Genomic DNA, 144,179 nt, shown 5'->3' with positions numbered 1-144,179 from the left:
GAAAAGTAGTACAATAGAGAGCCAAAAATCATGATATCCCTTTAACAAGTAGTAAATACGACTTTTTGCATTGAATAGGTGGAAAATCGGATATGAAATTGGAACACAAAGTAGATGAAAAACTATAAAGTAGAAGAGTTTAAATGAACAATAACGACACCTAAGATAGGTTTTAGCATGAAATCAGAAATTTTGAAAAGAGATGGAAAAGAGATGAGGGAATAATTTACCAACCTAGTTGAGTAAATGAATCGAACTTACAGAAATCCTTAAAAATAATGTTGTTAAATAGGAGCAAAATAGATGAAAGTGAATGGGAGCAAAGGATGAAACTGACCGGGAAAAAAGAGAAAGTGACGGAAAATTCTAGGATGTTAGGGAGCTTTGTATGGATGCAAGGAAATGAAAGTGACAGTTCTAGAATAGTGTAGATATGTATATATAAAATAATAATAAAATGAAATGACATGTATATGTACAACTCAGCCGGTCGTTTTGAGTATTATAGCCTCGTTCCCCCATTTACTATTCAATTTATGTTTTACAATTGTTATGTGACTTGCCAGAGATATTGGTTCGGGTCCGGTGAGGTTTTGAAATGAATTGAGATACTTAGTCTCAAAGATGAAAACTTAAGTTGAAAAGGTTGACTGGATGTTGACTTATGTGTAGACGGCCCCGGAATAGAGTTTTGATGATTTCAATAGCTCCGTATGGTAATTTTGGACTTAGGAAAGTGTCCGGAAAATTATTTGGAAGTCTATAATTAAATTAGGCTTGAATTGGGGTATGATTTATGCTTCTAGCGTTGTTTGATGTGATATGAGGTTTTGATTAAGTTCGTATGACGTTTTAGGACTTGTTGGTGTATTTGGTTGAGGTCCCGAGGCCTCGGGTGAGTTTTGGAGGGTTAACGGATCAATTCTTGGACTTGAAATTTTACTGAGATTTTCTGATGTATTTACCTGGTTTCCTTATACGCGATTGCATGAACTTGTCCGCGATCGCATATGCTTAGCTGGGCAGTGGATAAATTATTCTTCATGATCGCGTGAAAAGGGATGCGATCGCGTAACTCTGGGATTTTGTGATTCGCGAACGCGTGGCTAAGGTCGCGTTCGCGTAGAGGAAATGGAGCAGAAGTGGAGGTCACGCGTTTGTTCCATGCGATCGCGTAGGTCTGTGGAGTTGAGCTTCGCGATTGCATGGACAAGTCCCCAATCGCGTAAGGTTAAAATTGGTCGGGGGGAAAATGTGCTTTGCGATCGCATGAGACTGTCCGCGATCGCGTAGAGCAAATGACTGGGCAGAGAGTTTAAGTTCTAAAAATGGGACGAATTCCATTTTTAACGACTTGGAGCTCGGGGAGAGGTAATTTTCGGGAGATTTTCAAGGAAAGCAATAGGGTAAGTGTTCTTAACTCAATTTTGGTCAAATTACCCGAATCTATGGTTGTTTTCAACATTTAATTGGCGATTTAAGTTGGAACGTTTTGAAAACCCTCTTGGATTAATTTAAGGATATGAGGGCCGAATTATTATCAGAATTTAGTAATTTTTATATGGTTGGACTCGTGGACGAATGGGCGTTCATATTTTGTAACTTTTGTCGGGTTCCGAGACATGGGTCCCATAGGCGATTTTTAAGTGTAATTTCGGAGTTTGTTAGAAAAAATTATATTTTAATATGGAATTAATTCCTATAATTTATATTGACTGAATCGAATTAATTGTGACTAGAATCGAGGCGTTTGGAGACCGATTCGTGAGGCAAAGGCATAAGAGAATAAAGAATCACCCGGTTTGAGGTAAGTAACAGTTCTAAATTTGGTTTTGAGGGTATGAAACCCCAAATTATGTGTTATGTGACTGGTTTTGAGGTGACGCGCATGCTACGTGATGGGAGTGTGCGTGTGCACCATAGGAATTGTGACTAGGTCCATTCCATGGATCTGTGTAGTTGAATAATTTATTGTTATCCGTACATCTTTCCACTTATTAGAGAAATCGAACTATAAATCATGTTTAAATCATGTGTTGACACTGTAGGGACCCACAGAGGTCGTGTACATACTAAATTGTTGTTTTGTACTTAGTCACAGTTTTACTTGTATATTACATCCAGTCTCTATTGTTCATTATTGATGCATTATATTATTTCTATTGGGGCTGAGTTTCATGATTTCTGAGAGCCCGAGAGCCTGAAGAGATTTATGACTGAGTGAGGCCGAGAGCATGATTGTGAGATATTAATACTATAGCACGTGATTTGTCCATGCAACACGTGAGTTGTTCGTTCATCTCGTGAGTTGTCCATACGGATCCAGATATTATACTAGCACGTGAGTTATTCGTGCGGACCCAGATATTATACTAGCACGTGAGTGTGCATGCGGATCCAGATATTATACTAGCACGTGAGTGTCCATGCAGATCCAGATATTATACTAGCACGTGAGTTATCCGTGCGGATCCAGATATTATACTAGCACGTGAGTTGTCCGTGTGGTATAGCGCTTGGGCTGAAGGAGCCCCTCCGGAGCCTGTACACACCCCCAGTGAGCGCAGGTACCTACTGAGTGCGAGAGACGAGTGCTGAGCGAATGGGAGGACTGAGTGACTGTTGCTCTGAGAGGATGCATTGATTTCATTATTGTTGTGCTTCAGTTGTCATATATCATTGTTTTGAAAATTTCTGAGAGATATTATCTTCTGTTTTAGTTGAACTTGACAAGAAATTACTGTTTGGGCCTTAATTGTTGAACTTGAAAGCATGTCTACTTTCTTATGTTGGAAATTACTGTAATTGGGCTTAGATGAGAAGCTCATCACTACTTTCAGTTCTTTATTTAGTATTGTTACTTACTGAGTTGGTTGTACTCATACTACACCCTGCATTTCGTGTGCAGATTCAGGTGTTTCCGGACATGGAGGGTGTTTATTTCATTGCACAGTTGATCTTTTGGGAGATTTTAAGGTAGTTGCCCAGCGTTTCGCAGACCTTGTCTCTCCTTCTCTATCTTTCTGTTTGTTGTATTTTGTTCCAGACTACCATAGACAGTATTTTCTAGACTTATGATGTATAGAAGCTCATGCACTCTGTGACACCCCGATAGTTGGGAACTTCCGCGTTATGTTCTAGGTTTTATCCCTGTTTATTAAAAAATTTGTTATTTTAACTACTTTAATTCATTTTCTGTCAAAAGAGTTGGGATTATTCTATAATGTCGACTTGCCTAGTACCATGATAGGCTTCATCACGACAGATTAGGATTTTGGGTCGTGACAGTATACCCTTGGTCGACCAACTTCTCATTTCTATATAATAGAAGTTGAGCAATATTAAGTTATCAATGCAATTTAACAAGTTAATAAGACTAATAAAATTTGATAACTTTGTGATAAACATTTGGAGGTCATGCTTTCTACAACAATGGAGGCTTATTGGACTTATGAAGGTGCCAATGGATTTGGAAAATTGGGCCACGAATTTAAAATGCTTACACTAATTAGCCTTAGTCCAATTGAAGCCCAACAATTTCAAGAAACTGAAGAAGTCCAAAAATCCATTCAACGTTAGGATTTCTTTTCCTTAAAGATTGGGATTTCTTATTTCTTGTTTCGTAGTAATTTAATTTTTGTTTTAGTAGGATTATATTTGTAGTTCTAGTCAAACTAGGATTGTTAGTTAGTATCTCATTCCTACTAGAACTAGAATTCTTTTTCCTATTTTAGTTAGGATAGGTATTCTTAGCCTTATTTTTATTCTAGTTTAATTAGAATTAGTTTTCCTTAACCTTACCAATTTTACTCATTGTAAGGCCTATCTTAAAGGGATTAATATGCTGAAAATAAACATTGGTGATTAGTTTTTCTAAGCTTTTACTTCAAAAACGTGATTGATCTTTTATTCCATTCTTTTTCCTTTATTCAATGCTTCTTGCAATATTGCGGGATTGAGGAATGTGTGGGTGAGGTTTCTTCGTTTCTTTCCATCTTATATTCTTCTAACGTGGTTTTGAAGAACACTTTCGCTAGTTTTGTGAAAAACGTTAGCGTGGTGCTTTTATTTCACTCTCTTCTTTGTACTTGAGAGGTGCAAAACCTTGAAAGTAAATCCATTTGGTATTAGAGCATAGGTTCCAGATTCGAATTCTTGAATTGTTATCTTGTTCATCATGTCGCCAGACAAGAAAATTGAAAGTTCAGGATCCTCTTCAATTGATGAACAAATTCGATTAAGAACTGCAGCCCTTGAACGAGACAACAAAGAAATTAAAGTACAACTAGATGACTTAAGGAAATCAATGATGAATCTGACTGGATTGGTTGAAGGTTTGGAGATTCAAAATCAGCCACCAAATCTGCCACAATGCCTACAACCTCCACCGCCACCAAGACACAACATACCAGTGCTACCACGACATACTTCGAGATCCACTAATTCAACTACGGAGAGCAGGACATATTGAGCAAGCGGAAGAAGTTATAGCAGATCAAGGGATGAGAATACCGAGGCGCCATGCTCACAATGATAAAAACTCATATTCGGAATATTTTGATAATCAAGGTAGTGAAGAGTATAACTCTGATGATGTTTAGTATCAACATGATAGAATGAGATTTCAGAGAAGGCCACACAACAAAAATCAAGAGAGGTATCAACGTGATGATATTAAGCATGAAATTCCGGAGTATGATGGCAAATCTCAAGGTGATGAATTCATTGATTGGCTTATAACTATTGAGCGTGTTTTTGATTATAAAGAATATTCTGATGAGAAGAATGTCAAGCTTGTTGCTATAAATCTCAGAGGTTATGCATCGCTATGGTGGGAAAATCTCAAAAGAGAGCAAGAGTTTGAAGGAAAAACACGAATTCGCACTTGGGAGAGAATGAAATGAGAATTGTGCAAACAGTTCTTGCATGAGACATGTGAAGAAAATTCTTACTTGAAGTTTCATTCTTTTAGACAAGGAACTTTATCCGCGGATGAGTACACAAGAGAATTTGAATATCTTAGGCTCAAGAGTGACATAAAGAAAATACAGTCCGCCTAATTGCTCGATATTTGGTTTGATTAAATAAGCCTATTGCGAATGTGGTACGATTACAGCTCCATTGCACCTTTGGAGATGTTGTCAAACTAGCCAAGATCGTAGAGACATAACAGAAGGAAGCCAAATCCACATTTTCATCAACTACCATCAAAAAGTCGAACACTTTCTACCATGGGAGTGCTAGTTTGAGCTCCACAAAGCCACAATCATCTACAACAAAACCAATTATCCAGAAAGTTAAAGGGAAGCCATGACTTCAGAAGCTATTTTTAAAAAAGAGATGCCATAAATGTGGAGGACTTAGGCATATACAAGCTAATTGTCCTAACAAAAAGGCATTCACCACCCTTGAAGGAGCAATTGATGAAGAAGATTATCATGAAGAGCAACATGATGACAACTTAGAAGAAGTAGTTGAACATGGAGATTATGGAAAATACCTTATGATCCAACGAGTTCTTCATTCAGATTCTAGCAAGGAAGAACCATGGTTGCGACACAATATTTCCCATACATGTTGTACATCTAAGGGAAAGGTGTGTACACTCATTATTGATCTGGGAAGTTGTACCAATGTAGTTTGTGAAGAAATGGTTATCAAATTGGGGTTTGAGACAGATCAATTTCAGAAGCCATACCGCATGAGGTGGCTGGATGAAGGAAGGAATGTACAAGTTAATAAACGATGCCTCATTCCTTTCTCTATTGGCAAGATGTATCAAGATAAGGTCTAGTGTAATGTAATGCTTATGGATATTTTCCACTTATTGCTTGGGAGACCATGGGAATATGACAGAAGGGCAATTCATGATGGCTTCAAGAACACTTACTCTTTCATCAAGGATGGAAAGAAGATCAAATTGTTCCCAATGAACCCTGAAGATTTAAAGAAGCCAAATCCTAAAATGAAGGAGACATTCATTACAAGAGCTAAGGTAGAAGAACACTCGAAGGAAGGAGAGGAAGTGCTTGTTGTAGTACCCAAGGAAGTGGAATCTATCACCAAGAAAGAGTCATTAGAAGTCATTTACCCACGACTTCAAGCAATATTGGATGAGTTTCATGATGCTGATTTTGATACTACACCTTCTTATTTACCACCAATAAAGTCAATTCAACATCAAATTGATTTAATTCCAGGCGCACCACTTCCTAATAAAGCAGCATATCGAATGAATCCAACACAGCAAGAGGAACTTCAACGACAAGTCGAGGAGCTACTAGATCGTGGACTAATAAGGGAAAGTTTAAGTCCTTGTGTTGTACCTGCCTTGCTCGTTCCTAAGAAGGATTGATCTTGGTGCATGTGTGTTGATAGTCGTGCTATTAACAAGATCACCATCAAGTATAGATTTCTCATTCCTAGGCTTGATGATCTTTTTGACCAAATACATGGGCTAAAATTGATTTGAAGAGTGGCTATCACCAAATTCGAATGAAGGAGGGTGATGAATGGAAGACTGCATTCAAGACATGCAAGGGATTGTACGAATGGCTCGTTATGCCATTTGGGCTATCTAACGCTCCTAGCACATTTATGAGACTCATGACCCAAATTTTTCAGCCATACATGGGAAAATTTGTTGGTGTTTATTTTAATAATCTACTTATTTATAGCAAGGATGATCGACAGCATTTGAAGCACTTGAGGAATATTTTTGAAGTTTTAAGAGAGCAAACACTTTATGCCAACTTGAAGAAATGCATGTTCTTTTCTAAACAAGTCTCTTTTCTCGGTTATATTGTCTCCAGTGAAGGAATTCATGCCGACTCGGGAAAGATTGAAGCTATTGCTAGCTGGCCTATTCCAAAAATCTTAACAGAGATACAATAGTTTCTTTTTATCGGCGTTTTATAAAGAATTTTACCTCTTGTTGCTCCTATTACCGAGTGATTGAAGGAAAACTCGTTTAAATAGACGGATGCTGCCCAAAAGAGTTTTGAATTGATTAAGACAAAGATGACTCAAGCACCTATGCTTGCTTTGCCCAACTTTGATGTAATCTTTGAAGTTGAATGTTATGCTTCCGGAGTTGGGATTGGAGTTGTTCTTGGTCAAGAAAATAGACCTATTGCTTATTTTAGTGAAAAGTTTAATGATGCCAAGGAGTTCTACGCCATCGTCAGAGCTCTTTCTCATTGGAGTCACTATCTTTTACCTCGAGAATTTGTGCTTTATTCTGATCATGAGGCCTTGAAGTATGTGAATAGCCAACAGAAAGGACAAATATATAGACAACCCATTAAACTTGGCCCAATTTTTCATTTTGGCACTCTAGCTCAATTTTGTTCTATTTTGGCCCTCCAACCCTATTTCTTATGTTTTACTTTAACACAAAAGCTGACTAGATTCGGAGTGTGAGTTGCCTCACCCTGTAGGCACGTAAGGGAGATTTTCTGGGGAAAATTTCCTTCTCCAACGGTAATAACATAAAGGCCAAATACATATACAGCCCAATGAACTTGGCTCTATTTTTTATTTTGGCACTCTATCTCAGCCATGTTCCATTTTGGCCCTCCAACTCTATTTTTTATGTTTCATTTTAACACGAAAGATGACTAGTCACATAGTGTGAATTGGCTCACATGGTAGGCGCGTGAGGCAGATTGTTTATGAAAAAATTCCTTCTCCAACAGTAATAAAATAATTGCTGGCCCTATTTTTAATCCCCCAATTTCCTTCCCCCATATTTCATCTTTATTATTTCCTTCCCCATTTACTGTTTATATGAAACCGACCAATTTCAGTCGGTTTCTTAAAAAATAAATTTTGCGGGACACCAAAAGAGTTTCCTGTATTTTTGCGCCAAAAAAAAAAATGACCGAAGTTGGTCGGTTTCGTAAAAAAAATAAAAAAATAAAATATTTTGAAATAAATTTTATATTTTGTGAAACGTGTGTGCATGCATATCCTGAAATATCCACAAATTTTATAAACTTCCGAACCGCTAAACTTTCGAACCCGTAATGGAACAAGGTTGAGATAGAGTGCCAAAATAAAACATAAGAAATAGAGTTGGAGGGCCAAAATGGAACAAGGTTGAGATAGAGTGCCAAAATAAAAAAATAGAGCCAAGTTCAATGGGTTGTCTATGTATTTGGCCAAGCAAGTATGTATACACGCTGCATTTTTACGTCGGATAAAAGTTTTTGTATTAAAATGAAACATAAAAAATAGAGTTGCAGGGCCAAAATGGAACAAGGTTGAGACAGAGTGCCAAAATGAAAAATGAAGCCAAATTCAATGGGTTGTCTATGTATTTGGCCCAACAGAAACTTAACATTAGGCATGCCAAGTAAGAAGTTTTGCAAGCCTTTTACTTTGTTATTAAACACGAGGTTGGGAAGGTCAATCAAGTAGCTGATGCATTAAGTCGCAAGCCTTATTTTTTTCTTCCATGCAAAACACTATTGCGGATTTTGAACCCATAAAGAAATTATATGCAACATATCCGGACTTTGGAGCTATTTGGGGTCAATGCTGGGACGGTCCTTAGCATATGTTTGTGCTTAGGGATGACTATCTTTATCATGGTAAGCAGCTTTATATTCCATAAGAAAGTTTGCGTGAATTTATAATACGTGAGTCCCATGAGGGAAACTATTGTGCTTGTTGTTGTTGAGTCCCATGATGGAGGGTTAGCTGGCCACTTTGGGCAAACAAAGACTCTACGCCTAGTTCAAGAAAGCTTCTATTGGCCTAAGATGGTTCACGATGTCAATAAGCTGGTTGCAAGATGTGAAACTTGTATAAAGGCAAAAATGCACAAAACCAATTCGGGTCTTTACACTCCTCTGTCAATTCCTACTCAACCTTGGGAATACATTAGCATGGACTTTGTGTTGGGCCTTCCAAGGACTCAAAGAGGTAAGGATTCCATCTTCGTGGTTGTCGATCGATTTTCGAAGATGGCTCACTTTATTCATTGCGATAAGACTTTGGATGCAACAAATATTGTTGATCTCTTCTTTGATCATATTGTGAAATTGTATGGAATTCCCAGAACTATTGTTTCAGATAGGGATTCAAGGTTTCTAGGCCATTTTTGGAGGACTTTATGAGCTAAACTTGGTACTAAGCTAACACCTAGCACTTCTCATCATCCCCAAACTGATGGGCAAACCGAAGTTGTCAATCGAAGTTTAAGTGCTTTGCTTTGTGGGTTAATAAAGAAGAATCTCAAAGAGTAGGAATCGTTACTTCCTACTGCTGAGTTTGCCTTCAACAAGTCAACCAACCGCACTACGGATGGAGTCCATTCGAAGTTGTTTAGGGTAAGAATCCTCTTGGACTGCTTGGTCTTTCCCCTCTTCTAGTTACTCATTCTTTTAGTGGAGATGTTGTTGATCGAGTGAAGCAACTCAAGAAACTACATGAGAAAGTCCGGGAACATATCGAGAAGCAAAATACTAAATATAAAGAAAAGGATGATACACGTAGGAAACATGTGGTGTTCAAGGAAGGCGATCTGGTTTGGGTTCATTTGAGCAAGGAGAGATTTCTCAACCGTAAGTTTTTGAAATTTCAGAAGCGAGCTGATGGACCTTTTAAGGTACTGCAAAAGATTGGTGATATGCTTATTGCTTGTAGCTTCCCAATGACTTTGAAATGTCACCTATCTTCAATGTAGCAAATCTTGCTCCCTACTATTTCGATGACTCGAGGGCGAGTCCTTTTCAACCAGGGGAGAATGCTGAACATATGGAGGCCATGTTTTCTATAACAATGGAGGCTTATTGGGCTCATGAAAGTGCCAATAGATTTGGAGAATTGGGCCACGAATTTAAAATGCTTACACTAATTAGCCTTAGTCCAATTGAGGCACAAGAATTTCAAGAAATTGAAGAAGTCAAGAATCCATTCAAGATTAGGATTTCTTTTCCTTAAAGATTGGGATTTCTTATTTCTTGTTTCCTAGTAATTTAATTTTTATTTTAGTAGGATTATATTTGTAGTTCTAGTCAAACTAGGATTGTTAGTTGGTATCCCATTCTTCTTTTTCCTATTTTAGTTAGGATAGGTTTTCTTAGCCTTATTCTTATTCTAGTTTAATTAGGATTAGTTTTCCTTAACCTTACCAATTTTACTCCTTATAAGGCCTATTTAAAGGGCTTAATATGCTGAAAATAAACATTGGTGATTAGTTTTTCCAAGCTTTTGCTTCAAAAACATGATTGATCTTTTATTTCATTCTTCCTTTATTCAACGCTTCTTGCAATCTTGCGGGATAGAGGAACGTGTGGGTGAGGTTTTTTTCCATCTTACATTCTTCTAACATGAGTTTGAAGAATGCTTTCGCTAGTTTTGTGAAAAACTTTAGCGGGGTGCTTTTGTTTTTCTCTCTTCTTTGTACTTGACAGGTGCAAAACCTTGAAAGTACATCACTTTGGCTGAACTAGCTGGTGCAAGAGGGGAAAAGAGCTAAATGGTGCAATAATAGGACTGATCATAAGAATTATTCTTACTAGTTTCATACTTGGCATGTAGTTCTATTATTCTGGAAGAGAGAGGCAGGTGAAGTCGGGGAGGATTATCTCGACCACGTGCCAGGAATGCCACTTATATTTACATATGATGATCTAATAGTTGCAACAAATAACTTCAGAAAGAAGCTTGGTAAAGAAGAATTTGGATCAGTTTTTCAAAGGTCCTAGAAAGATTGCACAAAGGTGGCACTGAAATGCCTTGATGGATTAGGCCAAGCCAAAAAATCACTCCTAACTGAGGTTGAGAGAATTGACATCCTGTCAAGTTGGTACAGTTAATTGGATGGATTCTATGCTGAGAAATCTCAGTGTCTTCTAGTATATGAACTCATGAGCAACGTATCATTAGATAAAAGAATCTACCATAGTAGTAAAGAGCTCACTAGCCCACTGCACGCAAAGAATTCTAAAAGTGAAGACCGGTGCACTAAGCTCCCGCTATGCGCAGGGTCCGGGAAAAGGTCGGACCACAAGGGTCTATTGTACGCAACCTTACCCAGCATTTCTACAAAAGGATGTTTGTTCTGGTCACATGGCAGCAACTTTACAGGTTACACCAAGACTCCCCTTCACGCAAAGAATTCTGTGTTTGGATTTTGAGCCCCAAATATTCTCCTAGATGAGGATACAATGTTAACCCTCATACAGACATTGAGAAGAATCTAAATTATAGCATTATTAACCCACAAATAGAAAATGAAACATTAATCAATTCAGCAAATTCGGCTTCATTGGTTCCTGCTATCCTGTCAGGCCCAAGGTGAGCAGAAAGCGATTGGAAAACGTTCTAGTTCCCAGTTGCTATGAATTGCGGCTTTCTTTCTACTTGTAGTTTTCTTTCCATTGTCAACATAGTTAAAGCCTTTCAATTGCATTATTATAGCATAAATTACTTAATATATGTGGTGTTATCAGGAGGGTAGAAGGAAAGAAATGAATTTGTACTGCACAATTCTGGGCTCAAATTAATTATTGCAATCTATAACCAAATCACCAACTTTTCTCTCTCTTCTTCTCTCAAAGGGGTGGGAAAGAAAAGGAAGGGCTGATGTAAACTTCTCTCTTGTATACTGCTATTTATTCGTTGTTTCATTCTTTCCCTTTCCTTTCCAACTAAGTGACTCTTAATTTCAAAATCCACAGGCACTCTCATTTTGTAGAAGGGTACAGAATACTTCAAATAGGAAATAGTAGAGATAGACTAACTTACGTGAATCTTAGTGAAATTCGTGCAAACAAAACCCAATACGATTCATCACATTATCAATAAATGTCTTTAAACACTCCCATGCCCAAAAAAAGGGTCTAAGCAAATTGTTTATTCATCTCCAGCAAGACATTCATATATCTCTCAATTTACCAGACTGCACCTCAAACTATTGGGGCATGTAGCAACTAATTCTCAAGTTATATTAATTAACTAAAGGTTCAAAATTTTAGGCAAAAAAACTGATTTTATATATTAACCATAGGCAATATCCTAAAGTATTCAAATAGCAGGTTGTACATTAGCTAAAAAATAGTTATTAACTAGAAGCAAATCCTATGTGTCAAATAATAGACAAGTTATTTCTAGATACTTCAAATCCTATTAAATCGATGCAGATAAAACATGTAAAGCAGGTAATCTAGATAAACAGTTTAGAAAATCTAAATCTAAAGAACTGCAACAATAGAATCTTATATACTCCAGGGAAAATAAGAAAATTGGAAAAATGTAGCAAACCCAAGTAATAGCAACATAACTAGCACTGACCAGGAAAATACATTTTTTTAGATGTCTTGTCTTCTCTCTCCTCTCTCCTCTTTCTCTCTCTCTCTTCTAAAACAATAACAGCAACAACAATAACCCAGTAAAATTTCACTAATGGGGTCTAGAGAGGGTAGTGTGTACGCAGACCTTACCCCTACCCCGAAGGAGTAGAGAGGTTGTTTCCGAAAGACCCTTGGCTCAAGAAAACAAAAAGACAAAAGGACAAAACACTACAAGAAAAGTACTAATTACATGAGAATTTTATTCGCAGATAATACCTACGGATTTTCATGAGAAACATTAAAAATCCTAAATTTAAAATATTTGACTTGCGAAAAATATTTTCCTAGGCAAATCCGTAGGTAACTTTGGCGCCATTATGCGCCAAAATATTACCTAGTAAATTATCTGGGGAAACGAATTGACAAATACATATCCGTAAGAAAATTCGCAGGTAAACCAATAAAGAAAACGAAAAAAATTCCTATGTTAATCCGAAGGATAATCCCTAGGTAACGCAACATGCGAATTTAGTTGGGGATATTGTTTTGGGGATTTACCTGGGGATTTGCTTATTTGAGAAATTACTTGGGGATATTGTTGTTGCGGATTTAGCCGGGAATTATTTCTTGGGAACTTACTTGGGAATTCTCTTAGCTGGGGAATTACCTAGGGATGTTATTGCTGCGGATTTAGTTAGGGATATTTGCTTGGGATTTACCTGGGAATATTCTTACCTTGGGGAATTACCTCGAGATTTTGTCAAAGTGACTTTAGTTAGAATATTTTTCTTGGGAATTTACTTATTTGGGGAATTACATAGAGATTTTATTATTGTAATTTTGCTAGAAATTTATTCTTGGTGATATAGTTTGGGAGTTACCTAGAAATGTTATTACGTAAGAAATTAACTAGAGATTATTTGTGTGGATTTAGGCAAAAATTATTGTTTGATAATTTACTTGAGTACTTCATGATACAATTTTGATTGGGGATTTGTTGTTAGGATTTAGATAGAAATTTTATTGTTATTGTTTTAATTCGATATATGATGCTTGAAAATTTACCTGATGATTTTATAACTAGATATTTAAGTTTGAAATTTTTTGAAAACTTTTTAAAATGTTATTTGAAATTTTAAGAAGATATTATTTTAAATTTAAAAATTATATTCTTTCGAAAAGTTACAAAACTTAATATGTAAAAAATATCCGTAGAAATTAATGTTATCTATTATATTTTATCGATTTATGTGTAGGTAAATGTAAAAATGTTGATCCTATATAAAACTTATAGATGTATACATGTTTGGATTGAACATTATAAGGCATTAAGAACTCAATAATAAAATAATTATCACAAAGCTAGTTATTTTAAGAATTAAAAATTTAATATCACTAATATATAGGACATGATAAAGCTAGGATACAACTACATGTGACATATTTCAGCTAATATCTTCAAAAAATATACTAAATGTAACTGAATGATTGAAAAATATTTACATTTAATTTCTTAGCAGTGAAAATTATGTTACATTTATAAAAATGTAACTAATTTTTATTAACTTTCTATCTTAAGTTTGTCATTTATTTCACATGTATTTAATAAGATAAAATTTAATTATATTTTGTATAAAATGATGCAGTTTGAGATTGTATTGAAACTTAATTGAGTGATCTTATGATTCTACTTTCTAACATCATCTCTTGATTAGGTTTTAGCATTATTAAAATCGCTTAATCACGTATACTTTATTAGGATTAGCAAAATAATTCTTACTAATTATCATGTACAATGTGTTTAATTCTTGTTAATTAATATATTTTTATGTAAAAAAAGAAATTAATATGTTAATCGAGAATATAAATGAATTTTAGAAAAATAACAAAAAGATATTAAATTTAAAAGTAATATGAACATAATTTGCTATTACTGGGAGAAGAGTGTTTCATTGTTTTGCGGAATCCTTAATTAATGTATCCTTTTACAAAATAAAAAAATAAAAACTATAAAATAAGAAGCAAGCATTAGTAAGTAAATAGTACTACATTGGAAAGTGAGAATGGGCTTTCTAGCTGTAAGGTTGGCTTGTGGTTTATATTAATGTAATAATCCTAACAGTAAAAAAAATTAAGAGAGCCTGAATATTCAAGGCTTGAGTTATATATAGATTTAGAGGAACTACTAGTTAGGAACGAGTAAAAATAATATATATCGTTGGTGCAATATAATATTAAGCGTGGGGTATATATTATAGTATATACGAAAAACATATATGTGGAGAGTTGAATTAATAAAATATATATAAATAATATGATAGTAATTTTAATTTATCGTCTAAAGATTTCGACACATACACTTGACCATTTACATGGAGATTTACTTACAGCTATTTCTCTATCAAAATCCACAAGAAAACTCCTAAGTTTCATTATTGATTTACCAAAATTTCATGCGAATATTTTGAATTTCCAATGGAAAAATCCGCAAGTAATTTACGTGCGAATTTAAAACCCTAGGTAATTTACATGCGGATTCAAAATTTCCAAGTAACTTACCTGTGGATTTTTAAAATTCGCAAGTAATAATTAACTACGAATGTTTTTCCATCGAAATCTTTTCGGAAGGAAAATCCGTAGGAAACTTATTTTCTTGCGAATTTTCCTATATAATCCCCAGTAAAATCCCAATGTAATACGTGATTTTCTTGTAGTGAAAGAAGACAATATTAGTATCACCACAGCAATCATAGGAAAATAGGAACACCATGAAATCCAGAAGAAAGATGCAAAGCAAAAGAAGACAATATTAGTATTACCACTGTAATCATAGGAAAAATAGGAATACCATAAAATAATATTAGTATCTCTCTTCTCAAACATGTTGTGTAAATCTTCACCGGTGATTTCAAGCTATGGGGGAAAGAACTTTCTTCACGTGTCACGACCCGAAATTTTCACCTTCGGGACCGTGATGGCGCCTAACATTTCACTTGCTAGGCAAGCCAACGTTAAAATAATTTTATCCATTTTAAAATAATTTTAAATTAATTAATAATAAAGGAACAAATGCGGAAGTAAAGTCTGAAATGTAGTGAATAATCCATAAAAATAGTGATATCTAAATACCATCCCAGAATTGGTATCACAAGTGCACGAGCTTCTAGAATAATACAAATAAGGGTCTAAATAAAATAAAATTGCCTGAAAGTAACCACACAGCTAAAGTAAAGTTAACGGGGACTTCAGAACTGCAGACGATGTGCAGTTATACCTCAAGTCTCCTCTGGGTAGCTGAAATCCGAGTAAGTCTATGATACACCGCTGGGACCAACTCCGAAATCTGCACAAGAAGTGCAGAGTATAGTATCAGTACAACCGACCCCATGTACTGGTAAGTGTTGAGCCTAACCTCGACGAAGTAGTGACGAGGCTAAGGCAGGTCACTTACATTAACATGTACGCAATAATAGTAATAACAACAATAATAGAAATAAATCAGGTAGTTCATTTTAACTGTTGAAGTCAACTAAGCAGTCATAATCAATTATTATTTTCATCAATTTTCGTTGTAGAGTGCAACCCGCTCTCACAATTTATTCATATTCAATTCTGTTGCGGCGTGCAACCCGCTCCTCCAATATAGACTTTTGAATAAGTCTGTTGCGGTGTATAACCCGATCCCCCAATATAAACTTTAAAATAAGTCTGTTGCGGCGTGCAACTCGATCCCCCAATATGGACTTTTAAATAAGTCTGTTGCGGCGTGCAACTCAATCCTCCAATATATTCATTTCAATCAATTTTGTTGCAGCGTACAACCCACTCATCCAATATATTCATTTACCAATTCTTATAAAAGAAATTGCTCCAATAAATGTAACAATTAATATGAAATTATAAGACAACAAGTATACAATAATTATGATTTAATTATGAAACAAAAAATGATAAATAATAATTTATTATGGAAATCAGGGAGAAAATAGGCGGTTTAATATTTAATATGCTAAATGTCAAGTAGTAATTAAGACACATAAATCAAATAAGCATGTAATAATTATTGCAGGAATTCAAGAATTAATAGTTGACAAAGAATAAGAGAAAAATAATTATTATAACAATTAATTCATGCCTTAAAATAATTTAAGATGTTTAAATAATTAAGCAACCAATTAAATTGACAAAGTATAGGCACTCGTCACCTTGCCTATACATCGTTGCACATGAAATTCACATAGCAAATAATTCAGGGGTTCTATTCCCTCAAGTCAAGGTTAACCACGACACTTACATCGCTTCGCAACCAAATTTCAAGTTTCCAATACACCCTTGCCTCGCGAATTAGTGTCTGAAATCCTTAAATCTAGTCATAAATAATTTAATATCTTCAATACAAATCGTAGGAATTAATTCAATATGAATTTATTAATTTTCCGGATAAAATCCGAAATTCATTTTAAAATTGACAGTGGGGCCCACGTCTCAAATCTCGGAAAATTTTACGAAATCCGAACACCCGTTCCGAGACGAGTCCAACCATTTAAAAATTATCAAATTCCGACGTCAAATGGACCTTCAAATCTTAAATTTTCGTTTTTGAAAAGTTATACAAAAATCTGATTTTTCTTCCATAAGTTCACGGATTCATGATATAAATGAGTATGGAATCATGAAATATAATCAATATAGGATATGTAACACTTACCCCAATGTTTTCCCGTAAAAATCACCCAAAATTTGTCTTACCCGAGCTCAAAATGGAAAATGGTGGAAAATGGGTCGAAATCCCATTTCCAGAACTTAAGTTCTGTTTGCCTAGATTTTTACTCATCGCGATCGCGAAAATTCGTTCGCGATCGCGTAGAACAACTTCTGCCCAAGTCCATTTTACTCTTCGTGATCGCGGATAATTCTTTGCGATCGCGAAGCACATTTTGGCTGCCCAGATTATTAACTCTACGCGATCGCGTAAATGGACATGCGATCGCAGAGCACATTTTCTCAGCCTTACGCGATCGCGTACTAACTTGTGCGATCGCGTAGCACAAATTTGGTGCTTCTGCTTCTTCCTCATTCCTTCTTCGCGAACATGACTTTGCCCACGCGTTCGCGGTGCCTTAGCTTTTTCAACTGTGCGATCGCGTACAATACTATGCGATCGCATAGTACAAATTTTCATAAGTGCTCAACAAGCTACGCGATCGCGATTAAGGAAACCAGAACTCGAAAATACCAGATTTTTCAAAAGTTCAAATGGTCCGTAGGCTATTCGAAACTCACCCGAGCCCTCGGGACCAAACATGCACACAAGTCCAAATATCTCATACGAACTCGCTCGAGCGATCAAAATACCAATTTAACACCTAGAATTACGAATCGGGCATCAAAGCAAAGCAAAATTTTCAAGAAAACTTTAAAACTTCTATTTTTACAACCGAACGTCCGAATCACGTCAATTCAACTCCGTTTCTCACCAAATTCGACAAACAATTCATAAATATTATAGTGGACCTATAACGGGCTCCGGAACCAAAATACGGACCTGGTGTCAATAAATCCAATATCAGTAAATTCTTAAAATCATTAAATTTTCAAACTTTTAATTTTTCATCAAAATTTCATATCTCGTGCTAAGGACCTCAGAATTTGATTTCGGGTATACGCCCAAGTCCCAAATCATGATACGGACCTACATGAACTGTCAAAATACTGATCCGAGTCTGTTTGCTCAAAATATTGACCAAAGTCAACTCAATTTAGTTTTAAAGCTCTATTTCACATTTTAATCCATTCTTTCACATAAAAACTTTCCGGAAAAATATACGGACTGCGCACACAAGTCGAGGAATGATAAATAGTGCCTTTCGAGGCCTTAGAACACATAATTAATTATTAAATTTAAAGATGACCTTTTGGGTCATTACATTCTCCACCTCTAAAACAAACGTTCGTCCTCGAACGGAGTTAGAAAAAGTACCTGAGATGGTGAAAAGGTGTGGATATTTACTCCGCATGTCCGAATCAAACTCCCATTTAGATGCTTCTACCGATTGACCTCTCAATTGCACCTAAACTAAAGGATAACTCTTAGACCTCAACTGTCGGACTTGCCGGGCTAGAATAGCTACCGGCTCCTCCTCATATGTCAAATCTTTGTCCAATTGGACTGAGCTGAAATCTAACACATGGGACGGATCACCATAATATTTCCGGAGCTTAGACACATGGAACACCAGATGAACCGCTGATAAACTAGGTGGTAATGCAAGCCTGTAGGCTACTTCACCCACCCTTTCAAGAATTTCAAAGGGTCCAATATACCTAGGGCTCAACTTGCTCCACTTTCTGAATATCATTACACCCTTCATACGTGAAACCCGGAGCAATACTCTCTCTCCCACCATGAATGCAATGTAATGAACTTTACGGTCGGTATAATGCTTTTGCCTAGACTAAGTTGTACGAAGTCAATCCTGAATAACCTTGACCTTATCCAAGGCATCCTGTACCAAATCGGTGCCCAACAACCGAGCCTCTCCCGGTTCAAACCAACCAACTGGCGATCGACATCGCCTTCCGTATAATGCCTCATATGGAGCCATCTGAATGCTCGACTGGTAGCTATTATTATAAGCAAACTCCGCAAGTGACAAGAATTGATCCCAAGAACCTCCAAAGTCTATAACACAAGCGCGAAGCATATCTTCCAATATCTCAATAGTGCGCTCCGACTGTCCATCTGTCTGTGGATGAAATGTTGTACTCAACTCAATCTGTGTGCCTAAATCATGTTGTACAACCCTCCATAAGTGTGAGGTAAACTGCGTACCTCGATCTAAAATAATAGACACGGGCACACCATGAAGGCGGAAAATCTCACGAATGTAAATTTCAGCTAACCTCTCTGAAGGATAGATGACTGCCACTGGAATGAAATGTGCTAACTTGGTCAACCTGTCCACAATGACCCAACGTGAGTCAAATTTTCTCTGAGTCCGTGGGAGCCCAACTATAAAATCCATAGTGATACGCTCCCATTTCCACTCAGGAATTTCTAAATTCTGAAGCAAACCACCAGGTCTCTGATGCTCGTACTTAACTTGCTGACAATTCAGACACCGAGCTACATATGAAACTATATCCCTTTTCATTATCCTCCAGCAATAATGTTGCCGCAAATATTGATACATTTTTGCGGTACCTAGATGAATAGAATACCTAAAACTGTGGGCCTCTTCCAGAATTAATTCACGAAGCCCATCCACATTAGGCACACGAATACGACCCTGTATTCGCAGAACTCCATCTTCCTCCACAACAACCTGTTTGGCATCACCATGCCGCACCGTGTCCTTAAGGACAAGTAAATGAGGATCATCATACTGTCTCTCTCTGATGCACTCATATAAGAAAGACTGAGCGACTGTGCAAGCTAGAATCCGACTGGGTTTTGAAATATCTAACCTCACGAACTGATTAGCCAAAGTCTAAACATCTGCAGCTAATGGCCTCTCACAAACCAGAATATACGCAAGACTACCCATACTCACAACCTTTCTACTCAAAGCATCGCCCACTACATTGGCCTTTCCGAGGTGATACAAAATGGTGTCTTTCAACAATTCCACCTATCTTCTCTACCTCAAATTAAGATCTTTTTGTTTGAACAGATACTGAAGGCTACGATGATCAGTAAATACCTCACACGAGACACCGTAGAGGTAATGCCTCCAAATCTTCAGCGCATAAATAATGGCTGCCAATTCTAAGTCATGAACAAGATAATTCTTCTCGTGAACTTTCAATTATCGTGACGCGTATGCAATCGCCCTGCCATCTTGCATTAGTACTGCACCAAGCCCAATGTGAGATGCATCACAATATACCGTATAAGATCCTGAACCTGTGGGTAATACCAATACTGGCGCTGTAGTCAAAGCAATCTTGAGCTTCTGAAAGCTCAACTCACACTCATATGACCATCTGAATGGGACACCATTTTGGGTCAGTCTGGTCAATGGGCTTGCTATAGATGAAAACCCTTCCATGAACCAACGATAATAACCTGCCAAACCCAGGAAACTCTGAATCTCTGTAACTGAAGTAGGTCTGAACAGACTCAATCTTCTTAGGATCCACATTTATGCCTTCTGTCGATACAACACGCCCCAAAAAGGCAACTGAGTCTAACCAAAATTCACATTTTAAAAATTTGGCATATAACTGGTTATTCTCCAGTGTGAAGCACACTCCGAAGATGCGGCTCATGCTCCTCTCGACTACTGGAGTAAATCAAGATATCATCAATGAATACAACCACAAAAAAATCCAAATAGGGCTTGAACACCCGATTCATCAAATCCATAAATGTTGCTGGGGTATTTGTCAACCCAAATGACATCACTGGGAATTCGTAATACCCATACCGAGTCCGAAAAGCTGTCTTAGGGACATCAAATGCCCTAATTTTCAACTGATGGTAACTAGACCTCAAATCGATCTTCGAAAATACCTTGGCACCCTGAAACTGATCAAATAAATCATCAATTCTTGGCAGCGGATATTTGTTCTTAATAGTAGCTTTGTTCAACTGTCGATAATCTATACACATGCGCATTGAACCGTCTTTCTTCTTAACAAATAATACTGGGGCACCCCAGGGCGAGACACTGGTCTAATGAATCCCTAATCAAGCAAGTCTTGTAACTGCTCCTTCAATTCTTTCAACTCCAACGGGGCCATATGGTATGGTGGAATAGAAATGGGCTGAGTGCCCGGAGCCAAATCAATACAGAAGTCAATATTTCTGTCGGGTGGCATCCCCTGCAAATCTGCAGGAAATACTTCTGAAAATTCACGAACAATTGGTACTGAGTCCATAGAAGGAACATCTGTACCGGGATCGCGAATATAAGCCAAATAGGCTAGACACCCTTTCTCGACCATACACCGAGCTTTCATATAAGAAATAACCCTGCTAGTAGAATGACTAGGAGTTCCTTTCCACTCTAACTGAGGTACCCCGAAATGGCTAGGGTCACTGTCTTGGCATGACAATCTAATATAGCATGATAAGGTGACAGTCAATCCATACCCAAGATGACATAAAAATCTACCATATCAAGAAGTAGAAGATCCACACTAGTCTCAAGACTACCAATAGTTTCCACACACAAATGATAGACATGATCTACTACAATAGAGTCTCCCACCAGTGTAGATACACACACAGAAGCACTCAGAGAATCATAAGGCATTACCAAATATGAAGTAAAATAGGAGGACACGTAGGAATAAGTAGATCTTGGATCAAATAGAACTGAAGCATCTCTATGAAAACTGGAATAATACTTGTGATCACAGCATCAGATGACTCGACCTCAGGCCTAGCTGGAAAAGCAAAAAATCGGGGCTGGGCCCTACCACTCTAAACTGTGTCTCTAGGACGACCTCTAACTGCTAGCCTCCACCTCTAACGGTCTGACCTCCACATCTAATGGCCTGACCTCCACCTCTACTTGTCTGACCCCTACCTCTAGCTGGCTGAGTAGGCGGTGAAGCAACTGGTGCCGGTATGATGGCACAAGAATCTTGCCGAGATCTGTTACTCGACAACCTAGGGCAATACCTCCTAATGTGACCAATACTCCCACACTCATAACACCCACCCTGATGTCGTGGCTGCTGAAGCTGAAGCTGACCCGAACGGGCCGGATAACCGCTGTCGTGACTCTGGAGTGGTGGTGTACTGATAGGAGCTGAATGTGCACTAAATGCCGGCTGCCTAGAGTAAGGCATAATAGGACCGTGACTCCCTGAAGCACCGGGAGATGCCTGAAGTGCTGAATAAAACGGTTTGGGAGGATGACCCCTATCAAAATTACCCCTGCCTCCAAGCGAGGCACCACTAAAACCACCGAACTGACGAGGCCTCTTATCATACCTCAGCCATCTCTCATGTGCAAGAACCATCTCGACCTTCCTCGCGATATTAACAGCCGCCTGAAAGGAAATCTCACTTCTGGTCTCCTTGGCCATCTGAAGCTTGATAGGGTGAGTGAGTCCCTCAATAAACCTCCTCACTCTCTCTTCCTCAGTAGGTAGTAAAAGGAGAGCATGACGGGCTAAATCTATAAAATGGGACTCATATAGAGTAACAGTCATACTGCCCTGATGTAGACACACAAATTGCTTGCGGTGATCCTCTTTCAGTGTGATAGGAAGGAACTTCTCCAGAAATAGCTGAGAGAACTGCTCCCAGTTAAGTGCAGGCAATCCAACTGGTCCGGTCAATATATAATCTCTCAACCGCTTGTTGGCGGAACCCTTCATCTGAAATACAGCAAAATCAACCCCATTGGTCTCAACTATACCCATGTTCCACAGCACCTCATGGCAGCGGTCAAGATAATCCTGTGGGTCCTCAGAAGGTGTACCACTGAAGTGAACTGGAAAGAGCTTAGTAAACTTATCCAGTCTTAATAAGGCCTCAAAATACATGGCGGGCCTACCACACGTCTGTGCCGCAACAACTAGCTGAACTACCCCAACTGGCGGGACTGCTGGAGCCTAATTCTGGGGAGTCATCTGTTCCAGAGTGGGAATAGTGGGAGTTTGTGCTCCTCCCCCAGCTTGTGAGACGGCTGATGCCACTGTAAATGTACCATTCTGGGCCACGCCCTCCATAAGACTCACCAAACGGACTAGAGCGTCCTAAAGTACTGGAGTAACTATGAACCCTTCCGGAACCTGGACTGGTCCAACCGATACAGTCTGAATTGGAACCCCCTCTTGAAGGCCCACCTGAGGTTCTACAACAGGTGATGTTGCTCGAGCTCTAGACTGAGTTCTACCTCTGCCTTGGCCTTTAGCATGACCTCTACCCATCGCCATAGTTTCCACCGGGGGCTCTGGTCCCTGTCCATCGGTAGATGTATTACGTGTTCTTACCATCTGTGAGAGAATAAGAGTAGAATGGTTCAATCATCGATAATAGAATAAAATCGCATGACAGAATAAGAAAGAAGTGATATTGTTCCTAAACTTCATAGCCTCTGAAAGATAAGTGCAGACGTCTCCGTACCGATCCTTCAGACTCTACTAAGTTTGCTCGTGACTCGTGAGACCTATGTAACCTAGTGCTCTGATACCAACTGTCATGATCCGACATTCCCAACTTCGGGACCGTGATGGCGCCTAAAATTTCACTTGCTATGAAAACCAAAGTTAGAATAATTTTATCCATTTTAAAACAATTTTAAATTAATTAATAATAAAGGAACAAATGCGGAAGTAAAGTCTGAAATGTAGTGAATAATATATAAAAATAGTGATCTCTAAATACCATCCCAGAATTGGTGTCACAAGCGCACGAGCTTCTAGAATAATACAAATAAGGGTCTGAATAAAATAAAGTTGTTTGAAAGCAACCACACAGCTAAAGTAAAGTAGACTGGGACTTCAGAACTGCGGACGCTGTGCAGTTATACCTCAAGTCTCCTCTGGGTAGCTGAAATCCGAGCAAGTCTATGATACGCCGCTGGGACCAACTCCGAAATCTACACAAGAAGTGCAGAGTGTAGTATCAGTACAACCGACCCCATGTACTAGTAAGTGCTGAGCCTAACCTCGACGAAGTAGTGACGAGGCTAAGGGAAGTCACTTACATTAACCTGTACGTAATAATAGTAATAACAATAATAATAGAAATAAATCAGGTAATTCATTTGAATAGTTGAAACCAACTCAGTAGTCATAACCAATTATTATTTCCATCAATTTCTTTTGAAGCGTGCAACCCGCTCCCACAATATATTCATATTCAATTCTGTTGCGGCGTGCAACCCGATCCCCCAATATATTCATTTCAATCAATTTTATTGTGGCGTGCAACCCATTCCTCCAATATAGACTTTTGAATAAGTCTGTTGCGGCGTGCAACCCGATCCCCCAAAATGGACTTTTAAATAAGTCTGTTGCAGCGTGCAACCCGATCTCCCAATATATTCATTTCAATCAATTCTGTTGTGGCGTACAACCCGCTCCTCCAATATAGACTTTTGAATAAGTCTGTTATGGCGTGTAACCCGATCCCCCAATATGGACTTTTAAATAAGTTTGTTGCGGCGTGCAACCCGATCCCCCAATATGGACTTTTAAATAAGTCTGTTGCGGCGTGCAACTCGATCCCCCAATATATTCATTTCAATCAATTATGTTGCGGCGTGCAACCCGCTCCTCCAATATATTCATTTACCAATTCTTATAAAAGAAATTGCCCCAATAAATGCAACAATTCATATGAAATTATAGGACAACAAGCATACAATAATTATGATTTAATTATGAAACAAACAATGACAAATAGCAATTTATTATGGAAATCACGGAGAAAATATGCAGTTTAATATTTAATATGCTAAATTTCAAGTAAAAATTAAGACACATAAATCAAATAAGCATGTAACAATTATTGCAGGAATTCAAGAATTAATAGTTAACAAAGAATAGGAGAAAAATAATTATTATAATAATTAATTCGTGTCTTAAAACAATTTAAGATGTTTAAATAATTAAGCAACCAATTAAATTGACAAAGTATGGGCACTTGTCACCTTGCCTATACATCGTTGCATATGAAATTTACATAGCAAATAATTCAGGAGTTCTATTTCCTCAAGTCAAGGTTAACCACGACACTTACTTCACTTCGCAACCAAATTGCAAGTTTTCCATACACCCTTGCCTCGCGCATTAGTGTCCGAAATCCTCAAATCTAGTCATAAATAATTCAATATCTTCAATAAAAATCGTAGGAATTAATTCCATATGAATTTACTAATTTTTCGGATAAAATCCGAAATTCATTTTAAAATCGACAGTGGAGCCCACGTCTCAAATCTCGAAAAATTTTACGAAATCCGAACAGCCATTCCGAGACGAGACCGACCATACAAAAATTATCAAATTCCGACGTCAAATGGACCTTTAAATCTTAAATTTTTGTTTTTGGAAAGTTTTACAAAAATCTAATTTTTCTTCTATAAATTCACGAATTCATGAAATAAATGAGTATGGAATCATGAAATATAATCAATATAGGATAAGGAATACTTACCCAAATGTTTTCCCGTGAAAATCGCCCAAAAATCATCTTACCCGAGCTCAAAATCGAAAATGGTAGAAAATGGGTCGAAATCCCATTTCGAGAACTGAAGTTCTGTTTGCCCAGGTCCATTTTACTCTTCACGGTCGCGGATAATTCTTTGTGATCGCGAAGCACATTTTAGCTCCCCGGATTATTAACTCTACGCGATCGCATAAATGAACATGGGATCGCAGAGCATATTTTCTCAGCCTTACGTGATCGCGTACTAACTTATGCGATCGCATAGCACAAATTTGGTGCTTCCACTTCTGTCTCATTCGTTCTCCGCACACGCGGCTTTGCCCACGCGTTTGCGGTGCCTTAGATTTTCCAACTATGCGATCGCACACAATACTATGTGATTGTATAGTACAAATTTTCATCAGTGCTCAACAAGCCTTCGCCTTCGCAATCGCGGATGAAGCCACGCGATCGTGATTAAGGAAATCAGAACTGGAAATACCAGATTTTTCCAAAGTTCAAATGTTCGTAGGCTATCCGAAACTTACCCGAGTCCTTGGGGCTCCAAACCAAACATGCACACAAGTTCAAAAACCTCATACGAACTCGTTCGCACGATTAAAATACCAGTTTAACACCTAGAATTACGCATCGAGCACCAAATCGAAGGAAATTATGAAGAAAACTTTACAACTTCTATTTTCACAACCGAACATCCGAATCATGTCAATTCAACTCCGTTTCTCACCAAATTCGACAGACAAGTCATAAATATTCTAGTGGACCTATATCAGGCTCCGAAACCAAAATACGTACCCGGTGCCAATAAATCCAACATCAGTAAATTCTTAAAATCATTAAAGTTTCAAACTTTTAAATTTTCATCAAGATTCCATATCTCGGGCTAGGGACCTCGGAATTTGATTCTGGGAATACGCCCAAGTCCCAAATCACAATACGGACCTACCGAAATTGTCAAAACACTGATCCGAATTTGTTTATTTAAAATATTAACCAAAGTCAACTCAATTGAGTTTTAAAGCTCTATTTCACATTTTAATCCATTTTTTCACATAAAAACTTTTCCAAAAAATATAGGGACTGCGCACACAAGTCAAGAAATGATAAATAGTACTTTTCGAGGCCTTAGAACACAGAATTAATTATTAAATTTAAAAATGATCATTTGGGTCATCACATTCTCCACCTCTAAAACAAACGTTCTTCCTCGAACGAAGTTAGAAAAAGTACATGAGCTGGTGAAAAGGTGTGGATATTTACTCCGCATGTCCGACTCAGACTCCTGGGTAGATGTTTCTACCGGCTAACCTCTCCATTGCATCCGAACTAAAGGATAACTCTTAGACCTCAACTGTCGGACCTGTCGAGAATCATTTGAATTGGCAGGGAATCATGAAGGCCGAATTAGATGGTACACACTCATAGAAAGGAATAGGAGATTTACGAGCAGAATCTACATTGATGAAAAGAATCTGCGTTGGATTTGTGAATCTCTTGCTCTAGCATCCAGGGGTATAGGGAACTTATGTAGACATTGGGGAAGGAAGGTTCAAACATATATTTACAGAGTGTATCAGAACTTTAACAGTTATGGACGTTTTGTCAGAATCGAAACTTGAGTGGGAGATAGAAGCAAGGCAATCGTTGTTCCAGAAGATGAACATAACAGGGGTTGGGGAGATATTGCAGACAAGATATTGTGATTCTTGGGGAAACCTTCTAACATCAAAATCAATCATTTTTCTGATATTCACACAAAGCCTTTTGTTGAAGCTGCCAGAAAATATCAATGGCCAGACAAGGTAGTGACTCAGGCAGCAGGTTCTGAGTTAAAGGCGAGAGAAGTTTTTTTGCAGAGTTTTATGATTGGCTACTTCAATGACCCATCATCCCAAAATTAGAGGTGTTACACAAATGGTTCACTAACAGATAGCAAGTTTGCTCTGGTCTCAAAATTACACCAATCCCTCATAACAAATTCTTGTTTCAGTTTCTTTCAAGAGAAGAAGCTAAGAGAATCAATGTGGGTGAATGGCATTGGAACGGAAGACGATTGTCATTGGAGTGGTGGACACCGGTGGCCGGTACAATTCTGGCAAGCAACAGGTCGGAACTCAGATGGATCAAAGCATTTGGCATACCGCTTCATGCTTGGTCACTGGATACCTTTAAAACTATTGATGAATCTTGTGGTGGCTATGTTGGGGTTGATGAAAATATAAAACATATCAATCATCTTCTCTGGGCTAGGATATACATAAGGAACACTGAAGCCAAAACACCAGGTAAGATTAATCTTGATATAGGAGAATAGAAGTTCAAAATCTCTTTGGTGGATGAAGTTCCTGCTACTCCTTTCGCCGAAAAATCTGATCGGAGCTGCTCTAGTGTTGCTTTTTCGGTAAATGCAAATATCGAGACCTCGTACCCTGCAATTCCCCTTTCCGATCACAATCACGTAGGGGGCCATGTGGAGAAACCTCACTTTAATTCAAAAATCTCTGAACCCTTTGTACCATCAGTTAATGCAAAGCACCAAGATAATTCTGTGGGTCCCTCAACTAGAAGATCTAGGGTTTCAATGGGCCTTCATTTAAAGTACCCAAACCTAGACACTTCCTTTGTACCATCAGTTAATGCAAAAACCCACAATTATTCTGGGGGGCCCTCCACTAGCAGATCTAGTGTTTCAAAGAGCCTTCATTTAAAGGGCCCAAACATAGATGCTTCCTATTATTCTAAAGGCCCAAAACACAAAGCCCAAATACATAAAAAATAATTACCACAAATTATTCAATGGAGAGCTAAAGGCTTTTTTCTAATCACATATGGGTAATAGATGAGAATCAACAACTCCAACAACCTGAACAATTTGAGTACTCAAACTCTCATCTGGGAAAAGAATCAATTACAATCATCGATATGGTCCCCTCACAACCACATGCAGAAAATTCTTTGAAGGGTGGTGAAGAACCTGAGATAGCCACTGATTCCAAGAGATTGAGAGCAAAAAGTCCAATCACTAACAACTCCATAGATGTCCATCATATTCAACATCAACAGAACAGTAACTCCTTACATGATCTGGAAGCTGATGATGAAACTGAGCATATGAATTATACCTTGTGCATGCCAAGATTGCTTCCCAGAATTGCTTTGTCTCCTGTTAGTGATTCTGACTCTGAATTCTCTTTACAATCAGCAAGTGATTGTCTCTCTCCCCTAGTACGATTCCGGTGAGCAATTACAGAGTCCTACAGTAATTGAGACATCTAAATGGACCAAGTTAGTGATGGGGAAATCTTGCAAGGCATTCAGAGTTAATGTGAAGGGGTTCGAGCATGAAATTCTAGATATGATTATAAGGATGGAGGAAAAGAGACAAATCCAAGCGAAAAATCAGAAATATATGGGGGAAAGAAAACCTGACAAAATAGGGGAAACAGAAGCCAAAAGGTTATTATGTTTGGTAAATTATTATTTGGGGGTGGGGGGGGGGATAAGAAGCATAAGGGGAGGAAATATCAGTCTTTTTCTGGATGAAAATCAAAATCCTTAGCTGGAACGTTGGAGGGTTGAATGATATTGGAAAGATGGATACAATTAAATCACTAATTAAAGTTTGGAAGCCGGATATTCTTTGTCTACAAGAAACTAAATTGGAAGATTGGAATGAGATTTTAGCAAGACACATATGGGGCACAAGATGGGCTGACTGGGCAGAACTCAAGACCAATGGTACTAGGGGTGGCATAATTACCATGTGGGACAAAAGACAATAGAAATGTATTGAAATTCTGTAGGGTACTTATTCCATCTCAAGCATGCTGGAAAACACTAATGAGAATTTCAGATTCTGCTTTACAGGGGTGTATGTGCCACACACAAACTGGGAAAGAGAAGAGTTATGGAATGAACTAGGGGCTGTTAGAGGAATCTGGGATGAGCAATGGGTAATGGGAGGCGATTTCAATGTTTGTAGGTTTGAAAGTGAAAGGCATAATTGTCTGAGAAGATCAAGGGCCATGAGGGGGTTCTCAGATGTCATTCAAGATCTTTGCTTATTAGACTTACAATAACAAGGAGCTCAATTCACCTGGTCCAGAGGAGAGGAGAATATCCAAGCATCAAGAATAGATAGATTCCTTGTGTCATCAGAATGGAATGATACTTTTCAAAAAATAAGTCAAGTTGTCCTTTCCAAAGTCATCTCAGATCATTCTCCTATCATGTTGGAAAATGGGGACTGGGATTCATATCCATCCTACTTTAAATTTAAAAATATGTGGTTAAACACGAAAGGCTTTCAAGATATGATCAAGTCATGGTGGCAGAGTTATAAAGTCAATGGAACTCCTGACTTTGTACTGGTGAATAAATTGAAGCTACTAAAAAAAGAGCTCACAACTTGGAACAAAGAGGAATATGGCAGAACTGCAGCTAGGCGGGGAAGATCCCTAGGGGATCTTTTCTTTTTGCAATAGCAAACTGAAGGCAGAACTCTTTCTCAAGAAGAAAAATCCAGTACGATGAGACTTCAAATAGAAATTCAACAGCTGGCCAACGAAGAAGAAATATCATGGAGGAAAAAATCAAGATGTTTGTGGCTCAAAGAAGGGGATAAAAACACCAAGTTCTTTCAGAAAGTTGCCAATTCCAACAGGAGACACAAAGTTCTTTCAGAAAGTTGCCAATTCCAACAGGAAAAATAATTGTTTTGACAGACTACAAATTGAAGATGATTTCATTGAAGACAAAGCTTTAATCAGAGTTGAGATTTTAGACTTCTATCAGAAGTTGTACATTGAAAATGAAAGATGTAGATCTTCAACAAGGCTATAAAATGTAGCAACTTTATCTAGAGAATAGAAAGCGTTGCTGGAAAGACCATTTGAAGAGGCAAAAGTTCCGGACATTATCAAAGCTTGTGCACCTGATAAAGCTCCAGGTCCTAATGGTTACACCATGGCATTTTACTAGAAATCATGGGCGGTAGTAAAGAATGATATCATGGGTGCACTTCATTATTTTCACCAGAATGGCAACTTAGTCAGGTCTTGTAATGCCTCGTTTATAGCTCTAATCCCTAAAAAAAAAGGGGCCACTGAATTGAGGGATTACAGATCAATCAGCTTAATTGGTAGTGTTTATAAAATAGCCTGCAAGATCATAGTAAAAAGGTTGAAAGGGGTGATAGGGAAGCTAGTTTCAGGACATCAAAATGCGTTCATCAAATCAAGGCAGATCACTGATGCAATTCTAATAGCCAATGAAGTATTAGATTGGAAGATGAAGTCTGGCAACCTCGTCTACTTTTCAAACTTGACATTGAAAAGGCATTTGACCAACTCAATTGGGCGCACTTGATTAATATACTCAGGAAGATGGGATTTGGAGAACGCTGGATTAGATGGATTAAATTTTGTATTATCACGGTGAAGTACTCAATTCTAATCAATGGTGGACCTGTTGGATTTTTCTCTCCCCAAAAAGGCCTGAAACAGGAAGATCCATTGTCACCTTTTTTGTTCATTCTTGCTATGGAAGGCCTAAGAAAAATGTTAGACAAACCTAACCAGCTCCATTGGTTGGAGGGTTTTAAGGTGGGCAATGAAGAAGGTAATTTTGTGATAGTGTCGCATCTGTTATATGCAGATTACTCTGATTTTTTGCAGAGCTGAAAAATCACATGTTATATATCTTAATCTCACGTTAATGATATTTGAAACTATTTCAGGCCTACACATGAACATGCTGAAAAGCACCATCTACCCGGTTAACACAGTCCCAAATCTGGATGAGCTTGCAGAGGTTATGTGTTTTAAAGTGGGATCTTTCCCTACATCATATCTGGGGCTCCCATTGGGAGCTAGATACAAGTCTGAAGGCATCTCGAATGGAGTGAATGAGAAATTTGAAAGAAAACTGGCTTCCTGGAAAATGCAATACCTATCCTTTGGAGGCAGACTTACACTCATCAATAGTGTGCTAGATAGCATACCAACATATTTCATGTCCTTATTCCCAATCCCATCTAAGGTACAAAGGAGACTTGATCAATTAAGAAGAGATTTTTTATGGGAAGGCAACAGTGACACTCACAAGTTACATTTGGTTAAATTGCCAAGAGTTATTCTTCCTAAGTGTCACGACCCAAAATCACATGACCGGCACCCGACACACTATCCAACTCGGGCGAACCAAACCGTACAAGAATGTCCATCTATATGCAAAATAAATACATGCGGAAGTCTTTTTGAAAACACATTCATTTTAAATTATTAAAACCATACACGAAACAAAGTCTTTAAATCCATTATTTTACAATAATTGAAAAATACAAAAGAATAACAATATTTCTTTCATGCATGACATACGAATAACTCTCGATTACAACTCCAAAAAAGAATAACAACTGTCTATGGAATCTTTAAGACACAATGATGAAATAAATACTTGGGATAGACCCAACCAAAAGTAAGTAAGATCAACATGAAGGCTACCACGGAATAAAAGTGGTGCCTTGCTATATGCTTCAGAAAGAGAGTCATCCTATTGCCCCATCAGCTCATCATGTACCACGTCTCATCCTGAAAACATATAAAGTAAGTGGGACCCTAGAGAGGGCCCCTGAGGGCTGAGTACACTACAGCGGTACTCAATAAGTGTCATAGACTCTCTCTCTAACTCAAGTTTCTGGGACAAGGCTTTACAAAAATAATGCAACCAACATTGATATAAAACATAACAATTATAACAATTCATGCTCTTTATCATTTTAAATGAAAAGACTAGAAAAATGTAAATCATGATATAAACTTTTAAAATATTTATACCAACCCATGATTCTAATAAAATCATGTAAAATCATTTTAACTACATTAAGCCATTGAAATCATTTTTGGCTCCTTAGGCCTAAATATAACAAAATTAGCTTTTACCTTTTCACTGGGAGTACTATACCGATACCGACATAATAAACAAGTACTAGGTGATTGTAACGACCCGACTTATCATTTTAAGAATTAACGCTCCGTTCAGTGACATAACATCTCGAGTAGCTTCGCAATATGTATTACGACCCGCGGGTGTGATCGAGTTTGATTTACTGAAGATTCGAAATTAAATTAAAAGAACAATCCTTATTTAGAAGCTTAAATGGAAAAAGTTGACCGGAGAGTTGACTTTTGAGTAAACGACTCCGGAATGGAATTTTGATGATGTCAATAGCTCCGTATGGTGATTTTGGACTTAGGAGCGTATCCAAAAAATTATTTGGAGGTCCGTAGTGGGATTAAGCTTGAAATGGAAAAAATCAAATTTTTGGACAGTTTGATCGGGAGGTTGACTTTTACTTCATCGCGTTCGCACTCCCTCCTTCCGCGTCCGCGTAGAGCCCTTTTGTGGGCAGTGTCATTTCTTCTACGTGATCGCATGCATCATTCCACGATCGCGTTGTGCATTTTGAGGCGGTAGCCATTTTCTTCTTCGCGATCACATTAGTTCTTCCGCGATCGCGATGTACAAATACCTGGGCAGAACATAAAAGTACTTTATTTCGAAGGTTAGCCATTTTTATCATTTTTGGAGTTGTAGAGCTTGATTTTGAGTGATCCTTCGTGGGTTTTTCAAGAAAATCATCTAGTTAAGTGTTCTATACCCGAAAGTGATTATATTTCATAAATCTATGGTTATATTCATCGTTTAATTCGGATTTAAATAGAAGAAATCAAGATTCTTGCAAAATTTTCCAAAAACAAAAATTCAAGATTTGGAAGACGATTTTTTATTGGAATTTAATAAAATTGGTATGGTTGAACTCGTATCGGAATGGGTATTCGGATTTTGTGAAAATTATATCGGGTTTCGAAAGGCGGGCCCCGCGTCGACTTTTGTTGACTTTCTGGAATAAATTTTTAAGTCGATGTATTATTATCCGGAATTGTTCTCGATGAATTATAATGGATTTATAGAATTAATCTGAATATATTTGAGCGGTACGGAGGTCAATTCCAGCAAGAAGGCGATTTTGGAATATCGACATAACTTCAAAAAGGTAAGTGTGTTGCTTAACCTCGAGTGGGGGAATTACCCCTTAGGCATCGAGTCTTACGTGCCATTTGTGAAATGTGAAAAGCCGTGTACGCGAGGTGACGAGTACGTACTCGGGCTTATATGTGCAAAATTTATTGAGTTAAAGTCTTAGTCATAGAATGTAGTAAATTGAATAATTGTTGGCATATACTTAATCATCTATTTGTCGTGCCTAAATCCTTGTTGTTGAATTTGTTTTTATATGACAATTCGATGTGATTGTTACTTGAAAATTTATGTAATTTAGTGAGTATTGTTGGTTTGATATTTATTGAAATTTAATTTCAATATGAATTTTCTCTATGCAAATAATTAATTAAGCAAGTTTAAAAAGAAGTGTTAATATAATTATCTAAGTTTGGATTAATGAAGGCTTTGCTTTATGCTGAGTAATTTCTATCTCTGTTGATTGTTTTGGGGGTGTTATACACATTGTGTGGGGCTTTCGGCCACTTATTGTGAAATTAATTGATTTGGTTGTATCTTTGGACTTTTGGTTGTAGCCATTGGGCAAATTGTGATATGAATTGATTTTGTTATGTTGCCGTGATAATTTTTCGTATAAATTATTGTGTTGTGTGAGTTATTATTTTGAGGATATAAGGGTGGCATTTCACTGTTGATATTGTGTGAGTATAAGGGTGGCATTTCACTATTGTTGTGTTTGTTGCAATATTGTCTGGGCGGAGCGATAAGGGTGGCTATAGAAGCGATAAGGGTGGCTATAGGAGTGATAAGGGTGGCTATAGGAGCGATAAAGACAGCTATTGACATTGTCAGGGCGGAGGGATAAGGGAGGCTATTATAGGAGTGATAAATGTGGTTATAGGAGAGATAAGGGTGGCTATCGTCAGGGACGATATGTGATGATGTGGAGTTGTTGTGTTGGTGATTTTCATGTGATGTGATTTTTTTTGTGTTTATTTTTATACCATGTGCAATTTGTCTTGTTGTTGGTAAATTGATAACAATCTGATTCATGTTGAAATTGGGAGTATGTGGCTATTGCCAGGCGGATTATAAAATGAAATGTGAGCAAGAGGTACCGTGAGTAAATAATGAGGATATTAGCACGTGAATTGTCCATGCAGTTGTGATATGAAATGTGGGCACGAGGTGTTGTGATTAAATGATAATGATATTTGGCACGTTAATTGTCCATGCAGTTGTGATATGAAATGAAGGCACGAGGTGCCGCGGAAATATGATGATTTAATTATGGGCACGAAGTGCCATGAAAATATGAAAAATGGGCTGAGACTCGTGTTTACGAAAAATATGAAATTGGGTTGAGACCCGTATTTACGAAAAATATAAAATTGGACTGAGACCAGTATATTTTATGATTATGAAATTAGGTGTCACATGGTGACTTTTTAATTTGAAATAATTATATTCAAAATATTTATTTCGAAGGATTTTTATTTAGAAAGTATTATCTGAAAGAATTGTATTTGAAAGATAATTATTTGAGAAAATTATATGTGAAAGACATTTATTTAAAGAACTCGATTTAATTGGGTGTACTTGTATTTTTTATTTATTGAGCGATATTAATGGTGTTCTTTTTGTCTTGCTGTGCATATCACTGATTGTTTTATGTTACTCTTATTGTTATTTGTTTCCTATTATTTTGTATATTATATTGCACAGGCTATTAGACCAGTGAGTGTCTTGATTGTAACTCGTCTCTACTCCAATGAGGTTAGTCTTGATACTTACTGGGTACCGACCGTGGTGTACTCATGCTATCTCACGCGATCGCGTAGTGTATTGTTGACTTACCATATTTTTCTTCATTGCGTTCGCACTCCCTCCTTCCGTGTTCGCGTAGAGCCCTTTTATGGGCAGTGCCATTTCTTCTACGCAATCACATGAATCATTCCACGATCGCATTGTACATTTTGAGGCAGTAGCCATTTTCTTCTTCGCGATCATGTTAGTTCTTCCGCGATCGCGATGTACAAACACCTGGGCAGAACATAAAAGTACTCTATTTCGAGAGTTAGCCATTTTTGGAGTTGTAGAAATTGGTTTTGAGCGATTCTTCGTGGATTTTTCAAGCAAATCATCTAGGTAAGTGTTCTATACCCGAAAGTGATTATATTTCATAAATCCATGGTTATATTCATCGTTTAATTCAGATTTAAATGGAAGAAATTAATATTTTTGCAAAATCTTCCAAAACTAAAAATTCAGGATTTGGAGGACAATTTGTTATTGGAATTTGATAAAATTGGTATGGTTGAACTTGTATCGAAATGGGCGTTCGAATTTCGTAAAAATTATGTCAAGTTCCGAGAGGCAAGCCCCACGTTGACTTTTGTTGACTTTTTGGAATAAATTTTTAAGTCGATGTATTATTATCCGAAATTGTTTCCGATAAATTTTAATGGAGTTATAGAATTAATTTGAATATATTTGAGCGGTACGGAGGTCAATTCCAGCAAGAAGGCGATTTTGGAATATCGACATAACTTCAAAAAGGTAAGTGTGTTGCTTAACCTCGATTGGGGGAATTACCCCTTAGGCATCGAGTCTTATGTGCCATTTGTGAAATGTGAAAAGCCGTGTACGCGAGGTGACGAGTACGTACTCGGGCTTAAATGTGCAAAATTTATTGAGTTAAAGTCTTAGGCATAGAATGTAGTAAATTGAATAATTGTTGGCATATACTTAATCATCTATTTGTCGTGCCTAAATCCTTGTTGTTGAATTTGTTTATCTATGACAATTCGATGTGATTGTTACTTGAAAATTTATGTAATTTAGTGAGTATTGTTGGTTTGATATTTATTGAAATTTAATTTCAATATGAATTTTCTCTATGCAAATAATTAATTAAGCAAGTTTAAAAAGAAGTGTTAATATAATTATCTAAGTTTGGATTAATGAAGGCTTTGCTTTATGCTGAGTAATTTCTATCTCTGTTGATTGTTTTGGGGGTGTTATACACATTGTGTGGGGCTTTCGGCCACTTATTGTGAAATTAATTGATTTGGTTGTATCTTTGGACTTTTGGTTGTAGCCATTGGGCAAATTGTGATATGAATTGATTTTGTTATGTTGCCGTGATAATTTTCCGTATAAATTATTGTGTTGTGTGAGTTATTATTTTGAGGATATAAGGGTGGCATTTCACTGTTGATATTGTGTGAGTATAAGGGTGGCATTTCACTATTGTTGTGTTTGTTGCAATATTGTCTGGGCGGAGCGATAAGGGTGGCTATAGAAGCGATAAGGGTGGCTATAGGAGTGATAAGGGTGGCTATAGGAGCGATAAAGGCGGCTATTGACATTGTCAGGGCGGAGGGATAAGGGAGGCTATTATAGGAGTGATAAATGTGGTTATAGGAGAGATAAGGGTGGCTATCGTCAGGGACAATATGTGATGATGTGGAGTTGTTGTGTTGGTGATTTTCATGTGATGTGATTTTTTTTGTGTTTATTTTTATACCATGTGCAATTTGTCTTGTTGTTGGTAAATTGATAACAATCTGATTCATGTTGAAATTTGGAGTATGTGGCTATTGCCAGGCGGATTATAAAATGAAATGTGAGCAAGAGGTACCGTGAGTAAATAATGAGGATATTAGCACGTGAATTGTCCATGCAGTTGTGATATGAAATGTGGGCACGAGGTATTGTGATTAAATGATAATGATATTTGGCACGTTAATTGTCCATGCAGTTGTGATATGAAATGAGGGCACGAGGTGCCGGGAAAATATGATGATTTAATTGTGGGCACGAAGTGCCGTGGAATTATGAAAAATGGGTTGAGGCCCGTGTTTACGAAAAATATAAAATTGGGCTGAGACCCGTATATTTTATGATTATAAAATGAGGTGTCACATGGTGACTTTTTAATTTGAAAGAATCATATTCAAAATATTTATTTCGAAGGATTTTTATTTAGAAAGTATTATATGAAAGAATTGTATTTGAAAGATAATTATTTGAGAAAATTATATGTGAAAGACATTTATTTAAAGAACTCGATTTAATTGGGTGTACTTGTATTTTTTATTTATTGAGCGATATTAATGGTGTTCTTTTTGTCTTGCTGTGCATATCACTGATTGTTTTATGTTACTCTTATTGTTATTTGTTTCCTATTATTTTGTATATTATATTGCACAGGCTATTAGACCAGTGAGTGTCTTGATTGTAACTCGTCTCTACTCCAATGAGGTTAGTCTTGATACTTACTGGGTACCGACCGTGGTGTACTCATGCTATCTCACGCGATCGCGTAGTGTATTGTTGACTTACCATATTTTTCTTCATTGCGTTCGCACTCCCTCCTTCCGTGTTCGCGTAGAGCCCTTTTATGGGCAGTGCCATTTCTTCTACGCAATCACATGAATCATTCCACGATCGCATTGTACATTTTGAGGCAGTAGCCATTTTCTTCTTCGCGATCATGTTAGTTCTTCCGCGATCGCGATGTACAAACACCTGGGCAGAACATAAAAGTACTCTATTTCGAGAGTTAGCCATTTTTGGAGTTGTAGAAATTGGTTTTGAGCGATTCTTCGTGGATTTTTCAAGCAAATCATCTAGGTAAGTGTTCTATACCCGAAAGTGATTATATTTCATAAATCCATGGTTATATTCATCGTTTAATTCAGATTTAAATGGAAGAAATTAATATTTTTGCAAAATCTTCCAAAACTAAAAATTCAGGATTTGGAGGACAATTTGTTATTGGAATTTGATAAAATTGGTATGGTTGAACTTGTATCGAAATGGGCGTTCGGATTTCGTAAAAATTATGTCAAGTTCCGAGAGGCAAGCCCCACGTTGACTTTTGTTGACTTTTTGGAATAAATTTTTAAGTCGATGTATTATTATCCGAAATTGTTTCCGATAAATTTTAATGGAGTTATAGAATTAATTTGAATATATTTGAGCGGTACGGAGGTCAATTCCAGCAAGAAGGCGATTTTGGAATATCGACATAACTTCAAAAAGGTAAGTGTGTTGCTTAACCTCGATTGGGGGAATTACCCCTTAGGCATCGAGTCTTATGTGCCATTTGTGAAATGTGAAAAGCCGTGTACGCGAGGTGACGAGTACGTACTCGGGCTTAAATGTGCAAAATTTATTGAGTTAGGCATAGAATGTAGTAAATTGAATAATTGTTGGCATATACTTAATCATCTATTTGTCGTGCCTAAATCCTTGTTGTTGAATTTTTTTATCTATGACAATTCGATGTGATTGTTACTTGAAAATTTATGTAATTTAGTGAGTATTGTTGGTTTGATATTTATTGAAATTTAATTTCAATATGAATTTTCTCTATGCAAATAATTAATTAAGCAAGTTTAAAAAGAAGTGTTAATATAATTATCTAAGTTTGGATTAATGAAGGCTTTGCTTTATGCTGAGTAATTTCTATCTCTGTTGATTGTTTTGGGGGTGTTATACACATTGTGTGGGGCTTTCGGCCACTTATTGTGAAATTAATTGATTTGGTTGTATCTTTGGACTTTTGGTTGTAGCCATTGGGCAAATTGTGATATGAATTGATTTTGTTATGTTGCCGTGATAATTTTCCGTATAAATTATTGTGTTGTGTGAGTTATTATTTTGAGGATATAAGGGTGGCATTTCACTGTTGATATTGTGTGAGTATAAGGGTGGCATTTCACTATTGTTGTGTTTGTTGCAATATTGTCTGGGCGGAGCGATAAGGGTGGCTATAGAAGCGATAAGGGTGGCTATAGGAGTGATAAGGGTGGCTATAGGAGCGATAAAGGCGGCTATTGACATTGTCAGGGCGGAGGGATAAGGGAGGCTATTATAGGAGTGATAAATGTGGTTATAGGAGAGATAAGGGTGGCTATCGTCAGGGACAATATGTGATGATGTGGAGTTGTTGTGTTGGTGATTTTCATGTGATGTGATTTTTTTTGTGTTTATTTTTATACCATGTGCAATTTGTCTTGTTGTTGGTAAATTGATAACAATCTGATTCATGTTGAAATTTGGAGTATGTGGCTATTGCCAGGCGGATTATAAAATGAAATGTGAGCAAGAGGTACCGTGAGTAAATAATGAGGATATTAGCACGTGAATTGTCCATGCAGTTGTGATATGAAATGTGGGCACGAGGTATTGTGATTAAATGATAATGATATTTGGCACGTTAATTGTCCATGCAGTTGTGATATGAAATGAGGGCACGAGGTGCCGGGAAAATATGATGATTTAATTGTGGGCACGAAGTGCCGTGGAATTATGAAAAATGGGTTGAGGCCCGTGTTTACGAAAAATATAAAATTGGGCTGAGACCCGTATATTTTATGATTATAAAATGAGGTGTCACATGGTGATTTTTTAATTTGAAAGAATCATATTCAAAATATTTATTTCGAAGGATTTTTATTTAGAAAGTATTATATGAAAGAATTGTATTTGAAAGATAATTATTTGAGAAAATTATATGTGAAAGACATTTATTTGAAGAACTTGATTTAATCGGGTGTACTTGTATTTATTATTTGTTGAGCGATATTAATGGTGTTCTTGTTGTCTTGCTGTGCATATCACTGATTGTTTTATGTTACTCTTATTGTTATCTGTTTCATATTATATTGCACAGGCTATTAGACCAGTGAGTGTCTTGACTGTACCTCGTCTCTACTCCACTGAGGTTAGTCTTGATACTTATTGGGTACCGACCGTGGTGTAATCATACTACACTTCTGCATATTTTTGTACAGAGCCAGGTATTGGAGATATCAGACTTGAGTAGAGTTAAAGCGAGATCGTAAGGATTCAAGGTAGAGTTGTTTGGTCGTCGCAGTCCCTTGGAGTCTTTTCATTTCATTGTACTGTTAATTTCTAATCACACAGTATTGTATATTCGGTCCTCGTGACCATTCCATGTATTCAGCTAGAGTTCATGACTCAGTAATACCAGTCTTGGGAGATTGTATATTCATATTTGTTCCACTGTTAGATTTGATTACTTATTCATATTCAAAAATAAAAAATAAAAAATAAATGGCTCCAAAATATAATTGAAATCGGCTTACCTAGTCTTAGAGACTAGGTGCCATCATGACGCCTATGGTGGGAGTTTGGGTCATGACAAGTTGGTATTAGAGCTCTAGGTTCATAGGTTCTACGAGTCACTAACGAGTCTAGAAGAGTCTTGTCGATCGGTACGGAGACATATGTACTTATCTTCGAGAGGCTACAGAACTGTTAGGAAATTTTCACTTCTTTTATTCCTATCGTGCGGATTTGTTAATTGTAGAATTTGAGCCTTTGTATCTTTATTCTCTCACAGATGGTGAGAACACGTGCTACCGGGTTAGCTGAGCAGGCATCCGCACATACTGCTAGGGTTGCAAGAGGTCAGGGCCGAGGTAGAGGTCGAGGTAGAGGTCGAGGAAGGACAAGTGTCGTGACTGGAGTACCTATCAAGGCAACAGTTGAGGAGCCGCCAGTAGCTCCAGTTGGGGGACAGGTACCAGAAGCACATGTTGTTACCCCCAGACTTCAAGCGACTTTGGCATAGTTCCTGAGTATGTTTGGTACATTAACCCGGGCGGGATTGATCTCTGCTCCAAATATTTCGTAGATTGGGGGAGTAGCTCTGACTCCTTTCATAACTCCAGAGCAGCAGGTTCATGTTAGTCAGGTTCCGGGTGTAATACCGGTACAACCTATTATTCTGGTTAGACCTTACATTAGGCCAGAGGCATCAGAAAAAGAACAAAAGAGACTTGAAAGGTTTAAGAGGTATAGTCCACCTACTTTCAGTGGCACAACTACAGAGGATGCCCAAGGATTTCTGGAAGATTGTCACCGTATTCTCCGCACCATGGGTATTGTGGAAGTGAGCGGAGTTTCCTTTACTACATTTCAACTGTCATGCGCAGTATCAGTGGTGGCAAATCTATGAAGAAGGTAAACCAGCAGATGCAACACCACCAACTTGGGCTCAATTTTCGGAAATGTTCTTGAAAGAGTTTGTTCCCCAGACTCTCGAAGATGTATGGCGCACAGAGTTTGAACGGTTGCGTCAGGGCACTATGATAGTGTCGGAATATGCTATCAGATTTAGTGAGTTAGCCCGTCATGCACCTATCTTGGTTCCTACAATCAGAGAGCGGGTCTGCAGATTCATTGAGGGGATCGATTATGATATTAAAATATGCATGGCTCGAGAGTTTCAAACTGATACTCCATTTCAACAAGTAGTGGAGATTGCAAGGAAGATTGAGGGTGTTTTAGGCGAGGAAAAGGGAGTCTAAGGAGGCCAAAATGTCTCGAAGATCTGGAGGGTTCAGTGGATTTTACTCTTTAGTTCGGACCTATTATAGAGGAGGCTCGAGTAGTCGATCAGCTCAGTCTGCACATCAGATTACTCAGGGTGCTCCAGTTTATAGTGCGCCACTGACATGAGATTCTTACAGTGGTTATTCTAGTTATCCAGCACAGACTCAATACGAGAAGCTGCGACCTCATAGGGGTTGTTATGAGTATGGTGATACTAGGCACATCATGAGAGATTGTCCCCGATTTGGGAGGGGTGGATTTCATCAGAGCATTCCAGCCACAAGCTTTATTCCAGTTAATACTCCATGTGCACAACCAGTTAGGGGTGGAGGACAGGCGGGTAGAGGGCGCCTAAGAGGTGGAGGCCCGACCCATTGATGTAATCGCTATGATTTGGCTGAGGCCGATACACCAGATGGTGTCGTTACAGGTACGATCCTGATTTTGTTATAAAGGGATATTTTCCCTTAATTTGATTCGGTTCTGAATATTGAGGTGAGTCCTCCTATTATGCCCCGCTTATGGGTGAACTCTGTATTTTGTGAACTCTGTCATTTTATTTTTGTACACCATTGAGGGCTATAAGTCAAAAAGTAATTTTTATTATTCATTATAATACGTTTAATGTGTTTAGGAATAATTGATTCCAATTTTTATGAATTATATGCCCTACCGGTATGAGGGTTCATTATGTATTGTGAAAACTGTTTATGAAATATATTGAAAAGAATAAAGAAAGGAAATTGAAATTTCAATTGGCACAATGTGCAAAATACTTGTGATTCGGAGTTGAGGACGAGATCCTCACATTTTTATATGAGGTGAAATATTTAAACCGGGCTACAAGTCGCGGTGGAAGTTATATAAGGACGAGGTCCTTATGGTGAAATATTCATAAGTTTAAAATTCTTCCTTTGTGAAATTTAATTTGTACAATAATATTAATAGGGAGTCATGCCTATTAGACTTATTTGATAATTTTTGTATATTTTCTGTACATATTCATCCATTTTTGTGCCGTAAACATTGAGTTTTAGCTTATGAGATGAGTGCCCAGGTGGCGTTAAATGTGACTCATTAATCCGAGTAAGTAATCATGAGTTCTGCATGCCTCACATTCTGTTGTCAGTGTTGTGAAAATTTGAAATGAGGTGGTGGTTAATATGAGATTAATTGATGATGCTGGAATTAATTATGAACAGCTTTTAAGACCAGAGATGTGGTGATGAGCATACATATGATGCGCTTCATGTCCTGATATCATTGTGATAATGTAGTGCTTGTAATGGTAAGATTAGTGTTATTGATATATACAATGTGGTATTTTGTTGGGTTGTGGATGTATTGTTAGGAGTTGTTTTGGTGCTACTCTGGCAGGTGGTTAGGCCCAATTATAAGGGAGACTCTGCCGAAATTTCTGGAAAATATTTGGGAGTTAGAAAAATTTGGGAGATTGATATGTGCCAAAGAAGAGATAAATTATGTTATGTGTTTGAGGGCGAATGATCTTAAGCGCGGAAGAATGTAACACCCCAAAAAAAATTTGAAGTACTTCAACACTATCAAGAAAGTTGATGTGTGCGTAGGCACGAGTTGCTATAGCCAGTTGATACTAATATGGTGCGCTGTTGTGAAAATTAGGCCTTTTGGAAATGTTTGGAGTGTAATAAATTAGTCTTAAAGTTTATAAATATGGATAAAAGAAATAATCTCAAATGAGATGGTGTTGTCGGGGTTATCTCAAATGCGGTAATGTGGGATCAATTGTGAGTATATGTGTAAAAGTAAAATCATAAATTTGGTAACCTCAGATTAATTCTTAGCATGTTCGAGGACGAAGGTTTGTTTAAGAGGTGGAGAATGTAACTACCCGACTTGTCGTTTTAAGAATTAACGCCCCATTCTGTGACTTAAGGTCTCGAGTAGCTTCGCAATATGTATTATGACCTGCGGGTATGGTCGAGTTTGATTTACTGAAGATTCAGAATTAAATTAAAAGAACAAACCTTATTTAGAAGCTTAAATGGGAAGAGTTGACCAGAGAGTTGACTTTTGAGTAAACGACTCCGGAATGGAATTTTGATTATGTCAATAGCTCTGTATGGTGATTTTGGAGTTAGGAGGGTGTCCGAAAAATTATTTGGAGGTCCGTAGTGGGATTAAGCTTGAAATGGCGAAAGTTGAATTTTTGGAAAGTTTGACCGGGGGGTTAACTTTTTGATATCGAGGTCGGAATTCGATTCTGAAAATTTGAATAGCTTTGTTATGTTAATTATGACTTGTGTGCAAAATTTGAAAGTCATTTCAGATTGATTTGATACGTTTCGGCGTAAAATATATAAGTTGGAAGATTCGAAAACTCATAATATGATTCAACGCGTGATTCGTAATTTCAGCGTTATTTGACGTGGTTCGAAGCCTCAACTAAGTTCGTATTGTATTTTGGGATGTGTTGGTATATTTAGTTAAGGTCCCGAGGGTCTCGGGTGCATTTCGGATGGGCTACGGGTCATTTTCTCTTGTTTTGGATGGTTGTTCTGATATCTGGTGTTCTATTCTATGCGATCGCGTAGATGAAGGCGCGATAGCGAAGGTTGTTTGAGGGACTGACCATTTTCCTTCTTTGCGTTCACATAGGGTTGTCCGCGATTGCGGAAGTGTACCTTTTTCTTCTCCGTGTTCGCACCTCACTGCCCGCGTTCGCATAGCCCAACTGTAACAGATGATGATTTCCTCTTCTACTCTGCGATCGCATGCTATCTCACGCGATCGCGTAGTGTATTGTTGACTTACCATATTTTTCTTCATTGCGTTCGCACTCCCTCCTTCCGTGTTCGCGTAGAGCCCTTTTATGGGCAGTGCCATTTCTTCTACGCAATCACATGAATCATTTCACGATCGCATTGTACATTTTGAGGCAGTAGCCATTTTCTTCTTCGCGATCATGTTAGTTCTTCCGCGATCGCGATGTACAAACACCTGGGCAGAACATAAAAGTACTCTATTTCGAGAGTTAACCATTTTTGGAGTTGTAGAAATTGGTTTTGAGCGATTCTTCGTGGATTTTTCAAGCAAATCATCTAGGTAAGTGTTCTATACCCGAAAGTGATTATATTTCATAAATCCATGGTTATATTCATCGTTTAATTCAGATTTAAATGGAAGAAATTAATATTTTTGCAAAATCTTCCAAAACTAAAAATTCAGGATTTGGAGGACAATTTGTTATTGGAATTTAATAAAATTGGTATGGTTGAACTTTATCGAAATGGGCGTTCGGATTTCGTAAAAATTATGTCAAGTTCCGAGAGGCAAGCCCCACGTTGACTTTTGTTGACTTTTTGGAATAAATTTTTAAGTTGATGTATTATTATCCGAAATTGTTTCCGATAAATTTTAATGGAGTTATAGAATTAATTTGAATATATTTGAGCGGTACGGAGGTCAATTCCAGCAAGAAGGCGATTTTGGAATATCGACACAACTTCAAAAAGGTAAGTGTGTTGCTTAACCTCGATTGGGGGAATTACCCCTTAGGTATCGAGTCTTATGTGCCATTTGTGAAATGTGAAAAGCCGTGTACGCGAGGTGACGAGTACGTACTCGGGCTTAAATGTGCAAAATTTATTGAGTTAAAGTCTTAGGCATAGAATGTAGTAAATTGAATAATTGTTGGCATATACTTAATCATCTATTTGTCGTGCCTAAATCCTTGTTGTTGAATTTGTTTATATATGACAATTCGATGTGATTGTTACTTGAAAATTTATGTAATTTAGTGAGTATTGTTGGTTTGATATTTATTGAAATTTAATTTCAATATGAATTTTCTCTATGCAAATAATTAATTAAGCAAGTTTAAAAAGAAGTGTTAATATAATTATCTAAGTTTGGATTAATGAAGGCTTTGCTTTATGCTGAGTAATTTCTATCTATGTTGATTGTTTTGGGGGTGTTATACACATTGTGTGGGGCTTTCGGCCACTTATTGTGAAATTAATTGATTTGGTTGTATCTTTGGACTTTTGGTTGTAGCCATTGGGCAAATTGTGATATGAATTGATTTTGTTATGTTGCCGTGATAATTTTTCGTATAAATTATTGTGTTGTGTGAGTTATTATTTTGAGGATATAAGGGTGGCATTTCACTGTTGATATTGTGTGAGTATAAGGGTGGCATTTCACTATTGTTGTGTTTGTTGCAATATTGTCTGGGCGGAGCGATAAAGGGTGGCTATAGAAGCGATAAGGGTGGCTATAGGAGTGATAAGGGTGGCTATAGGAGCGATAAAGGCAGCTATTGACATTGTCAGGGCGGAGGGATAAGGGAGGCTATTATAGGAGTGATAAATATGGTTATAGGAGAGATAAGGGTGGCTATCGTCAGGGACGATATGTGATGATGTGGAGTTGTTGTGTTGGTGATTTTCATGTGATGTGATTTTTTTTGTGTTTATTTTTATACCATGTGCAATTTGTCTTGTTGTTGGTAAATTGATAACAATCTGATTCATGTTGAAATTGGGAGTATGTGGCTATTGCCAGGCGGATTATAAAATGAAATGTGAGCAAGAGGTACCGTGAGTAAATAATGAGGATATTAGCACGTGAATTGTCCATGCAGTTGTGATATGAAATGTGGGCACGAGGTGTTGTGATTAAATGATAATGATATTTGGCACGTTAATTGTCCATGCAGTTGTGATATGAAATGAAGGCACGAGGTGCCGCGGAAATATGATGATTTAATTATGGGCACGAAGTGCCGTGAAAATATGAAAAATGGGCTGAGACTCGTGTTTACGAAAAATATGAAATTGGGTTGAGACCCGTGTTTACGAAAAATATAAAATTGGACTGAGACCAGTATATTTTATGATTATGAAATTAGGTGTCACATGGTGACTTTTTAATTTGAAATAATTATATTCAAAATATTTATTTCGAAGGATTTTTATTTAGAAAGTATTATCTGAAAGAATTGTATTTGAAAGATAATTATTTGAGAAAATTATATGTGAAAGACATTTATTTAAAGAACTCGATTTAATTGGGTGTACTTGTATTTTTTATTTATTGAGCGATATTAATGGTGTTCTTTTTGTCTTGCTGTGCATATCACTGATTGTTTTATGTTACTCTTATTGTTATTTGTTTCCTATTATTTTGTATATTATATTGCACAGGCTATTAGACCAGTGAGTGTCTTGATTGTAACTCGTCTCTACTCCAATGAGGTTAGTCTTGATACTTACTGGGTACCGACCGTGGTGTACTCATACTATACTTCAGCACATTTTTGTGCAGAGCTAGGTATTGGAGATATCAGACTTGAGCAGAGTTAAAGAGGGATCGTAAGGATTCAAGGTAGAGCTGTTTGGCCGTCGTAGTCCCTTGGAGTCTTTTCATTTCATTGTACTGTTAATTTTTAATCACACAGTATTGTATATTCGGTCCTCGTGATCATTCCATGTATTTAGCTAGAGTTCGTGACTCAGTACTACCAGTCTTGGGAGGTTGTATATTCATATTTGTTCCGCTGTTAGATTTGATTACTTATTCATATTCAAAAATAAAAAATAAATAGCTCCAAAATGTAATTGAAATCGACTTACCTAGTATTAGAGAATAGGTGCCATCACGACGCCAGTGGTGGGATTTTGGGTCGTGACAGTGATCGACCTAGCAACAAGTATTTGACCCTACTTGTCTGGGAGGCTTCCCGTAGTGTCGTACGAGTCGACTTAACCTCATTACTTTAAGTAATTATCATTTGCCCTCTCAATGGGGGACTTTATCCCACAAACCTCGACTTAGTCTTGGAATGTGTCCCTACACCGGCACGTGTAGTTCCATGGTAACGAACTCAACATTCGAACCAATCTCGGTGGTCTCCACTAGTAACTCCCAAAACATTTGATATTTCAAAAATAGATTCATAGCATATTAGCCTTAAGGGATCTATTTTTATAAAATCATTGCTCATGGACAAACCATTTGAAAAAAACAATCAAACATATGATCTTTTTCATGTTAAAGCCTTTAGCAATTTAACATCCATCTTTCAAAGATACAACAAGTGCTATCCATTAAACAAGTTACAAAAGGAAATACTTTTCATAAAAATACATCTTTGGCACTCAAATATTTTATATTCTTTCCAATACTCAAGTTTGAATAAAACTTATATCATTTTTCTCAAGGAATTGTTTGACATCGAATCTTTAGAAACAACATTTTTCAATTGTATAATAACAAAACTTTGTTTATGCAACACAACTCCAAATACATGGTGACATCCTTTCCCGCTTGTCCCCACAAGTATGGATGCACATTTACAAACTCATGTAATAACTTAAATATGATTTTAGAGAAAATCCCTCAAGAAGAGTAAGTATAAATCAACTTACCTCAAGTCCAAGCTTCAAAATAATAGTACGACGCTTCAATTCATTTATAACTCTCAAATGTCGCCAACAAGCCAATATCTACATTAGACATCCCAAGACATCAAAATATATCCAAATATATGTCGATAACAATTTAGGGTTCACAAGTTAACTATAAGTCTTCAACAAGCCCAATTCACCCATACATATCCCATTTATCCTTAGTTGCTTCCATTATTGGCCTTTAAGCCTAATACATGTTATACGATTCAATACTTAATCATGATTAAGCTATTGAAGTACTAGAATCACCAATCATCTTAACAAGATTCAAAAATTCACTATTTATCTTCTTCTCCATTCAAGAACCGTAACTCACAATACTCATTTCAAGGACTAGTATAATTCTTCAACCAATTGGTACTTTCTAATTCACAATACATTCTAAATACTTAATCCATAGATGTATTTAAGTGTAGGGTAGGGATTTTACCTCTTGTAGCTCAAACCCTAACTTGAAATCTTTTGAATAATTCTTGAAGATTAGAGGAATCCCTATGAATTTCAATCCATGTAGATGTTAATACTATCATTAACTAGTGCTAATCCATTATAAAAATATCATAAAACTCACCTTTGATGTGTATTTGGGTTGGGGATGCTCCACCTTCTCTCTAGAATCCAAAATTTAGCCAAAAATGAAATTTCTTTCTCTCTTCCCGAATCCCTTTATTTTTTATAGAAAATAGCCTGTGTAGGCAAATTGCGCAGCCTATGTAGCTTGCCTACGTAGCCTATGCAGATTGCCTACGTAGCCTACGCAGATTATCTACGCAGGCTTGTGTAGCCTACGCAGCTTAAGTCCTCCCTCTCACTTCCATTCTGTTTTTGCCTACGTAGCTTGCGAAGGCTATGCAAGAAGGCTACGCAGGTCTACTGGAATCCTTTCCTCCCTCTTAGCTCAATCATTCCAATTTATGCCTTTAATCATACAACTTGAGGACCTTAAATCCATATTACCTTCATGCCTAAGTATTGTAATGATAATATTACCCTCGTGTGGGTTCGCAATCACTTTGAGGTCTCGTAAATTATTCTTTTAAGCTCGAGTTCGGCTTAATCTTGTTAGAAAAAAATTCTGGGGCTTTACAATCTCCCTCACTTAGAACCATTCGTCCCCGAATGTCATGGTGAAGACGATATCAAGTTCAAATATCCAATCACAACCCTTTTTGACCATTGCACCAAATGAGCTCATTATTACTCATCCCTTTTGACTAATTCTCAAAATTTCGGCAGAGCTTCCTTTGTTTCTAGGCCTATATGAATTTTCTTCACTTGCTAGCGAGCCACAAAGATATAAATAAAGAAGCCAACGTTGCTCTATATGTCATAGAAATATCAACAATATATCATCGACCTCATATGCCTCAAATCATAACTGCATAGCCAATTTCGGCATCACAACAATAAAATCTATTATAATGAGTCAAATCTAGCCATCATAGGCAAAAATTGAATCAACAACACTAATAATATGTGCAACCCTCAACTTATAATCAAGATAAATAGATTACTTAATCGCTCCATGGAGTCAAAATACAATATTCACCAAATTTGAAGATTTTAAGAAGTAGTCATAAATGTAGTTCCGAACAAGTGTGGATATCCAATTTTTCATATTCTCCTAGGCCACCCAAGTGACCTCCTCGAAGTCATGATTACACTAATATACTTTAGCTGAAGTAATAATTTGAATTCCCAACCACGGACTCGCATAACAAGAATCTAAATTGATCCTTCCTCGTAAATCGAACCATAACTATTAATATCCAAACATGCTACCAAGAATAGAGAATATTAATCACACATGACTCATCATACGTATACTCTCGCAGTTAGGCAATTATAATATCAAATCCACTAAAGGTAGTTCTGGTAGCAAAGTAAACTCACGTGCACACCTTCTCTCTTTTTAGAAACCATACGCAACCTCAAAAAAGCAGGCGCTTCCATCTGGGGCTTGCAACACTTTGCATTAACAATTCCATTTTATGAATATTATATCATATTTCTTAAACCATGTTCTTGGTGAAGTCCGTCTGAATAACAACTTTACACTTGAGACACCATGTATTTATTTCCATCCCTACATCTTTTATAGTTCTCACGACCCAAATTAACCCTTCGTAAGGTGTCATGATGGCACCTAGTCTTTACGACTAGGTAAGCCTAATATTACGAAAACAAAATGTAAAGAAAACGCAACATCTTAAGCATAAACAGCATATTGTGAATAGCCAAAAGTAGTACCACTCCGCATATGCAAAATAATTATCCAAGACCCAGAATATCACTAAGTCACAAGCTGCTATAATCTATGTAGCTCTATACAAAAGTCTGAAGATAATAAAGAAAGTCTCTAGGCGAAGGAGTAGAAGGGGACTCCGAAGATCTGCGGACGCAAGCAGAAGTACCTTGAAGTCTCCTAGAATCAGCAGCATGCACTAACCCCAAGGCTGATAGCTCGTACCTGGATCTGCACACGAAAACATGAGCAGGAAAGGGCATGAGTACACCACAATGGTACCCACTAAGTGCCAAGCCTAACCTCGGTCAAGTAGTGACGAGGTCAGGTCAAGGCCCTACCGGAGTAAATATAATAAATTAAACAGTAAAAGATATAAGTAAAATTTACGGTAACACAGTTAAAGAAATTCTTGAAAATTTAATAGTTAAGGGAGCCCTCGACTCAGAACAAAGTAGACACAATGAGGAATCTCCCGGGATACCGTCCCGTAGTTCCGAATGAATATGCAGTACAGGGGGATCTCCCGGAATACGTTCGTAGTTCCAAAGTAAATAAGCAGTGCTGGGGGATCTCCCGGAATACGTCCGTAGTCCCAAAGTAAATATGCAGTGTTGGGGGATCTCCCGGAATACGTCTGTAGTCCCAATTTACATATGCAATGCAAGATAAAATGACAGGTATGGCCTCGAATTTATACAGTTTACACTAATCACAGATAAGGAAAATAGGGATTTAACTAAGCATGGCGCACAGAATGTCAAATAGGTAGTTAAAACACGTAAGCATGCATTTCTAGTCTAAACTAAACAATTAAACATATTAGTGCGATTTAATAAGAGAAACAATTTATGATTTAAAAAGGATAAACAGGATTTTTGCAATAACAGCCCATGTACGTACTCGTCACCTCACGTACATGGCGCTCACACACCAAATAATATCAAGATATCCTAAGGGGAAAGTCCCCAACACAAGTTTAGGCAAGCCACTTACCTCGAACCGCTCAAATCAACTCAATTTCACGTTCTTGCAACGAGTATCCGCCTCCAAATGGCCCTAATCTATTCAAATTAATTGCATAATGTGAATATAACTACAAGTAACTAATTTAACTAATTAATTCGAAGCTAAGGCGTGAAATTAGGAAAAATACTCAAAAAGTCTCCCTGGGCCCACGTCTCGGAATCGGGTAAAAATTATAAATTTTGAACACCCATTCACTCACGAGTCTAACCATATCAAATTTACTAAACTCCAACACCATTTGGTCCTCCAAATCCACAAATCAAACTTCCAAATCCCTAGCCTCCAACTTCCAATTTCCACCTTAAATACACACTAATTAGGTGGGAATATTCATGGCAAAGCAAGATTATTGATCAAAAATAAGCACAAGGGACTTACCTCAAGAAACGCCTCGAAAATGCTCTCAAAAAACTCCCCAAACCGAGTTTGCAAAGTCAAAAATGACAAAAATCGCGAAGTCCTTCGGTTTTAACCACTGCCCGGGTATTTCCGCACCTACGGAACCTAGGCTCGCACCTGCGGGTGCACTTGTGCGGAAAACGTGCACATCTGCACAATTCACTTGCCCCCTCTGCCTTCGCACTTGCGACTAAAGGGCCGCACCTGCGCATGCGCGCCTGCGGAAATCCCTTCCGCTTCTGTGTAACTTGCGCACTTGCGAACGGTCTTGCGTATTTGCGGGTATCGCAGATGCGGCCTTTTCTCATGCATCTGCGACCCCTAAACAATCCACCCAACTCCGCTTCTGTGCCAAGTTTCTCACACCTGTGGGCATCCTTGCGCAGGTGCGATTACAGCAGAACCAGCAAAAGCACCTGATTTTTCCTAAGTCCAAATTCATTCCGTTAAGCATCCGAAACACACCCGAGGCCCCCGGGACCTCCACCAAATATACCAACCAATCCTAAAACACCATACAAACTTAGTCGGGCCTTCAAACCACATCGAACAACACCAAAATCATGAATTAAGCACGGATTCAAGCCTAAGAATTTAATTTTTTTCTAAATTCTACAAACGACACCGAACCACATCAAATCTAGTCCGAATGACCTCAAATTTTACACACAGGTCACAAATGAAATTACGAACCTACAGACACTTTCGGAATTCCATTCTGAGCTCGATATCAAAATTTTCACTATCGGCCAAAATCGCCCAAAAACTAACTTTCGCCAATTCAAGCCTAAATCTACTACAGGCCTCCAAAACATATTCCGGACGCGCTTCTAACCCCAATATCACTCAACGGAGTTAACGGAGTCGATGGAATTCTATTCTGGATCCGTCTTCACACAGTTCCGACTACGGTCCAAATTTTAAGGCTTAAACTCATAATTAGGGAGTAAGTGTCCCAAAACTCTATGAATTCCATAACCAATCACTCCGGCAAGTCCCAATAGCGGAAACAAACGTGGGGAAAATAGTTATTAGGGGATCGAGGCTCTAATTCTCAAAATGACCGGTCAGGTCGTTACATCCTCCCCCTCTTAAAACAATCGTTCTTCCTTGAACGAGTATAAAGACATACCTGAAACTGTGAAACGATAAGGGTACTGGCTGCGCATATCCTGCTCGGTCTCCCAAGTCGCTTCCTCAACCGGCTAACCTCTCCACTTGACCTTTACTAAAGCAATATTCTTTGACCTGAGCTTTCTGACGTGCCTGTCCAAAATGGCTACTAGCTCCTCAACATAAGATAGATATTTGTCCAATTGGACTGAGCATTAATCCAATACATGAGTCGGATCACCGTGATACTTTCAAAGCATAGACACGTGGAATACCGGGTGAACTTCTGCTAGGCTGGGAGGCAAGGCAAGCTCATAAGCAACCTCCCCAACTCGCCGCAATATCTCAAAAGGACCAATGAACCTCGGGATCAGCTTTCCCTTCTTCCTGAACCTCATGACACCCTTCATAGGCGATACCCGAAGCAAGACCCGCTCACCAACCATAAATTCCAAATCACGAACCTTACGGTCTGCATAACTCTTCTGCCTGGATTGGGCTGTGCGAAGTCTCTCCTGAATCACCTTCACCTGATCCAGGGCATCCTGGACCAAATCTGTACCCAACAATCGGGCTTCGCCAGACTCAAACCATCCCAATGGAGACCGGCACCGCCTACCATACAAAGCCTCATACGGTGCCATCTGAATGCTGGACTGGTAACTGTTGTTGTAGGCAAACTCTGCAAGTGGCAAGTATTGGTCCCATGAACCTCCGAACTCCATCACACAGGCACAGAGCATATCCTCAAGAATATGAATCGTGCGCTCGGACTGCCCGTCCGTATGAGGGTGAAAAGTTGTGCTCAACTCCACCCTAGTACCCAACTCCTGCTGTATGGCTCTCCAAAACCGTGATGTGAACTGTGTACCTCTATCTGAAATGATGGATACTGGAATACCATGAAGGCGGACAATCTCTCTAATATACATCTCAGCCAACCTCTAAGAAGAATAAGTGGTCAACACTAGAATAAAATGAGCTGACTTGGTCAGCCGATCCACGATCACCCAAATAGCATCGAACCTTATCAAAGTTCATGGAAGTCCAACTACAAAATCCATGGTGATCCGCTCCCACTTCAACTCTGGGATCTCTAACCTCTGAAGTAATCCACCCGGCCTCTGGTGCTCATATTTAACCTACTGACAGTTGAGACACTTGGCCACAAACCCAACTATATCCTTCTTCATCCTCCTCCACCAGTAGTGCTACCTCAAATCATGGTACATCTTCACGGCACCGGGATGAATGAAGTACTGTAAGCTGTGGGCCTCCTCAAGAATCAACTCCCGAAGCCCATCTACATTGGGCATAGAGATCCGGTCCTGCATCCTCATCACACCGTCATCACCAATAGTCACATCTCTGGCATCACCTCACCAAACCCTATCCTGAAGTACTAGAAGATGAGGATCATCATATTGGCGCTCCCTGATACGGTCATAAAGAGAAGACCGAGCAACCACACAAGCTAATACCCGACTAGGCTCTGAAATATCCAATCTCATGAACTGACTGGCAAAGGCTTGAACATCAAAGGCTAAGGGCCTCTCAGCTGCCGGAAGATATGCCAAACTCCCCAAACTCTCTGCCTGGCAACTCAAGGCGTCGGCCACTACATTGGCCTTCCCCGGGTGGTATAATATAGTGATATCATAGTCTTTAAGTAGCTCCAACCACCTCCGCTGACGCAAATTAAGGTCCTTCTGCCGGGACAAGTACTGCAAACTCCGGTGATCAGTGTAGATCTCACAAGGAACACCGTACAAATAATGACGCCAAATCTTCAGAGCGTGAACAATAGCTGCTAACTCGAGATCATAGACCAGATAATTCTTTTCATGCACCTTTAACTGTCTAGACGCATAGGTAATCACCCTACCATCCTGCATCAATACCGCTCCAAGGCCAATCCTCGAGGCATCACAATAGACAGTGTATGACCTCAAACCTGTAGGCAATACTAATATTGGGGTTGTAGTCAAGGTTGTCTTGAGCTTATGAAAGCTCTCCTCACACTCCTTGGTCCACCTGAACGGAGCACCCTTCTGGGTCAGCCTGGTCATAGATGCTGCAATGGATGAAAATCCCCCCACAAAGTGACGGTAATACCCCGCCAAACCAAGGAAACTACGGATCTCTGTAGCTGATGATGGTCTGGGCCAACTCTGCACTGCCTCCACCTTCTTCGGATCTACCTTGATACCATCACAAGACACTATGTGGCCCAATAATGACCACTGAATCAAGCCAGAATTTGCACTTAGAAAATTGTGCATACAATTTCTTCTCCCTCAAAGTCTGAAGCACGGTCCTCGGGTGCTGCTCATTATCTTTCCGAGACCGGGAATATACTAGGATGTCGTCAATAAACACAATGACGAAGGAATCAAGATAAGGCCGGAACACACTGTGCATCAAATGCATAAGTGTGCTGGGGCATTGGTCAGTCCAAATGACATGACAAGAAACTTATAGTGACCATATCTGGTCCTGAAAGCAGTCTTCAGGATGTCCGGCTACCGAATCTTCAACTGATGATAGCCAGAACGCAAGTCAATCTTGGAAAACACCCTGGCACCCTATAATTGATCAAATAAACCATCAATGCGAGGCAAAGGATACCTATTCTTTACTGTAGCCTTGTTCAACCGCCGATAATCAATACACATACGCATAGAACCATCCTTCTTCTTCACAAATAAGACCGGATCACCCCAAGGTGATACACTGAGCCTGATGAATCCCTTATAAAGCAACTCCTGCAACTGCTCCTTCATCTCCTTTAACTAAGGAGGGGCCATATGGTAGGGAGGAATAGAAATGGGCTGAGTGCCCAGCAACAAATCAATGCCAAAATCAACATATCTATCAGGCGGCATGCTCGGAAGGTCAGCTGGAAAGACATCTGGAAAGTCTCTCACTAATGGAACTGACTCAACTGTAGGGGTATCAATACTGACATCTCTCACATAGGCCAAATACGCATCACACCCCTTCTCAACCATTCGCTGAGCCTTAAGAAATGAAATGACCATGCGGGGAGTATACTCTAAGGTACCTCTCCACTCTAATCTCGGCAAGCCTGGCATAGCCAGCGTCACGGTCTTAGTGTGACAATCAAGAATAGCATAATGAGGCGACAACCAGTCCATGCCCAAGATAACATTCAAATATACCATACTGAGTAATAACAAATCGACTCTGGACTCAAAACCACTAAGAGTAATCAAACACGACCGATATACGCGGTCCACAACTAGAGAATCTCCTACAAGAGTAGATACATAAATAGGGGAACTCAAAGAATACCAAGATATCCCCAAATATGGAGAAAAATAAGAAGACACATATGAATACGTAGAGCCTGGGTAAAATAATACTAATGCATCCCTATGATAGACAGGGACGATACCTGTGATGACTGAATCTGAAGCAACGGCCTCTGAACGGGCTGGAAGGGCATAGTACCTGGCCTGGCCTCCCCCTCTAGGGTGACCTCGACCTCCCCAACCTCCACCTCGAGCTAGATGAGGAGGTGGGGTGGCAGCTGGTGCTGGAAGAATGGCTGGAGGACCCGATGGAGCACGTGGAGGCTGATAAGTCTGTGGAGGTGCACCCCTCCTGGCTTTGGGGCAATCTCTAACCAGGTGACAAGTGTCACCACACTCAAAACAACCTCTCAGAGGACGCGGCGGCTGAGACTGACTCGAACCTGGCCTGCTGGACTGGCCGGTAATAGCACCTCAAGTAGGAGGCATACTGGATACTGGCAGTGCATAATAGGGCTCCTGAGGTCTAGGAGGAGCTGGAACACCGTTGGTTGCTGGATGAGCTGAATGAACAGGGCAACTCGCAAAACCCCTATCATAGCGTGTTGCTGGCGCACGAGCTCCTGAATAATGACCAGTCTCACGAGACCTCTCGGCCTCTCTCCTCTCTGTCCCGAGTGAACATGCCCTCCACTCTCCTGGCAATGCTCACTACCTACTGATAAGTGATGTCCATCTCCAACTCCCTGGACATACTGGTCCGAATACTGGGGTGGAGTCCCTCAATGAAGTGACGAACCCTCTCTCTGACTGTAGCAACCAGAGCCGGTGCATGGAGAGCTAACTTACTAAAACGGACTGCATACTCTGACACAGTCATAGCACCCTGATGCAACTGCTCAAACTCTGCACGCCAAGCATCCCTGAGGCTCTGAGGAACATACTCACACAAGAACATCTCTGAAAACTGAGTCCAAGTGAGTGAGGCTGCCTCATCCGGACTACTCAGCTCATAGCCACGCCACCACTGATATGTTGCTCCCCTCAGTTGAAAAGCGATGAAAGAAACCCCACTCATCTCCACAATGCCCAGAGTACGGACAATACGATGACACTCCTCAAGAAAACCCAGAGCATTATCTGAAGCTAGTCTGCTGAAAGTAGGTGGGTGGTACTTCTTGCACCTCTCAAGTCTGAGCTGCTCTGCCTCAGAAGTAGCTACCCTGATTTCATGCTGAACCGGAGCCACTGGGGGCATAGGAATATACTTTGGGGCCTGATCAACCTGGACCCTCTGCTCAGGAGTGCGGGCTGCGGGAGTCTGTGCCCCTCCCCTGGCCTGAGATGTTGCGGGAGCTATCGAAAATAGTCCAGCCTGAGCCAGAGTGCTGAACATGCTCATGAACTGAGCTAAAGTCTCTTGGAGGGCTGGAGTAGCAATAGGGATCTCCGGTGCTGGCCCTCCAGTTGGAGTTGCTGGGGGCTCCTCTGACGCAGCTCTTATAGGTGCTCAGGCTACACCGCGTGTTCTTCCTCTACCCCGACCAAGGCCTCTAGCGGCTCTGGAAGGGGTCTCGGGTGCCTGATCGTCGGTCCACCCAGTACGGGTCCTCACCGTCTGTGAGAAAGAATAGAATAGAGTTTTAGAATTTTGATGTCAATAACTCGCACGACAAGAAAATCAAAGGAATATGATTGTTCTAAACAGTTACATAATTTCCCGAAGATAAGTACGGACGTCTCCGCACCGATCCGCAAGACTCTAATAAACCGGTTTGTGACTCGCGACTCATATGAACCTAGTGCTCTTATACCAACTTGTCACGACCCAAACTAACCCTCCATAAGGTGTCGTGATGGCACCAAGTCTTTAAGACTAGGTAAGCCTAATATTACGAAAACAAATGTAAAGAAAACACAACATCTTAAAGATAAACAGCATATTGTGAATAGCCAAAAGTAGTACCACTCCGCATATGCAAAATAATTTTTCAAGACCCGGAATATCACTAAGTCACAAGCTGCTATAATCTATGTAGCTCTATACAAAAGTCTGAATATAATAAAGAAAGTCTCTAGGCGAGGGAGTAGAAGGGGACTCCGAAGTTCTGTGGACGCAAGCAAAAGTACCTTGAAGTCTCCTAGAATCAGCAGCACGCACTAACCCCAAGGCTGATAGCTCGTACCTGGATCTGCACACAAAAACATGTGCAGGAAAGGGCATGAGTACACCACAATTGTACCCACTAAGTGCCAAGCCTAACCTCGGTCAAGTAGTGACGAGGTCAGGTCAAGGCCCTACCGGAGTAAATATAATAAATTAAACAGTAAAAGATATAAGTAAAATTTATTGTAACACAGTTAAAGAAATTCTTGAAAATTTAACAGTTAAGGGAGCCCTCGGCTCAAAACAAAGTAGACACAAAGGGGAATCTCCCGGGATACCGTCCCGTAGTTTCGAATGAATATGCAGTACAGGGGGATCTCCCGAAATACGTCCGTAGTCCCAAAGTAAATATGCAGTGTTGGGGGATCTCCCGGAATACGCCCATAGTCCCAAAGTAAATATGCAGTGTTGGGGATCTCCCGTAATACGTCTGTAGTCCCAAAGTAAATATGCAGTGCTGGGGGATCTCCCGGAATACGTTCGTAGTCCCAAAGTAAATATGCAGTGTTGGGGGATCTCCCGAAATACGTCTGTAGTCCCAAAGTAAATATGCAGTGCGGGGGGATCTCCCGGAATACGTCCGTAGTCCCAATTTAAATATGCAATGCAAGATAAAATGACAGGTATGGCCTCGAATTTATACAGTTTACACTAATCACATATAGGAAAACTAAGGATTTAACTAAGCATGGCGCACAGAATGTCAAATAGGCAGTTAAAACACGTAAGCATGCCTTTCTAGTCTAAACTAAACAATTAAACATATTAGTGCGATTTAATAAGAGAAACAATTTATGATTTAAAAAGGATAAACAGGATTTTTGCAATAACAGCTCGTGTACGTACTCGTCACCTCACGTACACGGTGCCCACACACCAAATAATATCAAGATATCCTAAGGGGAAAGTCTCAAACACAAGGTTAGGCAAGCCACTTACCTCGAACCGCTCAAATCAACTCGATATCACGTTCTTGCCATGAGTATCCGCCTCCAAATGGCTCGAATCTATTCAAATTAATTGCATAATGTGAATATAACTACAAGTAACTAATTTAACTAATTAATTCGAAGCTAAGGTGTGAAATTAGGAAAAACGCCCAAAAGGTCTCCCTGGGTCCACGTCTCGGAATCGGGTACAAATTACAATTTTGAACACCCATTCACTCACGAGTCTAACCATATCAAATTTACTAAAATTCGACACTATTTGGTCCTCCAAATCCACAAATCAAACTTCCAAATCCCTAGCCTCCAACTTTCAATTTCCACCTAAAATACACACTAACTAGGTGGGAAAATTCATGGAAAAGCAAGATTATTGATCAAAAATAAGAACAAGGGACTTACCTCAAGAAATGCCTCGAAACGGCTCTCAAAGATCGCCCTAAACCGAGTTTGCAAAGTCAAAAATGACAAAAATCACGAAGCCCTTTGATTTTAACCACTGCCCAGGTATTTCCGCACCTGCGGAACCTGGGCTCGCACCTGCGGGTGAGCTTATGCATAAAAAGTGCGCATCTGTGCAATTCACTTTCCCCCTCTGCCTTCGCGCCTGTGACTAAAGGGCAGCACCTGCGCGTGCGCTCCTGCGGAAATCCCTTCCGCTTCTGCTTAACTTGAGCACTTGCGAACGGTCTTGCGCATTTGCGGGTATCGCAGATGCGGCCTTTTCCCTCGCACCTGTGACCCCTGACCAATCCACCAAACTCCGCTTCTGCGCTAATTTTCTCGCACCTGTGGGCATCCTTGCGCAGGTGCAATTACAGCAGAACCAGCAAAAGCACCTGATTTTTCCTAAGTCCAAATTCATTCCGTTAAACATCCGAAACACACCCGAGGCCCCCGAGACCTCCATCAAACATACCAACCAATCCTAAAACACCATACAAACTTAGTCGGGCCTTCAAACCACATTGAACAACACCAAAATCATGAATTAAGCACGGATTCAAGCCTAAGAATTTAAAAAAATTCCAAATTCTACAAACGACGCCGAACCACATCAAATCTAGTCCGAATGACCTCAAATTTTACACACAGGTCACAAATGACATTACGAACCTACAGCCACTTTCGAAATTCCATTCCGAGCTCAATATCAAAATTTTTACTATCGGCCGAAATCGCCCAAAAATTAACTTTCGCCAATTCAAGCCTAAATCTACTACAGGCCTCCAAAACATATTCCGGACGCGCTCCTAACCCCAAAATCACTCAACGGAGCTAACGAAGTTGATGGAATTCCATTCCGGATCCGTCTTCACACAGTTCCAACTACGGTCCAAATTCTAAGGCTTAAACTCACAACTAGGGACTAAGTGTCCCAAAACTCTCTGAATTCCATAACCAATCACTCCGGCAAGTCCCGATAGCGGAAACAAATGTGGGGAAAATAGTTATTAGGGGATCGGGGCTTTAATTCTCAAAACAACCGATCGAGTCGTTACACTCATCATAGTTCTCTTAGTTCCTTTCCCTTCTTAAATACCACGACACTTTCAACCCACAACTCATGTTGCTAAGTATAATCATTCTCCACCCTTACTACAATATCATGATTAACATATTTCTCTTTCTGTATTTGTACAGACCTCATAACTTTACTAACGTGCACACTCATTGATCTTAGCTGAGATACGCATTTGGAGTACAACTCTGTTGTGTTATTTATGAGTTCATATTCACATATATTTTTCTCCAAGTACAACTTCCTTATGCTTCTAAGTCCATGCCCGGATATATTATTAACAAGCACGACTTCATTAAGCTCTAAGCCGAAGCTCAACCATTTTGAACAAGTATGAATGCTTCACATGAATTTGTATATCATATCTTTATGCAACTTTTATGCCATATAGACTTTCAAACAACATCTCCATACGTATTTTGTTTTCTTTTTCCCTTTTTCTCTTTTTCTTTTTCGATCATACCCTTACTACCCATGAATTTTAACATGTGTTTACACAATGAGATCCTCCATATCTAATAGGATATCCTTAGCCTCATTTCCACACAACATCTTTAGGATGAATGAGACATCAATACATATATTTGAAACATTTACAATTCGTCAACTTTCAAAATATAATATTACTGTTCTCCAGCTCTTTAGCCTTAATTCGTTCATGTATTTTACAACTCCTCAAAAGTATTACCTAGCCTCGTACTTCATTCAACACAGTCAACCCCTTTATAATGTAAGAGTTTTAATCAATCCATACGCAGCTGCTCCATTGGCCCATATAAAGTTTTTTGGAGTAAATTCTCGAAACTTCACCTTTCACAAATTTATCAACACTAATGAGACACACCCCGTATATACAAGTTTAATATCGTTGTTTCATGAAAACTTGCCTTATAAACAATTTATCTTACCCCTTTAACCTCTGAGGCCATGCCTTTTATACACTTTGTACCTTAACATATCATCTATTTATCCATTCTATTGTCTTTATATCATCGCAATATATATCAATATTTATTATTAAAAATTAATGCCCTTCATATTTCATAATGCCTTGATCACTAAGAAATGCGCTTAATACTCTAAACATGTCGTTGTTAGCTCATGTGACATGATAATGACTACAACCCGTCATACTAAGTGTCCTTCTGGCCCACATCAACTTTCAGTATCCATCTATAACAATCGCGGGACTCGAACTTTTTTAGTCAACTCGAAACTATCATATTCACTCGATTGAACTTTACCTCTCCTTGTTCAACTTGTCTTTCAGAACTGGTAGCCGACATATTATATTCATGTCTTTTTTCTCAAGCAATCCCAACCACATACCAGGCCACTAGGGTCATGCCCTCTCAATATGTGATCATTCTTTTTGGTAGCACAAACTTCCTGCAATTCTCGATGTATCACGACAACGGTCAACACAGTTCCCGTCTTATCTTCCTTCAAGCAGTCATTAGCTCTTGACAAAAAAAAACATATGATTCGTTATTGCATTATTCGATTTGAATCAATTTTATTTCATTTCTTATCTTTTCCCACATATTCATATACATAGGCACCGACTCTTTCTTGGTAGTTCATCTAGTAGCTAGTGTCGTTACTTAAATCTCAAGCATTATGCTCAACACTCTCCTTCGTAAACCCCGCTAGGATGTCAATACATACACACGATTTTCTCCTCACTTCAAGTTTTAACGCACGATCTAGAGTGAGAAGAAAGGAATGAGACAATCCTACAATGTTCATGTAGCCTTCCCGTTATGGGTGTGGTTCACAACACACCAATAAGGAGAACTCTACTAGACACAATTCCATAGACTTCCCAGGACTCGAATTAGAACCTAATGCTCTGATACCAAGTTTGTCACGACCCAAAATCACGTGATCGGCACCCGGCATACTATCCAACTGGGGCGAACCAAACCGTACAAGAATGTCCATCTATATGAAAAATAAATACATGCAGAAGTCTTTTTGAAAATACAATCATTTTAAATGATTAAAACCATACATGAAACAAAGTCTTTAAATCCATTATTTTTCAATAATTGAAAAATACAAAATAATAACAATATTTCTTTCATGCATGACATACAAATAACTCTCGATTACAACTCCAAAAAAGAATAACAACTGTCTATGGAATCTCTAAAACACAATGATGAAATAAATACTTGGGACAGACCCAACCAAAAGTAAGTAAGATCAACATGAAGGCTACCACAGAATAGAAGTGGTGCCTTGCTATATGCTTCGGAGAAACAGTCATCCTATTGCCCCATCAGCTCATCATGTACCACGTCTCATCCTGAAAATATGTAAAGTAAGTGAGACCCTAGAGAGGGGTCCCTGAGGGCTGAGTACACCACGGCGGTACTCAATAACTGTCATAGACTCTCTCTAACTCAAGTTTCTGGGACAAGGCTTTACAAAAATATATCAACCAACATTGATATAAAACGATGACAATTATATCAATTCATGCTCTTTATCATTTTAAATGAAAAGACTAAAAAATGAAAATCTTGATATAAACTTTTAAAATATTTATTCTAACCCATGATTCTAATAAAATCATGTAAAATTATTTCAACTTCATTAAGTCATTGAAATCACTTTTGGCTCCTTAAGCCTAAACATAACAAAATTAGCTTTTACCTTTTCACCGGGAGTACTATATCGATACCGACATAATAAACAACTACAAGGTGATCGACCTAGCAACAAGTATTTGACCCTACTTGTCTGGGCGGCTTCCCGTAGTGTCGTACGAGTCGACTTAACCTCATTACTTTAAGTAATTATCATTTGCCCTCTCAATGGGGGACTTTATCCCACAAACCTCGACTTAGCCTTGGAATGTGTCCCTACACCGGCACGTGTAGTTCCATGGTAACGAACTCAACATTCGAACCAATCTCGGTGGTCTCCACTAGTAACTCCCAAAACATTTGATATTTCAAAAATAGGTTTATAGCATATTAGCCTCAAAGGATCTATTTTTATCAAATCATTGCTCATGGACAAACTAAACCATTTGAATAAAACAATCAAACATATGATCTTTTTCATGTTAAAGCCTTTAGCAATTTAACATCCATCTTTCAAAGATAAAACGAGTGCTATCCATTAATAAAGTTTCAAAAGAAAATACTTTTCATAAAAATACATCTTTGGAACTCAAATATTTAATATTCTTTCCAATACTCAAGTTTGAATAAAACTTATAACATTTTCCTCAAGCAATTATTTGACATCGAATCTTTAGAAACAAGATTTTTCAATTGTAAAACAACAAAATTTTCTTTATGCAACACAACTCCAAATACATAGTAACATCCTTTCCTGCTTGTCCCCACAAGTATGGATGCACATTTACAAACTCACGTAATAACTGAAATATGATTTTAGAGAAAATCCCTCAAGAAGAGTAAGTATAAATCAACTTACCTCAAGTCCAAGCTTCAAAATAATACTACGATGCTCGAATTCATTTATAACTCTCGAATGTCGCCAACAAGCCAATATCTACATTAGACATCCCAATACATCAAAATATATCCAAATATATGTCGATAACAATTTAGGGTTCACAAGTTAACTATAAGTCTTCAACAAGCCCAATTCACCCATACATATCCCATTTATCCTTAGTTGCTTCCATCATTGGCCTTTAAGCCTAATACATGTTATACGATTCAATACTTAATCATGATTAAGCTATTGAAATACTAGAATCACCAATCATCTTAACAAGATTCAAAAATTCACTATTCATCTTCTTCTCCATTTAAGAACCCTAACTCACAATACTCATTTCAAGGACTAGTATAATTCTTCAACCAATTGGTACTTTCTAATTCACAATACATTCTAAATACTTAATCCATAGATGTATTTAAGTGTAGGGTAGGGATTTTACCTCTTGTAGCTCAAACCCTAACTTGAACTCTTTTGAATAATTCTTGAAGATTAGAGGAATCCCTATGAATTTCAATCCATGTAGATGTTAATACTATCATTAACTAGTGCTAATACATTATAAAAATATCATAAAACTCACCTTTGATGTGTATTTGGGTTGGGGATGCTCCACCTTCTCTCTAGAATCCAAAGTTTAGCCAAAAATGAAATTTCTTTCTCTCTTCCCGAATCCCTTTATTTTTATAGAAAATAGCATGTGTAGGCAAATTATGCAGCCTATGTAGCTTGCCTACATAGCCTATGCAGATTGCCTACGTAGCCTACGCAGATTATCTACGCAGGCTTGTGTAGCCTACGCAGCTTAAGTCCTCCCCCTCACTTCCATTCTGTTTTTGCCTACGTAGCTTGCGAAGGATATGCAAGAAGGCTACGCAGGTCTGCTGGAATCCTTTCCTCTCTCTTAGCTCAATCATTCCAATTTATTAATCATACAACTTGAGGACCCTAAATCCATCTTACCTTCATGCCTAAGTATTGTAATGATCATATTACCCTCGTGTGGGTTCACAATCACTTCGAGGTCTCGCAAAATATTCTCTTAAGCTCGAGTTCGGCTTAATCTTGTTAGAAAAATTTTCTGGGGCTTTACACTAAGAACCATGGAGGGCTAGGGATAAAGGATCTTGCCTTGCATAACAGGAGTTTATTGATAAAATGGCATTGGAGGTACAACATGTAAAGTTCAGGGCTATGGAAAACAGTAATTCAAGCAAAGTATGGGGTGGCAAACAACTAGTGCACTAGGCAGGGGAGAGCTCCACATGGTTCAGGCCCCTGGAAACACATTTCAAAGCTTTGGGGAGAATTCAAGCTCAAGTCATCACTAAAGCTAGGGAACGGGGCTCATATATCTTTCTGGAAAGATAAATGGCTAGGAACAGAGACCCCGAAAAATGAATTTCCAGCTTTATTTTTAATAGCTAGTAATAAAGATGCAACTATCTCACATGTTTGGCAAAATAGTGCTTGGGCTCCACATTTTAGAAGGGACATCGAAGATTGGGAGTTGAATGATTTGTTGGTATTTGCTCAATAAATTATCAGGTGCTAATGTCAATTCCCAAGTGCAGGATTAGTTGGAATGGGGTAAATCAAAAGAGAGAACCTATATTGTCAAAAGAGTACATGACAATCTATGCTCCAACAAGGAATTGATCAACAAATGGCCATGGAAGTTCATATGAAAAACCAAACTACCTACAAAAGTAGTTGGCTTTATGTGGACAACAATGTATGAAGCTTGTCTTACTCAAGACAATCTTAGCAGAAGGAGTATACTGACCGTGAATAGATGTTATATGTGCCAGATAGAATTTGAGAGTGTGAAACATCTTTTTTTGCACTGTTCAGCAGCAGCTGATATTTAGAGTATGTTTTTATTAGTTTTGGACGTGCCTGGGTTATGCCAAACAGTATCAAGGAAGCTTACGAGAGCTGGTGTTTGTCACGCACCCAAACTCGGGGAGTACGACCGACGCTCAACCGAGTAAACCCGACTAAGCAAACCTGTTAGATTTTATTCTACCCAAATTCATCCCTGAATAAAGAGGATATGTACTCCATTAATCAAACACTAAAAAGATTTCATTAACTGCTTCCATTTCATTCCTATTAACAACATCATTCAATGTTTCCAAAATAGTACGAGTTTATAGATTTAATGAAAAACATGTTGCCAAATACTAACAGTTCTAATCCAACTCCCAACATCAAATACCACCCACAACCTGTCTACAGAGCCTCTAAGTATAACTGAAGAGTAATATGGAAATGCCGGCAACAAGGCCACATCTATACCTCAAAACACACTACATGAGAAACAAAAGATACATGTGATGACCCAAAATATCATCTTTATATTTAATAATTAATTCTGTGTTCTAAGACCTCAAAAATAACTAATTTATCATTCCTCGACTTGCGTGCACAGTACGTAAAATTTTTCGAAAAGTTTATATGTAAAAAATGGATTAAAATGTGAATTAGAGCTTTAAAACTCAACTGAGTTGATTTTGGTCAACATTTTGAGCAAACGAACTCGGATCAGTGTTTTCACAGTTCTGGTAGGTCCGTATCATGATTTGGGATTTAGACGTATGCCCGGAATTAAATTTTGAGGTCCCTAGCCCGAGATATGGAATTTTGATGAAAAATTAAAAATTTAAGTTCAAATAATGACCGAATATCGAATTATGTGCAAACGACCCCGGAATAGAATTTTGATGATTCCAACAGCTCCGTATGGTAATTTTGTACTTAGGAGCGTGATCGAAATTTTATTTGAAAGTCCATAAAAAAATTAGGCTTGAAATGGCTAAAATAAGAATTTAAGTTTGGAAGTTTGACCGGGGAGTAGACTTTTTGATATCGGGGTCGGAATCCAGTTCTAAAACTTTTTACAGCTCTGTTATTTCATTTAAGACTTGTGTGTAAAATTTGAGGTCAATCGGACTTGATTTGATAGGTTTCGACATCGAATGAAGAAGTTCGAAATTCTTAAGTTTCATTAAGCTTGAATTATGGTGTGATTTATGATTTTAACGTTGTTTGATGTGATTTGAGATTTCAAATAAGTTCGTATGATATTTTAGGACTTGTTGGTGTATTTGGTTGAGGTCCCGAGGGTCTCGGGTGAGTTTCGGATGGTTAACGGATCAAAACTGGGACTTAGCTGCTGCAATTTTTCTGTTGGAAATGCTGTCAAAATCGGGCTCCCTGACCAAGTATCAAAATCGGGCTCCCTGACCAAGTGTTAAAATCGGGCTCCCTGACCGAGGTATAAAATCGGGCTTCTTGACCGGGGTACAAATCGGGCTCCGTGACACATCTGTAAGTTATAAAAATAGGGGACTTCGTCCCATTTGCCATTTTGACGAATTGGAGCTTGAGAAGAGGTGAGTTTTGTTATATTTTCAAGGAAAACATTGGGGTAAGTGATTCTAACTCGGATTTGGTCAATATACACGAATATATCATTGTTTTCACCATTTAATTAGTGCTTTAAAATTGAAAATTTGAGAAACTTTTAGAAATGTCATAGAAATAAATTTTTGAGATTTCGGTGTCGATTCGGAGTCGGATTTGAGTGAAACTGGTATGGTTGGACTCGTAATTGAATGGGTTATCGGATTTTGGTGTTGAAACGCATGCGGTGAGATAAGGGTGGCTTGATACGCGTGACTAGTAGGGAAACTACTAGAAGTCATGCGGTGTGATAAAGATGGCTAAAACGTGGGATGCTATTTCGGAAAAAAATATTTTCTTTAAATTAAATTGTGAAGGCTCCCGTGGTGAGATAAGGAAATGAGATTTTGTAAATTTATTTATGATTTGGGACTACGAGGTGGTACCTCGGGAGTACCCTTGTTGATATTGATTTATGGCCGCAGTTGCCTTGATTTAATGTTGTGATTTTCTTAAAGTTGATAGAAATTTTTTTTTGTTTCCACAAGATATTAATTTCCATTATTTGGTGTAATTAAATGGTGACATGCTACTTGATTCATTTCTATTGTCATTTTATTTTATTATATTGTGAAACATTTTACCATGCCATTTATTATTTTCCAGTAGGGCCTGACCTGACCTCGTCACTACTCTACCGAGGTTAGGCTTGGCACTTACAGGGTACCATTGTGGTGTACTCATACTATGCTTTTGCACATCTTTTTGTGCAGATCTAATTACTCCTTACCATCCCCGACTTCAGTGAGTTACATGTGCACGGAGCCTTCGAGGTATATCTGCCAGCGCCCGCAGACTCCGGAGTCCCCTTCTATCATTATTATGTTGCTTCCTTATTTTTCTTTAGACCTTGATATATAGACATTGAGGATAAAATTCTTAAAAGCTTGTGACTTATTTCTATCGGGTTTTGGGAGTTGTAATTATGTAAAATTTTTATATTTCTATTTTTATTCTGCATTGATAGGCTTACCTAATATTAGAGACTAGATGCCATCACGACATCCTACGGAGGAAATTTGGGGTCATGACAATACATGACCCCGAAATAAAGTGGGGCTCACCAAATCAGCTGAAAAGAGTGTACTGCTATCACTGATCAATGCCACTTGCTGTAGAACCACATGTATCCATTAAAGATGCAGCGCCCCCGGCAAAAGGGACGTTAGTATTGCCGAATAGCACTAGTATATATAGCTAGAAATCCTCTTTCAAAATAGAATGCACATATGATCTGTATGTGGAACACTTAATATAATGTAATTGAAACAACCTGAACAAACAAGGACAACGAAAGTGGCACCTATTGTCTGAATTAATAATGTGTCTCATTAGACCGTCCTTAGTGTTCACATATCATATTATACACTTATGCGTTTTATAGACCGTCCATAGTATTTATTCATACCGGCACCTATACTTCTCATACACAATGCACCTATGTGTTTTATAGACCATCCACAAGATTTCATAGCACAATATACCTATGTGTTTCATAGACCGTCCACAGGATTTCATATCACAATATATCTATGTGTTTCATAGACCGTCCACAGGATTTCATATCACAATATACTTATGTGTTTCATAGACCGTCCACAGGATTTCATAACACAATATACCTATGTGTTTCATAGACCGTCCACAGGATTTCATATCACAATATATCTATGTGTTTCATAGACCGTCCACAGGATTTCATATCATAATATATCTATGCGTTTCATAGACCGTCCACAGGATTTCATATCACAATATACTTATGTGTTTCATAGACCGTCCACAGGATTTCATAACACAATATACCTATGCGTTTCACAGACCGTCCACAGAATTTCATAACACAATATACCTATGTGTTTCATAGACCGTCCATAGGGTTTCATTCATTATTCTCGTTTTGGAAAATGATCACAATTTATGTTCGTACTATCGCTTACTTGTACTAGCCACGGATAGTCATAGGACCTTAATGACATTATCATGTAAAGGAGCTAAAACTCATCTCATAATGTTCACACATTCTTTCATTTTATTGGCACTATTAGCCACATATGTAATTCTCATTCTGGGCATGATGGCCACATTTAGTGTTCCATACTCACCCTTTTCACTTTTAAACATCATCATCATCAACAACAACAACAACAACAAGGTATTATAAATCAATATTTTTAGTACACATGTGAGCAATTAAGAGTCTTAGACACATAGAGATTTTTCACAAAATTTGGCATAATATCCTTCATTTGAACTTGACTTGAAGTCGCAATACTATTAACGCACAGCCCATACTTTGAACGTAATCTCAAATGACAACATAACATGATAAAGGTACTTTGGGATACCCATTGAACATATATCTTTCCACACAAGTTTATTCGAAATAGCCACTTTCATAATGAACAATTCGAGACTTACATAGATTACATGGATACCATGGGATTCAATTCTAGGAGAAAGGTTTAGTCAACATACCTCAATTGAGCTTTCCTTAAATTACTACAACGTTCCGAAAATTCTAGTAATCCCAATCTATTTTGAGACATAACAAAATTGAACCATAATTAGAAAGATATTCATGGTCTCAGCTCATTTGAGCATTTTATCAAATACTAGGTGTGCAAATTTAACCACAAGGTTCTTCTACAAGATTTCCTCCACTCCACAACCCAATCCTTACTTATTTAAGCTCAACAATCTTTCCACAATTTTTATTGGTACATTCATGTATAAATAATACTCTCATACCCATGAATCATACTCCTAATCAACCATCTTCTACCCAAATTCAAAATTGAAAACTAGGGTATGGAACCTTACCTCTTAGATGAAGAACTTGTGGGTTTTCCTTGTTAATCTTCCAAGATTTGAGCAAGACTTGATGAATAATTAGCCTAGGGTTTCCTCTCTCTCTAAAACATTCTCCCTTCTCTCTAAAACATCAGAATTTTTGCTCAAAAATGACCCTTTGCGTGTATTTAACGAAGTAGGGTCGGGTTTTAAAAACCTAAAAATGGAGCTCCGGAATAGGTTCTGCGATCGCATAATCAATATGCGAACCGCATATCGGTCGCATAGTTGCTAACCAAAACGACCAAAAATTTATCTATGTCTGCGGTCACTATGCGGTCTGCATAACTGTTATGCGGTCGCATAATGCACCGCATAACAGTTATGCGGTCGCATAGTCGACTGCATAATTGCTTCCAGACTGACCCTCTTCTGCTCACTTCTGCGGCCCGCAGAGTGGTTCTGCGGTCGCATAATGGACCGCAGAAACGCGCTTTTCCGCCAAAAAAAATTTTTTACATTCCGGTGCATTGTTCAACCCAAAAAGTCCGAGCCGCGGCTCGCAATCTCGCCGCAAAGAATTTCAAAAATCCTCAAACACGTATACCTACTCCGGCACCACGTAACCTTAAATTCATTTGCGAAATTTTACTGGGCTTTATACTTAAATACTTCGGCAAAAAATTCCGGGGTGTTATAGTGTTCTTGGAGAGTTGGGAAATCCATCAAAAAGACTTGGTCAATGGTACTTGGTGCTATTTTTTGGAGTATTTGGAATGAAAGGAACCGTAAATGTTTTGATGGGATCTTAACTCCCAACAACACTCTTAAAGCCACTTGTTTAATTAACTTATTTAGTTGGTTCAATCAGACCCCCGTAACTAGTGTTGAACTATTTCTGGATTTTGTCTGCTCTTTAGCTGTCCTATAAGTTTTTCTATATGAGCAGACAATACCTTTATGTTGTAATTTTTGCTATGCATCTTCTTGATGCCATTTAATGAAATTCCCTCACTTCATCAAAAAAAAAATCTAGATAAACAAAATAAAGCGCCCACTGCTTTTCTTCTCCTCTTTTTCTTTTGGTTTTGCTGTGCCGATAAAATTTCAGAAGAGAAGGTTGAAGGGGAGCGGTTTAGAGCAAGGGTGCGTCTTGTATAAAGACTCCGTTTTGCTCCTTAAGTGTACACGCAAGAAAGAAGAAAAGGAAAGAGGGAAGAAGGTTACCTAATCTGAAACATACATAGTCTGTATGAAAATCACACAATAGGTTCAATGATAGAAAAAATAATAAAGGTATATAATACTTGTAACATATTTCCAGAAAGTCCACCTTAACATATTAGTCATTTAACATTGTAACGCTCAGGGGAGTAAGCTACTTGCTTAAATAAAATTTGGGACATAACTCACAAACTTGTTTTAAATTACTAATTAACATTAAAAAATAATCTTCTAAATATTCAAGAGAAAGAATAAAGGAGGCTTTTATTTTCACAATAAATATGTAGGTTCTAACAGCAAACTTTAAGCTTAAAACCTGACTTCTGATATAGCTTGAGACTTTGGTTTGTATCCACATGCTCCATCAAACCAATATATATTCAACTAAGAACAGATGGAATAATTCCTAAAGACATGGATCCTAAGGGAAAACGAAATAAATCTAGTCCAAATCTCACCACGTAAATAGCACTTCAGAACACTCAATCGAGCTAATGGTAGAGTGCTGAAATTTCTAACTTATGATCTAAACAGAATATTATCCAGTCCAGAAAGTCTATTCAAGATATCAACAAGCATTCTGATTTTAACAGACTTTACTAACCATAGAAAATAGCCTAATCATGCTTTAGCCATAAACTTTCTAGAGTAGGGTTTTTGACAAACATGGAAAATTACGTGTATCAACACACATCAAACAGATAAATAACTATCCTGTTGGTTTGATTACCAAATTTTGAATGAAACTAAATCACAGTTTCTACAGTATCACATAAGACGTGCCTAACGTCGTCCATAGATAAACAGTCATCATTTCTGCACTAAGAAAAGAAGGGGCTAGATATATGCTCTCTAAGACAATTTTCAAGCATAAGACATATAATCAGAATAAGGACATTCATTGGCCCTCATTGTTATGAGATTTCTTAAGATGCGCTAAAAAAGAACCTAAGTAGCATGAACTCTAAGGCAACAAAGATTTGTGACTGGCATTTAGGCGGCATCAAAAAGAAGCATGACCAATATTTATTTTCACAACATCTACCATTAACGGATCCCAATCATACATAAACAGTTTGATAAACATTTGCCATTCACGTTTTTTATTAATACACAGCCAACATAGTAACTTCCCTAAAGAACATGATTTCTAATATGCTATATCAAACACAGAGCCTTCAATCAGTACCCAAAAATCAACTATAACATGGCAAATAGGGTAAACTGTAAATGGACAAAAACAGAAATATAGAGGTTTAGATCTAACCTACTTCAAAGCATTGATCTGGGCTCTGAGAGGCCGTTTCAGATTTACTCCTCAAACAAGATCGAACCATACAAGGATTGAGAGAGGTTAAAAACTGGGATTTTTAGAGAGAGTAGATAGTCTGGAATTTTCACCCGGTTCGACCGTGGTTAAGCTGTAATAAATAACCAGTATTTACAGTGAAACTGGGGTTTGAAAAATAGGATTTCAAATTTGAGTTTGAAAATCATACTCCCTCCGTTTCAATTTATGTGAACCTATTTCCTTTTTAGTCCGTGCCAAAAAGAATGACTCATTTCCTTATTTGGAAACAATTTACCTTTATGCAATGATTTATAGCCACACAAAATATATGTGTCTCATTTTACACCACAAGTTTAAAAGTCTTCTCTCTTTTCTTAAACTCCGTGCCGAGTCAAATGAGTTCACATAAATTGAAACGGAGGAAGTATTAATTTAGGGTTTTGAAAATTGAAAATTTAGAGAGATTGAATGTTCAGATGCACAACCAAGTAACGAAAAATGAAGGCATAAGACTTTGCTGCTTTTCCTATTCAAGGAACATAGACCTTCAAGGAAACAATCAAGTAGGAATGATCCATCTCTAAAGGGGCACTTAGACATATCAAAAGCACAATTCAACCTGAGAACTATAAAATCTAGAATTACCTTTGGAATCTCCATAGGCTGCTCTATTTTGCAGATATCCCATGAAGGTTCTCCATTAGATTTATGTGCATCTTAGTGCAATTCGAGCAAACAGTGTTAACTCAATATGAAACACCACATTATAAATACATATTCTTTAAACATTCCAATGCCAAAATAAAGGGTCTAAGCAATTGTAAATTCCGATAGTTCATCTCCAGACATTCATATCTCTCTTAATTTACCAGATGCAGCTCAAACTATTGGAGGAAATAGAAATCATTAGCTTAATGTAAGTTACAGAGCATGCGAAGAAACATGAGGAAGACTGAAAGGGCTAACCTTATAAGGTTGCCAGGCAACAGTGACTTCACTTACTATTAGCATAAGTTAATCAGAAGAGCCCTCAGCTTTGGATTACACACATTATGGCCAGTTTACAAAATTCTTCATGAATCAAATCACATATAAACTGGCCTAAAAAGTACATAAACAAGAAATTCATAAAGCTGAACCTTGCAACAAACTGTTTACTTCTTGAAGCCCATCAACGACGGTATCTGTGACGCTTGAAGTTAAAATACAGATGCAGAATTCCTCGATCGAATATGCACTTGAACCCCTTTTTATGAGAGTACTCCCATTCCCTGTTAACAATTCGAAAAGCTATATCCTCATAAGGAGGGCCAGCATGGAACTTTATGATGCAAGTATCAGCACTGTCTCCATCTTTCTCTATGACATAAGTTGGAGCTTTTGCTTTGTCAACGAGATCAGGATAAAAGATATTGAATTTGTATCCCTGCACAATCTTAGGAGGGGGGTTATCGTGATCATAATGAGTTTGATTATACTTGTTCCATTCATAACCAGTATGAACACGGTTGAAATACTTCGGTTTCCTCGGCCTATACTTGTCGTGCCACCAGTACACCTGTGAATCAAGATTAATTTCGTCGTTTGAGCCAAATACTGCATCCCCTTCCTCCATCACTCCCATAGATTTAAATGCTTTCTTCTCAAAGTTGTTGTCTTCTGCGGGAGTTGGTGTCAAAACCTTATCTTGTGCACGTCTCTCTTCCAAAACAGCCATACGTTTCCTCTCAAGTATTGCCCTGTCTTCTTCAGGATCAACTGCTTCTTCTTTGTCATCACCGTGCATTAACACAGGCGAATAAGAACCAGCCTCTTCATCATCATCTTCTTCCTCTTCCTCCACCTCCTTCTCCTTAGCCTCCTCATTCAAGAAGAGCTCCGGAGACATAGCTCTAACCTCGTCTTGATCATGCTCCATATCTTCCTCATTAGTCCTCAATGTCTCTTCTTCCACCTCTACATCGCGACTCTCCAATGGTTTCTCAAGATGCTCAAGATGTTTGCGCAGCATTTTTGCGTGAATTTCCCTCAAACAAGCCTTTGCCTTAAAAATCTGAAGCCGCTTAAGAACAGCTTCCCAGTACTCTACAACCTTAGCAGTACCAGATCGCATTTGCGACTCAATCTGCGACTGCATCGCCTCTAACTCACCATACCCTTTACCTTGTAACAAAGACTTAACATCTGCTTCGATACTCGAATGCAACCCCCTCTCTTCTGCAAGCAATTCAGGTGGTAATTCCTCTCCGCGCACTCGCGCTTTATCCATAGCTTCCCTTTTCCTAGCTTCAGCTAATTCCCAATTACACACCACCAAAAGCGCCTCCCAATACTGTATATGCATCGGTGTTTCCCTATCTAAGTCGATATGCAATTTTATATCCTCCTCAAGTTCTTCCATTTCTTTTATACCTAAACCTTTAAACACAACATAAGGTTCATCTATTTCCACATCGAAGTCTCCAGAAGGTTCTAACTGCTTTATAAGAACATCAATGGGCTTAACCCGACCCTGACGGAGGCGAATTTCAGTCCGAACTTTACTCTGATCAAAATGAAACTCTTCTTCCTTCTTCTCCCAGTCCTGAAACTCGGCCCGGGCCCGTTCTCTAGCTAACAACTGTAGTTCCTCTTCTCGTTGGGCTTTTTCCATTGCTCGTTCTTCTCTCCTTTTTTTAACCTTTTCGATTTCGGCCATTCGTTCTTTCTGCCTTTGCTTCTCTGCCTTCATCGAGAAGGTATCAAGCGGCACGCCACGTGTGACGTCTCGTTCGATTTTCTTCCTCCACACGAATTTCTCGTTCAGATTTGAATCACCGAATGGATTTGAATCGTTTGAATAGCCAGAAACTGTCTGTTGTTTCAACTTCTTCGCTACTTTCATAGCTTTTTTCTGTGCTTTTTTAGCCATATATAAAGCGATTTCTTCTTCAGTGATTTTCCTCTTCTTCTTCTCTCGCTCGTCATTGTCGCTGCTCTCTTCGTCGGAATATTCATGAGCTCTCGATCTGCGACTGTGACTTCGGCTTTTGCTTCGGCGGCGGCGACTGCTACTCGGCGGAGATGAGTCGGAGTCGGAGTGAGAAATTGAATCGGAATCTGTGGCAGGGGATTCCGAATCGTCGGAATATCGTCGGCCAGACATGGACGATTTCTTCTTGCTACGGTTGCCGGATGAACCCATTGCGGCGGGGAGATTTTTGCTAATCGGGTTTGTGAGGGAAAAGTAGAACACGCAACTCTGCTCCATTTATATTTTGCTCCGGGTCGGGTTTAGATTTACTTTTAGTTTATTCTTTGTTTTTTGGTATAGTTTCGATTAAATGATAACATTGTTTTTGGATAAAAATAAAGAGCTATAAGCTGACGATTATTTGAAAAAACAAAAGTTCCTTTTCTTTTATATTAATTATAATTTAATTCAATTGTCTAATTGAATTATTGCATTACAGTAGTTTTTTATTTATAAAAAATTAGTATCGTTTGAGATAAAACCGAGTCTATTAATTTGCAAACAAAGTTGGGAAAAAATCCACTATGTTATAAAATAAATACTGTAAAGTGAAGACAAGTATAGAGAGAAACTGATATATTATTCAAACTTCAAACTTCTGTACATAATGAACTGAATTCTCCTCTATTTATAGAAGAGAGAAAGCTGCTGTGTAAGCTGCTACTGCAAGCTGCTGTGTAAGCTGTTTGTAAGCTGCTGCTCTAAACTGTTGTGCCAGATATAGATAATCTTCTATCATGGGTAATATTTATCCATAACGGGGTACCGAAAGGATAAGCTTCTTCAGGAGGCTTATTTCCAATAGAGTACTAAATAGATAAATGTATTTATGGCGGAGTCTCATATGGATAAACTTCTTGAGGAAGCTTATTTACAACGGAGTACTAAATGAACATCCATAATATAATATATTGATAACACTCCCCCTTGGATGTTCATTAAAAGATAATGTGCCTCGTTAAAACCTTACTAGAAAAAATCCCGTGGAAAAAAATCCTAGTGAAGGAAAAAGAGTACACATATTTAGTAATACGCATTGCTAGCTGCCTCATTAAAAACCTTATAAGGAAAACCCTGTGAGAAAAAACCTTAATAAGGAAAAAAAGAGTACATCGCGTATTTTACTCCCCCTGATGAAAACCTTGTTTCAAATATTTAAGTCTCTGCATTCCAATCATGTATACCATCTTCTCAAAAGTTGAAGTTGGTAAAGATTTGGTGAATAAATCTGCCGGATTGTCACTTGAACGGATTTGTTGCATATCAATGTCACCATTTTTCTGAAGATCGTGTGTGTAGAATAATTTTAGTGAAATGTGCTTCGTTCTATCTCCTTTTATAAATCCTCTCTTCAATTGGGCTATGCATGCAGCATTGTCTTCATATAAAATTGTGGATCTTTTCTCACATTCAAAACCATATTTTTCTCGAATAAAATGAATTATTGATCTCAACCATACGCATTCCCTACTTGCTTCATGAATAGCTATTATTTTAGCATGATTTGAAGAAGTAGCAATAATAGATTATTTTGTGGAGCGCTATGATATGATAGTACCTCCACATGTAAACACGTACCCTGTTTGAGATCTAGCTTTATGGGGATCAGATAAATAACCTGCATCTGCATAACCAACAAGATCTGCACTATCTTTGTTAGCATAAAACAAACCCATATCAAGAGTTCCCTTTAAATATCGCAATATATGCTTAATCCCATTCCAATGTCTCCGTGTGGGAGAAAAGCTATATCTTGCTAGTAAATTAACAGAAAATGCTATGTCAGGCCTTGTAGCATTAGCAAGATACATAAGTACACCAATTGCACTGAGATAGGGTGTTTCAGGACCCAGGAGTTCCTCATCCTCTTCTGGAGGTCGGAACGGGTCCTTATTCACTTCAAGTGATCGAACAACTATTGGTGTACTCAATGGGTGCGTTTTGTCCATGTAAAAGCGTTTTAAGACCCTTTCTGTATAGGCAGATTGATGCATAAAGATCCCATTTGCTAAATATTCAATTTGCAGTCCAAGACAAAGTTTTGTCTTTCCAAGATCTTTCATCTCAAATTCTTTCTTAAGATATTCAATTGCCTTTTAGAGCTCTTCTGGAGTTCCAACAAGATTTATGTCATCAACATAAACAGCAAGTATAACAAATTCTAATGCCATTTTCTTTATAAAAATACATGGACAAATGACATCATTTATGTAACCCTCTTTCAACAAATATTCACTGAGGCTATTATATCACATACGCCCAGATTGTTTTAAACCGTACAAAGATCTTTGTAATCTGATTGAGTACATTTCCCGAGATTTTGAATATGCTTCAAGCATTTTAAATCCTTCAGGGATTTTCATGTAAATCTCATTATCAAGTGACCCGTACAGATAAGCTGTAACCACATCCATCATATGTATTTCTAGCCTTTCATGTAAGGCTAAACTGATGAGATATCGAAATGTTATGGCATCCATAACGGGTGAATATGTTTCTTCATAATCGACTCCAGGTCGTTGTGAGAATCCTTGTGCGACAAGGCGAGCCTTGTATCTTTCAACTTTATTTTGCTCATTCCTTTTTCGCACAAAAACCCATTTATGACCGACTGATTTTATACTAGCAGGTGTTTGGACTACTGGTCCAAAGACCTCTCTTTTAGCAAGTGCGTTCAATTCTGATTGAATTGCCCCTTGCCATTTTAGCCAATCAGATCTTTGTTAACATTCTTCGACAGATCGGGGTTCAAAATCCTCACTATCTTGCATAATGTTAAGTGCAACATTATATGCAAAAATATTATCCACCACTATTTCAGATCGATTTAAATTAATCCCATCACCAGTAGAACTTATTAAAAGTTCTTCACTCACTTGAGTCTCGAGTTTATTGATTTCTTCAGGAATCTCATAACTAATCAGATCTTGGGTCTCTTCAGGAGATCCCTTCATAATATCATTTTGATCATTTGTCGATTTTCTTTTTCTAGGATTTCGATCCTTAGAACCCATAGGCCTACCACGCTTCAGGCGTGCTTTAGGTTCACTAGCTCTCATGCTAATAGATGGTCCTGCTGGGACATCAATTCGAATAGGCACATTCTCTGCAGGGATATGTGACTTAGTTATCCTTTTCAAATCAGTAAATGCATCTGGCATTTGATTTGCTATATTCTGTAAATGAATGATCTTCTGGACCTCCTGATTACATATAGGGGTACGTGGATCAAAGTGAGATAATGATGAAACTTTCCACACAATTTCTCTTTTGATTTCCTTTTTCTCTCCCCCTAATTGTGGGAAATTTGTTTCATCAAATCGACAATCTGCAAATCGAGCAGTAAATAAATCTCCCGTCAATGGTTTAAGATAGCGAATAATAGAGGGTGATTCAAACCCAATATATATTCCTAACCTTCTTTGGCGGCCCATCTTACTGCGCTGCGGTGGTGCTACTGGCACATATACAACACATCCAAAAATTCGTAGATGGGCAATATTTGGTTCATGACCAAAAACTAATTATGACGGAGAATATTTATTATAATGTGTTGGTCTGAGACGGATAAGTGATGTTGCGTGCAAGATAGCATGACCCCAACCAGTAGTGGACAATTTTGTTTTCATAAGTAGTGGTCTTGCTATCAATTGCAGTCGTTTAATAAATGACTCTGCAAGGCCATTTTGAGTATGAACATAAGCTACCAGATGTTCAACTTTTATCCCAACTGATAGACAATAATAATCAAAAGCTTGAGATGAGAATTCTCCAGCATTATCACGGCAAATAGCCTTTATAGGATAATCTGGAAATTGTGCCCTTAATCGAATTATTTGGGCTAATAACTTTGCAAACGCCAGGTTGCGAGATGATAATAGGCACACATGAGACCATCTTGAAGATGCATCTATTAGGACCATAAAATATCTAAACAACCCACTTGATGGGTGAATAGGTCCATATATATCCCCATGTATACGTTCTAAGAAGGTAGGGGACTCAATGCCAACCTTCATTGGTGATGGTCTAGTGATCATTTTGCCTTGATAACAAGCATCACAAGAAAATTCATTATTTGTAAAAATCTTCAGGTTCTTTAATGGATGCCCACTCGAATTTTCAGTAATTCGTCTCATCATTATTGATCCAGGATGGTCCAAACGGCCATGCCAAAGCACAAAAGTATTTGAATCAGTAAACTTCTGGTTTACGATAGAGTGTGCTTCAACTGTACTAATCTTTGAATAATTTAAGCCAGAAGATAAAGTTGGTAACTTTTCTACAATGCATTTCTGGCCAGAAATATTCTTTGTAATACAAAGATATTCCACATTCATTTCATCTATTGTCTCAACATGATACCCATTTCGGCGGATATCTATAAAACTCAACAAGTTTCTTCGGGACTTGGAGGAGTACAATGCATTGTCGATAATAAATTTTGTTCCCTTAGACAGAAATACAATAGCTCTTCCGGAGCCTTCGATCAAACTTATATTACCAGAAATTGTAGAAACATTTGCTTTTTCCTTATGCAAATAAGAAAAGTATTTCTGATCTTTGAATATGGCATGAGTTGTTCCACTATCAACTACACAAATATCTTCATGATTGGTCTTTGATCCAAACATAATTTGAGGATTATCCATATTCTTCAAAATGACATAAACAAAATAAATATGATAGTAAACATTATAACTTTTATTTATGTACAACAATTACATAACTATACTATCTACTACAAATAACAAAAATTAAAATATTTACATCTCTACAGATTCACTACCGATCACATGACTTGTTTCTCCTTCTGGGAGTGCAAAGTAATCAGCTGCATCCAAATGCATGAAGTCTAAATTATCTTCAGAAATAAAATTTGCTTCAACATTTTTCTCTGTCTTCTTTAGGGAAGCTTGATATAGCTCAACCAGGTGCTTTGGCGTACGGCATGTACGTGACCAGTGCCCTTTTCCTCCACATCTATAGCATGCATTTTCTGGCTTTGCTGCTTGCACCGCTTCATGCTTTTGTTCCTTTCTTTTCCACTGCTGGTGGTGAGGAGGGTTCTTTGGTGCATTATTATTACCACGATTAGAGTTTCCTCCCCGACCACGGCCATGACCACGACTGGGGCCACGTCCTCTTCCACGTTTAGCTTGGTGGAAGTTCGTCTCATTCACTTCAGGGAATGGACAAGAATCAGTAGGCCGGCTTTCATGATTTTTCATTAATAGCCCATTATGTTGCTCGGCTACAAGAAGATGTGAGATAAGTTCAGAATACTTTTTGAATCCCATCTCTCAATATTGCTGCTGCAGGAGCATATTCGAGGCATGAAAAGTGGTGAAAGTTTTCTCCAACATATCATGATCAGTAATATTATCACCATATAGTTTCAATTAGGAAATAATTCTGAACATAGTAGAATTATACTCACTGATAGATTTAAAATCTTGTAATCTTAGATGAGTCCAATCATAACGTGCCTGTGGAAGAATGGCCATCTTCAGGTGGTCATATCTATCTTTCAAATTACTCCACAGTATGACTGGATCTTTAACAGTAAGATATTCCATTTTCAGGCCCTCATCAAGGTGATGGCGTAGGAATATCATTGCTTTGGCACGGTCTTGGTTTGATGCCTGATTTTTATCTTTGATGGTGTCTGCCAGACCCATCGCATCAAGATGAATTTCGGCATCAAGCACCCAAGACATGTAGCTTTTGCCCGATATATCCAGGGCTACAAACTCAAGTTTAGAAAGATTTGACATTATTTAGAAAAAGAAAGTTCGTACCTCTGATACTTTCAAAGTATTTTCTCGAGATGGCAGAGTCTCGTGCTGATAACGTGTTATAAAATAAAGACTGTAAAGTAAAGACAAGTATAGAGAGAAATTGATATATTATTCAAACTTCAAACTTCTGTACATAATAAACTGAATTCTCCTCTATTTATAGAAGAGAGGAAGCTGCTGTGTAAGCTGCTACTGCGAGCTGCTGTATAAGCTGCTACTGCAAGCTGCTTGTAAGCTGCTGCTGCAAGCTGCTGTGTAAGCTGTTTGTAAGCTGTTGTGTAAGCTGCTGCTCTAAACTGTTGTGCCAGATATAGATAATCTTCTATCATGAGTAATATTTATCCATAACGGAGTACCAAAAGGATAAGCTTCTTCAGGAGGCTTATTTCCAATAGAGTACTAAATAGATAAATGTATTTATGGCGGAGTCTCATATGGATAAACTTCTTTAGGAAGCTTATTTACAACGGAGTACTAAATGAACATCCATAATATAATATATTCATAACACACTACAGTTAAATTTAATATAATTAATGTTCTTACTGTGTCCTATCCCCACCCCCACCCCACCTTTCCCTTGATGTAATAATTTTTTTATTATTGCTTTAGACAATATACACGAATTTATCAATTTTATTTTCAAAACTAAAATTATGGATAAATTTGTTTATTTGTTTAGTAAGTGATCATTATATTTTTATTGATGAGGTTCATTCCCCATTCAATCAATTAAACGTTGCGACTTTAGCTCTTTGGTCTTTTTAGTGTTACAATTAATAAAAATTGTACATAAAATGTAGAATAAATGTAAGTTTTACGGAGTGGTGATTAGACCATATTGTATGGGGCAGAAGGTTGGTCAGTCAAAAACACTCATATCCAGAATATGAAAGTTGCAGAAATAAGAATGTTGAGATGGATGTTCGGGCATACTAAGTTGGATAATCGGGATATAGGTGCGTGTGGCTCCCATAGAAGATAAGATGCAGGAAGCGAGGCTTAAATGGTTCGGGCATATAAAGAGGAGAAGCTTAGATGCCCATCAAAGAGTTGCGAGCGGTTGGTTTGGGTGGATATGAGAAGAGGTAAAGGGCGGCCAAAGACGTACTGAGGAGACATGATCAGGCAGAACAGAACATACGACGACTTCAACTTACAAATGACATGGCCTTTGATGGTGTGAACGTCGAGAATTAGGGTAGAAGATTAGTAGGTAGTCGAGCATTTTTCTATTCCGTATCTATGATTTTTAGGGTTAGTCTGATGTCTTGTTCTTAAATTGCTAGTATTAGATGTTGTTTTCCTATAATCTTATGCTTAGGTTTTCTAGTATATTGTTGTTATTTTTTTTTTCTTGTTGTTATTATTGTTTGTTGATATTGCTTCCTTTCGTCTATTTTTCTAGTTCTTAAATTGCAGTTATTATCTTTTTGGCTTTTGTAGTTGATGTTGCTTGTTTTTACTATTGCTTTTTATCTTGTTGAGCCGATGGTTGATCGGAAACAATATTTCTACCTCCCAAGTATAGTTGTAACACATGCTTACACACATACTATAGACCTAGGAGTAAGACATGCGTACACGCTACAAACCTAGCTTGTACACTCCCCTAAATTTGTTGTCATTGTTATATTTCAAATGAGGCTTAACATATACAAAAAAGTTAGTAATGGAAGACGAAAAGTTTGATTTTTCTTGGCAGACAAGATCACTAGCAATCACCTTTGTCATATGCTTCTTATAAAGCTATCTAGATACCTTTGACTCTTCTAATATTTCTCAATGATAAGCTTGCTTTGCAACTCTCCTTTTGCCCAAAGAAATGCATATAAATACAAGATTTTCCAAGCCCATTTCTCCACTCTCTATCACAGAAAGAAACAAAGATGCTATACAATATTTCACTAGCAATCTCCTTTGTCATAATAATTATTCTTTTGAGATGGGGTTGGAGATTCATGAATTGGCTGTGGTTGCAGCCAAAGTGTTTGGAGAAATGCCTCAAAGAGTTGGGTTTCAGGGGAAACTCTTACAAGCTGTTGTATGGAGACATGAAAGAAGTTGTGATGATGGATGAAGAAGCTAAGTCCAAGCCTATCAAATTCTCCCATGATATTGTGCCTAGAATCATGCCCTTTATCCACAAAACCATCATCGATTACGGTAAGGTGAATATAATTCCCTAATACATATGCACCTTCTCATTCATTATGCTTTTTTTGTGTGGCTATTTTTCCCTTCCATTTTATATACGTGGAAAGTCAGTATAAGGAGTATAACCTGTTGACTCTGTGTGAATTCCTCAAGTGCGTATATATGCAGTGGCGGAATCAGGAATTCTAACAAAAGGATTCAAAGGGAAAAAAATATCCAAGAATGCCACGTCTAAGATTTCTGTTCACTACACAAAAAGTTTCTCCTACGCCAAGAGGATTCAACAATTTATACATATCTAAGAAATTTTATTTTTACATTATTTGAATAGAATATTTTTTCGACGAAGGGAAATCAAACGTTGGACCATGTAGCTCGCCCCTGCACATATTGACATGACACTTCTTACTGAGCAAATATCTTGGGCGGAGCAAGGGGCGGAGGGGATCTTTTGTCAAAATATTACACTGCGTATATAAGATCATTATATATATTAGATGTTGAATCCTCTAGGCTTCTTCACATGCTATACTTTTATTATTTTTTGAATTCCCTTCGCGTGCTATTCCTGAGCCGAGAGTCTATTGGAAACAATCCCTCTTTCCTCACAAGGTAAGGGTAAGATTTGCGTACACACTACCCTCCCCAGACCCCACGGTGTGGGATAATACTGGGTAAGTTGTTGTTGTTGTTGTTGTTGTCCCTTGGTGAAAATCCTCCACCCACCACGGGCAAATACATGAAAATATTTCATAGATTGGTGGCAATGGAACTTGTGGACAGAACAAATAGCTTATTACATTACGTGAACTGATTAATCTGAAGTTCTGAACGCTTAAATTGTTAAAGACACGTTAATTACTTTTTTTAAGATCTGTAACATAACAAACGTCACTGCGCGATTTTGTTTGGAGTGAGATATTTATATGCCATCTCAATAGTTTTTATCAATAGTGAAATTATAGCATCTTAATTGTAGGTAAGAATTCTTTTATATGGTTGTGGCCAACTCCTGCAATGCTCATCACGGACCCAGAACTTATAAGGGAAATCTTGTCAAAGAGTAATATTTTCCAGAAGCCTCCTCCTACTGCACACACAAAGTTGCTAGTAGAAGGAATCTTGAGCTATGAAGCAGATAAATGGGCTAAGCACAGAAGAATCATCAATCCTGCTTTTCACCTAGACAAGTTGAAGGTATCTCTAAACTCGATATAGTTGCTTAAGGCTCTAGGATTTAACTTCTATATATTGACGGTAATAAGTGAGAATAGTAACCTGCTATGTATAACATGTTAATATGCACTGATAAAAGGGCATCCTGCATTCAGGCAGGGTCCAGGAAAGCACCACACCCTAAGGGGTGCTTCCCTAAGGGTGTGTGTAATGTAGGCAGCCTACCCTTACGCAAGCATCAGTGGCTGATTCCATTGCTCGAACCCATGACCTACAGGTCACACAAAGACAACTTTACCGTTGTTCCAAGGCTCCCTTTCATAAAGTGCTAACGCCCACCATGGGGCTCGAACCCATGGCCACAAGTTTAAGAGCCTTGCACTCTACCGACTGAGCTAGACTTAATATACACGGATAGGGTAAAAAATTTCTATACAATATATATAAGAAAATCCTATTGATTTTTACCTTTACAGTATGCAAACTCTAATATACTGATTGTGGTTGTTTAAATGTTAATATAATATACAGCATATGATACCTTCATTCCATTTGAGTACTTGTGAGATGTTGAGCGAATGGGAAAAAGTTGCCTCTGCAGAAGGATCAGAGGTAGATGTGTGGCCATATCTTCAAAGTTTAACAAGTGATGCCATTTCAAGAACTGCATTTGGCAGTAGCTATGAAGAAGGAAGAAAGATATTTGAACTTCAACAAGAACTAGCCAAAATTATCTTAAAAGTGACAGAGTCAAGTTACATTATGTAAGTTACCTTCATATTCTTCCTCCAAGTATTGTTTAATACATAAAAAAGTTGAATTTATTTTTGTCGTGATTGGATGTTATTTTCGGAAGGATGTAAGTTATATACTTTGACAGCTGAAAAATAATTTTACATCATCGTGTAATTTAACCTATTATAGTAGGCATGTTCCCATTTTTAGCGGGTTGCCAAATATCAGAGTTGTCGTTACCTTATATGTTACACCATCAGCGCATAGAACTAAACTCATTTCTGAATTATAGGTTTCTGCCGACCAAAGAGAACAGAAGGATGAAACAAATATATCAGGAAGTAAGATCACTTGTGTTGGGAATTATCAATAAAAGAATGGATGCAATTGAAGCAAGGGAAGCTTTTAATAATGATGACTTATTGGGTATATTGTTGGATTCCAACTTGAAAGAAATTAAGGAACATGGAAATAAGAAATTTGGAATGAGTTTGGATGAGGTAATTGAAGAGTGTAAGTTGTTTTATTTTGCTGGACAAGAGACAACTTCAGCATTGCTTACATGGTCAATGATTGTACTAAGCAAACACTCCGATTGGCAAGCTCGTGCTAGAGAAGAGGTTCTTCAAGTCTTTGGCAACAACAGACCTGACTATGACATGCTGAATCAACTCAAAGTTGTAAGTGCATAATCCTATGTATCTATCCACTAAGTTTGAAGGTTTTTGTATAATTTTCTTTTCTATTCTTATAAACACTAGGAATTAAGTTAAAATACACTGACAGTCTATGTAATTTAACATGTGATATCAAGTGGAAAAAAGGGCAGCCCGGTGCACTAAGCTCTTGCTATGCGTGGGTCCGAGGAAGGGCAGGACCACAAGGGTATATAGTACGCAGCCTTACCCTGCATTTCTGCAGGAGGCTGTTTCCACGGCTCAAACCCGTGACTTCCTAGTCACATGACAACAACTTACCAGCTGCACCAAGTTCAAACGTGTGATATCAAGTCATTCACCATTTCTCCTAATGCTTAACCATAATAGGGATCTTGTAATAACCTTATAAATGATCTGATTTACACAATCAGTATATTGAATTTGAACTCTTTAAATAGAACTGGTGTGTTTAGGTGGACACCCGGTGTCATTAGGCGGATACCTACCTGTATCTTTTCAAGAAGAATTTAACTTATGTCCACTAACCGTGTAAATTAACAAATTTTTATATTATCAGTGTAATTTAACATGTTTCCTACCTTATTTTCTAGTTACTAATTTACCTTTTAGATAACATGATACTAATCGTATAAAGATTTATTTATACTGTCACCAGGGGCAGATCCAGCCTATTACATGTGGGTTCCCAGGAACCCAGTAGTTTTTGTATACACCCTGTATATATATTACAAAATTCACTAAATATCCATAAATATTTGATTCTGAACTCATTTACTTATTGTATATTTATTTAAGGTCGCTATAGGAACCCATAAACTTTAAATCCTGGATCCGCCTCTGACTGTCACTATATAGAAGCTAAACTTCGATTAAAATGGTTGTTTTGCTACTTGAACAGGTAACTATGATTATTCAAGAAGTTTTGAGATTATATCCACCACTTCTTTTGATGGGTCGAGAGGTACATAAAGAAACCAAATTAGGAAACTTATCACTACCAGGTGGAGTGCAACTCCTATTACCAACAATAATGTTGCATCATGACCAAGAAATATGGGGTGAAGATGTTAAAGAGTTCAATCCAGAGAGGTTTAGTGAAGGAGTAAACAAAGCAACAAAAGGGAAGTTTGCATACTTCCCATTTAGTTGGGGACCAAGAATCTGCATTGGACAACACTTTGCTATGTTACAGGCCAAAATGGCACTTGCTATGATTCTACAACACTATGCTTTTGATGTTTCTCCATCTTATGCTCATGTTCCTTATTCTGTGCTAACTCTTCAACCTCAACATGGCGCTCAGCTAATTCTACACAAGTTGTAGACAGAGACGGAGCGAAAATTTGAAGTTTAGGAGCTCTAAACTTATCCCCGAATAGCTCGTCTTAGTTTCTCCAGACCCCACTTGTGGGAATATAGTGGTTATGTTGTTGTTGTTGTAGCTCGTCTTAGTTTTTGGGTTTGCAGTTAAATATTTATACATATGTAATAAATTTTCTATTACAAATACATGGTCTAAGCAAAAATTGATTCGTCTGAACTCGTGCCTAATACTTTAGTTCCGCTCCTGATTATTTGGAGCGTCTTGTAGCCAAATTAGCTTACGAAGTTTAGTTTAATATTTGGTAATAAAGGATCACTTATTCTATTTTTTTTTTTTGTTACATGGTTTTGGGTTTGTTATTTTTGATTAAAGCTGGTTCCTGCTCTTATTCATGAAGAGTGTATTAGGAGATTATTAATTAAAATCGAATCTATTATTAAGTGTATGAGTATCTCTTCATATTTTCTTGGTAAAAACGTTGGTGGGGTTGATGACATGAGATAGAAAAAATAACAAAAAATGGTCCCATATGTTTTGGAGTAGGTTTTAAAATAATATCTTAAATATAGTTTTGAGCACTAATTTTGTTCTTTAAGTTAGTCAAAAAAAGAATACTTTTGATCTTCGTCAATATTTAACAGACTCTTCCAGAATTGTGATTTTCACTGGGTTTGAGAGATTTTGGTTACAGGTTGAAATTTTTTATTGGAATGTGTATAAATGTGCAAATTGTGTTTGTTGGTATTAACCAGTTGGAATATGTATAAATCGTGTAAATTGTGTTTATTGGTAACTAGTTGTAATATTTTCTTTCCAATGTATATTTGTGATTTGCACAAATAGGACACTTCGGTGTCATTTTTGCCCCTACTTGTTCTCTTGGCAAAATTTTAAGTTTAATACGTATTGTCGCTCGCTTGCCTGACAAAAACTTTAAAAGCTCGGCAAAGACCCAAATATACCCATGTACTTTCGAAAATGGTCTAAGAATATCCCTCATTATACTATTGGGCTATATATACCCTTCTTGTCATACTTTGGAACAAATATACCCTTATTTTGGATGGAGTGCCACGTGTCAGCACCAGATGAAAACGACCCATTTCTTTTTTTTTTACCCAATCCGTTTTAAAAAAACCATCACCCGACCCGTTTTAAAATTCAGTTTTTTTAAAGTATATATTTTGTAAAAACTGGAATTTGTTTTTGTAAAAACTGAAGAAAAAAAAAAGGAATTTGCAAAATATATATTTTTAAGTCTTATCAGTTTTTTTAAAGTATTCTTTTTGTAAAAACTGAAAAAAAAAAAATTTAAAAAATGCTTTAAAAACTGAAAAAATATATATTCTGCAAAAACTGGAAAAAAAAAGGAATTTGCAAAATATATATTTTTTAGTTTTTTAAAGTATTTCTTTTTGTAAAAACTGAAAAAAAAAAAGATTTTACAAAATATTTTCATTTTTTAAAAACTAATGCATATGTAGTCCACTGCTTTAGGAGTCTTTTTTTTCAGTTTTTAAAAATAATAATTTTTTTTTCAGTTTTTACAAAAAAAATACTTTTAAAAAAACTGAAAAGACTTAAAAATATATATTTTACAAATTCCTTTTTTTCAGTTTTTACATAATATATATTTTTCAGTTTTTACAAAAAAATACTTTAAAAAAACTGAAAAGACTTAAAAATATATATTTTGCAAATTCCTTTTTTTCAGTTTTTACAAAAATAAATTCCAGTTTTTACAAAATATATGCTTTAAAAAATTGAATTTTAAAATGGGTCGGGTGGTGGGTTTTTTAAAACGGATCAGGTTAAAAAAAAATGGGTCGTTTTCATTTGACGCTAACACGTGGCACTCCATCCAAAATAAGGGCATATTTGTTCCAAAGTATGACGGGAAGGGTATATATAGCCCAATAGTATAACGAGGAGTATTCTTAGACTATTTTCAAAAGCACATGGAGTATATTTGGCCCTTTGCCGTTAAAAGTTTGCCAAGTGAGGGTCAAAATATCAATACCATCCATTTTTTAGGCCATTAAGTGTAATTTACTGTTTCATAGTCCACTTAAAGGATTTGACATACAGGGTTAAGAATGTTATTTTTTCCATTCATATAGAGGAACTAATGAAAGTTTAATATTTATACTATATTAAAACTACGAATGCACTTAGCGAAATGTCATTCGCCTTTTTTACCCTTTAAAATATGTTTTCACATTAGACAAAATAGTCATTTATGCTTTTTCCTAATATTTAGGAGTTTTAAACCAACTATATTTTGTGTATTAAATTTTTCCTTTTTTGAAATATTCACTTTTCAAAATTTAGGATTCTAAATATTAGGACTTTGAAATCAACTCAAAATTGATTATTAAATCTTTCCTTTTTAAACTAGGTACTAGGTGAGAAGTCTTAATATTTAAGTCCTAATACATAAATATATTACGTTGACAAAATATGACGTCATTGTTCAGAGATTTTTCTATGAATTGAGTTACATAGAAACGATAAGTAATAGAAACGTAATTTGTGTTATCATTAGTTTTAGGCTTTAAAAATCTTTTCAAATCATATTTTCAAGGATGTGAACTATATATATACATGAATACAATATATATATTTCTATATTATATTTGTATTACTTTTTATTCAAATAATATATTATTATTTATCGTTTTTTTGTATAAATTTTAAAAATATACTCAATAATTAGAAGAAATAACTAATAATATAACGAGAGAAAGAGAAAAATAATTTATTGGTGAAAGTTAATAACAATGATTCTACAATTTTACTCTTGAAAAAAATTATTATTTTTATCAATTTGTTAATCATGTTTGAGTCTTCTAAAATAACCTTGTGAATAACTTTTAAAAAAAAATCAGAAAAACTCTTAAGTTTTCAAGAATTATATGTGATTGCTGAAATTGGAAAAGAAGCATGATAACTTATGAATTTAAAGTGATTGAATCATAAAACTGAAATAAATTTTAAGTTAAATATATTGACTGATGATTGAGAACTTCTATGAAGATTCGTCATTTTAGGGAATATTAACTTTTATTTTATAAATCAAACATGATATTTAATATATTATTTATAAAAATATTATTGAGATATTATACACGCGCCAAGTACGTATCCTAAGACTAGGTGCATTCGCCTTACCGAAATGTCGTTCGCCTTTTTTACCCTTTAAAATTAGAGTTCACATTGGATAAAATAGTCATATTAAATTATTTACCTAATATTTAGAAATAGTCATATAATTAATTGTAGTATATTTATTAATAATCATTTAATTATTTTTTTAATATTTAAGACTTTGATTTCAACTAATTTTTTTGTTAATAATTTTTTCCTTATTTGAATTAGGTAGGAAGTCCTAATATTTAGGAATTCAAAATTAATATAATTATACTTATAAATATGGTACTATATTTTTCATCCAATAAAAAATAATTATGCACAATCTAAACATGTATTTTCAAAGTCTTATTTTTGATATTGAAAGTTTTGTTAAAGTACGACAAAAACAAATAGGTGCTTAACTTATCAATTTCTAATTCAAACAAGGATATAATAGATAACAAAATAATCCATTTGTTTGGTATTAGACGTCTTTTATCACTCGATAATACTTTTTCTGGAAAAAAAAAGTTAAAAGTAAGTAAAAAGTAATTATAATTTATTATAGGTTTAAATTACTCTTTGTCGTAGAATTATAGAAAAATTAATTATATCTTAATAAAATAATAGATTTTTATTTTTATTTTTGTAAAAAAATTATGTTTGATTTTTCGGAGTATATGATAGTATGTCCATTATCCTTTAATCTAACACTCCTTCTATAAGTTTTATGTACTAAAACGTAAATACACATTTTACTGGTATAACTAGATATAAACTAACCCAATATCCATAATTATGATACTCTTTATTTCACTATCAAATCTAACAAATGCTTTTAAAATGACACATAAGAATTGAATGCCAGATGTAGGCAGACATGCAAAGCGCGTACATTAAAAGGCCGCCCTTCACGAAGTATTGATCGATATTTTTACCCATCAAAAATAAATTTTTAGACAATCTAGCTAATTGAGATCAATATTCTATCATTTTCTGAAATTTATATTTCATAATATAATTTTATATTATAACTCAAATACATTATTCAAAAATATAATTTTAAATTTTAAATTATATATTTATTAATATAGATACGCGCGGCCTCTAGCGAGATGTCGTTTGGCTTTTTTACCCTCTAGAAATATATTTCACATTATACAAAATAGTCATTTGATTATTTCTCTAATACTAGAAATATGAATAGTCATTTAATAGTTTTCTAATATTTAGGAATTCGACATCACTAGATTTTCTGTATTAAACATTTTCTTATTTGAACTAAATAATATAACATATTAGTATAAGAAAAATAATAACAAAGAAGAATCACAATATATTGTGGTGTGTTTCAAAAAAATCGTTTACTATTTTTATGTTCTGGGAGTACTTTTGTTTGTGATACATTTTAAGAATTAATTCTTTAAGAAATTAGGTAATTTAAGTAAAAGTTTTGAGTACTTTCAATTCCTTTTAGGTTTAGGAGTTTTTTATTTGTTATAATTAAGTAATAAAAACTTTGATTGCTTTGACCTCTTTTTAGTTTAGGAATATTTTTATAAAATAAATTAACCGATTAATTTATTGTAAGAAAAATATTACTAATTCTTTTTAATTATGTTAGGTAAAAATTTCATTAATTATTTATAAATATTTTAGGTAAACTTTTCGAGCACTTTCACCTCTGTTTAGGTTTTGGAATTTTTTATTTTTTATTGCAAAAATTTCGAGCACTTTTACCTCAAGTTTAGAAGAATGCGTTTATGCATGGAATCTTAATATTTAGGATTTTGATTTTTTTAAAATTCTACTTTATAGAAATCCCTCGTGAATTATATTATGTAACATGACTATAATTTCTTATATCTTTTTTTTTTCATAATTCTTTTTTTCGGTTACTTAAGAGACACAACATTGTGAATGAATATTAGAGGCATCCAATATGGTTTCATAACCCTTATTTTTAGTATTTGTTAACATAAGTCTCCGTAGATATCCAATATGTTGTCCAAGCCTTTTTTATTTTTTGGATCTTTTTAAAATCCTTCAAATTTGAGGTTTTTATCCTTCTTCATTAAACTTTTGATATTTTTGTTTGTATAAATTTAATATTCAATCTTAATTTTCTTTTTAACAGATTCAAGCTTAAAGTTTACAACATATCAAAACAGGTCTTGTAGGAAGAAAATTGAATTTAGGCCAAGAGATAACTGAAGTTTCCGAAGAATTCTCTCATGCTCTCTTCTTGATAAATTGCACATTCATAAATTTATTTGCCTAATAAAAGAGTTTGAAACCAATTAAAATTTAATGATCTATTGGATAAACTTTATCATTTCGTTATTGCATTCAAACTATAAACCACAATTTATTTGATATTATATTTATAGGCTCAAAATCAATGGTTATGGCAAGTAAGGCTGATTTAGCTTTGTGCGCTTTTTTATATGTCTGCAACAATCATGAAGGTTGCGTTCAACAATTCTGAAGAAAGTTTGAATCATTCTTTTTTCTCTTTATTATGATCTTACCCATTGCGATCAATTGCAGTGCACTAATTCTAAATGCAGGACCTAATGAAGTCGAACTATATTGTGTGCTCTTAGATATAAATCTATTTCTACTATTCAAACTAATGTTTGAAATTAACTATTTGCTTTATGTTTTCTATAAATATTTTCTTCTCGGATTTTTGGTATTAACCTTTGCGTTATATGTTTATACGTTCATAAGTTTGACTATATATAGCTCATTGAAGTTATTATTTTCTTCATATATAGTTTTTATTTTTCTGTAAATTTACTTTTTTGTACTTTTTATTCCTTTTACAACTTTAAATCATTAATTATATTTAAATACGCTGACTAGCTTAAGAAACTTTTTTCATAGTTGCTTTGATTAGATATTTTACTTGGTAAGTTATTATTATTGTAAAGAAATACACATCTAAATGACTAAATGATAAAGAGTCATCATTTTTGTTTCAGCATTAGATAAATATTTTGAAATTTTTAGGACAGACAACATCGTTAAGGAAAGAGAAATTATGTTAGATTCAATATTATACTAACATATTATTATCTCATACAATAAAATACCTATAATTAAAATAATATATAACTAACTTAACTGATTTGTTTATCTTTGCAAGTCCTGAAAATATCCAATTACTACATCTATGTAATCACGTTTATTTTTATCACTTAAATGACTCTTATTTTAATTTTATTTTTTATTTTACATAATTATTTTTCCTTTTTTACAAATTTTAGTTTACTGGCGTTATATGCATATGCAACGCACGTACTCTAAGACTAGCCATATGAACAAGGGCGGCTCAATAAATATGGAGGCATAAAGCAAAAATTCAACGAGAGGCCCTTTTTTTATATAAAATAAAAAATTCATATATAATTTCATTTAAATTCTGTATTTCTAGTTTTTCATATGCAAAGTTATTACTAATTTTATCTAATCCATTTAATTTATCTTGAGATATACACGTTGTGGGACTGTATTAAAATTTTAACCTTTTTTGAGTTATGAATTAATAATCGAATACTTTCTCAATTTATGATCTAGAGAGTAATTTTCAAAAAGATATTTTTTCTCAATTTATGATCAACAATTTAATCTTACTTTTTTACTATGAAAATTTGTACTTTCTCATTTAAAGCACTAAATATTCTTCTAAAAATAAATTAATATATAACTTATTAGAAAAATTTGGGGCCCCAAAAATTATGAGGCCCAAAGCAGCTGCTTTAGCGGCCTTACCCTTGGCCGGCACTACATATGAAATACATGACTTAACTAATGTTGACAAAATCTGATTGGTGGGATAATCACCTTCTTTTCCTTTCTCTTCCCATTTTTTTTATAAATGTATATTTTCGACGCTCTCAAACATAATAATCGACAACCTGTCATTTTTTGTATATTGCCTTTTTTATATATATATATTTCACTGCAACCCATCACAATCTCTGCTCAAGCAAAGATTATTCTACTCCTTGTTCCACAAGGAAAGGGAAGATAAAAATTTAATATTTCTAGTCCTTCTTCCACTATAAAGAAAAAGGATTAATTATATCATTATTACTTTGACTTGTATGTTTATTCCAAAACTTAGCAACCAAGCATTGGAAGTTCCAGATAACCTTAAATTTTTAACTCGTACTAGGATGACCCTCCTTTGCTTAGACTTTGAATTTGTGTTTGAATCTTTAAAATAAAAGAATTTTGAGTTATATACATTGAAATTTTGTATATCATCAAGTCATCTTTATCTATTGTGCAGGTAATTTTTCTTATTTTATGATTGTAAATCTCATACTTATAAAGAGACTTACATGTAGATATTATTTGGATAACCTGATAATATTACTTTTTTACACCAATATGTATATAACTTAAACTCAAAAAATAATGGATACATATTCAAAAAAAAGCTTTTTTCACTTTTAGATCCCGCCAGAAACTATTTATATTTATTAGCCGAAAAAGTGTATAAAATTTATATTATTTTTTTTATAACATACAAAATATATATATTACTACATTTTTCGGCTATTATTTTGAGAATGGTTATACAATGTCATTTTCCGTTAAAAGAAATCTAGACAGACAGAATGACGTGTATTGCTTCATAAACATTAAAGACGCGTGTGATCACTTTGTTTGTCAAACAATTTCTTGATTATAGTCAAAATTTAGCTCATAAAAAAATAGTCCATTTATTTTCATCAAGTATATAATACTATCAAGATCAAAGAGCTTAGTGTGGAAAAAGCCTACAATGGAGATACCATATTACAGTTTAAAAATTGCAGTCTCATCACTTTTAGTTATCTTTATATTAAGATGGGCATGGAAAATCTTGAATTGGGTTTGGTTCAAACCAAAAGAATTGGAGAAATGCCTCAGACAACAGGGTTTCAAAGGAAACTCTTATAGATTCTTGTTTGGAGATGTGAATGAGATGATGAAGATGGGTAAAGAAGCTTTGTCTAAGCCTATTGATTTCTCCCACGACATTTGGCCTAGAGTCATGCCTTTCTTACACAAAACCATCACCACTTATGGTATGTATACTGTCTAGTTTCATTTTATGTGTCTTAGTTTGACTGAGTATAAAGTATAAGAATATAACGAAGATTGCTGAATCTTGTAATTTTAATTTATATATATATATATATATATATATATATATAAAGGGCAGCTCGGTGTACAAGACATCCCGCATTCATGCAAGATTCGTGGAAGAGCCGCTTCCTAAGGGGTTTAATATAGACAACCTACCATAGCTAATGCAAGCATTGATAGTTGCTTCAACGGTTCAAACTTGTGACCTATAGGTCAGGAGAAAATGGTGTATAACAATATAAGAGAGTATTATTAAATGTAATATGAGAATGTTTACATTGAAAACTTACTAAATATAAAAATATGGTATTTTCTCGAAATAGACTAAAAAGAAAAATAAGACATAAGACATAAATTGAAATGGAGTATTAGAAATCCTTGCCTTCCTATCAGTGATAAATGCATGATTTAAGATAGTGGATTCAGAGGTCTGCAGTTTATTATATGTATAAGTTCTGTATTCCCCCCCCCCGAGGTCTGCAGTTTATTATATGTATAAGTTCTGTATTCCCCCCCCCCCCCCCCCTTATATATATAAGTATTTGGTAGATGTAAGCAAATGTTCAATTGAATTCACTGCATGAAGTTAAGATCACTTCTGTTTAGGCCATGTTCTGGAACAAGGTACCCAAGATCTTGAAAATAATAAGGATTTAAGTTATTGTCACGACTTAATTAGTTATAGCTAGTTAGCTACTATATTTTTTATGTTATTAATATTTATCGTAGAGATGTACTTATTATTAATCTATTAGTGATTTGTGTGTAAACATGTTTACAATGTGGCAAAATTTAAAGGGATCTTTATACAAATAGCCAGCTGTATTCGTTATTTATTTTTCTTAGCTGGTGAATTATACACTGATTATATACAATTATATATATATATATTATACTTGAATTATTTATATATTATATATCCATGACCTGTTTTAAATTAAGCGATTTGGAGACGGCTATTTAGGTTAAATTTTCAAAATTTTAAACTCAAAAGTTGTTGTACTTTTGTAGGTAAGAATTGTTTGGCGTGGTACGGGCCAAGACCAGCAATTGTTATCGTAGACCCTGAACTTATAAGGGAGGTGCTAACGAAAATCTACGATTTTCAGAAACCACCTGGCACTCCACTTACTAAGTTGGCAGCAAATGGACTTGCTGGTTATGAAGCAGATAAATGGACTAAACATAGAAGACTTATCAATCCTGCTTTTCACCTTGACAAATTGAAGGTTTTTAGTATGAAACTATGTTAGTGTCAATTTGCACTACTTTTTTTTGAAGTAGTTTATTATAGACTTGCTTAAGAATTCCGCATGTGTGAGCTTGCTCACATAGTCAGTCTCAAATCCAGATAAAGGAGGAGGGTTACGGTAGGCTGACAGTCAGCATAAAGTTTTTTGTAGACTTGCTTGAAAACTCCGCCTATGTGAGTTTGCTGACGTTTTCAGTCCCAAAACTGATAAAAGAGGAGGGTTGCGGTAGGCTGACAACCAACGTAGAATTTGCTAAATTGTTGACTTGCTTAAGGTTGGAGTTTTTATTTTATTTTTTGGTTTTACTTACCATTATGTTGTGGGATTAGGGAAAATTGGGGTGATGAGTATCGAACCCGCACCTGTTGTGTGAAACATTCTAATTGATGTCACTGGACTATAAGTTTTGGTGGTTAAGGCTAGATTCATAATTATTATAATAATACTTTTTATATTTTGTTCGGGAGTGTAATGCCTTTTATATGCAAAAAAGATAAAAATTGGAAACTAAAGCTCATTTGATCTATCACCACTACTTATCAAAGGAGGATCTAAGGTGAGTTATGTGGATTCAACTGAATAATTTGCCTTTAACTCAAATTTTATATACATATACAAAAAGAATTTGAACGTATACATATATTAAATCATACATATTATGATAAATCACTGATTTTAGATCTTGGATTCGTCTCTGCTACTTATTTTGATCATGTATAATGCATAACGTGCAGCATATGCTACCTGCATTCCAAGTGACTGCTAGTGAGATGTTGAGCAAATGGGAGAAAGTTGTCTCTACAGAAGGAACAGAGATAGATGTGTGGCCATATCTACAAACTTTGACAAGTGATGCCATTTCAAGAACTGCTTTTGGCAGTAGTTACGAAGAAGGAAGAAAGATTTTTGAACTTCAAAAAGAGCAACTGGAATTACTTTTACAAATAGCACGCTCATTATACATCCCCGGATGGAGGTACAATTACTGATTTCATTGGATTCTAAATTAATCTCTATTGTATTTAAATATGTGATTTCTTCTAATGAATGCTGGTGAGACTCGAAAGCATATCGTTGATTGCTTTGATACCATATTGAATTGTACGATCACCTCATCAAAAAATTTAAACTGATTGAGAAAACTACACTTTTTTCCTTCTTTTAGTATTATCTGTTGTTCTTTTCGTTTCGATTTCTTACTATCTTGTTGTTGTTACTGTTTGGTGCTATTGTTTTTTTTTTGTCTTTCGTGAGCCGAGGGTCTATCGGAAATAACTTTTCTACCTTCATGGTGAGGGTAAGATCTTTGTTACACACTACTCTCCCCAGACCCCACTTGTGCGATTACACTAGGTTTGTTGTTGTTATATTTAAGGGAAAATGGCCAAATATACCTCTCTACTTTCATATATTGTCTACATTTAACCTCCGTTGTACTATCGGGCCAAATTTACCCTTACCGTTATACTATCGGGCCAAATTTACCCCTACAATCAACAAACTTTTAAAAATACCCCTTGATCTGTTAAGTAATCCAAAATCTCCCAAATTCTTTTTATTAAATCACTTGTTGTTCTTCTTGCTCCATTATTTTCAAAAATTACTATTGATGTGAATGTTAGAGTTACTAGACTATACAAAAATTACTATTGGTTTAGAATTTTATTTATTTTTAATCATATACACACCGTAGACTTTAGTGGGTCTATTTATTGTGTATTATATACAGCTGATCATCATGTATGTACACGTATATTCAAATATATTTTGTCATTGCCTTGTTAGTATAGAGTTCGATCGACTAACTTAAGAGTGCACAATGTGTGAGAATTTAATTAAAGTAAAGTTGAATTAGACAATATAAAGTCTCCGAGGAACTTCAATTTTATTCACTAATACTTGCAAAGTCTCCGTACATTTGGTGCAACGAATTCATTAAAATTGGGATGTTGAAAATACTTTTAGAATTTATAAAAGCTACCTAATTTAGATTTTTCAATTTACTATACTTTGTTTATTCGGTTGTATTATTTAATATATATTTTCTCTAATTCAGAAAGCAGTTAAATGCCAATTATTTCAAAAATAATGGACCAAGAAGAACAATAAGTGATTTAAATAAAAAGAATTTGAGAGATTTTGGATTACTTAACAGTTCAAGGGGTATTTCTAAAAGTTTGCTGATTGTAAGGGTAAATATGGCCCGATAGTATAACGGTAGGGGTAAATTTGGCCCGATAGTATAACAGAGGTTAAATATAGACAATATATGAAAGTAGAGGGATATATTTGGCCATTTTTCCTATATTTAATTATGTGTTCATAGGCCATGTTGTTGAAAATTCCTTAATGATGGCGAGACTCCAACGCAGATCGTTGATTGCTTTGGTACCTGGTTAAATTGTGTCATCATCTTATTTAAAAGTTTAAACCGTTTGAAAACATACAATTTTAGTTACTTAATTACGTTTTCAGTATCTACTATGAAACCTTTCTTATTTGCAACTTCAATTCTACTTAATTTCTTGAACCATAGGTTTATGCCAACAAAAACAAACAGAAGGATGAAGCAAATCTTTAACGAAGTGCGCGTATTGATATTGGGAATTATCAAGAAAAGAATGAGTATGATTGAAAATGGAGAAGCTCCTGATGATTTATTGGGTACATTATTGGCATCCAATTTACAAGAGATCCAATTACATGGAAATAATAAGAAATTTGGTATGAGTATTGATGAGGTGATTGAAGAGTGTAAGCTATTTTATCTTGCTGGGCAAGAGACTACTTCAGCTTTACTTGTATGGACTATGATTTTATTGTGCAAGTATCCTATTTGGCAAGAACAAGCTAGAGAAGAGGTTTTGCAAGTCTTTGGAAGTGATGAACTTGACTATGAAAAGTTGAATCAGCTAAAAGTAGTAAGTATTCTCTCCATGTTACTTCAAATTAAAAAAAAATTCTATCCTCAACCTAAACAAGAAATAGTATGTTTTACTAAAAAAAGTTTTTTTAGTGCTTATCTTTAAAAAAAGTGTATAGTTTAGAAAATTCAGATGTTTGGCCAAGCTTTTATAAAAAAAATAAATATTTTTAATTAGTAGCAGAAACTGTTTTTTAGAAGCTAAAAATGTAGCTTTTCTCATAAGCACTTTTGAACTTTGGCCAAACACAAATTACTGCTCTAATATAGGTAAAAGTATTTTTTAAATTAATTAGCTAAATACTACTAGACAAAAATATATTTTTGAAAAGCACTTCTAAGAAAAATTACTTTTCAAAATAAATAGATTAAGTTCGGCTAAACATGCTATAAAAGAATTTTTACACTATCAATTATCTTAAAAGATAATCGTTGGTAATAATAGTCCATAACATCCTAGAAAATAATGTAGGTTACCTTCTATAATAGATAAATATATACTGACAGTGTAAACGTTCTTTAAACTGACAGTATATATAAATAAAATTCTCGAGAAAAAAACATGTTATCGTGATGGTAATATTCACTTGTGAACTTTTTATAGGTGACTATGATCTTAAATGAAGTCATGAGATTGTATCCTTCAGGATATTTCATTAATCGAATGGTAACCAAAGAAACAAAGTTAGGGAATTTATGTTTACCAGCTGGGGTGCAACTTTTATTAGCAACAATTTTGTTACATCATGATACTGAAATATGGGGAGATGATGCAATGGAGTTCAATCCAGAAAGATTTAGTGAAGGTGTAGCCAAAGCAACAAAAGGACAACTTGTGTTCTTTCCATTTAGTTGGGGTCCAAGAATTTGTATTGGCCAAAACTTTGCTATGTTAGAGGCTAAGATGGCAACTGCCATGATTTTGAAACACTATGCATTTGAACTTTCTCCATCTTATGCTCATGCTCCTCACCCACTGCTGCTTCAACCACAATATGGTGCTTATTTAATTTTGCATAAGTTGTAGAAATGATTAGAAGGGGAGTCATCAGCTTGTTTGGATTGCTATTACATGTCGTTTCATAATGTATCGTATAGTATTTTACTGTATTATATTATATTGTTTGATTAAAACAACGTTTTGATAGATTGTATTGTTTGCCGTCAGTGGCAGAGCCAGAATTTTTATCAAGGGGTATCAAAATATAAATAATTAGATGCATCGAAAAGTCAAGGGGAGTCAAGTATTGTAAATATACATAAAATAAAAAAATTTATCTAGCAATATAGTGTAATTTTCTGGCGAAGAGGTTTCGCTTGACACCCCTTGGTTCAATATGGCTCCGCCAGTGTTTGTCGTCGTTTCATGATGTCATACACCAACAATATGAAGAATAAACTTGCAACATTAGTAAGAAAAAATAGGATACATAGTAGAATTATTATATAAAAAAGTACGGTAAACGATAAAATATGATTATTTAATAATTTGGGGGGGGGGGAGGGGGGGGAGGGAAGATGAGAGAAAAAGCAAGGAAACAATGCCACCACACCAAATCCGTCGTTCCATAAATTATCACTTTTCGTCGTTGCATAATGATGGATTTAACAATATGATACACTAAGTTGTTAGAGCAATTGTAAAATTATTTCTGTGTGACCTATAGATCACATATTCGAGCTTCTGAAAACAGTCATTAATACTTGTATTAAGGTAAGTTGTCTACCTTAATACAAACTCAAGGTGTAATTCTTCCCCGTCACACTACGTGAATGCGAAATATTTTGTGCGCTAGGCTGCCTTTGTAAAAATGATAAGCTGGAACTTTGTTATCAAACCTATATGTATCATTGTAATCAACTATCAAAGAATTACCTTTTCTTGTAAGATATTTATCAGACTCTTCAATAAATTTAATAGTACTATTATATATGGCTTATTAATGCAACTTGTTGGAAACCATTTCACTTTCGCAAGTCTTTATTTATTGTCTTTTTTTATAACTGCATTGTTCGAATCAATTTATTTATACTTTGACTATTCCATAAGGTACTTTACTACTTCCGGCCAATACATATTTTTTGTTAGTTCTTTTTTTCAAAGCTTAGACATATAAGATAAATCAAAGCGCTTACCTTAAGACTAGATTTATGATTGATTTAAAATTATTATTCATTTTTTAAAATAGACTTAAAAAATAAGTGCACATAAAATGTTCATTTTTCTATTGTGTTACTAAAGTTATTTTTGAAAAAAAAAAAAGAAGAAGACAAGTTAACCTACTACAATCATATACCAATAATAGATTAGTAAAACTCATATAGATATATATCTACCTGTATATTTTATGAAAATCGAGATCTTGAAGTTGAGTTACTATTTTATTTCAATTTACTCCTTATGATATTTGACTAATTACTACTTCCAGTCTATCTTAGTGATCCTATTGCTCTTTTACACATTCTTTTAAAAAATATTAATGAAGGTTTTTTTTTACTACTATAACCTTATTTAATACTGAGGGCAAAGTAATTATTTTGGACCAAATATATTAACAATCAAGATAACTAATATGGACCAGAAGGAGTATATTTAACCTTTAATTAAATAGAAAGTGTGATTTTACTCCGATCATTAATGGAAGTTAAAAGAGAAAAATGGATTGTTTAATTCTTAGAAAGGAAAAGAGTTAATACCGTAACCCCCGCCTAAACTATATAATTTTTGTCAGTTACCTACCTAAATTATCGCCTATCCCCGAAAATCCCCTGAACTATGTTCCCTTTCATAATATAACCCCCTCGTCGCTTATGTGGCATTAGAGGTGGGCATCGGTGGGCATCGATCGGTTCGGTTCGATTGTGAATATTATCGGTCTAGCATATCGGTTTATAAATATGCTAAACTGATAACCGAACCGATAAAATATCGGTTATCGGTTAATCGATTATCGACCGTTATCAGTTTACATAAGAAACATAGTATATAATGCACATAGACTGAACTTCACTCACTGAAGTTTGCATAATCAGATTCCAAAGTTGCTTTACTCATTGCAAGTTGCTTACTTGACCACATGATACCATTTGCAAGTTCCCTCAATTTTTCATATTACAAACAAAGAAAAGGAAGTAATCAAGTAAGGAATGTTTTTACATAAAGTTAACCTGCAGTTAAGCAAGAAAGAAAAAAACAATTTATTGGAGTCTAGACGTCACAAACGATATCCTGTAGCTAATTCGGCGAGTGAGTAAAGGAAGAATAGTGAATGTTAAGGAGGTTATATCCTACCTCAAATCATTCAAGAAGCTCAAAATTAAATTTCAAGAGTACATCTCACTGCTACCGTTGATGGAATGAAAAATGAAGACTTGCGGCTGAGCAAAGTTCGGAGAAGGCCAAGCCCTAGATGTATTTATATACTTAAGGATAAAATTATAATTTTATTAAATTTTATTGGGGGTTGGTTAATCCGTTAATAAAATTGGATAACCGAGATCCGAACCGATAACCCAATAAGTTTTTTTTGGTTTGGGCTATCGGTTTTACCCGATATATGCCCAGCCCTATATGGCATAATGCGTATAATAAATCGCCAAAGAGCACGTGAAAGCTGAAAAAACCATTAAAATGGCCCACCAGAGAGTGTTTAATGGCTAATTAGCCTTTCTTTTTTAAAATTTATATTTCTTTTTATTTTTTCCTCTTTTTTATTATTTTTTATTTTTTTAATATCACCTTCCTTCCTCATCTTTTTACCTTTCTTCTCTATTTTTTCATCTGAATTCATCTAAAATTCTACCTCCCTCTTGTCAAAACCCTAATCTTCTGTGCCGATTCAGGAGCAGAACCCTAGTTTTATCCCGATTTTTGAACAAAAGCAAGAATAGACAAAGCAATTGAGGTTAGACCCAAAATTAATGGAGATAATCGCTATTGAGAGAAGGTGAAGTCATTCTCCGATGAGAGCAAATAGAAAATGAGTTTTTGATAATTGACCCACTAGTTTTAACCCTAGCTTTTTTTTATTTTTTCGTGTAATTTTTTATAATGATATAATAAAGAGTATTAAAATCTTTATTAAGTCTATTCTTAAGATTAAGCTAAACAAATATCCACAAAGATTGCTACATGACAGATTTTAAAAATAATTTGGAGCGTTTATTATACGCACCAGTAAGAATGTGGCAGATTTTTTTTAATTATGAAGTAGATATAGTTAGGCCGACAAAGTTGTATAATTTAGTCGGTTTTAGGGTAATATTAACTCAAAGGAAAAAATAAATACCACATTTAAATAAACTTTTCCGTCCTTTTCCATTTCTCTACAAAAACTGTGTAAAACCCCTCAATTTCTCCTCCATTTTCCCTCTCAAATCTCAAACTCCAATGGACGAAAATCATTATTTCTCTATACCCAATTCAGGTTCATCTCTGAAGCAGAAGTTGAAAAACTCCCTTTGCTTCACTGCCACCTTTCTCCTCCGCCTCCGCCGTCATCCTCCGATGAGAATCCGCCGCTGATTTGGGGACCCTTTGAGTTATTCGCTGAATTTCGAAGATGTATTTGATGAAGAAGAAGCCCCTTTGGGTAATTTCACTTCTAGACTCCCTCCTTCCCCGCCGGTGAAACCTATGTCTCTGACGGGAATTACTGCTGCCAGTTAAAGTAATTAATGTGTAATAACTTTTGAGCAGTAGTTGTAGTAACTTACCTTTTTTTGTTCTTTCTTAAAGTGGAGCCGGGAACGTAGAGTAGTGGAGCCACCTGAGCGAAACATAAATTTATATATAAAAATTCACTAGAATTGCCATATATGATAAGTAGGTCTGAATCCAAATTTAAAAATGCAATGAGTTCAATTATAAAAACCTTAAAAGTTGAACTGCTCTTTGTATTCAATATTCTAAATCTGCCTCTGATTAATGGTCTTTGTATTCAATATTCACTGCTTTGTTGTCATCTTAAAAGTGAATTGTCTTTGATCTTTTTTATGAGTGTAAATAAATTGGAAGAATTTCCAGCTCTCTCGTATAACTAGTTATGACTTTGCTGTTGGTAACTGGTATGTGAATTAAATGAGGGAGACATATTATATACAATTGGAATTTGCAGTGAGGCTAAAGTAAAAAAGAGTTATAACGAGGGAACTAATTATGAGTAAGATGCATGAAACTTGAGAAGTCCCTCCTCGAAAGGAAAGAGGGACGAGTTTTACCTACTATTGGATTTGAACCAATGACTCTCGCCGTATGAAAGCGATACTCTAACCGCTGAGTCAAGTAGGTCAAGGATCTTTCTTTTGCTGTTCTCTGGCCAGATCTAGGTGTGAACCAGGAGCTTGCCATTGTGGAGAGAGAATGGATATGTCAATTACTACTCTGCGTATCTGATGTGTGCTTCGGAGTATTGGAATACTGATCAGAGGCGGGCGACGGTAGAAAGGAGGTAAGAGTTTTTCTGATAAAAAGACGTGTTCCCTAGTAATAACCGTAGCTTCAGTGGCTGAATTTTGTAACGAAACAGAGAAATGGGCAGTTCTAGATGTTTGCTTAGTGGTATTAATTTTATATTTTGGTCATTAGTTTACGTATTATTAATTGAGTCTTGTACTTATTTTGCTTTTAGTCCCTACAAGTGGCCGTAGGATTAGTTGCCACATGTCTCATCCGGTAGAAGCCTTGGCCTTTTATTTCAGTGTATTTCCCTTTTGGTAGCTATGTTGAATGAAAATCAGATTTTTTATCTTTTAATTTCTTTTCTCTTTCTTTGAATTTCTCTTTCAAGTTTTCAATGGCGAATCCACCGTGGGATTCGCTACAATTGGTATCAGAGCCGACGATTCTCAGCTGTTCATCGGATAGACAGAAAACTATGGATTCCGGCAGAGCACAAAATCAGTTAGAGCAGCAGATTCAAGCTTTTATGGCTAGATCGAACAGAAAAATTCAGCATTTAGCAGAACGATATCATCACCTTTCCAGGACCTTCCATAGTTCATCAAATCAGTATGAGGCTCAAAGATTGGAGAGTGAACAATGGATTTCCGATGGCCCGTACGCAAATCATCAGTATGCCGGTGCAAATACACATTGTTATCGAGAATCCTCTGGAGTTGAGCAGTACCATAAAAATCTGTATGCGTACACTTACCCTCATCCATATTACAGACCAGACCTGAGTTGCAATCCCTATGGCGTTGAGTATTGCCATGGTGATTCGCGAACTTGTCCTTACCAGGTTCCATATGCTTATCATTTTGATGGTAACTATCTGGGTTCCTATTTTGTTCAGTTGGGTAATGGTTCTGTAGTGTTAGTGACAGCTGCTCCAACTACTCCTACATACAGAGATGAACAAACAGTATTGACAAAATTCAGGAAGAATAGGAAGAAGAGAAGATACCTTAATGTCTGCAGTGGTCGTATCGAAAAACACAAGAAACATCCTGGAAGTAAACGAAACGCTGGTAAAATGCACCACCTTGGAATCCTCTTCGACGAATACCATCTAAGTTACTTCGGAAAAGTGGGCAAGACATATTTTCACAAACGCATCAACTTGTTTGGAACATCCACTCTCTGCAACGACGTTGAAGTACATGAGGATGAAGAAGAAACTTCTGTTAACTGTGATGCATGTGCGTTACTGGAAATTGAAGTTAAAGAGGAAGGAAGTTCAGTGGAAGACCAAGTGCTTGATGAAAGTTCTCACACAAATGAAACTCTGGAAATTAGCCCTAATGAGATCACAACGTGCAATGCAAGTCCCGTGATTCCATTTTTCACCAAATACGTTCTTGCCTTTACCATTGAAGACCAAAATGCTTTGAAACTAGAAGATGAAGGTGAGGAAAAGCCATCACCGATAGAAAATGAAGGTGCTGAAGCTTATGAAAACAAGGTATGCATAGTGTTTGATGAATGTCCTCAAAGGGACGAAACTGAACTACAAGCTGAGTTTTGGTCAACAAGAACAAAGAAGAATAGTAATTACTCGGAATCATTGACTTGGTATGAGGTACACAATCTTCTCCGGGCTTGCAACGGAAACTTGGATACCACTACATTGATCGAAAATCTCACCAGATATTCTGCTAATTCAACTCAAATTCCCCTTTCGATGGTTTTGTTTGGCCCTATTTTCTATTATAGGCACGAAGGGTCGTATCATCAATCAATATTTCTATTCGTATCAGCTACTATTCAGTTTGATAATTGTAGGGACCATTTGATTGTTGAGATGTTGGGACTTCTTAACCACCATAAGTTTGCACGTGTGGTTTTCTTGTTATTCGCTGTTTGGCGTACTGTTAATTGGGGATTTTATCTTGATCTTAATACTGCCTTGATCAGTGTTGTTACAATGCAATTGAAATGGACTGATGTTTGCTTGACTGGTGGTGTTTATCTTTGTGCAATGGCTCTTTTTCCACATTCGATTCACTGAGATTCTCTACCTTCGTTGTCAATGAGTATGTGGATGGATCAATTTTTGGGGAGCTTCTGATGATGTTGTTTCCATCTATAGCAGTATTTTTTGTGGTTCAATTCTTCATAAGAAATAATATCTCATCTCGGAGTTCTATTATGGGTGGTACCATGAGAAAGGCCAAACCAATATTTTTCGAAAATAGTACATTGGTGTTAGTTTTTAGCGAAACTTTTGAAAAGTTGGCCACCTTCACGAGGGAGTTACTTCATAAAGGAAGTTCTATGGTCATTAGATATTTCAATTCATGCGAAGGAGTTACTCATTGGAACCATGTAATTCTCTCTTTTCTTGCTTGGCAATGGGATGAGAAGAGCATATTCATTTTATCAACACTTAGGGGTACTTGAGCGTCATGTGCTATTCAGTTCTCTTGGGGATATCCAGGGAATTGAACATAAGAGAGTTTGTTTGATTGCAATGAAGTTATTGAAAATCTTATTATATGTTACAACTTTACATGTCAATGGTGATCCTGCTGAAGAGGGTGCGATTGGAGAAATGCAATCAAGTGCTTCTTGGAGTGTTTACAAGGGGATTTTCTACTCATTCTGTTCATTGCTGGCTTCACTTCTTAACTACCCTGTGAACTCTACTGAAAGTTTGAAGGATCTGGAGTGTGGAATAATATACTCCAGTTTGCACGTCTTTATTAAATATCTTTACTTTTACAGCTTTAAACTGAATGAACCAATTGTCTTTGAACCTGGAGGAGGCATATTATTTGCGGGGTCAATATATAAAGACAATGATGAATTCCTTGAGGTGTTGCTTATTCTAAGTTACCTTGGTTGTGATACATTTGAAGTGGAGTTCTTGATGAAACATATTGTGTTGTGGCGTTCTTGCATTTGGAACTTAGATGCAAACCTGATAATCCTTAATTCTTTTGTTGGAGTCGGTTGTTCCTATTTGAGAATTTCATTGGAAGATCTTAATAATGGCGATGTTAGGATAGCTGTGGACTTCCTAGCATTTTTATTGAAGAGGTTTGAACTATTTCCAGAATATAAAGGAAGAGAATTTCATACTAACAGGAACTCTTGTCAGCATAGTCATGAATCTGTTACTGGACTACGTAGATAAATATGCCTATTATTCAGAGGTGCCTGATCCTGGTAGTTGGGTAAGTGGTGATTATGCTAGTTTCTTGCCTCTCCATTCTGTTGCATATGTTTTTAGCACAGTTAGTGTAGAGGTGGTGAAAAAAGAGGCTGAGAACTTTGAGTGTCTCCAATATTTTCAAGTGTTCCCTTCAGTTGGAGGAAACAACTTTGCACTAGGAACTTTGTTAATTTCAGAGATTAGGGGAGAATACCCTGATTGCATGAGCTTCAACAACACAGAGTTGAAGATGGAGGCTGCATATTCAAGAGAGTAAGTAAGAAGTTCCATGATTGAGCAATGGAGCAAGAAGGTCGTGGATGGACATTCCCATTACAATTATACATTTACTATTATACAGAGGTCCATTACAATTATATTGGACGAGATAATATTTCTACCACAGTCAAGGAGATCACTTTATTCAAGAGGTGGCACAATTGTAGGATTAGTTTGCAAGTTTACTTCACTACTATTCCGGAGTCAAACTAATGCAGTAGTGCCTGATTTTGTTTTTGGAGGTTATTGGTTCACAATTTGTGGTTCTCTGCAGTTTCAAGAGTTTGGAACATCAATCCAATATGTAAGCTGATGAGGCTGTTCCAGGAATTCCAGATTTATATGAACCTTGAGGACAAGGTTCTTCCAAGGGCGATGGAATGTAACGAAACAGAGAAATGGGCAGTTCTAGATGTTTGCTAGTGGTATTAATTTTATATTTTGGCCATTAGTTTACTTATTATTAATTGAGTCTTGTACTTATTTTGCTTTTAGTCCCTACAAGTGGTCGTAGGATTAGTCGCCACATGTCTCATCTCATCCGGTAGAAGCCTTGGCCTTTTATTTCAGTGTATTTCCCTTTTGGTAGCTATGTTGAATGAAAATCAGATTTTTTATCTTTTAATTTCTCTCCTCTTTCTTTTAATTTCTCTTTCAAGTTTTCAATGGCGAATCCAATACAAATTTCATGCAAGTTAGATTTTGATTGTATTGGCTTAACATATCTTGTTAGTCAGGATTTAATTATAAATATAATGTTAAAACATCAGGTAATCATAGGGTAACATGAAATGACATTACTATATCATTGAGATAAAATTTCATTTTACACAAACTAAAAAAAATCTTGTTCAAGTCGTAGAAATAGTCATTAATACTTGTATAGTTGTATTAGAGTAGACTGTTTATGTCACGCCTTTGGGGTGCGGTACTTCCCCAAACCTTATGTGAACGCGAGATGCTCTGTATAGTAAGTAGTCCTTTTCTTGTTGAGAATATTGCTAAAAAAGAAAACTTCAAATTTGTTTATGGGGATGCGACCCTAAGATAAAAGATGTTCCACATAAAGCGACATATGTTGGAATATAAACAAGCTAGGCCGTATTATCACTTTATTGTAAATGGAAAAAAAGAATAATACAATATAAAGGATAAAAATTTGCAAGACGCAAAAAGGATAAAAGAAGGAGATAAACATAAAGCACACTATCAATATTATGAAAAATACCACTTTTACAAAGAAAAAAATTCAAGACACACATATAGCTACTACACTTTAACTCCTAATTAAATGAACTGCAATTAATAACAATGAGAATGACTCAAAAGACACATTTCTAAAGAACACATATTAGACCTTAAACACCTAGGAGTCTAGGACATAACTCAAAAGACAAATGAACTTAGATACTTGATCACACTCTTAATTAACATTTAAATATACTATTTCCAACACTTCAAAAGTACATCTCTCTTATAACTAGAATCATAAGGTTGGTCAATAAGGAACAACTTGACAGAGTATCCTGAGGTAACAAGACATCATTGACGAGAGTAGCGACACACAAGGATCTAACCTCAAGCCGTGTTCCCTCAATATGGCTTGTTACAATGATAAAAGTTCCATAACAAGTTCCAAATTGACCATTTCTACAACTTGTACAAAATTAATTGAGCACCATATTGAGGTTGAAGTAGTAGTGGATGAGGAGCATGAGCATAAGATGGAGAGAGTTCAAATGCATAGTTTTTCAGAATCATAGCCATTGCCATCTTGGCCTCTAACATAGCAAAATTTTGCCCAATACATATTCTTGGACCCCAACTAAATGGAAAGAACACAAGTTTTCCTTTTGTTGCTTTGGATATTCCATCACTAAATCTCTCTGGATTGAACTCCATTGCATCATCTCCCCATATTTCAGTATCATGTTGCAACAAAATTGTTGGTAACAAGAGTTGTACCCCAGCTGGTAAACATAAATTCCCTAACTTTGTTTCTTTGGTTACCATTCGATTAATCGCATATCCTGCTGGATACAACCTTAAGACCTCGTTTAAGATCATAGTTACCTATAAAAAGATAGATCAAACTAGTGAATATTGCCCTCAAAATATATGGCTTTTGGAAGATTGAAAATAAAAGGGTCTAATGTTTAGGTGAAACATTCAAGGGTGTCGTCTACTGGTACATGACGTGGGTGAAAACTATGAAAGATCAGGGGTGTGTTTGCTCTGAAGGAAAATATAAGTCATTTTCTGGCAATCAAACATCAAAAAATATTTTTCTTAAGAAATATCTTTCATTAAAAGGGAAAAAATAACTCTCTTCATTCGATAGTCCATTTGAAACATTTTCTAAATCTCGGAGAGTCTTGAATAGTGAGACAAAGCTTCTTCTGAAAAATATTTTCTTTAAAGCAAACACGCTCCAAGGTTCAAATTAAATCCCAGTATGAGATAAACAACTCTAGGTAGTTTCTTTCCATCTGTTTAAATTTGAGTGGAAAAAGGTTTTTGGTACTTATGCTAGTAATAGGTATCTGTTCAGGTATAAAAAACTTACTCGTACCTGGTGTTTACACCAAACCATACCAATTTACCATGTGTATTAAGAACTATGGTTTAGTGATAAGTGTATGTGAAGACACGTGTCATCTTGGGTTGGTGTAAGCGCCAACCATAAGAAAGTTTTTAAACGGTTCGAAGTGTGCACAAATTGATCCGAGCATCACCGTTATTAAGAAAAAAGTTCAAAATAATTGAATATGTAGACAATACTTACTATTTTTAGCTGATTCAACTTGTCATAGTCAACTTCCCTACTTCCAAACACTTGCAAAACCTCTTCTCTAGCTTTATCTTGCCAACTAGGATGTTTGCACAACAAAATCATAGTCCATACAAGTAAAGATGAAGTTGTCTCTTGCCCCGCAAAATAGAAGAGTTTACACTCTTCAATCACCTCATCAATACTCATACCAAATTTCTTGTTATTTCCATGTTGTTGGATTTCTTTTAAATTGGATGCCAATAATATACCCAATAAATCATCAGGAGCTTCTCCATTTTCAATCATACTCAATCTTTTCTTAATAATTCCCAATACCAGCGCTCGTACTTCATTAAATATTTGCTTCATCCTTTTGTTCCTTTTTGTTGGCAAAAACCTGCAGTTCAAGAGATTTAATATGAAGTTGCAAACAAGAAAATTAAATGTTCTAGTGATGATTTTGTTAAAACATATTGATAATATTATTGTTAGATAATCAATAAGAAACTTGATAGGCTTAGAGACGCGTGAACACGCTTCTTTCTTAAAGATATTTAGTCTCATCCAAGAGCAAACGGAAGAATGATAACCACATCATCGATCTCCGGAATTTAATTAAGTCACTCAACGTTGTATTCAAGAATGTTTGTTTTTTCTACTCTTGAATTTAGGGTGAATCACCTTCTGATCAAAGTCTCACCAAAAGTACTTTTTTGAAAAGCATTTTTAAAAAAAGAACTTCTCAAAATAAGCAGATTTTAGAAGCTTGGCCAAACAGGCTATTAGCGTTGCTCCAAGCTCCTTTATCAAAAGGTATTTGTTAAAAACAAAATAAATTTAGAATGTCAAAGAATGAATCTAAAAATAAATTCCTTTCATTTTCAAGATTCATAAATCACCGGATTGGCAATACTTTTTCAAGATTATTGGAACATTATCTAACAGATTTAATTTATAATCCAAAGAAGTTAATAACTCTACCTCCATCCTGGGATGTATATTGTGCGGGACACTTCTAGAATTAGTGAAAGTTGTTCCTTTTGAAGTTCAAAAATCTTTCTTCCTTCTTCATAACTACTGCCAAAAGCAGTTCTTGAAATGGCATCACTTGTTAAAGTTTGTAGATATGGCCACACATCTATCTCTGTTCCATTTGGTGAGACAACTTTCTCCAATTTGCTCAACATCTCACAAGCAGTAAATTGGAATGCAGGTAGCATATGCTGCACATTAATAAGCATCCAACTTTAAGTTTGCAAAACATAAACAATAAGAGTTTAACTTCTATAAATTACTCATGTAAAAAAACTTTTAAACTATTAGGTCATATCTAAAAGATAAATATATGTAAGTCGTCCATTAAAAGTGGATTGAAAATAAGGCAGATGTCACATGCTACAACATATTATATTACACTATCAACTCACTTAAAAGATAGCTAAAGGTAACCATTCATTAAAAATAAATTATTTACGTGAAATATAAGGCAAACATAACATGCTGCAACATTTTAATCTTGAGTATACCGATGAATTTTTGCGCTATCTGTTCGCCTAAAAGATAACTACATGTAACCATCCATTAAAAATGAACAAATAACCTAGAAAATAAGGCGGATATAACATGTTACAATATGTTAGAGTATACTGATGAACTTTTATACTAACAGGTCACCTAAAAGATATCTTAAGGTAACCGTCCATTAAAAGTAGACTAATAAGCTGAAAGATAATGCAGACATAACATGCGACAATATGTTGAAGAGTACACTGATGAATTTTTATACTATCAAATCATCTAAAAGACAGCTACATGCAACCATCCATAAAAAGTAAATTAATAATCTGCAAAAATAAGGCGGACATAACATGCTACACCATGTTAGAGTACTCTGATAGTGTATATATTTACAATATTAGTATATATAAGTTAAATTATTTTCGAATTTAGAAAATAGCCATTCATTTAAAAAGAAAACAAATATACATAAATTGAAAAGGAGGGAGGAGTAGTAACATAAATTGAAGATAACAAAGCTTTTCATACTAAAACCTTCAACTTGTCAAGGTGAAAAGCAGGATTGAGAAGCCTTCTATGTGTAGCCCATTTATCTGTTTCATAGCCTGCAATTCCAGTTGCTGCCAATTTTGTGAGTGGAGTGCCAGGTGGCTTCTGATAAACGAAATTCTTCGTTAGCACCTCCTTTACAAGTTCCGGGTCTGTGATCAGGACTGCTGGTCTTGGCCCAAACCACACAAAACAATTCTTACCTACAAGGTGAAACCACTATCAAATAGTCGTCTGTCCAACCGTTTAAATTAAAAATCCGTATATAATCTATATATACCATTTTAAAAAAATAAATAATAAATCTAGCAGCTATTCGTGTAAATATTCTTTTTATGAAACATGGTAAATGAGCTGTTACAATAGGTAAAACAACACTAAGGGCTCGTTTGGTACGAGAGATAAGGGATAATTAATCGCGGAATTAAATTTGAGATGAGTTTATCCAACGTTTGGTTGAGATTAAATCGTAGTATAACTAATCTCGGATTAGTTATTCCGGGATTATAGTATTCTTTTATCTCCATAGGAGGATAGGATAACTAATCCTAGGATAATTAATCATCTGATAATTTATTTCCCAACCAAATAACCCATAATAGTTTGAAATTCTTTGATAGTATTAGTGTGTATAATTTAACTTCTATAGACTGACAGTATAATTGTTTTTTTATATGATAGGATCAATTAAAATATAACTATAAGTAACTACTCAACTACTCGTAACAACTTACTTGAAAAATAAGACAAACAATCTATTGCAATAAGTTAAAAAATACTGATAGTTTGATGCATAAAGCATCCCGTATTTACTCAGAGTCTAGGGCCACACCCCTCAAAAAAATATTACAACTATTAGTGTATACAAAATAATTGAAGTTATGAAGTCTTACCATAATTGGTGATGGTTTTGTGGATGAAGGGCATGACTCTAGGCCAAATCATGTCATGAGAGAAATTGATTGGCTTAGACATAGCTTCTTCACCCATTTTCTTTATCTCTTTCATATCCCCAAACAAGAATTTGTAAGAGTTTCCTTTGAAACCCTGCTGTCTGATGCATTTCTCCAATTCTTTTGGTTTTAACCACACATAATTCAAGATTTTCCATGCCCATCTTAGTACAAAGATAATTGCAAATGAAAAAATTGTAAGTTTTAAGCTGTAATATGGTATCTCCATATTCTTATCCCCCACTCACAAGCACAATGCTCTGGGGCCTTTATTATAATATAATACCATTATATAAATTCTAGTATTAAATATTTGATGAGAAGAAAATCTAAGAAACTATGAAGTGAAATGTCAAAGCCTTAGTAACCAAGGAAATTTTAGGCCTTGGTGACAAAGATAAACTAGTCAAACAAAATCAATACACGTCTCCGAAAGTGAAGAAAATAATCCACACGTCGTTTTCTCTATTTCTCTAGATTTCTTGTCTGGATTATGTGACTAGTCTACTCTTATCTCCTTTTTTATTTTTTTTATTTTGTTATAATTAAAAGTACTTTATTCTAATTTTTAAAGTACTTTACGAAAAAGTAATTTTGAGTTATTATTTATTAGAGTGAAAAAAGTAAAAAGATAGAGTCAAAAAAATTTATCGAAAAGTTATGTTTTTCGGTTTTTGAGAAAATATAGTTATACTTGGTGAAAAAAAATTGAGGAATAATACCAGATAGCCACTATAAAGGGCTGTTATTTAAGAATTAGTCCGTATATCCTAAATTTTAATTTTTTAAAATAAAAATATCACGATTTATCCTGAAGTTAAAAATTTTTAATTTAAATTTCAGGATAAAATAAATAACAGCTAATTTGTAAATAACGGTAATGGATATATGTGCCCTTGCCCCAAAAAAGGCATAATGGCCATTTGTGAAATCCATTTGCCCGGCCCAATTCGTTCAACGACTACTCATCTCCCTCCGCTGTCCATTTTTCCGGCGAGCTTCTCCGGCGAAACCGAGTTGCAGATTTTCCCTATTCTTTTTCCAGCGATTTTAGCTGTAACAATATGAACAGTGTTGCAATTCAAATTCATAAAGAAAGCCTCAACTTCAATTTGGCATAGTTATTTGCAACTTTTACGAGTTACTTCGCATATTTGTTAGTTTCGCATGTGGTAATGGATTCAAATCTTAATTAAGCTTACAATTGAAGGGTACAAATATTCTAATCACATTTCAATTTTTATTGAATTATCTGTGTCCGTTCAGCTCTATTTGTATTCTCACCAATTTTTTCAATTGTGCTAATAATGTTGAAGGCCAGAAAATTCTATTTCTTCTAATTCTTATGCATTAGAGAACTAAAAACAGAATATTTTGACGTGTCATTCTGTTATTAGACTCGGGACTTTTTTTCCTTTTACATAAATTCTAACACTACAAATTGATGTTATAGCCATATCTGAATAATTTTTACTCTTTCTCTGTCTGCGATCAGTTGGATCACTGATTAAATTGAGCTATGTAGCCTAGGGTTGCCTGAATAATATGATCTTGAATTATGTGCAGCTCAGTATATCCTAATTTATTTTGACACCACAATATTTGCATTTTGATCAAGACGAAGGGAGTTAGCTACCACCATCAAACCATCAAATGTTGTGGTGGCGTGGTAAGTAATCTTCTGGTCTTAACAAGAGGTCTCAGGTTTGGGTATGGAGTCGCCTTTGGTAAGGAGTGTTTTACCTCAAAGGTGGGACTTTACTGCGCGAATCCTGATTAGTCGGACCCCAAAACGCGTGTCAGACACTGGGTGGGAAACAAACATAAAAAGAAAAGAGGAAGTTAGCTGCCAGGTTAAACCTGGGGGAGGATTACTAATAATTTGTTGCACTGTGGAACTAGTACAATCAATAGGGTAGTATAATTGCTGATGGACTTTGCTTCTAAATTTACTAAATTAATGACTCGAACTTTATACATTTTAGCATTCTGTGTGATTTGCAGATAAGGGGATACATTCTGTGGGTCTATTGAAAACAACTTCTTTATCTTCACAAGGTAGGGCTAAGGCTGCCTATACACTACCTTCCCCAGACCCCACTATGTGGGATTATACTGGGTTTGTTGTTGTTGTTGTTGTTGGGATACTTTCTGCATATGATTAGTGGGTAATATCTATTTCGATAGTCTCACATGCTCATTACCGTGTGTTTAGCGGTTCATAGTCAAAAGATCATTTTTTTTCTTATTAAACCTTCATTAAATGAAAACTATAGTTGCTTTCCTTAATTAAATTGAGCGTGAGTATGTTTCAGCAGAAAAGGATTATGTAGGTCCGTGCCTTACACGAAACTTTTAGTAGTTTTTGGGAACATGTACCCACAACTTGTTCCTTGGATGTTAAGTTGACAAATGGTGAGGGTATTAAACATGATGAACTGTTTTTCTTACACACGTCGAATCATGTGGTATTGATTATGGTTATTAGGACCTTTTCAGTTTTATATATGCTTCATGTTTTCTAACTGAGCACTTGTCTAATACTCAGCCTTGTTCAATCTTCTTGAAACACAATATTTCAGTGGCTATAACATTTATGATGTTATCAAGATCCTAACTTAGCAAAATAAGGCATCATCTTAACTTGGTAACTAATGTTAACTAAGTAGAGAAGATTTATATAGAATCCAAGCTCCACCTCTCCATCAATCTCCATTTCATATGTAGATACATTGTTGTGAGTGATTTAATTGTCCACATCCTATTTGTTTCCTTTTATTATCCTCTTTTCTCCTTTCGGTTGCTCCGTGTCAATCTCTTTATTCACCACCGACTCTCCCATTAATTGTTGTCGGTTTCTCCAACTTCCACCTTCCTTTTGTTCACCACTCTTCCTATTTTTCTTCAGCGTGACAGTTGTGTTTCAGTGGTGTCTCTGATAGTCCTCATTTTTCCCCAGATTTGAAAGTTTTTTCTCTGTCCCTCTCTCACTTATGACCTTACCTAACTGGTAGAGTTGTAAGTGCTTCATTTACTGGTGCTAAATTTTCCTGTTCTTTTGATCTTGTAAAAGTTGTTTCTGCTAGGCATCAGGGAGAATTTTTGGCACTTCTTTTTTCGATTACTATCTTAAAAAGCACGATGATCTCTGCTGATCCACCTGGTGATGAAATGACAAATATTTTGTCAAGACTTCCTGTCAATGCTCTCATGCAATTCAGGTGTGTTTGCAAATCTTGGTGTAATCTCATTAGAGATCCTCATTTTGTTAACATGCATATGAATCAACATTCATCATATAAGAGAAGCTATCTGATCAGTAAAGATATCTTAGATGTTGGGGAAAAGGAATGTTGCACTTTGTTCTGCGATGAAACATTTACCAAGCACAAGAAATTGGAATTTCCTTTGTGGGAATCAACTAAAAGTTTTGAAGTCTTTGGCTGTTGCAATGGTGTTCTCTTTCTTCTTTACCCTATAGCTCCTAGATCTGGTTGCAACATGTATTTTTGGAATCCAGCCACAAAAATAGTCAAGAATGTTAGCAGTTCTATCGTTCAGCTTCCTGACGTTCCTGTTCATGTAGTGTTTGGTTTTGGTTGCGTTCCTAAATTGGATGAATATAAGGTGGTAAGGATTTTGTATTCTGAGCAAATGAATCTAACTGACCCCCCAAAACTTCCGCCTATTGTTGAAGTTTACTCATTGAAAACAGATTCTTGGACAAAGATTGAAGTTGATCTTTCATACTTTATTACTAGCCATATGGCAAAGGCATTTTTAGATGGATCTATATATTGGGTTGCACGAAAAGTTAACGAAACTTTATATGATGACTTCATTGTATCTTTCGATATGGCTGACCACGTTTTTGAAGAGATAAAGCTTCCAAAATCTTGCCTCGACGATGGTGCATTAACTGGATCATTTTCAGTCTTCTGTGATTCACTTTACCTATTTGTTCATGGCCCTGAATCACTAGATTGGTGGCATATATGGTTGATGAAAGAGGATTGTTCTGGAAAAGTTTGGTGCCATCAGTTTAAAATTGATTGCTCATTCAAAATCTCTTGGCCCCTATGTTTTATTAAGAATGGCGAAGTTATATTCGAATCCATTGAGGGGGACCTTTCACTTTATGACCCTATGAACCAGCAATTTCAAGATCTTCACTTCCAAGGGAATCCTGAGATGATAGAACTGTTTGCATACAAGGAGAGTCTGGTTTTACTTGATTTAGGAACTAAATCTTGGCCTAGCAAATTTCCCGATGATGGGAATGAAAAAGTTGAAAGCCAAACTCAGAGTCAAGAAAGCTTCACAGGTAATGAGCCAGTTTAGTCCATGTGAAATCTTTGACTGGTTTTTCTTCTTGTTTCTGAAGGATTAGCTGTTCATTAGCTTTCTGCATGAAGGTTAAATTTTGGATTGTTAATATTAGTCACCTCTATGTTACATGTATAACTTTGTGAGGAAAATGAAAGATATGGTTATTGTACCACTGTGTTTTACGTCATCCTGAAAGGAGGTCAAATCCAAAGGTGCCATCTATAAAGATGAGTTGTTACATGAGCTATTTTACTGCTAGCTTTTCGTTACAAAGGGTCCATGCAACAAATAATCTTCTTTGCAATAACTCAGAGGCGGAGCTAGGATTTGAATTTTATTGGTTTTAAATTCTAGGATAACGACATCAGATGTTAGTAACTGGGCTTGAATTTAAGTTTTGTACATATTTAGTGAATTTTATACTACAAATACACGGTTTGGACTAAAAGTAATGGGTTCGGCCGAACCTATACTTACCTTCTAGCTCTGCCCATGCGATAACTAACATGCTTGATAATAAAGCAGTTAATAAAAAATTGCATCATGATTCACCTGACACTCTTTCCAGATATTCTACCGTGTACGTGCACATGAATGGTAACAAACAATTTAACATAGGTTTTGCAACAATGTATTAGAGTTCTATTGATGTGTATACAATGCTACAAAAGAGTTATGTTTCTAAATGAACTATACAACTTTCATACTCTCTATCCGAAGCATTAAGCTTCATTTTGTTCAAGCATAATCCAGAATATGTACATTATACACTTTGTTGACCTTAACTTCTCTTACCTCTCTGTATTTGAATGATGTGAAATTTAGTCCTTATAAGGGATTACTTTAGGAAATCCTAAAGGTTAAAATTTAAAGCTCAAAATTTGGATATATCGATCTTAATTTGACTGAATTGTCATGCTACTTTGCATTCTCACCCCTTTTCCCCTTCCAAAGCATTGTTGTCCTAGCACTCAACAATATTTGAGACTTGGCCTTTGATCCTCAATACACGGGGCTCTCAACAATATTGCATTGCTCAATTCGAAGAATGGGTTTTGGAATGTTATTTGTATAGCTTGAAAACTGATTGGTCTTGGCTTAAGTCCTGCTAATGCACATCTTTTACATCCTTCCTCTCTGGTGGATCAGCCATTGCTGTTTCGATCCTTTTTTAACACCCTACGATGTTTTACTCTGGCGATCCTGTTCTGTTATTGCATTCGTAAAAGGTACAAAATTTAAAGATCTTCTTGGTTCTTCATGCAGGTTGACAGGTTACTATTTCTTGAACATCTTTTGTATCGCGACTGCAAGGAATAATGCATCAGTGAATTTTGAAAGTTTGCAGGAACCAACTCTTTACTGATAGCTCTTACAAACTTGTTGATTGTTGTTGTTTGATGTATAATCTTAATAGAGCAGAACCTTCTTGTATGTGAAGTTCATTGTTTGAAGAATAGCTTGTTTTGTATAGACTACTTGCTGCTTTTTCACTTTTGAAGTTGCTCTCTTTTTTTTTTTCTGTCATTGAAATCGTAAATGTTTGCTAGAAGCTAAGAATGCCACTATTGTACACAGGTAGAGGAAGGCAAAGAAATGTACACATGAAAAAGATTTGTTGATGTCGGAAGATGTGCTCAAGGAAATGGAGTTTTTACTCGTGGGGATTTAAGTCATGTAATTATGAAAGATTTTGCTAAATATTAGTGTTTAACAATGTATCAAAAAAACGTAAAGTTGAATTTAGAATATTTAATTTAGAACAAGGAGAGTAGTTGGTAGCAAGACCAGGAAATTTAATAAAAGTTAAAACGTGGGCGAGAAAATCTTTTCTTTTTTATATTTAAAAAAAGAGTTATTTCCTTATGATTCCACTAGTGATGATGTGATGCCTTGTTGAATTTAAGCCCCCTGCATTAAGATTAGTTCACACGAGATTTTTCCTGAAATTTGAGGTCTCTGATTAAGGGTAGATGAATCCATTCATCCACCACATCTCTTACTACTGGTGACTCCTAGATTACTACTCCCTCCGTATCAAAGAGATTATTTTAGTTTGATTTGACACAAATTTTAATAAAAAATGGAAAACTTTTGAGACATGTGGTCTTAAATAAGCCACAAATTTTGTGTGGCTGTAAAACTTTTGAAACTTATGGTTTGAAATCTATCGTATCATTTGGGTGACTATAAATGCTTCTTAATAAGGAAATATTTAAAGATGTCAATTATTTTGAAACAGATTAATAAGGAAATAGTGTCAATCTTTTTGAAAAAATAGAGATTAATTACTAACTAGTAGTCATTATTTTTGCAAGAGGTCTTGGCAAGATCAGATGCATCACTTCAGGGGACTCATGAGGAAACTAATATCATCCTCTGCCTCTGCAGAAAAGCTGAAGAAAGAGCAGTATTTAAAGAATGGAAGTGCACTGCTAGAGGAGTTTATTGCTTTATGCGACGGAAAATGCCAAATTCCCCTCCGTTACTTCAGTGCCACAGAAATCGACAGGGCAATAAAACACCTTGAAAATACCATGGAGATCTTCAACAGTCATATAGTTATGGCCTCACTAGACAACCGTCGCGTTTTAATGAGGTTAGTCCCACCTAAATATTTTGAAAATCTCAATAACATATGCCGAGATATAGCAATTACTTCTCAGATGAGTCATCTCAAGAGTGTGCTAAAACTACTTGGTTGCTGCCTAGAGCTTCCGGAACCAGTTCTTGTGTATGAATATGTTGATGCTATATCTCTTAGAGATTTACTTTTCAAGAAGCATAATGCTAAAAAATCAGTATCTTGGGAACGTAGATTGCGTATTGCCAATGAGATTTCTTCAGCAATTGTTTATCTCCATAGTGAATTTACTACGCCAATCATCCATAGAGATATACAGCCATCGAATGTGATAATAGATCAAAATAACGGTGTTGCCAAAATAATGAACTTCTCATACTCCATATCATTGCCTCCAGGAGAATTGGAAGTAGAAGACGTTGTTTGCGGAACATATTGGTATGCAGATCCTGAATATATGGTCTCGGGAATTGTTACTCAAAAGACTGACGTCTACAGCTTCGGAGTTCTTCTCTTCCAGCTATTAACCGGAAAGAAAGTGAATATGGTTGATGGCAAGATAAAAGAATGGCCCAACAACTGCGTCTCATCCAATATTGAAGAGTGTAATGTAATGGATATAGCGGATCCTGCCATTTTGGCCGAAGAGCATGGAATTGATATTCAACAACAATTGGATGACTACTTAGATCTTGTTAAGAGATGTACGCTCTCGAAGGGTGAAGATAGACCATACATGATTCATATTGCAAAGGAATTACGTCGAATTGAGAAGTGTTTTCGTGCCCTCACTCAAGGTCTGCATTAGATGTGTGTGTTTTACACGATGGCAAAATTACTGTAAAATTCAAACTCTCGGCTGCTACGAACAGTCACCAGGGAACATTACGAGTTTGCAGGAACAAACTCTTTACTCATGGCTCATACAAACTCATTATTGATGGCTGTTGTTTGATGTAAAATCTTAATAAAGGAGTTACCCTGCATTTGAGATGCAAAGTTTGAACTAGCTTGCACTTGTGAAATGTCCATGGCTCCTCACTGTTGTTTGTGGTTGTTTTCTTTTCATTACTGTTGTGCTTATGCTTCACTGAGTCGAGGGTCTATTTGAAACAACCCTTCTATCTCCACGAGGTAGGGGTAAGGTCTGCGTACACGTTACCCTTCCTAGTTTCCACTATATGGGATTATATTGGGTTTGTTGTTGTTGTTGTTATTGCTGCACTTGTGAAATGTCCTTCTCTTTTGGAGATTATTCTCTATTCCATACATTTAAAGAGAATGGCTTATTTCCTTCTTGATTATTAACGAGCACCCTATGGAATACACCCTTGTGGTCATGTCCTTCCCTGGACCCCGCGCATAGCGGGAGCTTAATGCACCAGGCTGCTCTTTTTTAATCTGGAGATAGACATCTTAGGGTGTTGAAAACGGATCACAACAGAAAAGGCTGCAAAAATAGCTATTCAAACAACACCCCAGAACCATTCTTAAAATTGAGCAATGCAATGTTGTCTAGAGCTCCATGTGTTGAGCTGTGTTTCCTTCTCATATTGGTAATGCTTGGACAAATTTCAAACAGACAAGAAAATAGAACAAGTTTCATAGTAATTGTGCCTTTCAAGTAGTAGTCACAGACTCACAATTACAATTACATGAATGTGGTCATGCCACAAATTGAATTCTCCAGCTTCAAAGTGAGGTGCAATTGAATTTTACAGTACTCCTATTTTCCCCCCTTGTAAAACAAAGATCTAATTCAGACCTTGAGTGAGGGCACGAAAACACTTCTCAATTCGACGTATTTCCTTTGCAACATGAATCATGTATGGTCTATCTTCTCCATTTGATAGTGTGCATCTTTTAGCAAGATCCAAGTAGTCCTCCAATTGTTGTCGAATCTCAATTCCATTCTCTTCCAAAATTGCAGGATCCACTATATCCATTATACTACACTCTTCAATATTGGACGCATTGCACAGATCTCTCATCTCGTCATTAACAATATACATTCTTTTTCCAGTCAATAGCTGAAAGAGAATAACTCCAAAACCGAAGACGTCAGTTTTTTGAGTAACAATACCCAAGCGGGCATATTCTGGATCCAAATAACCACATGTTCCGCGCACAACTTGAGCTTCTACTTCCAACTCTCCTGGAGGCAATGATATGGACAATGAAAAGTCAAATAGTTTGGCAACTCCACTGCTCTGATCTATTAACACCTTTTGTAAGTGCAGGTCTATGTAAATAATGGGCGTAGTAAATTCACTATGGAGATAAAGAATTGCTGAAGCGATCTCATTGGCAATCTGCAATCTACTTTCCCAAGATAGTGATAAATTTCTAGCATGATTATAATAATAATCCTTACGAAAAAGTAAATCATGAAGAGTTATAGCCTCAACATATTCATACACTAGAACAGGTTCTGCATATTCTAGGCAACAACCAATAAGTTTAAGCACGTTCTTAAGATGACTCATCTGAGAAGTAATTGCTATATCGCGACATATATCATTCTACTTTCCCCAGAGCCAGGAGGGGTGCACCTCCACAGACTTATCAGCCTCCACGTGCTCCATCGGGTCCTCCGGCCATTCTTCCAGCACCAGCTGCCACCCCACCTCCTCATCTAGCTCGAGGTGGAGGTTGGGGAGGTCGAGGTCACCCTAGAGGGGGAGGCCAGGCCAGGTACTATGCCCTTCCAGCCCGTTCAGAGGCCGTTGCTTCAGATTCAGTCATCACAGGTATCGTCCCTGTCTATCATAGGGATGCATTAGTATTATTTTACCCAGGTTTTACGTATTCATATGTGTCTTCTTATTTTTCTCCATATTTGGGGATATCTCGGTATTCTTTGAGTTCCCCTGTTTATGTATCTACTCTTGTAGGAGATTCTCTAAAGTATCGTACGTGAAGCTAACCAAAACAAAGCGTTTGTCTAATAAGCCTTTTACCATATGTCTTCCGTAGGTGTATAATGGCTTTTCTGAATGTTCAATTGCCCTCTCGATTTCTATGGCACTGAAGTAACGAAGGGGAATTCGACTTTTTCCATCACATAAAGCAATAAGCTCCTCCAGCACTGCACTTCCATTCTTCAAATAGTATTGCTCTTTCTTCAGCCTTCCTTCAGAGGCAGAGGATGGAGTTAGTTTACTTATGAGTCCCCTAAAATGATGCATTTGTTCTTGCCAAATAAATTCCACACAGAAAATGAGATTAAATAACATTAGACGGCTATTGATTTGACTCTCTTATGAGTTACTTGGTAGTTTCGTTGCTTTTGTTTTGTGTCTTCTCAATTTCCAGGCACTTTCATTCCCATTGTTTATCTGCTTCTTGTGGGGAATTTAACTTGATTATTCTTTGTTAAATTTGGTTGACTTGATATGACTTGGTTGTTTTACACCATTTTCAGCCACTAACTTTTTTCTTTCTGGCTCTCTTTTCAAGTCATTAAATTTCCTGGCCATGAATCATGATACAACTATACTCCTTGATTAAATATTTTACATGTAACTTTTTTTTTGTTGGTGTAATCAAAAAGCTAAAATTTCTTAAAATCTTTCATAAGCCACATGGCTTAAGACCACCACGAGTAGGAACCTCATTTTCTTGAGTATTTTCCCCAATTTATAAATTTTCCTCGTATCTATGTCCTTAATAGCGAAAACTTAGTGCGCCGGAATGCCTTTTTTTTTTTTTTAAATAAATCTTCTTCATATCTGTGTTCTTAATATTGGATTGAATGTAATAAATGTGGGGCCATTCTTCATAATTTTTTATCTTGCAATCAACCATATTCACTTTTCGTAGAAACCTAATAGCCGAAAGAAAAGAACTCCTAGACGTTAGTTTTTGTGAGTAACAACATTACTCGAGATGACATATTTATATCATACCAATAAGTATATAATTTGTGTCTTTTACATATATTTTGTTATTTAATCAAAATTCATTGATATGTATTTCACTTTAATTTATTGGCTAGCTATATTATGTAATTTGGTGTAAACACCCTATCTAAGCAATTTTTTTTTAATAATCTTAAAAACAATTGTGTATAAGGACTTGACAACTGGCTGTTGTTAATTAGTCTAGTGAAAAAAGACAAATTACTCAAGGTCTCACTCTGTTTCATTTTATGTCAAGCATTATTTCTTATAAGTCCCTTCCAAACATATTTTTATATTTGTAGATAATTTAATTCTAAATATTTTATTTTACCTTAATGCCATAATTTTATAACCACAAAAATACCATTTTACATGTTCTAATTCACAGGAAATTCAAGCTTGAGAAGGGCAATTTCATTTCTCTTACAGAGACCAAAAGCCTTAAGCCAAGCGGGAGATGACATGCGCAAATGCGCGGCGAATAGTAAACATCAGTTGGAATTTCAGACAAGAACCTTACTACAATTACCTTGCGCTTCTTGACGCCTGCACAGAATCCAAGTCATTATCAATAGGCAAATCAATCCATCAACACATCCTAAAACACAATCACTGTAATGACAACAATTCAAATATACTAGACAAGTTAACTCGTTTTTATATCTCATGCAGTAGAATTGATCTTGCACGCCATATGTTCGACGAAATTCCTAATCCGGATAGAAATAATAAAACCATATTATGGAACCAAATGATTAGAGCATATGCTTGGAATGGACCCTTTGAGAAAGCTATTGACTTGTACTATGAAATGGTCGAGTCTGGTGTTAGACCCACAAATTATACATACCCTTTTGTGGTTAAGGCTTGTTCTGCTATGCTAGATGTAGAAAATGGTGTCAAGATTCATGAAGAAGTGAAAAAGCATGGGCTTGATGGTGATGTTTATATTTGTACAGCGTTGGTTGATTTTTATGCCAAGTGTGGGTTATTGGTTGAGGCACGACAAGTGTTCAATGGAATGTGGCAAAGAGATATTGTGGCATGGAATGCGATGATCTCAGGGTGCTCGGTGAATGGTTTGTATTTGGAGATGATGGGTTTGGTTTTCGAAATGCAAGAGAATGGGTTAACTCCAAATTCATCTACAATTGTGGCTATTCTTCCCGCTACTGCGGAAGCTAATAAGTTGCGTGATGGGAAGGCTGTTCATGGGTATTCTATGAGAAGGGGCTTTGTCAAAGATGTAGTTGTTGACACTGGCATTTTGGATGTGTATGCAAAATGCGGTTTGTTGAACTATGCAAAGAGGATTTTTAGAGTCATGTCTTTTAAGAATGAGATTACGTGGAGTGCAATGATAGGAGCATATATAACATGTGATTCTATGCAAGAAGGATTGGAACTGTTTGAGCACATGAGGGTGGAAGATACTGGGTCTCCTTCTCCTGTCATGCTTGCCGCTGTCATTCGAGCTTGTGCTAAGCTGAATGATCTGAGAAGAGGAAGAAAGATGCATGGTTATACTGTTAAGTCAGGGTCCAATTTGGATTTGATGGTGAGTAATACTCTTCTTTCTATGTATGCAAAGTGCGGGAGAATAGATGATGCGCTTACGTTCTTTGAGGAGATGTGTTTAAAAGATTCTGTTTCTTTCAGTGCTATAATTGCAGGGTGCGTCCAGAATGGCCATGCAGAAGAAGCTTTGCAGATTTTCCAAATGATGCAATCGTCTGGGGTTCAACCAGAATCTGCAACAGTGATGGGAATTTTACCAGCCTGTTCACATTTGGCTGCTCTACAACTTGGAGTTTGCACCCATGGTTACTCGATAGTACGTGGATTTACAGAGGATGTTTCTATTTGTAATGCCCTAATTGACATGTACTCCAAATGTGGTAAAGTCAACATTGCTAGGATTATCTTTGATAAGATGAATAAAAGGGATGTTGTCTCATGGAATGCAATGATTGCTGGATATGGAGTTCACGGTCATGGAAAGGAAGCAATTTCGTTGTTCTATGACATGCAGACTGTAGCTCAAATGCCAGATGAGATAACTTTCATCGGTCTCTTATTTGCTTGCAGCCATTCTGGTTTTGTTGCTGAAGGGAAATATTGGTTCTTCAGCATGTGTCAAGAATTCAAAATTAGCCCTAGGATGGATCATTACTTGTGCATGGTGGATCTTTTGGGCCGTGCTGGTCTCCTAGATGAGGCCTATGGTTTTATCCAGAATATGCCTTTTAAACCTGATGTGCGTATTTGGAGTGCTTTGCTTGCTGCTTGTAGAATCCATAAACATATTGTACTAGCAGAAGAAGTATCTAACAAGATCCAATATCTAGGACCTGAAAGTCCAGGCAATTTTGTTCTTTTATCCAACTTGTATACTACTGCTGGTAGATGGGATGACGCTGCTCATATTAGGATTAAGCAGAAGGATTCTGGCTTTAAGAAGAGCCCAGGATGTAGTTGGATTGAAATAAATGGGGTTGTCCATGCATTTGCTGGTGGGGATCAATCCCACCCTCAGTCCGCTAAAATAAATGAGAAATTGAAGGAGCTTTCAACGGAGATGAAAAAATTGGGGTACAGTGCAGAATCCAGTTTTGTCTACCAAGATGTTGAGGAAGAAGAGAAGGAACAGATTCTGCTTTATCACAGCGAGAAGCTTGCAGTTGCATTTGCATTGCTAAATCTGGATCCTACCAAGTCCATACTCGTTACAAAGAATTTGCGAGTTTGTGTTGACTGCCATAGTACGCTGAAATATATAACTTTAATTACGAAAAGGGAAATTACAGTGAGGGATGCAAGTCGATTTCATCATTTCAGAGATGGAATATGCAGCTGTGGGGATTTCTGGTGAAGAATGATTGAGACTGTTTTTGTTGCTTGATATAGAAATGATTCAGTTTTCTTCTACACCTACTAATGCAACATTGGCTAACTAAACTAGATTGGTGTAGGGTATTCACAGTTGATGTCTTGGCTGTTGTTCTGTTAGACCAGTTCCTGAGTACATTACTTGGTAGAATTGACAATAAACCATTTCTTAGATGAAGAGTGCAGATAAACTTTTGCATTGCATTAAGATGATGAGTGATGAAGATTCGAGGGGTGCAGCGTGTGCCTGCTATGTGCTGAGAATACAACATCACTCAGTTGCTTGTAAAGAGTCTCGTTGATCCCGATAAGTGTAATCAGGGGTATAAATTCTTCATTTTGACTGGAAGATCAACTTGGTGCTGCATCGCACACTGATCATATACCAGATTGGAGTAGTTCTTCATTTTGTGCACTCTGGTCCACTAATTCAAGTACGTCAAGTTTTATCTTAATGTTGGAATACTTGGAAGTCTGATATTTACTGTCAATCAGTAACATACTGGAGCTTCATAGAACCTACACCATGGTTGGCACATGCATTAGTGATTAAAGTTTTTCATGAGCAATCCATCTAGGTAAATCGTGGGCAAATGCTGGATTTCTGCCATTATGCGGACATGTACTTCAAGCTGTGATTTTAAGTGAGTAGTTCTATCCTTCTTATATGCTTCTTCATACTAGGAGTTACTCAAATTAACTGTAAGGAAGCATTTGATTGGAGGTAGTTGTGACTATTCCCACAGTTGGTCATATTAGCTTAGAGAGCTCGCACCACCCTAAATATCTATCACGCTAGAAGCAATTGCTTGAAATTGATATAATCACTACTACAATTGCAAGAATTCATTATGTACTCCCAAGACAATAAGTCTAGAAGAGGAGAGAATGTTTTTAAGCCATTCTCAAAGTTGTACTCCTTGTAGGAAATTCGTAGTTAGTACATTTAAGCGAAACTGGATTTATGATTATACATCTTAACAAAGACACTTTCTCTTTCTAATTTCAAATTGAGCTTCTGCATTTCCATGTAAGGCTATATTAACTTAGGAATCAGTGGATATGGTGTGTTGCTTGCTCCAGCAGCAAGCATTCCAAAACTGGAAGGAATGCACATGGTTGGTCTTAGGTTACTAACCATACAGGCCATAGTGCTGGCTGTCCATAAATATTTAGAATATTAAGTCCCGTATATGAATTTAGATTCTCAATTGAAAGAAAGTTCTGTTCAAAGCCACTCACTAGTTGATTTATATAGTCTTAACAATTCAAGGTGCACTTAGTCAATTGATTTTCTTGACAAATTTAAGCCAGCTCGTTATTCTTGTGGATTTAGTACCAGTCCATTATCATAATTGCTACACCACTTTAGATATATGCTTCTATGTTCTTCAGACATTTCTGCTCTTGATTGTTTCCTACAAAATTAGTGCCGAGGTCCACTCTTGCTCAGTAGTGGCACAACACAAGTAGACACTGGTTGGTTTTGCTCTTCTTTGCATGACCTGTGAACTTCTTATTGATAATTGAAACTGAAGAAATATTCTAACTTTATCCAATTCTCTATTATTTCAAATAAGTAATCGTCATAATTTGACCATTTTATAAGTACTCAACTGCAGCACTTCTTGGAAACATAAGACTAGTTTTTTTCTTGTCTGAACCAACTTGTATCCTGAGCCATCGCTTTAGCACTATGCATTATCCGATTTTTGTCTAAAATTCTCAGGATATGCCCTCATAGATATAACATCAAGAAATAGATAGAGGTGGTCCATAAACCATTTTCGAGATAGATGAGGTTTTATCAATCTGTTCTTTGTTGTGAACATCAGTGGGACCTTCTGCTTTCAAAGTCTAATTAGTATGACAATTAGTTGGAAGGCAAAACCATGTGATACTTCAGGTTCTATTGTCTTTAGCTGGTGCCCACACAAAGCCTTTTCAATGCACATTAGTAGGATTGTACAACTTGTCATTGGCCTATATAAACACATACCAAGAGGGGTTTACTATAACAACACTCAGCAAAACCTGAAACCATATAAAACATTTCTTTGATCTCAAGGTCCTAATTAATTATTCCCATCCTTATTTGCTCATCTGTATTGAACTAAACGATCATGGCTCTCAGTATGCCTCGTATAATCAAGAAGTCTTCTACAGCTGGAGATATTCCAAAGGGCCATTTTGCTGTTTATGTTGGGGAGAAGTAGAAGAAGAGATTTGTAATCCCCATATCATTCTTGAGCCAACCTTCATTTCAAGATTTGCTTAGTCAAGCTGAGGAAGAATTTAGCTTTGATCATCCAGTGGGTGGTGTCACAATTCCCTGTAGGGAGGATGTGTTCGTTGATCTTACTTCTCGTTAGAGTAGGATGTGAGGCTTTTTCTTTCACAGTTTTGTGAAGAACTAACCTGAATTTTGCAGTTTGTACACTAGAAGAGCTAGGAAAGACACATCATTCATACCATATCACTTAAAATTAGATAGATGAGGCTACGGTTAGTTGCAACAATAGATCCCAATTGAATGTAATTTTGACAAACATCATATTCTTTAGCAAATGAAATCTGTTCAGCTTCATTCTTTAGCCAATTGTTTTTTCAGTATTCTTGTTGGAGAAATTCCTTTGCTAATGTTGATTAAATCATCAGATTAAGTCAATTTATTACTAAAAGAATTGATTAATACAGCTAAATTTTATTCTTGGTTCCCATAAAATTTTAGGCGATTAGCAGCCCGTCGCCCGAATTCATGAAGATGTCATGAACTTTAGCACACGAAAAATTAGAAATTGTCCTGAATTCCTGATTTATAGGCCTAAAACGCTAAAAACGAGGAACAAACACAGCGAAACAATGATTATTATTCTAGGTTGTTTCTGATGGGCCCACAAAAGTTTAGGCGATTTTGAGCCCGTCACTCGATGGCGTGGACATTAGCACACGAAAAATTAGAAATTATCCCGAATTCCTCTTTTATGGCCCTAAAATACCAAAAGACGAGGAATGATCATGGCAGGGCGATGACTATTGTTCATTAGGCCGTTTCTAATGGTCCGGGCCTATGCAGGAGGCGTGGGCTATAACAAATGAAAATCTGAAAATCGGGCGGAATTCTTATGGCCCTAAAATGCCAAAAAATAATTAACGGTAATGGCGAGACAGTGACTATTGTTCCTTAGGTCATTTTTGATGGATCGAGTTTTTTTTAGGCTGTCCAGGTCTGGGCGTCCAGGCCCATTCAGGAGACGTAGGCTATGGCACCCAAAAATCTGGGAATCGGGCGGAATTCTCGTTTTATGGCCTTAAAATGCCAAAAAAGAGAAACGGTCATGGCGAGGCGATGACTATTGTTCCTTAGGTCGTTTATGATGGGATGACAAAATTTAAAGCGATCCGGGTCCGGGCGCCCATGCCCATGCAGGAGGCGAGGGATATAACACACGAAAATTTGGGAATCAGGTGGATTTCCAACTTTATGGCCCTAAAATGCCAAAACACGATGAACGGTCATGGCGAGACAGTGACTATTGTTCCTTATGTCATTTTTGATGGATCGAAAAAAAATTAGGATGTCCGGGTCCAGGCGCCCGGGGCCCATGTAGGAGGCGTGGGCTATAGCATACAAAAATCATGGAATCAAGCGAAATTTCAGCTTTATGGCCCTAATACACCAAAAAGCGAGTAACGGTTATTGCGAGGCGGTGACCATTTTTTCTTAAAGTTTTAGGCGACTCGGGTCTGGGCCTCGAGAACCATGCCGGAGGCATGGGCTATAGCACATGAAAATCAGGGAATCGGTCGGAATTTTTGTTTATGGCCCTAAAATGCCGAAATACGAGTAACGATCATGGCGAGGCGGTGATTATTCTTCCTTAGGTCTTTTTGATGGGCCGACAAAATTTTAGGCGATCTGGGTCCAGGCATCCGGGCCCATGCAGAAGGCATGGGATATAACACACAAAAATCTGGGAATTGGGAAATTCCAGTTTTATTGCCCTAAAATGCCAAAAACGAGTAACGATCATGGCGGGGCTAATGTTCCTTAGTTCGTTTTTGATGTGCTAGAAAAATATTTAGGCAGTCTCGGTCCGGGCACCCGGGCCCATGTAGGAGGTGTGGACTATAGCAAACGAAAATCTGGGAATCGAGCGAAATTCTAGTTTTATGGTCCTTAAAACGCCAAAAAAGAGTAACGGTCATTGCGAGGCGATGACTATTGTTCCTTAGGTCATTTTTGTTGGTTCAGCAAAATTTTAGGCGCTCCGTGTCCGGTGGCCTGCGCCCATGCAGAAAGCGTGGGCTATAGCACAGAAAATATAAAAATCGGGCGGAATTCCAATTTTATGGCCATAAAACACAAAAAAATGAGGAACGTTCATGGCGAGGAGGTGACTATTGTTCCTTAGGTCGTTTTTGATGGGCCGGAAATTTTTTAGGCAGTTAGGGTCTGGTCATCCGGGCCTATGCAGGAGGTGTGGTCTATAGCAAATGAAAATATGAAAATCAGGCGAAATTTTTATTTTACGGCCCTAAAATGCCAAAACATGATTAATGGTAATGGCGAGACAATGACTATTGTTCCTTAGGTCATTTTTAATGGATCGATTTTTTTTAGGCTGTCCAGGTCTGGGCATCCAGGCCCATTCAGGAGACGTGGGCTGTGGCACCCAAACATCTGGGAATGAGGTGGAATTTTAGTTTTATGGCTTTAAAATGCCAAAAAAACAGAAATGGTCATGGCCAGGCGGTGACTATTGTTCCTTAGGTCGTTTATGATGGGACGACAAAATTTAAAGCGATCCAGGTCCGGGTGCCCATGCCCAAGCAGGAGACGAGGGCTATAACACACGAAAATTTAGGAAACATGTGGATTTCCAACTTTATGGCCCTAAAACGCCAAAACATGATGAACGGTCATGGCGAGACAATGGCTATTGTTCCCTATGTCATTTTTGATGGATCGAAAAAAATTTAGGAGGTCCGGGTCCAGCGCCCGGGGCCTATGCAGGAGGCGTGGGCTATATGCACACGAAAATCAAGGAATCACATAAAATTCCAACTTTATGGCCATGATACGCCAAAAAGAGAGTAACGGTCATTGCGAGGCGGTGACTATTTTTTCTTAGGTCGTGTTTGATGGGCCAAAAAAATTTTAGGCGACTCGGGTCTGGGACCCCAGACCCATGCCGAAGGCGTGGGCTATAGTACATGAAAATCAGGGAATCGGTCGGAATTTTAGTTTATGGCCCTAAAATGCCGAAACACGAGTAACGGTCATGGTGAGGCGGTGACTATTTTTCCTTAGGTCGTTTTTGATGGGCCGGCAAAATTTTAGGCGATCTGGGTCCAGGCGCCCGGGCCCATGCAGAAGGGATGGGATATAGCACACAAAAATCTTGGAATTGGGAAATTCCAGTTTTATAGCCCTAAAACACCAAAAAACGAGTAACGATCATGGCGGGGCTAATGTTCCTTAGTTCGTTTTTGATGTACTAGAAAAATATTTAGGCAGTCTCAGTCCGGGCACCCGGGCCCATGTAGGAGGCGTGGGCTATAGCAAACGAACATCTGGGAATCGAGCGAAATTCCAGGTTTATGGCCCTTAAAACGCCAAAAAAGAGTAACGGTCATTGGGAGGCGGTGACTATTGTTCCTTAGGTCATTTTTGTTGGTCAGGCAAAATTTTAGGGGCTCCGGGTCCGGTGGCATGCGCCCATGCAGAAGGCGTGGGCTATAGCACAGAAAATCTGGGAATCGGGCGGAATTCCAGTTTTATGGCCCTAAAACGCAAAAAACAAAATGAGGAACTTTCATGGCGAGGAGGTGACTATTCTTCCTTAGGTTATTTTTTATGGGCCGAAACATTTTTAGGCAGTTAGGGTCCGGGCATCCGGGCCTATGCAGGAGGTATGGGCTATAGCAAATGAAAATCTGAAAATCGAGCGGAATTCTTATTTTATGGCCCTAAAATGCCAAATAATGATTAATGATAATGGCGAGACAATGACTATTGTTCCTTAGGTCATTTTTGATGGATCGATTTTTTTTAGGCTATCCAGGCCCATTCAGGAGACTTGGGCTATGGCACCCAAACATCTAGGAATCACACGGAATTCTAGTTTCATGGCCTTAAAATGCCAAAAAAAAGAGAAATGGTCATGGACAGGCGGTGACTATTGTTCCTTAGGTCGTTTATGATGGGACGACAAAATTTAAAGCGATCCGGGTGCCCATGCACATGCAGGAGGCGAGGGCTATAGCACACGAAAATTTAGGAATGAGGTGGATTTCCAACTTTATGGCCCTAAAACGCCAAAACATGATGAACGGTTATGGCGAGATACTGACTATTGTTCCGTATGTCATTTTTGATGGATCGAAAATTTTTTAGGAGGTCCGGGTCCAGGCGCCCGGGGCCCATGCATGAGGCGTGGGCTATAGCACACGAAAATCACGGAATCAAGCGAAATTCCAGCTTTATGTCCCTAATACGCCAAAAAATGAGTAACGATCATTGCGAGGCGGTGACTATTTTTTCTTAGGTCGTGTTTGATGGGCCAAAAATATTTTAGGCGACTTGGGTCTGGGCCCCTAGACCTATGCCGGAGGCGTGAGCTATAGCACATGAAAATCAGGGAATCGGTCGGAATTTCAGTTTATGGCCCTAAAATGCCGAAACACGAGTAACGGTCATGGCGAGGTGGTGACTATTCTTCCTTAGGTCGAAAAAATGTTTAGGCGACCTGGGTCCAGGCGCCCGGGCCCATGCAGAAGACATGGGATATAGCACACAAAAATCTAGGAATTGGGAAATTCCAATTTTGTAGCACTACAACGCCAAAAAATGAGTAACGATCATAGCGGGGCTAATGTTCCTTAGTTCATTTTTGATGTACTAGAAACATATTTAGGCGGTCTCGGTCCGGACACCCGGGCCTATGTAGGCGGCGTGGGCTATAGCAAACGAAAATCTGGGAATCGAGCGGAATTCCAGTTTTATGGCCCTTAAAACGCCAAACAAGAGTAACGGTCATTGCGAGACGGTGACTATTGTCCTTAGGTCATTTTTGTTGGTCCGGCAAAATTTTAGGCGCTCCGTGTCCGGTGGCCTGCGCCCATGCAGAAGGCGTGGGCTATAGCACAAAAAATACAGGAATCAGGTGGAATTCCAATTTTATGACCATAATACGCAGAAAAACGAGGAACGTTCATGGCGAGGAGGTGACTATTGTTCCTTAGGTCGTTTTTGATGGGCCGAAAAGTTTTTAGGCAGCTAGGGTCTGGGCATCCGGGCCTATGCAGGAGGTGTGGTCTATAGCAAATGAAAATATGGAAATCGGGCGAAATTCTTATTTTACGGCCCTAAAATGCCAAAACATGATTAATGGTAATGGCAAGACAATGACTATTGTTCCTTAGGTCATTTTTAATGGATCAATTTTTTTTCGGCTGTCCAGGTCAGGGCGTCCAGGCCCATTCAGGAGACGTGGGCTGTGGCACCCAAACATCTAGGAATCAGGTGGAATTCTAGTTTTATGGCTTTAAAATGCCAAAAAAACAGAAATGGTCATGGCCAAGCGGTTACTGTTGTTCCTTAGGTCGTTTATGATGGGACGAAAAAATTGAAAGTGATCCAGGTCCGGGCGCCCATGCCCATATAGGAGGCGAGAGCTATAGCACACGAAAATTTGGGAATCAGGTGGATTTCCAACTTTTTGGCCGTAAAACGCCAAAACACGATGAACGGTCATGGCGAGACAGTGACTATAGTTCCTTATGTCATTTTTGATGGATCAAAAAAAATTTAGGAGGTCCGGGTCCAGGCGCCCGGGGTCCATGCAGGAGGCGTGGGCTATAGCACACGAAAATCAGGGAATCACGTGAAATTCGAACTTTATGGCCATAATACGCCTAAAAGTGAGTAACGGTCATTGCAAGGCGGTGACTTTTTTCTTAGGTCGTGTTTGATTGGCCAAAAATATTTTTAGGCGACTCGGGTCTGGGCCCCTAGACCTATGCCGGAGGCGTGGGCTATAGCACATGAAAATCAGGGAATCGGTCGGAATTTCAGTTTATGGCCTAAAATGCCGAAACACGAGTAGCAGTCATGGCGAGGCAGTGACTATTCTTACTTAGGTCATTTTTTATGGGCCGGCAAAATTTTAGGTGATATGGGTCCAGGCGCCCGGGCCCATGCAGAAGGCATGGGATATAACACACAAAAATCTGGGAATTGGGAAATTTCAGTTTTATATCCCTAAAACGCCAAAAAATGAGTAACGATCATGGCGGGGCTAATGTTCCTTAGTTCGTTTTTAATGTACTAGAAAAATATTTAGGAAGTCTCGGTCCCGGCACCCGGACCCATGTAGGAGGGTGGGCTATAGCAAACAAAAATCTGGGAATCGAGCGGAATTCTAATTTTATGGCCCTTAAAACGCCAAAAAAGAGTAACGGTCATTGCGAGGCGGTGACTATTCTTTCTTAGGTCATTTTTGTTGGTCCGGCAAAATTTTAGGCGCTCAGGGTCCGTGGCCAGCACCCATGTAGAAGGCGTGGGCTATAGCACAGAAAATCTGGAAATCGGGTGGAATTCCAGTTTTATGGCCCTAAAAAGCAAAGAAACGAGGAACGTTCATGGCGAGAAGATGACTATTGTTCCTTAGGTCATTTTTGATGGGTCGAAAAATATTTAGGCAGTCAGGGTCCGGGCATCCGGGTCTATGCAGGAGGTATGGGCTATAGCAAATGAAAATCTAGAAATCGGGCGAAATTCTTATTTTATGGCTCTAAAATGCCAAATAATGATTAATGGTAATGGCGAGACAGTGAATATTGTTCCTTAGGTCATTTTTGATGGATCGACTTTTTTAGGTTGTCCAGACCCATTCAAGAGACGTGGGCTATGGCACCCAAACATCTGGGAATCAGGCAGAATTCTAATTTTATGGCCTTAACACACCAAACAAAGAGAAATAGTCATGGTCAGGCGGTGACTATTGTTCCTTAGGTCGTTTATGACGGGATGGCAAAATACAAAGCGATCCGGGTTCGGATGCCCATGCCCATGCAGGAGGCGAGGGCTATAGCACACGAACATTTAGGAATCAATGGATTTCCAACTTTATGGCCCTAAAATGCCAAAATACGATGAACGATCATGGCGAGACTGTGACTATTGTTCCTTATGTCATTTTTGATGGATCGAAAAAAGTTTAGGAGGTCCGGATCCAGGCGCCTGGGGCCCATGCAGGAGGCGTGGGCTATAGCACACAAAAATGAGGGAATCACGCGAAATTCCAACTTTATGGCCATAATACGCCAAAAAGCGAGTAACTGTCATTGCGAGGCGGTGACCATTTTTTCTTAGGTCGTGTTTGATGGGCCAAAAATTTTTTAGGCGACTCGGGTCTGGGCCCCCAGACCAGTGCTGGAGGCGTGGGCTATAGCACATGAAAATCAAGGAATCGGTCGGAATTTCAGTTTATGGCCCTAAAATGCCGAAACACGAGTAACGGTCATGGCGAGGCAATGACTATTCTTCCTTAGGTCGGAAATATATTTAGGCGACCTGGGTCCAGGCGCCCGGGCCCATGCAAAAGACATGGGATATAGCACACAAAAATCTGGGAATTGGGAAATTTCAGTTTTATAGCCCTAAAATGCCAAAAAACGAGTAACGATCATGGCGGGGCTAATGTTCCTTAGTTCGTTTTTGATGTACTAGAAACATATTTAGGCGGTCTCGGTCCGGCACCCGGGCCCATGTAGGAGGCGTGGGCTATAGCTAATGAAAATCTGGGAATCGAGCGGAATTCCAGTTTTATGGCCCTTAAAACGCCAAACAAGAGTAACGATCATTGCGAGGCGGTGACTATTGTTCCTTAGGTCATTTTTGTTGGTCCGACAAAATTTTAGGCGCTCGGGTTCGGTGGCATGCGCCCATGCAGAAGGCGTGGGCTATAGCCCAAAAAATCTGGGAATCGGGCGGAATTTCAGTTTTATGGCCCTAAAACGCAAAAAAAGAGGAACGTTCATGGCGAGGAGGTGACTATTGTTCCTTAGGTTATTTTTGATGGGCACGAAAAGTTGTAGGAAATCAGGGTCCGGGCTTCCGGGCCTATGCAGGAGGTATGGGCTATAGCAAATGATAATCTAGAAATCAGGCGAAATTCTTATTTTATGGCCCTAAACTGCCAAAAAATTATTAATGGTAATGGCGAGACAATGACTATTGTTCCTTAGGTCATTTTTGATGGATCGATATTTTTTAGGCTGTCCAGGTCTGGGCGTCCAGGCCCATTCAGGAGACGTGGGCTATGGCACCCAAACATCTGGGAATCAGGCGGAATTCTAGTTTGATGGCCTTAAAATGCCCAAAAAAAGAGAAATGGTCATTGCCAAGCGGTGACTATTGTTCCTTAGGTCATTTGTGATGGGACAAAAAAATTAAAAGCGATCTAGGTCCGGGCCACATGCCCATGCAAGAGGCGAGGGCTATAACACACGAAAATTTGGGAATCAGGTGGATTTCCAACTTCTTGGCCATAAAACGCCAAAACACGATGAACGGTTATGGCGAGACAGTGACTATAGTTCCTTATGTCATTTTTGATGGATCGAAAAAAATTTAGGAGGTTCGGGTCCAGGCGCCTGGGGCCCATGCATGAGGCGCGGGCTATAGCACTCGAAAATCAGGGAATCACGCGAAATTCCAACTTTATTGCCATAATACACCAAAAAGCGAGTAACGGTCATTGCGAGGCGGTGACTTTTTTCTTAGGTCGTGTTTGATGGGCCAAAAAGTATTTTAGGCGACTCGGGTCTGGCCCCCAGACCTATGCCAGAGGCGTGGGCTATAGCACATGAAAATCAGGGAATCGGTCGGAATTTCAGTTTATGGCCTAAAATGCCGAAACACGAGTAGCAGTCATGGCGAGGCGGTGACTATTCTTCCTTAGGTCATTTTTTATGGGCCGGCAAAATTTTAGGCGATTTGGGTCCAAACGCCCGGGCCCATGCAGAAGGCATGGGTTATAGCACACAAAAATCTGGGAATTGGGAAATTCCAGTTTTATAGCCCTAAAATACCAAAAAATGAGTAACGATCATGATGGGGATAATGTTCCTTAGTTCGTTTTTGATGTACTAGAAAAATATTTAGGAAGTCTCGGTCCGGGCACCCGGGCCCATGTAGGAGGCGTGGGCTATAGCAAACGAAAATCTGAGAATCGAGTGGAATTTCAATTTTATGGCCCTTAAAACGCCAAAAACGAGTAACGGTCATTGCGAGGCGGTGACTATTGTTCCTTAGGTCATTTTTGTTGGTCCGGCAAAATTTTAGGCGCTCAGGGTCCGGTGACCAGCGCCCATGCAGAAGGCGTGGGCTATAGCACAGAAAATCTAGGAATCGGGTGAAATTCTGATTTTATGGCCCTAAAACGCAAAGAAACGAGGAACGTTCATGGCAGGGAGATGTCTATTGTTCCTTAGGTTATTTTTTATGGGACGAAAAGTTTTTAGGCAGTCAGGGTCCGGGCATCCGGGCCTATGCAGGAGGTATGGGCTATAGCAAACGAAAATCTGGAAATCGGGCAGAATTCTTATTTTATGGCCCTAAAATGTCAAATAATAATTAATGGTAATGGCGAGACAGTGAGTAATGATCCTTAGGTCATTTTTGATGGATCGACTTTTTTAGGTTGTCCAGGTCTGGGCGTCCAGGCCCATTCAGGAGACATGGGCTATGACACCCAAACATCTGGGAATCAGGCGAAATTCTAGTTTTATGGCCGTAACTCGCCAAACAAAGAGAAATGGTCATGGCCATGCGGTGACTATTGTTCCTTAGGACGTTTATGACAGGATAGAAAAATTCAAAGCGATCCGGGTCCGGGCGCCCATGCCCATGAAGGAGGCGAGGGCTATAACACACAAAAATTTAGGAATCACGTGGATTTCCAACTTTATGGCCCTAAAACCCCAAAATACGATGAACGGTCATGGCGAGACAGTGACTATTATTCCTTATGTCATTTTTGATGGATCCAAAAAAGTTTAGGAGGTCCGGGTCATGGACGCCCGGGCCCATGCAGGAGGCGTGGGCTATAGCACATGAAAATCAGGGAATCACGCGAAATTCCAACTTTATGGCCATATTACGCCAAAAAGCGAGTAACGGTCATTGCGAGGCGGTGACTATTTTTTCTCAGGTCGTGTTTGATGGGCCAAAATTTTTTTAGGCGACTTGGGTCTGGGCCCCCAGACCAGTGCCGGAGGCGTGCGCTATAGCACATAAAAATCAGGGAATCGGTCGAAATTTCAGTTTATGGCCCTAATGCCGAAACACGAGTAACGGTCATGGCTAGGCGGTGACTATCCTTCCTTAGGTCGGAAAAATATTTAGGCGATCTGGGTCCAGGCGCCCGGGCCCATGCAAAAGGCATGGGATATAGCACACAATAATCTGGGAATCGGGAAATTCCAGTTGTATAGCCCTAAAACGCCAAAAAATGAGTAACGATCATGGCGGGGCTAATGTTCCTTAATTCGTTTTTGATGCATGAGAAAAATACATAGGCGGTCTCGGTCCGGGAACCCGGGCCCATGTAGGAGGCGTGAGCTAAATCAAACGAAAATCTAGGAATCGAGCGGAACTTCAGTTATATGGCTCTTAAAACGCCAAAAAAGAGTAACGGTCATTGCGAGGCCGTAACTATTGTTCCTTAGGTCATTTTTGTTGGTCCGGCAAAACTTTAGGCGCTCGGGTCCGGTGGCATGCGCCCATGCAAAAGGTGTGGGCTATAGCACAGAAAATCTAAGAATCGGACGGAATTCCAGTTTTATGGCCTTAAAACGCAAAAAAACAAAGAACGTTCATGGCGAGGAGGTGACTATTGTTCCTTAGGTCGTTTTTGATGGGCCGGAAAAATTTTAGGCAGTCAGGGTCCGGGCATCCGGACATATGCAGGAGGTGTGGCCTATAGCAAATAAAAATCTTGAAATCGGGCAAAATTCTTATTTTATGGCCCTAAAATGCCAAAAAATGATTAATGGTAATGGCGAGACAGTGACTATTATTCCTTAGGTCATTTTTGATGGATCGATTTTTTTAGGCTGTCCAGGTCTGGGCGTCCAGGCCCATTCATGAGACGTGGGCTATGGCACCCAAACATCTGGGACTCAGGCCGAATTCTAGTTTTATGTCCTTAAAATGCCAAAAAAGAGAAATGGTCATGGCCAGGCGGTGACTATTGTTCCTTAGGCTGTTTATGATGGAACGACAAAATTTAAAGCGTTCCGGGTCTGGGCGCCCATGCCCATGCAGGAGGCGAGGGCTATAGCACACGAAAATTTGGGAATCAGGTGGATTTCTAACTTTTTGGCCCTAAAACGCCAAAACACAATGAACGGTCATGGCGAGACAATGACTATTGTTCCTTATGTCATTTTTGATGGATCGAACAAAACTTAGGAGGTCCGGGTCCAGCGCCCAGGGCCCATGCAGGAGGCGTGGGCTATAGCACACGAAAATCTGGGAATCGGGCGGAATTCCAGTTTTATGGCCCTAAAACACAGAAAAACGAGGAAAGTTCAAGCAATGAGGTGACTATAGTTCCTTAGGTCATTTTTGATGGGCCAAAAATATTTTAGGCGGCCCGGATTCGGGCCTATATATAAGGCGTGGGCTATTGCAAATGATAATCTCAAAATCGGACGAATTTCTTATTTAATGGCCCTAAAATGTTAAAAAATGATTAACGGTAATGGCGAGACAATGACTATTGTTCCTTAGGTCATTTTTATGGATTAACTTTTTTTAGGCTGTACAAATCTTGGCGTCTAGGCCCATTCAGGAGACGTGGGCTATGGCACCCAAAAAATCTGGGAATCAAGCAGAATTCTAGTTTTATGGCCTTAAAATGCCAAAAAAGAGAAATGGTCATGGTGAGGCAGTGACTATTGTTCCTTAGGTCGTTTATGATAGGACGACAAAATTAAAAGCGATCCGGGTCCGGCCGCCCATGCCCATGCAGGAGGTGAGGGCTATAGCACACGAAAATTTGGGAATTAGGTGGATTTCTAGCTTTATGGCCCTAAAACGCCAAAAAGTGATGAACGGTCATGGCGAGACTGTGACTGTTGTTCCTTATGTCATTTCTGATAGATCAAATTTTTTTTAGGAGGTACAGGTCCAGGCGCCCGGGGCCCATGCAGGAGGCGTGGGCTTTAGTACACGAAAATCAGGGAATCACGCAAAATTCCAACTTTATGGCCATAATACGCCAAAACGCGAGTAATGGTCATTGCGAGGCAGTGACTATTATTTTCTTAGGTCATTTTTGATGGGCCGGAAAATATTTAGGTGACTCAGGTTTGGGCCCCCGGACCCATGCCGGAGGCGAGGGCTATAATATATGAAAATCAGGGAATCGGTTGGAATTTTAGTTTATGGCTCTAAAATGCCGAAACACGAATAATGGTCATGGTGAGGTGGTGACTATTCTTCCTTAGGTCGTTTTTGATGGGCCGGCAAAATTTTAGGTGATCCAGGTCTAAGCGCCTGAGCCCATGCAGAAGGCATGGGATATAGCACACAAAATTCTGAGAATTGGGAAATTCGAGTTTTATATCCCTAAAACGCCAAAAAACGAGTAACGGTTATGGCGGGGCTAATGTTCCTTAGGTCATTTTTGATGTACTAAAAAAATATTTAGGCGGTCTCGGTTCGTTCCCCCGGGCCCATGTAGGAGGCATGGGCTATAGCAAACGAGAATCTGGGAATCAAGCGGAATTCCAGTTTTATAGCCCTAAAACGCCAAAAAATAGTAACGTTTATTGCGAGGCAGTGACTATTATTCCTTAGGTCATTTTTGATGGTCCGGCAAAATTTTAGGTGCTCCAGGTCCGGTGGCCTGTGTCCATGCAGAAGGCGTGGGCTATAGCATAGAAAATCTGGGAATCGGGCGAAATTCCAGTTTTATGTCCCTAAAACGCAAAAGAATGAGGATCATCGTTCATGGAAAGGAGGTGACTATTGTTCCTTAGGTCATTTTTGATGGTCTGGTAAAGTTTTAGGCGGTCCGGGTCTAGTGGCTCGGGCACATGCAGAAGGCGTGGGTTATAGCACACGAAAATCTAGAAATCGGGTGGAATTCTAATTTTATGGCCCTAAAAGACCAAAAAAAGTGTAACGGTCATGACGTTTCGGTGACTACTAT

General features: G+C 37.3%; 11 protein-coding genes across 18 annotated transcripts; 7 read left to right on the top strand and 4 right to left on the bottom strand.

Annotated features, from left to right (window-relative positions):
- The first annotated feature begins 4,616 nt into the window (after window positions 1-4,616).
- Window positions 4,617-5,794, top strand: LOC138896794 (uncharacterized). Its single transcript, XM_070182124.1, has 2 exons — window positions 4,617-4,858; window positions 5,365-5,794. The coding sequence occupies exons 1-2, from the start codon at window positions 4,617-4,619 to the stop codon at window positions 5,792-5,794; spliced, it is 672 nt and encodes a 223-aa protein (XP_070038225.1).
- A 5,502-nt stretch (window positions 5,795-11,296) lies between these two features.
- On the bottom strand, window positions 11,297-22,682 carry LOC138896793 (uncharacterized). Its single transcript, XM_070182123.1, has 2 exons — window positions 22,190-22,682; window positions 11,297-11,409 (listed from the first exon to the last, which is right to left on the bottom strand). The coding sequence occupies exons 1-2, from the start codon at window positions 22,680-22,682 to the stop codon at window positions 11,297-11,299; spliced, it is 606 nt and encodes a 201-aa protein (XP_070038224.1).
- A 51,442-nt stretch (window positions 22,683-74,124) lies between these two features.
- LOC104116214 (splicing factor Cactin) lies at window positions 74,125-76,560 on the bottom strand. Its single transcript, XM_009627028.4, has one exon. It carries the CDS (start codon window positions 76,485-76,487, stop codon window positions 74,409-74,411), a length of 2,079 nt encoding a protein of 692 aa, XP_009625323.1. The 5' UTR covers window positions 76,488-76,560; the 3' UTR covers window positions 74,125-74,408.
- A 7,140-nt stretch (window positions 76,561-83,700) lies between these two features.
- Window positions 83,701-88,447, top strand: LOC104091119 (cytochrome P450 72A225-like). 2 transcript variants are annotated; one of them, XM_070181947.1, is made up of 5 exons: window positions 83,701-84,222; window positions 85,193-85,405; window positions 85,916-86,148; window positions 86,412-86,799; window positions 86,934-87,376. In XM_070181947.1, the coding sequence occupies exons 1-5, from the start codon at window positions 83,941-83,943 to the stop codon at window positions 87,075-87,077; spliced, it is 1,260 nt and encodes a 419-aa protein (XP_070038048.1). In that variant the 5' UTR covers window positions 83,701-83,940; the 3' UTR covers window positions 87,078-87,376. The 2 variants fall into 2 exon arrangements, with proteins under 2 accessions (XP_070038048.1, XP_070038047.1); XM_070181946.1 differs by lacking the exon at window positions 86,934-87,376 and adding an exon at window positions 87,698-88,447 and having other exon boundaries at window positions 83,707-84,222.
- A 7,582-nt stretch (window positions 88,448-96,029) lies between these two features.
- On the top strand, window positions 96,030-101,723 carry LOC104119197 (cytochrome P450 CYP72A219-like). Its single transcript, XM_070181945.1, has 5 exons — window positions 96,030-96,339; window positions 97,412-97,629; window positions 98,388-98,629; window positions 100,190-100,574; window positions 101,181-101,723. The coding sequence occupies exons 1-5, from the start codon at window positions 96,054-96,056 to the stop codon at window positions 101,601-101,603; spliced, it is 1,554 nt and encodes a 517-aa protein (XP_070038046.1). The 5' UTR covers window positions 96,030-96,053; the 3' UTR covers window positions 101,604-101,723.
- Window positions 101,724-104,860: 3,137 nt separating this feature from the next.
- On the top strand, window positions 104,861-110,077 carry LOC104119189 (uncharacterized). 2 transcript variants are annotated; one of them, XM_009630625.4, is made up of 3 exons: window positions 104,861-105,168; window positions 105,899-106,026; window positions 106,366-110,077. In XM_009630625.4, exon 3 carries the CDS (start codon window positions 106,372-106,374, stop codon window positions 108,025-108,027), a length of 1,656 nt encoding a protein of 551 aa, XP_009628920.1. In that variant the 5' UTR covers window positions 104,861-105,168; window positions 105,899-106,026; window positions 106,366-106,371; the 3' UTR covers window positions 108,028-110,077. The 2 variants fall into 2 exon arrangements, with proteins under 2 accessions (XP_009628920.1, XP_009628919.1); XM_009630624.4 differs by having other exon boundaries at window positions 104,861-106,026.
- Window positions 110,078-110,863: 786 nt separating this feature from the next.
- On the bottom strand, window positions 110,864-115,538 carry LOC104119190 (cytochrome P450 CYP72A219-like). The gene is made up of 5 exons (XM_009630626.4): window positions 115,186-115,538; window positions 114,278-114,495; window positions 113,207-113,448; window positions 112,238-112,622; window positions 110,864-111,525 (listed from the first exon to the last, which is right to left on the bottom strand). The coding sequence occupies exons 1-5, from the start codon at window positions 115,472-115,474 to the stop codon at window positions 111,103-111,105; spliced, it is 1,557 nt and encodes a 518-aa protein (XP_009628921.1). The 5' UTR covers window positions 115,475-115,538; the 3' UTR covers window positions 110,864-111,102.
- Window positions 115,539-116,156: 618 nt separating this feature from the next.
- On the top strand, window positions 116,157-121,237 carry LOC104119191 (F-box/kelch-repeat protein At3g23880-like). Of its 4 annotated transcripts, none has more exons than XM_018778632.3 (3): window positions 116,157-116,417; window positions 116,812-119,569; window positions 121,153-121,237. In XM_018778632.3, exons 2-3 carry the CDS (start codon window positions 118,387-118,389, stop codon window positions 121,194-121,196), a joined length of 1,227 nt encoding a protein of 408 aa, XP_018634148.1. In that variant the 5' UTR covers window positions 116,157-116,417; window positions 116,812-118,386; the 3' UTR covers window positions 121,197-121,237. The 4 variants fall into 4 exon arrangements, with proteins under 4 accessions (XP_018634148.1, XP_018634149.1, XP_018634151.1 ...); XM_018778633.3 differs by having other exon boundaries at window positions 116,157-116,914; window positions 117,250-119,569; XM_018778635.3 differs by having other exon boundaries at window positions 116,157-118,466; window positions 118,580-119,569.
- A 20-nt stretch (window positions 121,238-121,257) lies between these two features.
- LOC104119198 (serine/threonine-protein kinase ZRK4-like) lies at window positions 121,258-123,226 on the top strand. The gene has a single exon (XM_009630635.4). It carries the CDS (start codon window positions 121,911-121,913, stop codon window positions 122,964-122,966), a length of 1,056 nt encoding a protein of 351 aa, XP_009628930.4. The 5' UTR covers window positions 121,258-121,910; the 3' UTR covers window positions 122,967-123,226.
- On the bottom strand, window positions 123,186-125,493 carry LOC104119199 (serine/threonine-protein kinase ZRK3-like). Its single transcript, XM_070181944.1, has 2 exons — window positions 125,064-125,493; window positions 123,186-124,679 (listed from the first exon to the last, which is right to left on the bottom strand). The coding sequence occupies exons 1-2, from the start codon at window positions 125,392-125,394 to the stop codon at window positions 123,913-123,915; spliced, it is 1,098 nt and encodes a 365-aa protein (XP_070038045.1). The 5' UTR covers window positions 125,395-125,493; the 3' UTR covers window positions 123,186-123,912.
- Window positions 125,494-126,366: 873 nt separating this feature from the next.
- LOC104119193 (pentatricopeptide repeat-containing protein At3g16610) lies at window positions 126,367-131,543 on the top strand. 3 transcript variants are annotated; one of them, XM_070181943.1, is made up of 3 exons: window positions 126,367-129,383; window positions 129,528-129,593; window positions 130,679-131,543. In XM_070181943.1, exon 1 carries the CDS (start codon window positions 126,518-126,520, stop codon window positions 128,930-128,932), a length of 2,415 nt encoding a protein of 804 aa, XP_070038044.1. In that variant the 5' UTR covers window positions 126,367-126,517; the 3' UTR covers window positions 128,933-129,383; window positions 129,528-129,593; window positions 130,679-131,543. The 3 variants fall into 3 exon arrangements, with proteins under 3 accessions (XP_070038044.1, XP_009628923.1, XP_009628924.1); XM_009630628.4 differs by having other exon boundaries at window positions 126,367-129,593; XM_009630629.4 differs by lacking the exon at window positions 130,679-131,543 and having other exon boundaries at window positions 129,528-129,934.
- The last annotated feature ends 12,636 nt before the right edge of the window (window positions 131,544-144,179 follow it).

Source organism: Nicotiana tomentosiformis, chromosome 8 (genome assembly GCF_000390325.3).
Source record: "Nicotiana tomentosiformis chromosome 8, ASM39032v3, whole genome shotgun sequence".
Lineage (NCBI taxonomy): Eukaryota > Viridiplantae > Streptophyta > Magnoliopsida > Solanales > Solanaceae > Nicotiana > Nicotiana tomentosiformis.
This window is presented reverse-complemented; position numbering and strand designations above follow the sequence as displayed.

Coding starts and splice junctions, on each gene's coding strand:
- LOC138896794 (XM_070182124.1), top strand. CDS start 4,617: ATGAGATTTCAGAGAAGGCCACACAACAAAAATCAAGAGAGGTATCAA. Junction 4,859..5,364: donor AATCTCAAAAGAGAGCAAGA/GTTTGAAGGAAA, acceptor TGGAGGACTTAG/GCATATACAAGCTAATTGTC.
- LOC138896793 (XM_070182123.1), bottom strand. CDS start 22,682: ATGGGTATAGTTGAGACCAATGGGGTTGATTTTGCTGTATTTCAGATG. Junction 11,410..22,189: donor TGCCTCGCTTGGAGGCAGGG/GTAATTTTGATA, acceptor TGCAATTGAAAG/GCTTTAACTATGTTGACAAT.
- LOC104116214 (XM_009627028.4), bottom strand. CDS start 76,487: ATGGAGCAGAGTTGCGTGTTCTACTTTTCCCTCACAAACCCGATTAGC.
- LOC104091119 (XM_070181946.1), top strand. CDS start 83,941: ATGCTATACAATATTTCACTAGCAATCTCCTTTGTCATAATAATTATT. Junction 84,223..85,192: donor CCATCATCGATTACGGTAAG/GTGAATATAATT, acceptor ATTGTAGGTAAG/AATTCTTTTATATGGTTGTG. Junction 86,149..86,411: donor ACAGAGTCAAGTTACATTAT/GTAAGTTACCTT, acceptor TCTGAATTATAG/GTTTCTGCCGACCAAAGAGA.
- LOC104119197 (XM_070181945.1), top strand. CDS start 96,054: ATGGAGATACCATATTACAGTTTAAAAATTGCAGTCTCATCACTTTTA. Junction 96,340..97,411: donor CAAAACCATCACCACTTATG/GTATGTATACTG, acceptor GTACTTTTGTAG/GTAAGAATTGTTTGGCGTGG. Junction 98,630..100,189: donor TTATACATCCCCGGATGGAG/GTACAATTACTG, acceptor CTTGAACCATAG/GTTTATGCCAACAAAAACAA.
- LOC104119189 (XM_009630625.4), top strand. CDS start 106,372: ATGGCGAATCCACCGTGGGATTCGCTACAATTGGTATCAGAGCCGACG.
- LOC104119190 (XM_009630626.4), bottom strand. CDS start 115,474: ATGGAGATACCATATTACAGCTTAAAACTTACAATTTTTTCATTTGCA. Junction 113,449..114,277: donor TTCACCTTGACAAGTTGAAG/GTTTTAGTATGA, acceptor ATTAATGTGCAG/CATATGCTACCTGCATTCCA. Junction 111,526..112,237: donor AGTTGAATCAGCTAAAAATA/GTAAGTATTGTC, acceptor ATCTTTTTATAG/GTAACTATGATCTTAAACGA.
- LOC104119191 (XM_018778632.3), top strand. CDS start 118,387: ATGATCTCTGCTGATCCACCTGGTGATGAAATGACAAATATTTTGTCA. Junction 119,570..121,152: donor GAGTCAAGAAAGCTTCACAG/GTAATGAGCCAG, acceptor TATTGTACACAG/GTAGAGGAAGGCAAAGAAAT.
- LOC104119198 (XM_009630635.4), top strand. CDS start 121,911: ATGCATCACTTCAGGGGACTCATGAGGAAACTAATATCATCCTCTGCC.
- LOC104119199 (XM_070181944.1), bottom strand. CDS start 125,394: ATGTTATTTAATCTCATTTTCTGTGTGGAATTTATTTGGCAAGAACAA. Junction 124,680..125,063: donor TAGCTTCACGTACGATACTT/TAGAGAATCTCC, acceptor GGGGAAAGTAGA/ATGATATATGTCGCGATATA.
- LOC104119193 (XM_070181943.1), top strand. CDS start 126,518: ATGACATGCGCAAATGCGCGGCGAATAGTAAACATCAGTTGGAATTTC.